At 37.5% G+C, this 144179-nt stretch overlaps 4 protein-coding genes across 5 annotated transcripts in view; all 4 read right to left on the reverse strand.

The window, feature by feature from the left end:
• Positions 1-3625, reverse strand: part of LOC148742724 (uncharacterized) — a 5166-nt gene extending 1541 nt beyond the window's left edge. Inside the window, exons 1-4 of the mRNA XM_088759133.1 lie at positions 3521-3625; positions 2570-2614; positions 885-1217; positions 435-686 (exon numbers count right to left, since the gene is read on the reverse strand). Coding sequence (XP_088615259.1) covers positions 435-686; positions 885-1217; positions 2570-2609 — 625 coding nt within the window. The 5' untranslated portion in view covers positions 2610-2614; positions 3521-3625. The remainder of the gene's footprint in view (positions 1-434; positions 687-884; positions 1218-2569; positions 2615-3520) is intronic.
• Positions 3626-48088: 44463 nt separating this feature from the next.
• LOC148742725 (uncharacterized) lies at positions 48089-48601 on the reverse strand. Its single transcript, XM_088759144.1, has one exon. It carries the CDS (start codon positions 48599-48601, stop codon positions 48185-48187), a length of 417 nt encoding a protein of 138 aa, XP_088615270.1. The 3' UTR covers positions 48089-48184.
• Positions 48602-51609: 3008 nt separating this feature from the next.
• LOC111341986 (uncharacterized) lies at positions 51610-79832 on the reverse strand. Of its 2 annotated transcripts, XM_088759085.1 has the most exons (26): positions 79570-79832; positions 78660-78743; positions 77899-77982; positions 77209-77277; positions 76638-76709; positions 74222-74293; positions 72525-72596; positions 70651-70722; positions 69742-69825; positions 68993-69076; positions 68333-68401; positions 67764-67835; positions 65643-65714; positions 64771-64842; positions 64238-64309; positions 63630-63695; positions 63071-63142; positions 62537-62608; positions 61453-61527; positions 60957-61028; positions 59692-60652; positions 58611-58692; positions 58457-58525; positions 57504-57815; positions 53728-54081; positions 51610-53357 (listed from the first exon to the last, which is right to left on the reverse strand). In XM_088759085.1, the coding sequence occupies exons 3-26, from the start codon at positions 77976-77978 to the stop codon at positions 53218-53220; spliced, it is 3237 nt and encodes a 1078-aa protein (XP_088615211.1). In that variant the 5' UTR covers positions 77979-77982; positions 78660-78743; positions 79570-79832; the 3' UTR covers positions 51610-53217. The 2 variants fall into 2 exon arrangements, with proteins under 2 accessions (XP_088615211.1, XP_088615213.1); XM_088759087.1 differs by lacking the exons at positions 67764-67835; positions 68333-68401; positions 68993-69076; ... (2 more) ...; positions 72525-72596; positions 74222-74293 and having other exon boundaries at positions 79570-79828.
• Positions 79833-85948: 6116 nt separating this feature from the next.
• LOC148742726 (uncharacterized) lies at positions 85949-107096 on the reverse strand. Its single transcript, XM_088748237.1, has 10 exons — positions 106977-107096; positions 106021-106065; positions 104346-104678; positions 103897-104148; positions 103139-103262; positions 99061-99132; positions 87653-87724; positions 87114-87185; positions 86503-86568; positions 85949-86024 (listed from the first exon to the last, which is right to left on the reverse strand). The coding sequence occupies exons 2-10, from the start codon at positions 106058-106060 to the stop codon at positions 85949-85951; spliced, it is 1107 nt and encodes a 368-aa protein (XP_088604363.1). The 5' UTR covers positions 106061-106065; positions 106977-107096.
• Between the last annotated feature and the right edge of the window lie 37083 nt (positions 107097-144179).

Consider the following 144179-nt stretch of genomic DNA (forward strand, 5'->3'; position numbering starts at 1 on the left):
AAACAATATATTTTTATCAGAAGTCGACGGACATCGAGTTAAGAGCAATTCAATGATTTCAGATTCTTTACCATGACTAGAGAGACCCAAGTCAATACTTTTCTACAACAGTGTTGCAGAGAAAGCAATTATTATTAGGCTTCTTAACGGGGTTTGTGTCATGCGCCAAATATTCATACATAGCTGAATAGTCCCCAAGATTGCCGTGTTGAAAAGAAGAAAAGAATATCCATCCTCCCTGGTGGCAAGAGAAATCCCTCCTGCTCACTGTTTTCCTTTAAATGGAAGGCACGCGTGGTAGCCTGGTAATAAATGTTTTCTCTGTAATACTGTTAGGTTGGTACCATCCAAATTTCTTCAAAGCATTTTGTCAGAGGGACAATTATGTACATATATGCGCATACATTAACCTTAATTTAACTTGACAGACTTACTCTGAACAATGAGGCTGATGTTTTTCCTCTTCAACAGGCCATTGCTGTCCACCTCACAGCTGTACTTTGTATTTATTTCTTTTTCAGTAATGTTCAGTTGAAATTTTACACTTGTGCTGTTTTGCACAACAGCTCCATCTTTTCTCCAAACAATGTATGGAGCCGGTCCACCTTCTGCCTGGCACCACAAAGATGAAGAATGGTTGAACAGAACAAACTGCTTCTGTGGTACCTTTGTCAGGTTTGCAGGAACTAAAGAAAAATTCGTAGACTTAAATATTCATTTTTCGCCTTGACTCAAGCGTGGGAAGAAGTAACAATTCTGAGTCCCTAGGAGAAATTGAACCTCAGGCGTTCGAATACCGCGCTTCTGCGCTCTAGCTTTCTTATCATTTTCCCTCAGTTATACCATAAAAACATTTATTGAAATAAAACTTTCAAAATACTTACCTGTTTCACTTATTGCCGTTCCCTCATAGCTTGAGTTCGAAAACCGGTATTTTTGCTGAGCTGAAAATCTCAACCACATGTTATGTCCACTGGATCGCCGGATAATATCAGGGGTTTTCCTTCCACAAAATACACCCAGTAGTTTAGCAGACTGATTATAACCATCACGGACCTCAAGATACTCCTCATCTGCACAAGGCGCTCCAGGCACCCTGTAGGGCTTAGAGATGCGAAATCTTATTTCCACATATTGTCCTTTCTCCACTTGAATGAGCTTTGTTGTATCAAAGTCTGGGATACGTTTCTGAGAGTACACTTCCGTGATTATTGGAACTGTAACAAACAACGTACTCTTATTAAGGAATACGTATTCACATACATTGCGCAGAAATGCGATTAATCACTGATTGTGAAGTCTCCTGTTCAGTTCACTTTCATTTCTGCTCGCCCATGTCATATGTCTTTCGCTAACGACCAAACAAGTCGTCTCGCAAAAGTTTAACGCAGCCGCCAGGATTTGTATTAAGTAAAGTATTGTCTCCACGTTTTAGAAATATTAAAATATGTAATACAATGCTGTAAACATCTCCTGGAGGAAAGAAGCCATAAAAAGAGAATACTACCTTGACGGGATCGCAATGGCGACTGTTAGCGAAATAAATGAGTAGGTATGTGAACTATGATCACCATACACCCAGACGGACCAACGTTTGCTTAAAAAAGTTCGGCGCCGGGCCAGGAAATTTAGTTTGAATTATCCGAAGTATATGCCCTACAAAGATCGGCTTCGTAAACTTTCTCTGTTACAACTGGAGTATAGGAGGAAATGAAAGACTTGGCACTTATTTGCAAAGCTAGAGCAGACCTCGTGGATCTCGGCCATAAAGGTTTCCTCTGCTAAACCGAAGTACATCAATTCACGCTAACTCAAATACTAAGTACCTATGCAAAACGAAACTATTTCACGTGTATCAGTTAGGCTGAACATCAATTGGGACATTGTTCTGTCTCCTTTTCCGTTTACTATTTTAATAGATATGATTTCATCATTCATTTTGTTTACCCAAGTTGTTTATTTACCTGTGCAACAAATTCAATAAGTACAAAATGCAACGTAGTCAAACCGCATCGGAACGCGTAACGCTTAATACTTGATCAAAGGAAACTTGAAGGAATGATAACGACGAGCAAATTTTTCACGGTCGGTCACTTCACTCTGCGAGTTCATATCTCAGCTAAGTGGCTACTGTGTCTTTAATGTGCTTGTGGGCTAACAAACACTAAAGAGTATAAATAAATGCATTACGTCCAGCAAAGAGCGACTGTAGCCACCATACGTTTTTCCAACTATGATTGGGTATCCTAATAACTCGAGGAAACTAACACTCACGAACGTGAGAGAGGTATATAGGGCTTGGAAATTTGATAGAGATGGGAATTTTCCAATGGTTAGTGATTCATCAGCTCTGGTTGTTTTTTCTTTTACAGTGATGCATACTTCACATTTTCTCAGAAGGTCTTTAAACTAACGCCAAAGAAATTGGGACTACTGGAAAGTTTTCTCGAAATTTGTTTCTTAGACTGAAAATTCACCACAAAGTGACACAGTTGTTTACCTCATGGAAAAAAAAATTAAATTGAATAATTCATTAAACTTCTTAATTGAATAGGAACAATTAACTTACTTAAAACAGCAGTGAAAATCCACATGCTATTGATAGACATCTTCCCTAACAAAAGGAAATAAATGAATGTAAACTACGTCTATCCTGAAACCTGCACAGAGCTATAGTCATAAGCAATGCTGAAAATGTGCTTGTAGAGTTAGGCCAGTAATTATATAAATGTCTAGGAAAAAAATGAACAAGTCGTAAAGTAGTCGAAGTGAGATTGTTTAACGACCTTAACCGTGTACTGACTTATTTGCATTTCACTGCTATCTAAAAATAACTTGACAGTCTTGCAGTTGCTAATCTATTCTACGCATGTAGTAAATTACTTGTCCAAATACATCAAAACTGACTGCGTATTATTTTTCGAGACAAAAAAAAAAATAATCTCGGTCAAAAACAATTGTAAAAGGAAATATGGAATTTATTGTCGTTGTTTGCTCCTATAATCCTACACATCGCTCTTTCCTCTTTCCCTATTTTCCTTTGTTTTGTTTTGTTTTGTTTTTTTGTGAATAATGATATTGGACAATTTGAAATTTTGGAAATATCATTACTTAAAATTGTCGAGTTCAGTCGATCAATTATCCTGTATGGACATGTACTCTAGTGCTCTAGCCCATCCTGACGTTGTTTTTCAGCTAATTCTGCTCAAATGTAGGTGGAAAATTTGGGGCAGATAAAAATATCGGAAGTACCCGTGTCAAGAGTATTTTTTATTTATTCTTTTCCATTATTTTGAACTTTTTTCTTCTCAGGGCGAGTAAGTTTGTTTCTCATAATAATCCATGTTGTTCCGTGCCCGTTTAACTGAGTTCACTTGAGCTCATCTAAACATCTTACGATGTTTGCCTAATGAAATTCATTTCTGGTTCTTTTAATGCAAACAACCTACTTTGCCTCGGTGAGACCTGATAAATAAATAGAATAAACCAACACAGCACGTATAACAACAAAGTCACCTACCTAAGGGAAGAATATCTTACAACTTGAGTTATCTCACGGCACGTGCTGTTCCAATCGCTTATACTATAGCACGGAAAATTTTCGGTCGTATGACTCAGAGAAAAATAATAATTTTGACAGATGTTTCAAGCTTCTGCTTTGATACGATAAAGGGAGAAGTTTCCCGTTATTTCACTATTATTTATTCATGTGAAGTTATAAATTAAAGTTTAACAAGAAGTTATTTTTCATAAAAAAGATCATGCTCTTTTCCTGGAACTAATATTGCGGGACATAGTGAAAAGTCACCCGTGAAAATTGATGTAGCCAAGTGAATCTGTTAGGATCCTATAAAACATTTCAGTCTCAAGATGGTGATCATAAGTAGCTAGTATGCATAAAGGGTCTGTGTTTCTTGTATTTTTTCTTTTTTTCTTTTAGCTTATTTGAATACGAATTGACCAAAATGGTAGGGGAGGTTTTTTAAATTTGAGCCTCAGAGGAGAAAATCGAGAAAAGTTCCGCTCTTACAACTGAAAAAAAAAAAACGAGTTAGATGTTGAAAAAGTGAAGGAAAAAGCTTCCAACTAGAAACTTTTAAGGCAGCCTAACGGCCTCGTCTACATCAGACGGAATAATTACTTGCCTCAGTTAAACCTAATAAATATATTGAATGAACCAACAGAGTACGTATAACAACAAAGTCGCCTACCAGTCGCGTTTACTATCGAACGGAAAATTTTAACTCAGATCCCTCAGAGAGCATGATAATTTCGACAGCTGTTTCAAACTGTCCCTTTATAAGAAAAAGCAAGGAGCATCCAGCAACTTATTTATTCGTCTCTAGTGTAGACGTATTCAATTTGTTTGTAAATAAAAGAACATTCTCTTTTTTTATAAATTGGCCCATTAAGGACATTGTTAAAGTTTACCGGCAAAAACAAAGGTAGCCGGATATCTTTTAAGTTTTCGTAAAATACTTTAGGCTATGATCACACGGTACCGAACGAATTTTCGAACGGTCGAAAATTTCGACTGGACATTCTGTTTTCACGGAACCGTGTGAAAGTTTCCTTGTGTTCAGATGGAACTGATAAACGGATGAAGTTTATGACACTTGTCAGTGGTTTTATCATCTCCTCATGCGCACAAAGTTTTTTAAACAAGTGCAACTGAAATGGTGTTGACGAAAGAGAAAAAAAGCCAATTCGGATAGAAGCACGGATAACGAATATTTCACTTGGACGGATGAGGAGACAGCACTACTGCTTAACGTTGCTTTATCGTACGGTATGAGGAATTACAAGAAATTTTCATTGAAAGATATCCAAACAACGATGAATTCGAAGTAGACCCAGCACAGTTCCCAAACTGTAAGGATACTAGCATATTCTCCAAAGACAAAATCATTGTGAAGTTGAAGAGGATAAAGTTCGGTTATCGGAAAGCTGTAGATTCTGGAAGACGAAGCGGAGGTGGAAGAGTGGTACGTAACAGTCTTATTTGACGAATGCGCTGAACTATAGTCTGGATGTCCGGCTGTCGAAGCTATGGATAATGGCATTGAGACCGCGGAAGAGATATGCGGTAATTATAATCCTGACGAAAGTAAATCGGGGCTACTACCTTTCGCAGCAAATGACCCTGCAAGGGAGGATAACACTGGTGAGACAACCTCGCATGGAAGTGCCAAGGATGCAGGTGAAAAAACTGTTGATGCAAGAAGAAATTTAATTTCTAAGCTAAAAGAGAAAAAAAATTCCAAGCTCACGAAGAAAACCAGAACAGAGAACAGAATGTTAGCCCTTGGACAGGAAGAACTTCCGTTGAAAAAGAGAATGATCAATCAGCTTGAAAAGTCAGAAGAAAAATACATGGAAAGTATGCAAAGTTTTACCTCTAGTTTACACTCTTTACCCTCCACATTGCAGAATGGATTTGACATGCTGAGGATGATGATGCAGCAGAGTCATCAACAAAACCAACATCTGCAGTACAACCATCCCCAATATCAGCAACAGCAAAGCAACATGTCAGGTGTTTGGCATTTACAGGATCCTTCTCATTTAAGTAAGTTTTGAACATTAACATTCACACTGTGTCTACCCTAACTGTTGGATTGTGCACCGTTTTAGTACTCTGTTAACAAAGTTGAGTTGTGCTTATTATATGGACTGCCAGTTTGCCAGCTCACTAGGTAGAAAAACATTGGTAGGCTTACCTTGTTATTGTACTATTTACCTCAGAAATTTTCATTTTTTGTATGCATTATACTGTACCAGGAGCAATTTCATCAATATAAATGGTTAATTTTTTTCTGTTACTTGTTGCCATTAATAGTTGTTGGGTTTATTGTTTGTATGTACTCCCTTTCTAAATTCATAAGCTTCATGCTTGTTGAATAACATTCAATCACACGAATGTCAGGTTTTCTTCTTTATCTTATTAACTAGTAAGATCAACACAAGTATCTTGGAATAAAAACATGCCCAAGTTGGACACAACTGATATCTTGGTGTACTAGTATGAACAAGAAACTATCTGACGATATCGAAGGCAAGGGTAGAAGTAATCTTGAACGTTTTTAAACTACAACAGTGTCAAATGGGGCCGGCTAGGTGTGATCTCTGAAATACCAAACTTCTGAGGAGTCACCAGGCAAAGTCATAAATTTCCTGTTTTAAAATCCTTTGCAATTGACCAATTTAAATTAGCAGCATTGTTAGTGGAATACTCCACAAAAACTTTACGAGTCTGCTTACTCATAGTAGCCATTGTCTCTTGATTCCTAGCAGCTGTAGTGCCAAGTTGAAACTCCCTGTCGTCCTTAACTGCTTTGTCAATAGCCTCATTGGATATATGATCACCAGTCACCTCACATTAATTGTGTAGAATAAAACATGAATGTATTACATGAAGTAAATCATTGAGATTTATGTCTATCTCACGTTTCAGTGCTCCAAATCTTCCCTTAAGTCTGCCGAAGGCACGTTCGGTAACTATGCGTGCAGAACAAAGGCGCCACCCAAAGAATTGCTCTTGTGATGTACTACCTCCCTCTGGGAACTCTTTCATTACATACTGGGCAATAGTGGGTATGCTGGATCTCCCCAAGCACACTAATTGGAACAAGACCAGTATCAGGCACTAGAATCCTTGGTAAAGATGGTATAGAGCCATTTATTAACATTTCCTTGATTTTAGAATTACGGAAAATTCTGGAATCGTGCACACTCCCCGGCAATTTTATCGCGACATCAGTGAGACAGTATCTGTAATCACAGCTGACTTCCACGTTTAATGAGTATCTGTTTCTTCAGTTAATGTAAGCAGTTGCATTTTCTAAGGGTTGTTTAATAAATATATTTGTTCCATCAACAGCTCCTATGCATTTCGGAAAGCCATGAGCATCATAAAAATTGGCAACTGCCTCACACACTTCTTCTGATTTTGGTAATCTAATGTATTCAGCCCTAAAGATGATTGAAATGCATTTGCAAACTCTTCGTACAGTTTCAGACACAGTTGATTTTCCGATGCCGAATGCATTAGAAACCTTGCGGTATCTCCCCTCGTCCGATAAATAGTACAAAGTTACTGCTAACTGCTTCTCAACATCAATTGCACATCGCATATTTGTAGATTGCTACTGCAGAAAAGGTTTGGCCTTATCACACAGTTTCATGAAACTCTCCTTGGACATTCAAAAGTTTCCACGCCACTCATCCAACACGACAGTATTGTTTACAAAATTTTCCCGCTGAAGTGATGTCCCCAAGGTCTAATCCAATGTTTTTGCTGCTTCGATGTCTTCGATTTACAGATAGATGATGTAATGTTTGACTTAGTACGCACACAGCGCCATGGTGAATTCTTTATTATGCAACAACAACACAGCCCACGTGTAACGTAATGTATGCTAATTATGCTAGCTTAAACTGACATCTTCCTTTCCAACAACAACAACAACAAAAAAGGATAATAAATGGAATCAAATAATAAGAATAGGAATAATAATAATAATAATAATAATAATAATAATAAAAATAATAATAAACGGCACAATTTTCCTTTGAAAGTGTTCTTCTTTGAGATGCTCAAAGACCTAGAGCTCGCTGATAGTACTCCGCCATGGTTCTCAGATGTGAAGCCCAAACCTCTTTATAAGTCACCTGATGCTGAGGGATACTGGGATGTACCAGTATATGCTAATCATACATACGTACAATCTAATCGTGTGGATGCACGTTTCATCGACCACAAAAAAAAGAAGGTACTTGTGGTGGAAATGAGCTGCCCTTGGATCAACAACAGAGACAAGAAAGACAAAGAAAAGACCAAGAAGTATGGAGCACTTAGACTTGAGCTGACAAAACATCACCCAGGATACAAGATCTCACAAGTAAACGTCATTACAGATGTACTTGGAGGATGGTCTACAGCCATGGAAACTGAAATGAAGGGCTTCTTTGGTACAAGATACAAAGAAATATTGCTGAGAATGCAGAAAGCTGTATTAAGTAGCACTCTGAACATTGGAAGAACATTTAAAGTGGTTACAGAGTAAGAATTTTAATGACATTATGATTTGGTTTTTATGAACAGGATTTTATGAACATTTTAAGTTAAGGATATTTTAAGAACCGAACAGTAAATCATGAACATTTAAAAAAAAAAAAAACATCTTAGTATTGGGCCAATTGACACTTTTCTCGTTTTATATTGATCATTTATATTTAAGTAGTATTAGATATTATTATAGTTAACAGTCCTCTCATGCAGATAGGTAACGAATTTTCGCCCTATCTTGCTTAGGTCACTAGCATCCAAACGTGTATACTGCATAATAATACTAAACTAAAGAAAGAAACAACGTAGGTGAACAATTTGCGTGACAACAATCCCTGAACCTGAATATTACTAGAACTCAATGTTTGTTCCATACTGTTGTGACTGCCAAACGTACTTGAAAACCTGTCCATAACTAACTACAACATAGCCTCGTAGTAAGCAACTGTAAAGGCCAACAGAGTCAATAAAGTCAAAACAACCTAGTTCAATGCCTGGTCACTGAATGTGAACAGTTCGGTTCATAACATAGCTCAATGCCTGGTCACCGAATGTGAACAGTTCAGTTCATGACATAGCTCAATGCCTGGTCCCTGAATGCGAACAGTTCAGTTCATGACATAGTCCTCCCTGAATCTTGCTGGTAGTCTGACAGTCCGGCCACTCGAGGTACACTTGGGGTGTATTTGTTGAGGAGTGCATTGGTTGGATGAGTCCAGGGAAGGGATGACATCATCAGGTGGTGCAACACCAACCAGTGGGTCGGCTTCTGCTAAGGGTGTGGCTTGCAGATCAATAGGTGGTCCCGCAATCACTGAGGGAGACTCATCTGTTGGGAGCAGGTGGCAACGGTTTCTTCGGCAGGCAGTACCATCAGGTGTTGTAACCATGAAGGACCTTGGAGCAGTATGCTGTGGAGTAACAATGGCAAGCTCCCAAGTCTTTCCTTTTCTTATTCTAGCTGTTTCACCTTCCTTAATAATTGGCAGTGGTTTGGCATTCCGATCATAGTACACCTTCTGCTTATCACTCCGTTGTCGCAGCTTCTGCTGGGGGTTATGAACCACTTGAGGTTTCAAAAGAGACTCTACGGTCGGCAGTTTGGACTTCAACATGCGACTCATTAGCAACTGAGCAGGCGACTCCTTCAGTCCAGATATAGGTGCGTTTCTATATTCCAAGAGAGCTATGTAGTGATCATTGCCATCTTCAAAAGCCTTTCTAAGTAAGTTTTTGATGGTCTGAATTGCTCTCTCACTCATTCCATTAGACTGAGGGTATCTGGGACTAGATGTGGATACTTCGAATCCCCACTCACTTGCAAAATTACGGAAGGCCTTGCTTGCGAAGGGCATATTGTCAGGAACAATTTCATCCGGAATACCATGTCGGGCACACAAGGATTTCATGCTAGTAATAACAGAGTTAGCTGTCTTGTCTTTGAAAACACAAAGTTCAGAATACTTAGAGTAGTAGTCAACCCCAACTAAATAGGAGTTAGAGTTCAATTTAAAAAATTTCCGGGCCGAGCTTCTGCCATGGTCTCTGATGGACTTCATGGGGCAGGAGAGGCTCTTTCTGATTCTCCCTTTGATACTTGGGACATACTGGGCATTTGGCAACCACAAGTATCAGGCAACCATTTGCCAACGTCGCCTACGTGCGTGGTAAGCTCGGCATGTTCTACACATTTGCAAGATAATGTTATATGTAAAGAATTTATTGGCTGAATCCTTCTGTTACAAGGCTCGATATTCATTAATGCTCTAAATCTCGATACTCGCTGTTCTCTAAAACGCAGTCCGTATTCAAGACTACCGTAGAGGTTCTCGTGTGTAAAACTCTCAAATGTCACTATATCCTATATCCCATACCCACACCCGGTGTGGTAAAATCAAATAATCACCAAACTCAATCAAATTAACTGAGTCTGTGGGCGGTTTCACGAGCGTTCATTTTTCTAGGCTATTTCCGTTAACTGTTCTATTATTTCCGTTGAGTTTATTTCAGTTCAATGTAGGCTAGATTTCTCCACATTATGCAACAAAGCTGTAATATTACCGAGCACCGCAATCAATAAACCAACACGTTCTATCTTCGTATACAATTGTAAACATATTATTTAACTGAGTTACCACGCATCCATGCAGCCGTGCCTTCGCCGTACATAAATTCGGACGTGAAATGTGTTCACACCGCGGCGGTCAAATAATTGACAGCACCGCCTAGAATTTCATCCTCGATTTTGGTGTTCAAAATTTTGAACGCTTGGGTGTCCAAATTTTCGTACGTTTGGCGTGGGTTTATGTGAACGAAACGCCTAAATGCACAAACTTTCGGCCGGTCGAATTTTCGTCTGGCACCGTGTGAATGTAGCCTTAGTTTCAAGATTGTGGTTATGAGTTGCTAGTTAGCTTGCTTACTTTCTTACTTGCTAAATTATGGGTTGCTTCTAATTGAGGTCTCCGTCTCTTTCCCTCGTTTTCTATGTACTGCGGAGGGACATATTTTCTCTGATTTTAAATGCGAAAGAAAATTTGGTAACGTTTTCTGAGTCAAAACGCCGTTTTTTATATTTATTTAGCGTTTTTCGTTAATTATTTAAATAACAGAGAGGAAAGAGGCAGATGGGTTGTGGCTTGTATGATTCTATCTGGGCAAAGAACAGTGCGATCAGCAAAATACGACATGCAAAATTTGAGTGAAGTAAGCACAAGATTAATTTTAAGTCTATGGCATGACATTTATAAAATTTTTTTTCAGTCATTTTTGATGAGACATTTAGTATTTCCCGCTGCTCATAATTTTAGAATGACAACATGATCATTGGATTCTGAATCTATATTTTTAACTTTACCGCGGTGTTGCAGGTTATATTTCATCGCATAAATATGCTTTGAAGTTTACGAGTCTATTCAGGATTAAGACGGTATGGAAAATCTCTAGCTAGTTCAAACGCCGTGCAATTTATGCGTACGCTTCCGGTTAAGTAGGCCCTAGATTTTATCCATTTGTTATGATGCATACTTGGAAAAGGTTTGTAGCGCAAAGGGTTTTAATTTTCTTCATTATATAAAGTAACGGTTTTGGTATAAAATCTGACATTAAGTTTATACTGCTATGACCAAGCAAGCATAATGGCTTTGAGTAACAGTGTTTTGAAATGAACTAAAAAGATATGCGTTTCTGGAAGTAACAGTCCAATACTTTTGATTTGCAAGTTCGATTTAAAGGCTTCCTCGATAAAAACCATTGATTGAAACTTGGTAATATCCGAAATTGCAATCGGAATCGTAAGTCTGTCATCAAGGCGGAGAGCGGAGCATCGTGCTATTTTTATGTTTAAGGTAGTTAATAACCCTTTTATGTACACTTTTCACTGTTATTTTAACAGCAACTATCATAACTATAATACACGATCCAAGCGAAATATCCGCAAATCATACGCACACAGAAGATGGGGGCACTGGATAACAACAAATTTTGCAGCGGACGCTTGGAATGCCTTACCCCTATCCCTAAGAGATGTGTCCATCTTGAGCCAATTTAAGCGTGGTATCAAGAAAGCACCTTTTTAATTAGTTTCGTTTTTCGCATGTTAATTTTCAAATTAATGTAGTTTTATCTTCATATTTTTCGATGTGTATTCTTTCTTTTTATTTTTAAGTAATTATATTCTATGTAGTTACCTTTAGAGGACCCCTCTATAAACAACTTTTTTGTGATATTGGCATACTCAATAAAGATTAACTATTATTATTATTATCAAAAAAGCATTAACACCGGCCATACTACTGAATAAAAGTACACAGAAAAATCGTGGGGCTACTAGAGAAAGCTCACGGCGCTTTGCATTGAGGTTGCACGTAATTATTAAATCTTAATTAAAGTTTCTCTGTCTTGTAATTTTTCTGGGAAGTTCCGACCAAATATGCTGTTTATATAAAAAAAGGTTATTTTGATAAAGTAAGAAGAATTAGCGAAGGAATGAATTCCAGGAAGGTTTATTACCACTGGAATACAGGTTAAAAGTCTCGAGACACTTAGCGTGATATTTTCACTACAATTGAATTACTCCCCACCCATCTCCCCCAAACAATGTTGACTTTGGGCGTTTGCAAACTTTACTAATACACTGTGATTATTCAGTTCTACCAGCATTTTTAGAGGGGATAGGAAGGGGATAGGAAGGGGAGGGGAGGTTTGCATGCCTGAAGTGGTCTTTTTTAATTCATATATATTTCGTTATAAGATATGTTTTCAACAACTGTCCCATGGAGTTTTGACACCCGTTGTTGTCCTATGTTCTAGGAATGGGAGGTGAGTATTTATTTAGACCGCGATTTTCCGTATTGAATGAAGTCTTCTTGTTTCACGAGATATTTAGAGAGCATCCTTTCTTGCTCTTATGCACCAAAATATAATAAACCGAAGATTACAAACAATTTGTTGATTTTACAAGAATTTTGCAAACCTTTGATTCCTTTTTTCGATATTTTAAATTTGCGCAGGTGATCCTCTGGGTAATGTTCGCAATTTGTGCAATAAACCAGTCAAGTTTTATTGAAACCCACCTCACTAGATTTAGACGGAAAAACGTAGAAAATGAATTAAGAGTGCCTTTGAAGTCAAATTCTGCGACATCCGTATAAAAAATATAATAAAGAAACAGTAACAAGAACAAGAACAAGAAAAATAATTTTCGCAAAATTTTTCCTCTTAACGGTAAGGAATTAGTACTTGCTCCTAAGAGCTATAGAATAAAAGTAATTATTTGAGCAAATCAAGTTTGCTACCACCACATCACCCAGTGCGCCACAATGATATCTTTAAAACAACAGATTTTCCTTCGAATCACTCAGAGAGAAAAAAATAGTTTTGACAGATGTTTCAAGGTGTCGCTTTCAAAAGATAAAGGGAGAAGTTTCCCGCTATTTCATTATTACTTATTGATGTGAAGTTAGAAAAGTGACGTTTGACAAGAAGTTATTTTCAAAAAAAAGATCATGCTCTTTTCCTGGATCTAATATTGAGGGAAATTGTGAAAGATAACCCGGTAAAAACTGATGTAGCCAAATGCCTGTGTTAGGGTCCTGTAAAATATTTTAGTCTCAAGATGGTGATTATCTGTTGCTAGTGTACATAAAAGATCTGGTTTCTTGTATTTTGCTTCTTTCTTTTAACTTAATTTGAATAGAGATTGAAATAAAATATACCCAAAAAGGGAGAATTTCATAAATTTGACGAGGAGCTGAACAACTTTTGCAGATGAGAACATCGAAAAAGTTCGACTCCATGATAGAAAATAATACCCAAGGAATTGAAGCCATCGGGCCTCGTCCAAATCGTACTGAGTAAAAAGCAAAAATTAGGCTCTTGTTATACCCATGCCCAAAACTGCAGGAGTTTCTGTCAAGAGTAAGTTCTTTCGAGTAGAAATGGCGCCACAGATCTCAGATAGAAAGTAGCTGTTATGCAATTGTAAGGTTTTGTATTTTCGAGAAGCCTCAGAACCCCGCCTTTTCAAGCCTTAGATGGCATCAAGGCTGATAGTTTCTAAAGAAACTGTTTGGGGCTGCGTCGATGGGGATAACGAAATAATTTGAATGTATCAACAAAGTTGACATGGTAAATTGGCCACCGTTACGATTATAAAAGCTGACGTTTCGAGCGTTAGCCCTTCGTCGGAGCGAATATGACGAGGAGCTGAACAGATTTTGCAGATGAGAACATCGAAAAAGTTCGACTCCAAGATAGAAAATAATTCCCAAGGAAGTACAGCCTTCAGGCCTCGTCCAAATCGCACTGAATAAAAAACAAAAATTAGGCTTTTGTTATACCCATGTTAAAAACTGTGGGAGTCTCAGTCAAGAGTGAGTTTTTTCGTGTAGAAATGGCGCCACAGATCTCAGATAGAAAGTAGCTGTTATGCAATTGTAAGGTTTTGTATTTTCGAGAAGCCTCGGAACCCCGCCTTTTCAAGCCTTAGATAGTATCGAAAACTCTACTATAAGCTAACCGTTCTTCTCAATAACAGGCGATTAGGAGAGTATCCGTGAGAAAATCAGGTGGAATGAGGCTGGGGGGATACAAATACTCAAACCACCAATTTATGGTTCCAACCTGGTACAAATGCTAGGTATCAAGAACCGACAACTCACGAGAGTAACAGGTCAAAATACGTAATTCTTTGGAGATATGGTTTCCCACTAAGGGAAACCCCTATTTCCACATTAATCTTTTTGCGTAATTAAGACGCAGTATCTCTAAAAGCGGTCCAGTACATTTTGGTTCGATTTCTTTCAAACTTTGGCCCATTAATCTATATTTCTTTAAAAGTAATCGTAAACACCACTTTGTTTTTCTTTTTTCTGAACGAAAATTGCTTCAGCGCATTAAGCGCTAAAAGGTTTATTTTTAGCAGCGCCAATCTTTACAAATGGCACAAATTGCCGCGCTAGTCTTTCGAGAAACTCTTGGAATTTTTTTTTGCTACGCATATTTAGATGGATCATATATGAAATTTTATCGCATAGAGTTTTTCTTTTCTGATGGCTTTTAAAGTTGAGAATTATTGTTCAGTTTGACACCTACTTTGCCATTGCCTCAATGACGGTAAGTATGCAACTTTGGTGTTCCTCAGTACAAAAGTTTAACTTCTTCCCCATGATATTTTTATTCAGAATAACTATTCAAACCTGTCGTGGAACAACCAAAGGCTATTTTAAGGCCAATATCTCCAACGAGCAATCACTTCCGATCATAATTCCTCTATTGGTAGTGGAAGGAATTCACTTAAGTACTCACGACGGAGGTAAATCGTTAGTTTCTCACTGTTACTCGGAAGGCGCCTTTGGTAACGCCTAAATATTGAGTTTCTCTCGCTGTACAACTCGAACTAGATAGAATTAGTTTGAGACTAGTTGTTCTAATTCGTCGTTTCTAGATATGAAAGCAAGGACTTCTTACCTTAACAGCGATCAATAAAAAGCGTTAGGAGAGTATCGAACCTGGTTGGACAGGCAAGTTCACCAATTTGGCTCAAGTTTTGCATATAAACTTGGTTAGCGGCGCTAATCACAAAAAGGACATCTTAAGATCGAATGGAAATGTTTGATCAAAACAATGCGGTCTTGACAAAACCTCTCGAGGGGACCAGGGAAGCTAACTGGTTTGTTTGTCGACTGTAGGTCGCTGACTACCCTCGCCGGGCTTATTTTTGTTACCCAACATACTGTGCGATCGGCCAATGGGCCCATAAATGTTTCAACCAGCCAAATTGGAAATTGGAAAGCCGATCGATCTGGAGATAAAAGCATCGCTAGTGAAAGATCTGTGGGAGGAATTGGGAATTGAGTGAATGGAAATGAGACTGCAACATCTCTGCTTTGATTTTCTGGAGGAATCGAGACTGGTGGTAATTTTTTGGCGGAATTATTCGCTTCGGGCGACGGACACTTCTAAAATAGGTTTCTGGCCTTGTCTTTCTTTTAGCAGTTGAATACCAACATAGCGCTAACTCGCCGAAAACGCTTCAAAATGGCCTGAGACGCCAGGAATCAACAAAGAAAACAACAAGGGAATAAGGTAAGCCCATTTTATTTCAAAACAAGACATTTTTTTCTCTCTTTTAAGGCAAACCGATAACATCCCATACAAACCTTTATAAATATAAAACGTTGCGTAACTCGGTAAGAGTCACGTCCGCTTTTCTAGTGGTGAGCTTGGGCTGCCTGTGTCTAGGTATGCTTTTCAAGACAAGGTTTATTTCTTGACACTACCAAGCCTCCTACTCAGCTTGCTTCTCCCTCAGCCAACGGATAAGCTCGACTAGTCTTGTGGCTAAGGAAATGCAAATTTCAAAACTTACGTATATCACTAAAGCATCTAAAAACTCTTCCCCTCCCTACTTTGATAACCATTTTAGCCAAGTTTATTAAAACAACCATTTCTCAGGTTAAGAATACTCTTTTCCTGAATTACAATCAATACCATCTGAACCGGCAAACACGCACCATGATCAATTCTTTAACCACGGGCTCAGTTTGAGCACTCATATAGCAAATCAAAGAGAAAAGTTGAATTCTGTTTTAACTGGTAATCTTCAGAAAGAATTTATGAAATAAATTATAATAGTTACGGCTCCTCCAAGTTCGTCAATCCGCGAAATATATTTCGCGGTAACTTTTCCAGCTGGTTGCCGACCAAACGCCTGCGGTTTTAAATGGAGAAACATTCCACTTTTGTTCTCAAAGTAACAGATAAGATACAACTGATCAATAGTAAAGGCCAAAAATCAACTCTCACAAGTAATGTTTAAGGCAGTTTTAGGTAGGAAAGCCTGAAAAGTTTTAATCATGAGCTACCGAGCCCAAAAGGGGGAGAAACTACTATCAAACGTGTTTACGAAGTTCTGCCGCTTCTATGTGTCACCGTCAGCAAGCGTAGGTAACAGGGCAGTTGTGTGTCAAATGAATATTATTGCAAAAGATGATTATTACTCACAAATATCTCAACTGAGTTTGCCCGTCGAACAGATCGTCTGGTAATGTCTTTAAGTTGTTGTTTCCCAGCCAGCTGTAAAATTATAAACAATTATAAAAATTGCACTAAACGAAGGGAATTTAATTCCCTTCATTTTGTGCAATTCTTATAAATTCTTATTTAAAAAAAGAAGAAGCGGGATTCGCAACTTTTTATCGGAGGGGTCTCCTCTAATCGCTAATATAGGCTAATAAAAAAAGGATTTAGGAGTAGGTGTTTTTTGTTTTCATAATTAATTTTGCTATGTGATTGATGTATGAACGCATTTATTTATTAGTTTTTTCGAGTTTGGCAATCCAAAACATCCAGTCTCCGGATTTATGAATAACCGAGATATTTTATAAAGAATACCGTACCTTATCGTTGTATCATTGAGAATAGCGAATACCGTTGTCCTCTGGAAACATTACAATATAGTTCCGGTAAAAGTGGGGGGGGGGGGGAGGAGTCGTTAAAGCAAGCTTCAGAGCACTTTACTCACAGATCATACAACTTATGGGCCTTGAATAGGTCAGATGGTAGAGTATTCAGTTTATCGAAGTTTAGGGTTCTGTGTAAGAAAATACGGTCTCGAGTTTTTTACAACTTATTTCAAGTGTTCTTTAAAATTTGATTTCAGCTACCAAAGAAAATAGTTGCGGGTTGCGTTAAAACCGATTGCATAGAAAGTAGGAGTCCCTTCTAAATATGGCGACTGAAGCTTTAAACTAGTAAAAACATGCTCCTTCTAGCTTGGTATGGTATTAGAAAGATCATGGTTGAAGAGACATTAATGAAAACTAATTAAAGATAAAAGGTACCACTTAAAATATTGGAGAAACTATAGTAAGAAACGCATGATGCACGATCCTCGCAGTAGAGAGCGCTATTTATGCAATAGCGAAAATCAGACCTAAAAAAAATCAGGCCTGTACGGGATTCGAACCACTGACCTCTGCGATACTAGTGCAGCGCTCTACCAATTGAGCTAACAAGCCAACTGGGAACAGGCCGTTAAGTTGATTCGTAAGATACCCGTGATGATAAATCAGATGCAATGTATATATGAAGTTCATATATTTTGAACTGCGGTTGTAGATACGCATGATGCAAGATCCTCGCAGTAGAGAGCGCTATTTATGCAATAGCGAAAATCAGACCTGAAAAAAATCCGGCCTGTACGGGATTCGAACCACTGACCTCTGCGATACTAGTGCAGCGCTCTACCAATTGACCTAACAAGCCAACTGGGAACAGGCCGTTAAGTTGATTCGTAATATACCCGTGATGATAAATCAGATACAATGTATATATGAAGTTCATATATTTTGAACTGCGGTTGTAGATACGCATGATGCACGATCCTCGCAGTAGAGAGCGCTATTTACGCACTAGCGAAAATCAGACCTGAAAAAAATCAGGCCTGTACGGGATTCGAACCACTGACCTCTGCGATACTAGTGCAGCGCTCTACCAATTGAGCTAACAAGTCAACTGGTAACAGGCCGTTAAGTTATTTATGCAATAGCGCCCTCTACTGCGAGGATCGTGCATCATGCGTATCTACAACCGCAGTTCAAAATATATGAACTTCATATATACATTGTATCTGATTTATCATCACGGGTATATTACGAATCAAGGCTGATAATTTCGAAAGAAACTGTTTGGGGCTGCGTCGGTGGGAGTAACGAAATAATTTGGATATATCAACAAAGTTGAAAAGGTAAATTGGCCACCGTAATGATTACAAAAGCTGACGTTTCGAGCGTTAGCCCTTCGTCGGAGCGAAGGGCTAACGCTCCGACGAAGGGCTAACGCTCGAAACGTCAGCTTTTGTAATCATTACGGTGGCCAATTTACCTTTTCAACTTTGTTGATATATCCAAATTTATATATTACGAATGAACTTAACGGCCTGTTCCTAGTTGGCTTGTTAGCTCAATTGGTAGAGCGCTGCACTAGTATCGCAGAGGTCAGGGGTTCGAATCCCGTACAGGCTTGATTTTTTTTTTTTCAGGTCTGATTTTCGCTATTGCATAAATAGCGCTCTCTACTGCGAGGATCGTGCATCAGGCGTATCTACAACCGCAGTTCAAAATATATGAACTTCATATATACATTGTATCTGATTTATCATCACGGGTATATTACGAATCAACTTAACGGCCTGTTCCCAGTTGGCTTGTTAGCTCAATTGGTAGAGCGCTGCACTAGTATCGCAGAGGTCAGTGGTTCGAATCCCGCACAGGCCTGATTTTTTTTTTTTTTTTCAGGTCTGATTTTCGCTATTGCATAAATAGCGCTCTCTACTGCGAGGATCGTGCATCATGCGTATCTACAACCGCAGTTCAAAATATATGAACTTCATATATACATTGTATCTGATTTATCATCACGGGTATCTTACAAATCAACTTAACGGCCTGTTCCCAGTTGGCTTGTTAGCTCAATTGGTAGAGCGCTGCACTAGTATCGCAGAGGTCAGTGGTTCGAATCCCGTACAGGCCTTATTTTTTCCTTTTCTTCCCCCTTAAGTAAAGACAACTTTTTTCTGGTTTTGACAAAGTCCAAAATTAGGAGAATTTAAGGCCCAATATCACAGATGACCAACCCCTTTTGGCCACAATTCCTACATGGACAGTGAAATCCATCACTGCAATTGCAAAATCAGTACTAAAGTTTTCCGGGCAACTAATTTCATTACTCATGCTGACGTAAACATTACATCTATTCTAAGTAATCGCTTTTTGGTCTGTATCATCAAAATTCTGTGAATCACATCTTTGTTCATTTGCTCTAAAATTATTTTCAATCCGCAAAAACTTTCAGACAGAACATCATCTAAGCCTAAAAGGGGAAAGAATCTTTGAAAAGTGGAAATGTCGCCATTTCTAGGGACTTTCTCAATGGCCATATTTGTACTAAATTGTCCAATGCTTCGATGACGAAGGATCTAAAACGTAGTTACAAGCTAAATACATGTCATACGGGTGGCTCGGCTGATACCTCGGGCTTGGTTGCATTTAATTCAGTCCTCAATCTGCTAGGTCTGTGACCTGTTTCGTTTGATCGTTGAATTGCTCAGTAACAGGACTTAGAAAGACCCAATATCCTTGTCCTTTTCTCAAAAAAAAAAAAAGTATTTCCGACTTCCAATTACATAAAATGTTGGAAGGTTGCTAAAGGATCACTGGTCACCATGGTAAACTAGTTCTCTTAGTTTCTCCGTCTTTATCAATGCTCCACCTTTTATCAAGCCGGCGATATTAATCAGCAGTCAAGCGTGTATGCCATATAACCGGTTACCATGTGGCCGGGGCAGTTGGCCGCCGGAATATAATATATCATGCACTCCGAGGCACAATGATGCATCAATGTCAAAGTTATTCAGTTTTAAAAGGATTGTGGGATCAGTTCGAACGTTGAAGCCTATCAGATTTGAATGCCACTCTGCTAGTCACACTATCACCGATATATCCTGTCCAAGACTTAGTTGGTCGTCACTGCTACCTCGCAATGCCAGTTTGAGTCAATATTTCACTGTTTTTCGTCACTTATCGAGCAAAACGTCGAGTAGTTTTCTCGCACGTCATAAAAATCAAGGGGGTGGTTACTACAATCCTGTAGCCCTTTAGAACAACAAAAAGCTATTCTCAGACAGTTTCATCTCACATTAAAGTAGTACGTAAGAGGTTTTCGAAATGGTCCCAGTATTCAAATAAAAGCTTGCATTCTCAAAAAGGCGAAAGGCGATGATATCTCTTCAAATTCGTTTTCTAGGACGTAGAAACAACCTTTCGCCATATTTTTTCTTGCAATAGCACGCAATCTTTTCCCCTGACGAACCTAGAGACTTTTACGAAAATACGAGGATCCGATAACTGGTAATTCATTTATTGATTTATAGGGAGAGAGAATTCTGGTTGTCTTTTATTCACACTTTATGCCTGAGATGTTTGGAAATACGCGAGAATCGGTGTCGCAAGTGCACTCGACGAAATGAACTCACCTTCTGAAAATGTCGCTTAGTCGAACACTCCCACAATCTTGAGATGCATTCTGACGTCCCTGGTCCTCAATTTCTCTTTTCAACTGGCATCTGACTGGCCACCCACAAGCATTGACAATTACTTTGCCAACTGCGCATTTTAAAATTTTCGGAATTTAAGGAGTTAGTGAGTTCCGTGTTTTGGTGTTGACATAAGCGGATGGTCGGTTATTCTTTGTAACCGTTAAGAGCGGCTTCTACTTCTGTTCTTTTCTTGCCACGAAATTGATTGCTGACCCCCTCCTATTTCTCACTCCACCTTTAATTAATAATCCGCACTTTTGGAATGAAGTAATTTCTAAGGTACATCGTGACGAAAAGCCAGATATGACAGTAGACAGCAAGAGATTACATATCAAATGTAAGCAGAAAACCTCAGATAAAATATGTAAGAGATTTCTATAAACGTGTCACTTTCTTACCATTTTCTTTTTCTTGAGTTGGTTGAAGACCAAGATGCCACGGTTTTTTTTTTCGATCAACCAGCAGCAGCAGTAATTTTCGGTAATTATTCTTTGTTACATTTTAAACTTTGTAGACTAGAAACACAAAGCAAGATTTGATATAGTAGATGATTGTCAAAGCCGCTGAACAATATTGCAAGCTTGATCTGATGAAAGATGGCGGATTATCCTTTTGTTTTACATTAGCTTTCGGGACATTAAATGATTTTCTTGCCTCCAACGCATATCATGTAGGCCGAAAAGCATTACTCAATGTTAAACCAATAATTTAGATCGATCTTTCCATGAGCTCACACACCGTTTAATAAGTTCATCAAGGCAACGAAGCATATCAAATCTGGTACATTGTTGACGTAATGGCTATTTATCTAACAAATAATATCAAGCCAATAGTTGCAACTGAGACACTACAGAGACATGTATGTTTGGCTGACTTTCTTTCTAGATTTCTTTTGTCAAAAATTCGACTACATGCCCCCTTACTAGTTATTATCAACTGCTGCTTTTACTCGCGATTAATCCAAATATGGCTGCGAAAAAGGTCCTCAAAAAAGGAGTCAATTTGCACCAATAATAATAATAATAATAATAATAATAGTAATAATAGTAATTTAATATGTACATTGCGCCAGTTAACATGTGGATATGATGAAATGTGCATCGCAACACTTTTCGGGGGACTTTGGCTGGACTGCATCAGCAGTTTACAAACAATCGAAGGAAAATTATTTGAAGATGCTCCCCTCCCCCCAATATCCATTAAACACCAATAAAAGATTCTGTCCTCGATCAGGTGTAAACGATGGTCTCTACAAAATTTCATCTGAGTTTCAGGTCATTTCAAGTCAATTAAACAAAGATAAGGTTTACGGTATTGTGCGAAAACAGACGAAAAGCGGCTTGTTAGATGTAAATTTCACGTCAGCGTGGATAATAAAATAGTTTTTCCAAAAACCTTATTACGGATTTTGCAAGTCTAGTGATGGCTTTCACTGCCCATGTAAGAATTATAATCGGAAGGGGTTGATCATTGGAGATATTGTCCTTAAAATACGTCTATTTTTTTTACGTTTGTCAAAACCAGAAAGAGTTGCCTTTACTTAAGGGCGAGGTAAGGGAAGAAGTAAAATGAAAAAAGTTAAAACAGTTAATTTTTCTTAAAGTATGTTAGATATAGAACACAACCAAGTTGATTGAATTTGCAAATGGCTTTTCTGTTTATCACAGTAGCAATTCAAAGTTAGCTAATGAATTATGCAATAAAAAGCAGGAAATGGGGGTTTTCCTATGGGGGGACCCTTTATCTCCCAGGGAATAACATGTTTTGTCCTTCTATTTCTCAACCATTTGTTAACTCATGATACTTAGCATTTCAATGAAGCTTGAGCCAAATGATTGATTTGAGCATTATCGCCCCTGCCTGGTTCTGCCCGGTTTTCTCCTACTGTAAATTCAATGAATGATAAAGTGAAGTAAATAACTAGAAATGATTTTATACTACTTTTATAACTCAAAAGCTCAATAAGACTATCCTTTGAAAGTGAAAAAAGTAGATTAATTGAGTTATTAAGAATATGCTAACACAGACATGCAAATAGAAAAAAAAGACAAAACCAAAATAACATAAGATTAAAATGACGGATAATTCAAAGAACCTCTCCGAAAAGATTAAAGGATACTAAACATGATGGTTGGTACTTACAGACGTCTCAAGTACCGAAGCCTATTAAATACTCCTGCGAGCAACTCCTTTAACTCATTGTTAGATAGGTCTCTGTTTCCAATTAGCGATCGCAAAAATAGAAAGAAATAAAAGTTGCCAATTGCTTTCCAAATAAAATGTTCCGTTTTCCAACGTTCAACTGACTAATTTTTTTTAACGAGCACAATTTTAATATTCAATTTACTTCCTCTACAATCGCCTTCATGTAACAGCATGGGTCTAAGAAAATAGTATAAATATTAGATCAGGAATCTTTTGGTCACCCAGTTCGAACATTTAGATTCTATCGGTTGATAGACCATAATTTCAATAAGTCTCCCTCGATACAAAAAACAGAGAAGCTCTTCGGTTTGAATTGCTTAAAGTGCTGCCGTGTTGAAAAGAAATCAAAGGTTAACACAAGCGATTCATTTAAAAAAATTAAACACATGAAGTGCACAAATATGAGATTTCACAAATCTACGGAATCGCATGTGTCTGAAAAAAACTACTTACAGCCTTTGAAGCGTACTTAAGCTATCAAAAACTCGCGGCGGTAATGTCTTTATTTGATTGTTTGACAAATACCTGTAACCAACATAAGACATCTTAGGAGTGCTAAATGTTAGCTGTTAGCTATGATTAAGATTCTAGAAATTTGTTCTTAGGGGAAGCAAGTTACCATTCATCAAATCGATAGTGTGGCAAGTATCGTATAGCGATCATCCGCATTTCCTTATATGTGCCAAAAAGAGCCCTTGATGAAAAACGATTTTAGTTTTTGTGTACATAGAAGATTCCACCCGTCAGTGGAATTGCATTTACATCAAGAAGAATGCTTACAGCCAAGTTAACCAAGTCAAGTACTCCGACGGTAGTGTCTATCCGATTTTTTGACAAATCTGCAACAAGCATGGCATTGCAAGGCAGCGACTTGATGTTGTAGTTCTTTGTTCCCGATTACCAAAGGTTGATTTGCAGAAGACGAGCCTTACTCACAACGTTGTAGATACATACTGGGACATCTCAATGCCAGCAAACAATCCCGCGAATAAGATATTTAGCTGGTTGTTGGACAAGTCCCTGCAAGGTGCGATATTTTCTTTAATATTTCGCTGGAAAGCAGAACTTAATTATTGCAGCAAAAGCGTTTCTTTTCTCGCGAGAAAGTTTGAGGCTTCAAGCAAACCGAACCGTTGAGAGGTCTGTCGGGTAGGTTTCTCGCTCGAAGGCGGGCATTTCAATTCCACCTTGAAGCCAGCCCGGTTGATGGAAATGCAAGGGCCTTAACACAAGACCAGCACCTGTATGCAGCCTTGCCACTTGGCTATTTAATGGTAGCCCTTCGTCGGAGCGAATGGCTATTTAATGGTAGCCCTTCGCTCCGACGAAGGGCTAACGCTCGAAACGTCAGCTTTTGTAATCGTCACGGTGGCCAATCTACCATTTCAACTTTGTTCATATATCCAAATTATTTCGTTACCCCCACCGACGCAGCCCCAAACAGTTTCTTTAGAAACTACCAGCCTTTATTTAATGGTAGGTTGCTAGTAGCTCTGTGTCTAAAGCTCAGGTGTGGGATGGGAAGGATTTGGATCCCTTTGACGTCTTACTTATCTCAATGGCACACTGGTTTGCAGGATTGTTAATCAGCTTGTGCCCTGTCGCACCTTTGCCGTTGGGCTAAAACTTCATGGCTGGAGGTTGGTTGAGTGTCAAAGCATGGGTTTGGGGAGAGGGTTAAATTTACTTTGCAAACACCTACTGGCTAGGTTTTCTTCAAACTATAGTAGTAAACCTTTACTTGGTCCAATTTCGATTTTATCTCTTAACTTCTCTCCTTCCTTTCTTCTTTCGGTCCCTTAGGCCGAAAACTGGCCAAACGGATAATCTCTATTTTGTTGATAGTTTCTGCATTACGGCAAGGCAAGTACACGTTCATCTTCTGAGCCGAATAGCCATCTTTGTAACTTTGAACAGAATTATCTTTCTTCGTGACAGAAAGTCACCTTACATGTCATACTTCACAACAACTGGGATGGGCAGCATCCATCAATCTGGTTGATGCTTGTTCTGACGTTTAACTATATTTCTGCTTTTAATTCAGTTCACTTTTAGTAGAGGATTGTAACTTACAGCGTTAAATGCGATTTCCAGGTAAACACTCCTGAGGATAAATTACTTAGCTGGTTGTTGGACAAGTCCCTGTACAATGCGATAAGCACGTAATCAAAATCAAACCAGGATGGCTCCCTAGAGTACGTGGATAATTTTCACGTGACGTCGTAAAATTCCAAAATTTGAAACTAAAGAGCCAAGGCATAAGGGGGTTTAAATTCATATCTGTTTTCAAATTTTCAGCCCAATAGTGTGCTTGGTTTGGAAACCAGTGCAGCTTGAAGTTCACAGTAGTGGCGTTGCGTGACATACAGCCCCGATCGTGTCTGTCGAAAAATATACATTTATCTTGTGATTTTTAGCTTTTTGAGGAGTTTACGTATTAGGAAAAGTGTATATGTTAATGTTTGTTGGCTCAGTTCAGATAATAAGTCGACTAGATAGCTAAAGTAAGTTTGAGATGTTTCTACTATTTTCCGGCCGCCATATTGGTGTACCAAAGATGTGCACCAACATGGCGAATCCATACTGGGCTCTCCAAATTTGAACAAAGCATTTAGACGAATATCTGAGGTTTGGAGAATCGAAAAAGCCTAAGACTGCAAGGAGTGTCTTCATTACCCATCTCCCATAACACTACAATTTCTTGACCTTATCCGCAGAACAGTTTTCGATTTATTTTTGGGTTGCGTGAGAGTGAAAACGTCGGGCAAATCTCCCTTCAGAGTGATAGCAACAAAAGGAAACCTATCCCAAACTTTGCCCCATCAAGAGATTTACCAATTTGGCAAACGATAAAATAAGGCTTCTGTTTTGGTTGGTAATTTTGAGATTAATGTTGGAAACAGTACTCCTAATGAGAGGCAATGATATTCTAATTATGGGCCTAAATACCGTAAAATCTTCAGACCTAGTTATATTATTTATAACATCCATTTTTTAGAACTTTTTAACATTTTTTTACCTGGGTAGACCGGGTAAAGCTTGTAAAACAAGCTAGAGACTATCATTTCATGGATAAACTTAGCAAAATTACAAGATTTAAATCTAATCGCATCTTTCTAGAACGGTTCGGCGATATCTGCGAGTTTGGTCGAGCCACACTACCCTTGCCGGGACCAAACGAGCCTGAAATGACGCCGAAGCGTTCTCAAAGGATATGATTAGGTATTCAGCATGCTCAGTTTCAGCCTCAAATCTAGTGAAATTTTTGTTAGCAACGGAAATGAACACTGTTAGGCGCTTATCGTGCGGTTTGCAAGAGAAAAAGAACTGGTCAATCAATGACGCAAAAAATGAGGTCATTATGGACTTCTTTTACCCTATGTATTGCTATTCAAGATTCTGACTTACAATGTTAAACGTGAGTGGAAAACCCAAATCCCAGCGCACAGTCCTGGCGGTAAATCCTTCAACTGGTTCCTAGACAGGTCCCTGTCGTCATGGATCAATAAGAGATTTACTAGATGTTTTTTTTTTTATATCTACTGATATAATGGTATCTATTTAGTACAGTTTGGCGATATTTGCGAGTTGTAAAACAGTTAATAGGCGTGTTGAAGCAATCTACCCAGTAGCAGTTTCTCGCCACCTGATTATCAGAGTAATAGTACAAAATGGAAAAAGGGAGACTAGTTTATTCAGTTTTACCTGGTCATCTTAATGAAAATTCCCAATAAAAAATAAACGAGGAAAAACGTGGAATCATCCTTTTGAGCTTAGTTTTAGGGTCTATGTTCATAGATTCAACATGTAATGTACTGATTAAGCAATGAGTGGAAAACGAAACCGAATGATTCAAGGAGATCCTTCGTGAAAACAGTGAGGTGTGTAATTATGGTCAGAGATGTTACGAACGACAGGTCGCAGCTTGGAGATGTCAATATATTTCACTTTATTTCTTAAAATCCAAATAAAATTTCTCTATCTTAGCAGGGGTAAAAACAAAACTAAAACTTCAGAAGAGGTTTTTAAAGTGCTGAGCATCTTCTCCTTACAGATATTGCAGCCTACTGATGCCACTGAAAGTCCCTGCTGATAATTTCTGCAGCTTGTTTTTGGACAAGTTCCTTGAAACAAATGAACATATCGAGTCATTATCTCAACTGTGAACCATAAACCGCATTTCTTGAAAAACAATTGAGGATTGTGGTTTTTAATTGATTATCTTAACCCTCCCTAGCGGGATTGCGGGGTTGGCGGGGTGGTGTTGAGGCCTTATATGTCACATGGCATGAAAAAGATAGGTGAAGGTGAAGGTGAAGGTGATCTTAACCCTCCGGAATAAACAATTGCTCTATAAATCACTCTTAATTTTATAATATTCCTCCACTAATTTCATCAGGGAAAAATCTAGCGAAATGAAAATTTTTCTCGTGTTAAGTTCCATGTCAAAAGTCGTAAAAGCCTATAAAAGGTTGCTATAGTTCAGGCTTAACCGAATCCGAAAAAACCTTCACTTTTTTAAATAATTGTAATAAACATAATTGTTAATGATTGATCGGGACGTTTATGTTTTTTTCTCATGCGTTACATTTTGCTTTGGACTAGCAATCATGTTTGGAAATTAACCTGGGGTTAGGTGGTTCGCCTTCTATCTGTTTACGGAATCAAAAAGGAAACAGAAAGAGATAAAAAAAGATATGTATTTTAACCTGACTTTCAGCTCTAAAAGATTAGGATCACCGCCAAAAATTCATTGGGCAAGTGAGTAACACTTTCCCAATAGATAGATCATGACTTGTTTCACTGATTTTTTCTTATCGAAAAATAAGATGAAGTCAGTAGCTGAAGTTCCATATAGTTCAGGCTTAACTAAATACGAAAAACTGAATTACCGCATACTGGAATTTTACTGAACATGATTCTCAGTTATTGATCAGAAGTTTATGTTTTCTTCTTCTTAAAATGGGCATTTTGCTCTCCAGGAGCTAACAATATTTGTCCATATATATATATATATTTGTCTATAGTCATTTTCTGTTCCTTGAAGCTCACAGTTTGCCTCGAGCTTCGCTCTCGAAAAACTGTTCGCATCTCGGAACAGGTAATGTCCGTACATATTTTCGCGTTAAATGGAGGTTAGTGTCTGTACATTCCACTGTTCTAGTTGAGTGTATTAGGTCACGGGAAGGATTTACCCGAACCGCCACGAGCGAAAATATTTGAATTGATAGGTAAAAGTCCATATTTCCAGCCGTTTAGGTAAATAAAATCAACTCGTTCCTAGCGTAAATACTTTTCAGGTATAGTACGCATATTGTCTAAGATGCTTAGATGGTGCTTACTCTCGACATCAAGACTAATATTTTTCTTCTGAAGCTGACCATTGTCGTCCACCTCGCAGCTGTAGTTTGCATTTCTTTCTTCTTCAGTAATGTTTAGTCGGTATCTTACACTCGTACTGTTTTGCACAACATCTCCATTCTTTCTCCAAACGATGCGAGGAGCTGGTTCACCGTCAACCAAGCACTACAAAGACGAAGAATGGTTGAACAGGACAAACTATGTCTGTGGTACCTCACTCAGGTTTGCAGGAACTAAAGATAAACTCATAGAGTTAAATATTAATTTTTCGTCTTGACTCGAGTTTGGAAAGAAGTTACAGTCCTGAGTTCCTAGGAGAAATTGAACCATAGACGTTCGAATACCGCACATCTATGCTTTAGCGTTGTTATCATTTCCCCTCAGTTATGCCAACAAAACATTTATCGAAATTGAACTTTCAAAATACCTACCTGTTTCATTTATTGCCTTTCCCTCGTAGCTTGAATCGTGCTGAAACCTGTATCTATGCTGGGATGAAAAACTTAACCACATGCTACGTCCACTGGATCGCCGGGTAAAATAAGGAGTATTTCTTCCACAGAATACACCCAGTAGATTGGCAAACTGATTATAACCATCGCGAATCTCAAGATACTTTTCATCAACGCAAGGTGCTCCAGGAGAAGAATAAGACTGAGAGATGGCAAACTCTATATCCACATATTTCCCTTCTTCCACTTGAATGAGCTGAGTTGTATCAAAGTATGGGATACGTTGCCGGGAGTATACTTCTCTGATTATTGGAACTATAACAAACAACATACTCTTATTTAGGAGTGCGTATTTACACACATCGCTTGTGAAGTCTCCTGTTCAGTCCACTTTTATTTCTGCTCGCCACTGACCATCATGTCTTTCGCTAACGAACAAACAGGTCGTCTCATAAATGTTTAACGCAAACACGTAATACAATGCTTTAAACATCTGCAGGAAGAAAGTACCTATAACAGGGGAAAAACTACGAGGATGGGATCACAGTGGCGACTCTTAGCGAAATAAATGCGTAGGCATTTGAACTATCGTCACCATACACTCCTATGGACTAACGTTTGCTGGAAAAAGTCCGGCGCGGGACCACGAAATTTAGTTTTAATTATCTGAAGGATATGCCTTACAAATATCGGCTGCGTAAATTTTCTAAGTATGTTACTACTAGAACATAGAAGGGAAATGAAAGACAGGTGCCTATTTAAAAAGCGAGAGCAGGCCTCGTGGACCTCTGCCATCCTGCCACCAGTTTCTTCTCCTAAACCGAAGTACATCAATTCACGCTAACTCAAATACTAAGTACCTATGCAAAACAAAACTATTTCATGTTTATTAGGGCTGAACATCAACTGGGACATTGTCCTGTTTCCTGTTCGAGTTGCTATTTTTATATTTATGATTTCATTATTCATTTTTTCTACCCAAATCGTTTAGTTATGTATCTACCCGTGTAACAAATTCAATAAATACAAGCTCCAACGTAGTCAAACCACATGGAGAAAACGTAACGCTTAATTCTTGATCAAAGATAACTCAGTGAAGGAATACTAGCGACGAGCAAATTCTTCACGGTCACTTTTTCCAGCGATTTCATATCTCGGCTAGGTAACTACTGTGTCTGTGATGTGCTTGTGGGCTAACAAATACTAAAGAGTATAAATAATTCCCATAAGTCCAGCAAAGAGCAACTCCACTCCATACTGTTTTCCGAATATCCTCGGGTATCCTGATAACTCGAAGAAACAAACAGTCGTATTCGCGAGAGAGGTATAGAGGGCTTAGAAATTTGATAGAGAACGGCGAATTCTCCACTGGTTAGTGATTTATCAGTTCTGGTTTATTTTCTTTTTAAGTGATGCATACTTCACATTTTCTTACAACGTCTTCAAACTAACGTCAAAGAAATTGGGATTATCGGAAATTTTTCTCATCGCTTCTTTCTTAGACTTAAAATTCACCCGCAAAGTGGCACATTTGTTTACCTTACGGAAACCAAACTTTCCGCAAAAATACGTCATTAATTTTTTAAATGTCCCTTGGCGAACGCAAGTAAATTGATAGAAGATGTTCTCTCGGGTAAAAACAGCAATCGATGCGAGAACAAAAAAAGTTGTATGCTTCATGCTGGTGAATAATGCATTAAACTTCTTAATTCAATAGGAACAATTAACTTATTGAAAACAACAGTGAAAATCCATGTACCATTGATAGACATCTTCCTTAACAAAAGGAAATAAATGAATGTAAATTACATGTATCCTAAAACCTACAGAGAGCTATAGTCATGAGCAATGCTCAAAATGTGCCTGTAGCGTTATGCCAGTATATGTCTAAGAAAAAAATGAAAAACTCGTAAGGTAGTCGAAGTGAGATTGTTTAACGATTTTAACAGTGTACTGATTTCTTTGCATTTGACTGTTATCTGAAAATGACTTGTCAGTCTTGCAGCTGTTAATCTATTCTTCGAAGTAGTAAATTATTTGTTCAAATACGTTAAAAAACTGACTGTATATTGTTTTCTGTGACAAAAAAGAATATTCTTAGTCAAAAACAATTGGAAAAGGAGGTATGGAATTTTTCAGCGTTCTTTGCTCCTATAATCCTACATAGCTCTTTTCTCCTTTCCTTTTTATTTTTGTTTTGTTTTTCCTGAATAATAATATTGAATAATTTGAAATTTTGGAAATATCAGTACCTAAAGTTTTCGAGTCCAGTTGATCAACTATCCTGTACGGACATGTGCTCTAGTATCGAACTTGATCCTGACGTTTTTCAGCTACTTCAGCTAAAATATACGTGGAATATTTTGAGCCTGATATAAATATAGGGAGAACCCGTGTCAAGAGTATTTTTTATTCAATCTTTTCCGCTATTTCGTATTTTTTTCTTCTCGAGGGTGCGTAAGTTTGTTTCTCGTAACAATCCATGTCACTTAATGCCCGTTTAGCTGAGTTCACTCGAGCTCATCTACTATTAAAATATTTCTACTGGATGTTTAAAGTAATAAAGTTCATTTCTGGTTCCTGTCGTGCAAATAATGATATTGCCTCGGTTCGACCTTATAAATGCACTAAATGAACCAACTAAGCACTTGTAACAACAGAGTAGCCTACCTGAAGGTAGAATATCTCACAACTTGAGTTATCCCACTGCATGTGCTATTCGACTCGCTTATACCAGCGAACGGAAAATTTTCCTTCGAATCACTTAAGGAGAAATAATAATTTTGACAGATGTTCCAAGCTGTCGCTTTCATGTGATAAAAGAGAAGAAGCTTCCCGTTATTTTATTAATATTATTCATTCGTGTGAAGTTAGAAATTCAAGTTTGACGAGAATTTATTTCCAAGAAAAAGATCGTGGTCTTTTCCTGGAATTAACATTGAGGGACGTTGTGGAAGATTATTGGTGAAAATTGAAAAAGTCAAATGCTTCTTTCAGGATCTCATAAAACATTTTAGTCTCAAGATGGTGATTAGTAGTTGCTAATATGCATAAAGTCTCGTTTTTTGTATTTTTGCTCTTTTGATTGTAAATTGTTTAAAAAGAAATTGATAACACCAAAAAGGTCAGAGAATTTTTTTTAAATTTGAGCTTCAGATGAGAAAATCGAAAAAGCTCAGCTCTTCCAAATGGTAAACCAAGTTAGATGCTCAAAAAGTGAAGGAAATAACTTTCAACAAGAAACTTGAGGCAGCCTGAAGACCTCGTACACTCCACAACGAATGAGGACCGAAAATTAGGCCCTTGTTATACCCATGCTCGAAATTGCAGTAGTATCCGCCAAAAGTGACTGTTTCTGCTGTGGAGAAGGGAAAGATTTTATGTGGACGAAAAACTCGTGTTGTGGGAGTTTCCGATTGGCCGTTTAGAAATTTATCAGGCCAAATCTACAAGAAGCCTTACAGCTACTAGTAACTTGAAATTGTCGAGTCCATCTATCATCTTGATAGGATAGCTGCTTTATTCAATACTTTGATGTTGTTTTTGAGCTGTTTCTAATCAAATGTGAGTAGAAGTTTTGGGCCTGATGAACAAATTGGGAAGAACCCACGTCAAACGTAATTATCATCGATTATTTTCAATATATTTTCCACTTTTCGTTAATGCCGGAGTTTGTTTCGTGTAGTAGTCCCTATTTACCTGTTTACTCGCTATCCTGTCAAAACTTAAAATTTTTAAACTACATTTTTCAATAAGTAAAATTCATTCCTGGTTCCTGTGGTCATAATTTTACTTTCCTCAGTAAAACATGATAAATGCATTAAACAAAACAACAGAGCACGTGTAACAACGAAGTAGGCTACCGGTCGCATTTACCATCGAACGGAAAATTTTAAAAGTCAGATCACCAAGATAGCATAATAATTCTGAGAGCTGTTTCAAGCTGTCCCTTTATATGACAAAGCGAGGAGCATCCAGAAACTTATCTATTCATGTTAAACTGAAGTTAAGGTCTCATGTACACGTATTGTAGTCATTCTTGAACAAAGTTCATTCTCTTTTTTGCGAAATCTGCACATGGGAACATCGTTAAATTTTACAGTCAAAGACAAAGGTAACCCAATGTCCTTTCTAAGTTCCAATAAAAAGCTGAAGACTTTAGTTGTAAGATTGCGGCCATCAGTTCACTGACATTGCTTGCTTGCTGGCTAAATTATGGGTTGCTTCTCGTTGAGGTCCCTGTCTCTGTCCATATTTTTTGCTGTAGTGTGGAGGGGACACATTTTATCCGATTTTCGATGCGGAAGGAAACTTGGCAGCATTTTTGGAGTCGAAACGCCGTTTTTAAAAATTATGTGGCGTATTAAGATAGTTTTCTCAAATAACACAAAGGAGAGAGGCTGATGGTAACTGGCTTCTACGATTATATTTGGTAAGAGGAAAGCGCGATTAGGAAAACACCGCATGTCAAAACTTGAGTAAAGTAAGTACAAGATTAATTTTTAGTCTTCGGCGTGACATTTAAGAGAAATGCGTTGCTGATAACATGAATGCTAAAAATGTTTTTCAGTCATTTTTCGATGGGATGTTCGGTGTTTACAGCTGTTAATGATCTTAGAATGACCAAAAAGTATTAGATTCTGAATCTTTATTTTCAACTTGAGCGTGGTGTCGCAGGTTATACCGATTTCATCGCATAGATATCGATATGCTTTGTGCTTACGAATCTCTTCAGGAATAAGAAGGCATGGAAAATCCCTAGTTCAAACGCCGTGCAAAAACCAATGAAGTTGTACTGAAACTCACCTCACTAGATTTGGAGGGAAAAAAAGGTAGAAAATGAATAAACTGGGCCTTTAAATTCAATTTCTTTAATAATCAACTGCAGTATCCATATATAAAAAGCAAATCAAATAAATTAAAGAAACATCAAGTACAAAAACAAAATTTGCCTTCTTAAACGGTAAGGAATTAGCGCTTCCTTGTGAAAGCTATAGTGTAAAAGCAATTATTTGAACAAATTACCTTGGCTACCACTACATCACACAGTGCGCCATATTGATATTCCAAGCTGTCGCTTTCATAAAACAAAGGGAGAAGCTTCCCGTTATTTCACTATTGTTTATTCATGTGAAGTTAGACATTTAAGTTTGACAAGAAGCTCTTTCCCAAAAAAAAAAAAAACATCATGCTCTTTTCCTGGAGTTAATATTGAGGGAAATTGTGAAAGATTACCTGGTGGAAATCGATGAAGCCAAGTGCCTCTGTTAGGATCCTACAAAACATTCTATTCTCAAGATGGTGATTATCTGTACGCTGCTAGTATGCATAAAAGATCTGGTTTTCTGTATTTTTTTTCTTTTTTTAAACTTAATTTGAATAGAAATTGAAATAAAAAATACCTGAAAAGGGAGAATTTCCATCCCCATTTAGGAAAATTCAGCTGCCAAAAGTTGCCTCTTCGCTCTATACCTTTTGTTATGTTTATCACTCCGTAATAAGAATAGAAAAATGAAATCATTGAAAGTCAAGATAGGTATAAAAATAGTCATGTTAATACAAAATATTTCTTTGTGTTTATTTGGAAGCTGTTCTTATTCTTATTACTTGAGGTGCGGTCAATTTAAATTGGAAAATGTAATCGTTAATCTTATGACAGTGTGCCACGTGAACTGGGTTATGTTCTATATCTATTGGTCTTTATTAGATTTAGCGAACTGTTCAAACTCGTCGTGGAACCGCCAAAGGGTATTTTAAGGCCAATAACTCCAACTAGCAACCACTTTTGGTCATAACTCCTCTCTTGGTAACGGAAGCCATTACTTAAGTGCTCACGAAAGAGTTAAATCGTTAGTTTCTCATTGTTACTTAAAAGGCGCTGTTGATGGCGTCTAAATATAGAGCTTCTCTTGCCGTACAACTTGAAGTAAACAGAATTAGTTTCACACTAGTTGCTCTAATTCGTTGTTTTCTAGATATTAAAGCAAGAATTTCTTACCTTTAGATCGATAAATAAAAAGTGTTAAGTAAATATCGGACCAGATAGGACAGGCAGATTCACCGACTTGGCTCAAAGTTTGCATATAAACTTGGTTAGGGGTGCTTATCACGAAATGAATATTTTAAGATTAAAATTTATTTTACTTGGGAAGTTACGGCTCACGGCCTCTTGGAGCCCCTCTGGGACATGGAAATGAGGGTGACCAAGAGCAACTTTTTAATTTCTGGGTTTTCTTTCGCATTGCTTACCTACTTTTGTATCTGTTTTTATTATAAACAAAATCTGCAACTCTTCCTCTCTGTTTTGAAAAAGTAAATTTTGTAGTAAAACATATAAGGAGGGGTTGAAACACGCCATTCAATTTACTCAGTTTTAGGTGCTGTAATGTCCCTGAAAAATATAATGAGTTCAGAGGCTTGTAGCACCGTTGGTTTGTCGAGTTACAACAACTTGTTAGTTTTCTAAAAGAATATCTGTAATAGGTTATTTGCAGCAGAAAAATCAGAGCTGGGAGATTTCAATGCACTCCTACACCACCTAGTAGAATATGATAAGGTTCGTGGACGTTTTAGTCGCAGCCTCTTTAGAAGCAGTCCAGTCCAAGTTGGTATAAGTCCACAATAAGGGATGACATTGTTTAGAGAAATTAGATGCTGATCATTTTAAGGGGTCGATAAAGATAGTTATATTGAATAAACCGCGATTTTTTTATGGTTTATTCATTTAGTCAGTCTAGCAAATCATGAGTAAGATATTAATAGATATTATTAATATCTTACCATAATGGCTTAGCCATTATGGTATATGAGCCAATATACCATAATCAAATATCTGTACATTGTAACATCCGGTTTCTTGTTATAAAATAAAGTAGAGAAGATTTCTCTAATATCTTGGGGGCGTTTTTCTTATTTTAATAAGACAATTATTCCACGCGCACTTGTTGGATATGAGATGATTATAGCCAACCGGGTGCTACGCGCCCCGTTGGCTATCTATCATCTCATATCCAACGCGCGCTCGTGGAATAATTGTTAAATATATGACTGTAGGCTTAGCTGTGTTTAACATGACAATCATCTAATAAACATATCACAAGTTACCATTGTGACGAATAAATCATAAGTAATATATCAAAAGTAACTTCAGATTGGATAAATATAATTCATGGCTTTAATCATTGTAATACAACACAGCCATCTACTAAACAAATTAGCTGTTGCCATTGTGATGACAGAATTATGAGTAAGATGCGTAGGTAGCTTCAGATTGAATAAATAAGATTAATGGCTTAGCAGTGTAGCACAACGCAACCATCTACAAAATTATAAGATGTTACCATTGTAATGAAAAATGAAAAACTCACGAGTAATATATCAATAGTAACTTGAAATCGACGGTAACCTCAGCTTGAATAAACATGATTCATGGCTTAGCATTGCTATACAACACAGCCTGCTACTGAATGCTTACAATAGGTAAGATATCGATGATAACTTCAAATTGAATAAATGCCAATTATGGCCGAGCATTGCTATACAACAACTATCTACGGAATATATCATAAGACTCTAAGATTGAATTAGAGAAATCATAATTAAGATAGCAATAATGATGGCAACTGATTTCGATTGAATAATCATGATTCCTGGCTTAGCATTGTAATACAACACAGCCATTTATAGAGTATCTCAGATGTTTAGGTTGAATTGAACAAATTATAAGTATAAGGTATTGATATCAGCGTTAGAGCGAATAAATACGACTCATGGCTTAGTAATGTAATACAAAACAGCCATCAACTAATTACATGAATTGCTTAGATTATATTAAACAGCTTGAGTTAGAAATCGATAATAACTTCAAATTATAATCAAGTAGATACAATCTACGGTTTCGCCTTGTTCTACAAAAGATCTCTCAAATGAATATGTGAGATATTTAGGTTGTAATGAGCAAATCACAAGCAAAGTATTGATATCAGCGTTAGATTGAATAAATATGATTCATAGCTTAGGACTGCCAAACAAAACAGCTATCCACTCAATTATAAAATCATTTTTAACAAATGACAAGTAAATAAGGAGTGACAAATAATCTGGCAGCCTATAGTGCGCCTGCTTTTCCGATCAGACCCAATATATCAAACACCTCCATACACTGCTTTTTTTTTCTGCATCTAACATTAACTTAACTGAAATTAAAATTACATCTGAAAGAAGTATATAGAAGACTACTCAAAGGTTAACTATAAAGAAAAAATCCTTACAGGTTTATGTTACGGGTAAGCGTGTCCGCCTCGAGTCGGCAACTTTATACGACCCTCTAAAAATGGTCAGGAAACATTTTATATTTTAAAGTACACTCTCGCTACTGAAGTATGATCTGAATTAATACTATTATAAAGGACTGAGATGGGTCTCTATAACAATTAAGTTATAACAGTTCAAGGCTTATCAAGGCCTGAAGAACGTAACATACTTTTGATCTCTAATAGTATATGTACAAAGTGCCACATTTACTGCCAAACCTCAAGCTAAACCAGACATTGGCGCGTAAACAAGTATCCCTAGCAACTAATAATTTAAAATGACTCATTTTATTACACTTAGCTTGTCGAATTTTTAACTGGTATGTATAGTAGGATCCGGGCACTTATATTTTCACATAAAACAACAAGCTTATATTTTGACACTATTTAAGAAAACTACTGTTTCGGTATTTCAGAGTCACTATTTGCGACTTGATAGAACCAAACACCTACTTAGTCGGTTTTAAAGCTAATTTCTTATAAATGAAATAGATTCATCTGAGAATACGATGTTGTTAATTACACTCTCGTTTCTTTGATGCCGTTGAGCGCTTCGTAAAACTGACCAAAATCGCTGTCATCGTGAAACGTGGCCAGCGGTGCTCTTGGAGACTCTCGCCCGGAGGATGCTGGCAGATTTTCATCTGTAAGGTTTTTATCTGTTTCATAGTAACATGACCCAAGGATAAAAGAAGTCATTCAGCAACTTTCCCTGTAATAAATACTTACTCTCTTCTCAGACTTATTCATAGCGAGAATGTTATACAAAGTGGGGTACTGTAGTGTAAAAGCTCTTTAACTGTTCGAATAAACCATTTTACGTAATTTAGCAATGAAAACAAGGTGACGAAATTTGAGAAACTAACAATTTGTGCAAGGTATGATGATGAGAGGTTGTTTACCATTAGTCCTCTAAATTGTTGAAAAGATCTCAATATATCAAAGTTCTTATTTTTCAGAAGAAGCAGAGGGTTATTAAACATACCCTTATTCACGATAAACTGTTCGTCTTCCCCAGCTTAATGGCTTGTCAGGCTCGTCTTCGACGTCATCTTCGTGCTGTTCTTCAGATTCTTCTTCTTGTTTTTCAAATTCGTCTTTCTTCTCTAATGGATCCTCGTGTTTGTCCTGTGGTTTTTGAACCTCTTCAGTCTCATCTCTCTCTTTAGGCTCTTCGTGATTGGTGTGCTTTACGATTTTCTCATGCTCACTTTGATCTTTGGACTCGTCATTACTGTCATCGCTATCATCACTCTCTGGGTCTTGCTGGATTTGAACTATAAAGAAAAAAGTTCTAAGATAAAAAGTGCACTGTGCCACGGGTGTTACCTCCTGTAGTACCAGCCACAGCATACCAGTTCCAATCAAAGGGTACGTTATAACATTTGAGTGTTCTTTGATAAACATGAACTCTGACAAATGGGCGAGTCTTTATTGAAACAGTAAAAGATAAAAAAAACACTGTTGCAACGCAGTTTCTCCATTAAACATTCACGGCATTTACTAATTCCAAACCACATGAAATGTTTGCCCAGTTTAATAAATTTAAACCTTAAACATTAGTTGGATATCGAAATCCTCTTGTGGCTAAAGCAGATAACCAAAGTAAATTAAAAAATTAGCAACCGCAAGTCCTCTCTAAATAAAATGGCTGTTTTAATAATAACAAACACTTTGTCAATTACAAATGACAGCGTGGCATCTTAAAGCGATGACCACGCGCATGCGCAAACCGAATCACCGGAACCGTCGAATGAACTGGATATTACAAAACCCAAGCCTTTATTGTTAATCGAGAATTTTTATTTTATTTTGAAAATTTGTAAAAGTCCCCCATCTGCAATTTCTCCCCGAATTTGTGCATCACAGATGAACTTTCAACCTTGCATTATCGTTGTTTTTGACGCAGGGTAAGCGTTACATTGTAATTTCTGTCAGTTCAATGAAGAGCTGTTTGATATTTTATAGTTCTCAAAACTTTTTTGAACGTGATTGATTTTCCAAATGAACGGATATGAAAAACTTGTATCAAGGCGTTTTAATTTATTATATAACCTTAAACTATGCATTATTGTTATTGTTGATGGTGGGGAGGCATCAAAATTTTAGTTTATGTCAGCAAAACGAAGAACTACTTCATTTCATGTGTAAGTCAGGCGTATGTGTACTTGTATTCAGGGAGGATGCGATGGTGCTCAAACCACCGAGTTGGCTCAAAGGTGGCACAAAGTTATCAAAATTATCAGGACTTTGGGAAAAATGACAGAATTCCCTGGGATGTATGAGGTCCTACTGAGAGAACTTGTATTTTCCCTTTTTCTGGCGTAATTGATAAGCTTACTTTACTTTACTCCAAAGACGAGTAGAAAAGCTATCCGGAAATTCAATCCACTTCGTTATGTTCTATGTTTATCACATTTATAGATCTCCCCACGTAACAAACTGCTCAAACCTGTCTCCTTTTCTTCCTGTACGTCTCCCTAAAGTTGTAACAGCTTTTCTCGGTTTTAGAAAAAGTCCTTCCTACATGCGTAGTGGAAGCCATTACTTTAGTGCTCAAAAACAATGGTACGCATTTTGGACAATTGATTTCATTATCCTTGGTGACGCGAAATGAACATTGAACCAAACGACCAACACTAAGTGAACACTTAATGCAAATTCATACTGTGAAAATACTGTTTGAAAAGCATATAAGAAAATGTAGTTCGTAATAGGAGTTGGATAGTTTATGTATGCGTTTTTGACCCATAAGTCCAAGTCCATTGTATATTTGTTTCTCATTTGTCCTACTGGAGGTTGAATCAGTCATAAATCTCTCCTTTTATTACTTACGGATTATCTGTCTGGGGCCAGAGCCCCGTTTCTCGAAAGTCCTGGTAACTTAACGGACCCGTAAAGCTGTTCTGTTTTCATTCAAGATAGGGATTTTAAAAGTTTTGAAAATGACGCAATAAAACTATTTGCTAAAGAAACAAAAAGGACTGGTTTGGTTGCCAGAACCTGCTTTCCTACCCTTTAAATTTTGATTTTAAAATATGGCTTCGGGCCAGTTAAGTTACAGGCACTTTCGAGAAACGAACTCCAGGCCTGTGAGTCTTAAGAAACGTCTGTTTTGCCTCTCTCAGTTAAAGCGCTCAGTTCTAGGTTCTGATGAATTAGTACAGTTCTATCGTAGCTGCATTCGCCCTATTAATGAATATGTCTGCCCAGTCTTTCGTGACAGTCTACCCGTGTATCTTTCTTGTGAGTTAGAGGCAGTGCAAAAGAGGGCGATATTCCCATGGGACTCGATATTCCCATGGGAGCAGGCCGTTAAGTTGATTCGTAATAAACCTGTGAAATTGAGCTAACAGTTGGCTTGTTAGCTCAATTGGTAGAGCGCTGCACTAGTATCGCAGAGGTCAGTGGTTCGAGTCCCGTACAGGCCTGATTTTTTTCAGGTCTGATTTTCGCTATTGCTTAAATAGCGCTATCTACTGCGAGGATCGTGCATCATACGTATCTAATACCGCAGTTCAAAATATATGATTTTCATATATTCATTGTATCTCAAAACGAAGACAGTAAGCTTAAAAATTTACTCCCCCTACAAAATACCAAACCTCAGGAAGTCACGCATGTTTAACCCAGTTTTCAAGACTGAGAGATTTCGTAAAAGTTTCATTGTTTCAAATGCACTTAAGGCATAAGATTTTTTATTCCATATTTTAATAGTTTGTGCTTGTAGATCTAGTTTTAATCCTTTTAACTATGTAGGGACTTATTTATATATACATATATATATAGAAAGTTTAAAAAATTGCGAGGATGGACAACTTCTGACGTAAAAGATATAAAAATTTTTAATAAAAAACGTTTCGGTCAGAGACCTTCTTCAGTTATCTACAACTTTTGAAATAAAAAAAAGAGCATTAAATAGGATCGAAGTGCTAATGATTACGTAATTACAAATAACGACTAATGAACTGGTGCTAATAAAAAGATATCTAAAAACCTAATTACAAAGAAAGCAATGGACAAAACACAGGATGAGCTTGTGGGCTAACAAATACTAAAGAGTATAAATAATTGCCCTAAGTCTAGTAAAGAGCAACTTAAGCCCCCATGCTGTTTTCTGAATATCCTTGGGTATCCTGATAACTCGAAGAAACAAACAGTCACGATCGTGAGAGAGGGGATTGGAAACTTCATAGACACGGGAATATTCCACTGGTTAGTGATTTATCAGTTCTGGTTTATTTTCTTTTAAAGTGGTGCATACCTGACATTTTCTTACAAGGTCTTCAAACTAACGCCAAATGAATTGGAACTGCTGGAAAGCTTTCTCGTAATTTGTTTCTTAGACTGAAAATTCACCCACAAAGTGGTACATGTGTTTACCTTGTGGAAACCAAAATTTTGTACAAAAATACGTCATTACGAACTTTTTAAATGTCCCTTGGTGAACGCAAGTAAAGGGAGAAAAGATGTTATCTCGAGTAAAAACAAGCTTGGACGCGAGAATAATTATATACTTCATGCTGGTGAATAATGCATTAAACTTCTTAATTCAATAGGAACAATTAACTGACTCAAAACAACAGTGAAAATCCACATGCTATTCATAGACATCTTCCCTAACAAAAGGAAATAAATGAATGTAAATTACATGTATCCTGAAACCTACACAGAGCTATACTCATGAGCAATACTGAAAATGTGCTTGAAGGGTTAGGCCAGTAAATGTCTAAGAAAATCAAAGGCCCTGTGAGCCAACTGGTGATTTGGATAAGCTAATGTAATCTATGTGTTGTCAATAGCAATTGATTTTTGATTTTCATACTAGGGTATGAATCGTTCTAAGAAGTGTTCGAATGGTAAATGAACGTTTTGAGGAATATAATGTGAAATTAGATTTAGGCCTCAAAGACAGAAAATATGGTCTGAGTAGGAGTTAGTGCAAGACAATCACTGTCCCAGATTTTACTGTAAAGGTTTGTGGAAAAAAAGTTCAAAGGGGTGCTGTTTTGTTTATCAAAAAACTATTGTTGCAATATTAAGCTAGGTATTTACTTGCGATGTAGGCATAGGGATGCGCATTTAAAAGCTAATATGCGCTGAATGGGACGCCCGGACATAATGATAAGCATATATGCATAAGATTATCAAAAGGTTGCTTTCTTTTTATGCTTAGGCTGTGTAGTGAGTCATGCCGTAGATGGCCTTGTGGTACTGCCACAATCATAGTAACTTTCCCTGTTACAAAGGAGTGGTTGGATCAAATGCGCTGCGCGAAAGTAAGTTTTTCGTTTTGCTTAACCGCCCGAACTGCGCGATTGGCTCGCGCCAGAACGCTTTACCCCTACCTTCCCTACCAAGCAGAATTTTGTCCCCAAACTTCCTCCATAGTTTGGAGATAAAAATAAAAAAAAAAACAATCAGAATCTGTCGTTTGCGCATATATTTTCATGGCTTTAGGGGGTACTAGAGGGGCATCATTCTGTGCGTTCATACTAAACGAGCAAATTTGAAAATATGGCGTCCCGGCGGCCGACCTTCCAAATTTTCAAGACGGATTTTTCGTTCCTTTGCGATCAAGTTAGACCTTATGGATTTCAGAATATGAAGTAGCAATGCTATAGAATACTCTCCTTGGAAAATAATGGATATCAAGGTCTTAAAGGTGACAGAATAAGCTCTCGAGTCAACGAAAGTACGATTCTCTAAAGCCATGCCAATTGTGGACGTAAATTGGAAACCAAACATTCGGACTTCAGGCAGGCCCTGGCGACGATTTGTTGATTCCATGGCCCGGTAAATATTGTGCTCGGGTAACAATGTGTTCAAAAAGTATAGTTTAAATCGTAGTTTTTCAGAATTTTCAACATAACGATACACAATTTTCTGGCCGTGAAGTCGAGTGAACAACGATCAAAGCATGATGAATTTTACTGCGTGGGCTTTGTTCAGATAAGAAATGCATACGTTTTTCGCTTCTAACAGCAAATCAAGAACTGTTTTGAATAAAACTGTCGTCCCGAAATATTTCTTGGTCATTTTCGTCTTGCTTCCTATTGACGGATTCCATAAAACTCGAAATCTCTTCTCTTTGCATTTTGAAATATGACCCGCGTGCCTATTTGCACACATACGAAAATATTTAGCGATCTTTATCTTTCATCTTCATTTTTGAGTAAACACAATACGCACGCTTAACTTCCTCTCTTTGTTTCCATTTTTACTTTTTGGGACACAATAATCATTTTCCTGCCTATATTCATTCAAAAATAGAAGCATTGACGCCATAAATGAAATATATGCTGCAAGAGACAAAAGTGTATTCGGAGATTGGGCAAACTTTAATTGACTGATGAAGAACGATTAGTTTTAAACTATTTAAAGATTATCATTGGCTTCTTTTTCACCCCACCACTATTCTTAGCAAAAAAGGTCGCCATTTCGTTTGTTTATTACTCGCCAAAAACTATCGAATACACTCAAAAGCCTAAAATCGAAAAAAAGTTTACAGGAATCGACCAATCGAGCGAGCGAGCACCATTCTTCACATCACATCTACAACTCGCTCTTGCACATACGCGCAATTTACGAGTTAAAAATGAACAACTCGTAAAGTAGTCGAAGTGAGACTGTTTAACGACTTTAACAGTGTACTGACTTATTTGCATTTCACTGTTATCTAAAAATAACTTGACACTCTTGCAGCCCTAATCTATTCTACGCAAGTAATAAATTATTTGTCCAAATACGTTAAAATTGACTGTGTATTGTTTTCCGAGACAAAAAAGAATATTCTCAGTCAAAAACAATTGTAAAAGGAAATATGGAATTTACCATGGTTGTTTGCTCCTATAATCCTACACATCGCTCTTTCTTTTCTCCCTTTTTTTCCTTTGTTTTGTTTTATTTTGTGTTTTTGTGTGTGAATTATAATATTGAACAATTTGAAATTTTGGAAACATCATTACTTAAAATAGTTGGGTTCAGTTGATCAATTATCCTGTACGGACACGTGCTGTAGTGCTCTAGTCTATCCTGACGTTGTTTTTCAGCTACTTCTGCTCAAATGTAGGTTGAAAATTTTGGGCTGATAACAATATCGGAAGAACCCGTGTCAAGAGTATTTTTTATTCATTCTTTTCCACTATTTTGTATTTTTTTCTTTTGGAGGGTGAGCAAGTTTGTTCCTCGTAATAATCCATGTTGTTTCATGCCTGTCTAGCTGAGTTCACTCGAGCTCGTCTACACATTTTTAGGCGATGCTTGAAATATTAGAATTAATTTCTGGTTCTTTCAATGCAAATAAATTAACTTTCCCCAGTGAAACCTGAAAAATACATTGAATAAACCAACACAGCACACATAACAACAAATTCGCCTACCTAAGGGAAGAATATCTCACAGCTTGAGTACTCCTACAGCACGTGCTATTCCATTCGCTTATACCATCGCACGGAAAAATTATTTTCCGGCGGATGACTCTGAGAGAAATAATAATGATTTTGACAGATGTTTCAAGCTTTCGCTTTCATGAGATAAAGGGAGAAGTCTCCCGTTTTTTCACTATTAGTTATTCATGTGAAGTTAGAAATTTAACTCTGTCAAGAATTTATTAATTAAAAAAAAAGGATCATGCTCTTTGCCTGGAACTAACATTGAGGGACATTATAAAAGATCACCGGTCAAAATTGATGTAGCCATGTGCTTCTGTTAGGATCCTATAAAACAATATTAGTCTCAAGATGGTGATTGTAAGTAGTTAGTATACATTAAGGGTCTCATTTTTTGTATTTTTGGTCTTTTTTTTAATCTATTTGAACACAATTTGACCAGAAAGGTACGCAACTTTTCAGATTTGAGCCTCAGATGAGAAAATCGAGAAAAGTTCAGCTCTTACTAATGGAAAACCAAGTTAGATGTTAGAAAAGTGAAGAAAACAGCTTCCAACTAGAAACTTGTCAGGCAGTCCCACAGCCTCGTCCACATCAGACTGAATAATTAGTTGTCTCAGCAAACCTGATAAAAGCATTGAATAAACCAACAGAGCACGTATAACAACAAAGTCGCCTACCAGTCCCATTTACGATCGAACAGAAAATTTGAATTCAGATCCTTCAGAGAGCATGATAATTCCGACAGCTGTTTCAAGCTGTCCCTTTATATGACAAAGCAAGGAGCCTCCAGCAACCTATTTATTCGTGTAAACGTACTCGAGTTATTTGTAAATAAAAGATCATTCTCTTTTTCTACAAATTGGCTGTTAAAGTTTACCGGCAAAAGCAAAGGTAATCGGATGTCTCTTTAAAGTTTTCATAAAATACTTTAGTTTCAAGATTGTGGTTATCAGTTGGTAGTTAGCTTGCTTGCTCTCTTGCTTGCTAAATTATGGGTTGCTTGTAATTGAGGTCTCTGTCTCTTTCCCTTGTTTTCGCTATAAAGCGGAGGGACACATTTTATCCGATTTTCAATGCGGAAGAAAATTTGGCAACGTTATCCGAGTCAAAACGCCGTTTTTAAAATTCATCTGGCGTTTTTAGTTAATTTTCTTAAATAACACAAAGGAAAGAAGCAGATGATGGGTGGGTTGTATGATTTTATCTGGTCAAAGAACAGTGCGATCAGAAAAACAGCGCATGCAAAATGAGTGCAGTAAGTACAAGACTGAATAATTTTCAGTCTATGGCATCACATTTATGAAAAACGGTCCTCAGTCATTTTTGTTGGGACATTCAGTATTTCCCGCTGTTAATAATTTTAGAATACCAAAATGATCATTAAATTCTGAATCTTTATTTTTAACTTAACCACAGTGTTGCAGGTTATATTTCATCGCACTAATATGATTTGAAGCTGACGAGACTATTGAAGATTAAGACGGCACGGAGAGTCTCTAGTTCAGACGCCGTGCAATTTATGCGTGCGTTTCCGCGCATTTAGAAGATCTTAAACTTTATCCATTCTATGTGGTGCATGCCTGGAAAATGTTCCTAGCAGAAAGGGCTTTTATGTTTTTTTCACTATATAAAGTAACGTTTTTAGTAATCAAGTTTATTCTGCTATGACTTAAGTATAATGACTTTGAGTAACAATGTTTTGAAATAAATTAAAAAGAAACGCGTTTCTGGAAGCAGCAGTCCAAGACTTTTCGATTTGCAAGTTCGATTCTAAGTCTTCCTCGACAAAAACTGTTGATTGAAACTTAAGTATATATCCGAAACTACAATCGGAATCGTAAGCCTGTCATCAAAAAGCATTAACATCGGCCCTACTACTGAATAAAGGTACACAGAAAAATCATGTGGCCACTATAGAAAGCTCATGGCCCTTTGAATTGGGGTTGTACGTAATTATCTAATCTAAACTAAGGTTTCTCTGTAGTGTAATTTTTCTGCAAAGTTCCGACCAAATATGCTGTTTATATGAAAGTGGTTATTTTGATCAACTAAGGCGAATTAGCGAAAGACTGACTTCCAAGAAGGTTTATTACCACTGGAACACAGGTTAAAAGTCTCGAGACATTTATCTCCCACCCTTCTCCCCCAAACAATGTTGACTTTGCGCGCTTTGTAAACTTTACTAAGAAGCCGGCGGTGATTGTTCAGTTTTACCAACATTTTACCATAGGGAGGGAAGAAGAGGTTCACAAGACCACTGTTTGCCTGAGGTGGCAAACAGTGGTCTTTTTTAAGTCATATGTATTTCGTTATCAGATATGTTTTCAATAAATGTCCTAGGGAGTTTTGACCCCCTTTGTAATAGGAATGTGAAGTATTGAACGAGATCTTGTTATTTCACAAGATCTTTAGTGAACAGCCCATCTTGTTCTTATGTATCAAAATATAATAAACCGAAGATTACAAACAATTTGTTGATTTTACAAGAATTTTACAAATGTTCGATTCCTTTACTCGATATTTTAAATTTGCGTAGGTTATTCTCTAGGTAATGTTCGCAATTTGTGCAGTAAACCAATCAAGTTGTATTGAAACTCACTTCACTAGATTTAAAGGGGAAAACGTAGAAAATGAATAAACAGGGCCTTTCAATTTAACTTCTTTCATAACTAACTACAATTTCCTTAAAAAAATAAATAAAAGAAACGTTAGTAACAAGAACAAGAGTAACAATATTTGCAAAATTTTCCCTCTTAACGGTAAGGAATAAGTACTTCCTCCTAAGAACTATAGTGTAAAACAATTATTTGAACAAATTAACTTGACTACCACTACATCACCCAGTGAGTGGAGAGAGTTCAAGAAAGGGGCCTAAGGGCTGTCTTTAAAGGTAAACACTCCACCTATGAACGTTTGCTGCAGAAAGCTAAATTAACTTCGCTACTAAATAGACGCTTACAGGATATATGCATTTTAATGTACAAAGTTAAATTTAGGACCTGAATTATGGAGTAAACTGACAACTTATGACAGATCAGCCACAACATTAGCTAGTTTCAAAAACCGCATACGTAAGCGTGTCCTCAGCTCCCTATTAGATGATGGCTGCAGGGGCTGTGCTCTATGTACTTCTTAATTCATTTCAAATTTTTTTTTTCATGCATGCTATGACTTAATTTTATTCTTAAGTTGGTTATATTCTTTGTGGATAATTTTTTTCCATTTTATTTGTGTCCCCACATTAGTATGGGATATCTCCCAAACTAGAAGGCTCTTTGACACGTTATAAAAGTTTCTATCTATCTATCTATCTATCTATCTATCTATCTAACACATTTTCCTTCGAATCACTCAGAGAGAAAAAGTCGTTTTGACAGATATTTCAAGTTGTCGCTTTCTTAAGATAAAGGGAGAAGTTTCCCGTTGTTTTATTATTATTTATTCATGTGAAGTTAGAAATTTGAGTTTGACAAGAAGTTATTTAAAAAAAAGAGATCATGTTTTTTTCCTGGAATTAATAATGAGGGAAATTATAAAAGATTACCCGGTGAAAATTTATGTAGCCAAATGCCTCTGTTAAGATCCTATAAAACATTTTAGTTTCAACATGGTGATTATCTGTTGCTAGTGTGCACAAGGGCCTGGCTAAACTAGGAAACTTTGTTGCGGAAGCATGGTTTCCTGTTATGTTTCCCGGAGTAGCTAAATTAGCGGGAAACAAACAAAATGTTTTGCTGCTCCAGTGGCAAAACGAGGAAACATTGTTTCGGAAAACAATGGGGATCAAAGGATGTTCAGATTTTCATTGTATCAAAGCCCTTTGTGGCATTCTGCACAATAATAAGGAACTTCAGCATCTTGTACCACTTCCAAGAGGAGTGGTACTCATCGCTTGTTTGTTGACCGGACTTCTTTCTTCTTTCCAGGGCCTGTTTCCTCATAAATTGTGACCTGATAATTTTCCATTTGCTCTTGTAATCCTCCCGGCTGATATCATATTTTTCTATCATCAGTAGATCGATTTGTGAGTACGCCACCTCCTTACTGTCCCTGTTCATGTAGTCCTTATGACTCACATCCCACAGACAAAGTCTTTCTTCATACAGCGTAATTAGCATTTCAATTTCTTCATCTTTCCAATTCATTTCCCTTTCCTTTCCCTTTCCCTTTCTTTGAGCGTGACCTGCTTGAATTTCTTCGCAGTCAGCCATTGTTATTGTTGTCTGCTCGCCGTTGCTATGAAACATTTTTCAATATGCGAGCGGCACTGTAAATTAATCAACATTGTTTTCATCGTGGCTAAACTGGGAAACATGTTTCGGACGCAAAAACAATTTTTGTTTCCAAGCAGCAAAATTTGTTTCTGCAACATGTTTCCCGCGCGGCTAAACTGGGAAACATTTGCCTCCACAACAATGTTTCCTCGTTTAGCGAGGCTTTAAAAGATCTGGTTTTTTGTTTTCTGCTTCTTTTTTTAACTTAATTTCAATAGAAATTGAAATAAAAAATTCCCAAAAAGGGAGAAGTTTTTAAATTTGACGAGGAGCTGAACATCTTCTGCAGATGAGAACATCGAAAACGTTCAACACTAAGAGAGATGTTCAAAAAGTGAAGTAAAAAAAGGCCTTAAGCTTGACCTTTTCCAAATTACACTGAATAAAAGCCAAAAATTAGGCTGTTGTTATACCCATTCCCGAAACTACAAGAGTCCCTGTCAAGAGTGAGTTCTGTGGTGTGGAAGTGGCGCTACAGATCTCAGATAGAAATTAACTGTTATACAAGGTTTTGTATTTTCGAAACCCGGTTTTTTTTAGCCTTACATGGTATCGACAACTCTACTATAAGCTAACCGTTTTTCTCAATAACAGGAAATCAATAGAGTATCCCTGAGAAAATCAGGCTGAAGCTGGGGGGATACGAATACTCAGAGCACCAATTTAGCTCAAACCTGGCACGAATGCTAAGTATCATGCAGGAGTTAACAACTGCATGAGACTAACAGCTCAAAATACGGATTTCTTTGGAGATATGGTTTCCCCCCCCAGGGAAAACCCTATTTCCGCATTTTTATTTTTGCTTAATTAAGACGCAGTATTTCTCAAAGCGGTCCAGTACAATTTGGCTCGATTTCTTTCAAACTTTGGCCCATCAATCTATCATGCTTTAAAAGTAATCGTTGGTGCTTTGCTTTTTCGAAGTATTGCACGAAAATTGCTTCAGCGCTTAGCGCTGAAAGCCTTATTTTTACCAACGCCAGTCATTAAAAATGGCACAAATTTCCGCGTTAGTCTTTTAAAAAAATATTGGAATTTTTTTTCTTCGCATATTTAGATGGATCATTTATAAAAACATATCGCCTAAAGTTTTTCTTTTCTGATGGTTTTTTAAATTGATAATTATTTTTTCAGTTTGACACCTGCTTTGCCATTGCCCCATGATATTTTTATTCAGACTATCTATTCAAACCTGTCGTGGAACCACCAAAGGTTATTTTAAGGCCAATATCCCCAACGAGCAACCACTTCCGATCATTATTCCTCTATTAGTAGTGGAAGCAATCTCTTGAGTACTCACAACGGTGGTAAATATGACGAGCTTTGCTCAAGAGAAAAATTCTCAGCAGGCATCGTAAACTGATGCCGAGGTTGGGGAAGAAGGTCTTGGGTGGATGTCATCACATTAATTACACTACAATGTAATTACACATATTAGCGCCCACGAATCCACGAGAGATACGCGATTGCGTGCGAGTTAACGCGGCGTCATCTGTTGGCAATGAAAATCAAAATCATGAAATGAAATGAAGTTTGCTGTGCGCGTAATGGTCATAAAATACTGCGTTTTTTCTGTTTCTGCCTGTTTCCTTATAACGACATTTCTAATCACGTATTGGTAGTGGAAGCAATCACTTGAGTGCTCACGACGGTGGTAAATCGTTAGTTTCTCATTGCTACTTGGAGGGCGCTGTTCGTGGCGCCTAAATATTGAGTTTCTTTCGCCGTATAGCTGGAACTAAATAGAATTAGTTTCAGACTAGTTGCTGTAATTCGTCGTTTCTAGACATGAAAGCGAGAGTTTCTTACCTTAACAGCGATCAATAAAAAGCTTTAGGCAAATATCGAACAAGGTCGGACAGGCAGGTTCACCGATTTGGCTCAAATTTTGCATATAAACTTGGTTAGGGGTGCACTGATCACAAAAAGGATATTTTAAGATTGAAATTTATTTTACTTGGGAAATTACGGCTCACGGCCATTGGGCGCCCCTCTTGAACATGGAAATGAGGCTGACCAAGAGCATCTTTTCAATTCCTGGGTTTCCTTTGCTTACCCATTTTTGTATCTGTGTTTTATTACAAACAAAATCTACAGCTCTTCCTCTGTGTTTTGAATAGTAAATTTCGTAGAAAAATATTAAGGGAGAGGTTGAAACACGCTATTCAATTTACTCAGTTTTAGGTAGGTGTTGTAAGGTCCCTGAAAAATACCATAAGTTCAGAAGCTTCTAACACCGTTGATATGTCAATTTAGAACAACTTGTTAGTTTTCTGAAACAATATTTGTAATAGGTTATTTGCAGAAGAAAATTCAGAGCGGGGAGGTTTTAATGCCTTCCTTCACCGCCTGGTAGAATATGATAAGGCTCGTGGATATTGTAGTGGATATCGTAGATATTGTATTTTTCCGTCTGCTGCATCTATTAATTACTTGATTTGGTTAGGCAGGGGACGTTAAAGAACCCACTCACGAGATTATTGTGATGTGGTCTGGCCTGTTTACTGGGAATCGGGGGAAGGGGACATCTGTTAGATTCACCTTTAACTGATTGTAAACTGCTTAGCAGTCTGGTAAAGTCCCCCGCACAGTGTTGTAAAGCGCCATGAGCCCAGGATATGAGCACTGTAAAATAAAAGTTATTATTATTATAATTATTATTACATTAAATTACATCGGAAAGTGCGCAAGCCGGAATTTCAGTAGTCAATTTTTTATTGTGTAGCTTAGTTTACTGAATTTTTTTTTTTTTAGAGAACTGCTTTTTGTGAAATATTTTTAAGGAAAAATTTATTATTATTATTTAGGACGTCGATCATGTATCGTCAATTTATTTGCTGTTCTGCTGAATGAAGCTGAAGCAAAATAATGCAGACATAAGGTGAATTCTGCTACTCTGTAAAACAGTTGTTAATACCAAAGAGATTCAAGACTTTTCTCTAAGCTAGAGATTTTTTAAACTTGTTTTAATATTTATACCTTAATTTGTCTTAATTTTGTTTGTTATCCTGTATTTTTACTGATTTTGTGAAATAAACTGATTATTATATATCTAAAAAAAATTCTATATCAGCTTGAATAAACATGATTCATGGCTTAGCATTGCTATACAACACAACCTGCTACTGAATGCTTACAATAGGTAAGACATCGATGGTAATTTCAAATTGAATAAATGCCAATTATGGCTGAGCATTGCCATACAACAACCATCTACGGAATATATCATAAGACGCATAAGACGCTAAGATTGAAATAGAGAAATCATAAGTAAGGTGGCAATATATGGCAACAGATTTCAATTGAATCATTAGGATTCATGGCTTAGCATTGTAATACAACACAGCCATCTAGAGAGTATCTCAGATGTTTAGGTTAAATTGAACAAATTATAAGTATAAGGTATAGATATCAGCGTAAGATCGAATAAATACGATTCATGACTCAGTAATGTAATACAAAACAGCCATCAACTAATTATTTGAGTTGTTTAGATTATATTAAACAGCCAAATAATGTGGCAGCCTATAGTTCGCCTGCTGTTCCGATCAGACCCAATATCTCAAACACCTCCATACACTGCTACTTTTTCTGCATCTAGCATTAACTTAACTGAAATTAAAATTACATCCGAAGGAAGTATATAGAAGATTATTGAAAGGTTAACTATTAAGAAAAAAATCCTTGCAAATTTATGTTACGGGTAAGCGTGTCCGCCTCGGGTCGGCAACCGGATACGACCCTTAAAAAACGGTCAGGAAACATTGTATATCTTTATTAAAAACTGGATCACTGGATAATGCAATTCAAGACTTTTTATTGGCTTAGCCATTATGGTATATGAGCCAATATACCATAATCTACAAATATGGTAAGCGTACGCGTCAGCTTAAAATCAAAAGGGAGCTAAAAAGTCCGGTTTCTTCTTACAAAATAATAATTTCTTGGGGGCGTTTTTAATAAGACAACTATTCCACTCGCGCTTGTTTGATGTGAGATGATTAAAGCCAACTCGACGCTACACGCCTCGTTGGCTATCTATCATCTCATATCCAACGCGCGCTCCTGGAATAATTGTCAAGTACACTCTCGCTACTGAAGTATGATATGAATTAATACTACTGTAAAGGACAGAGATGGGCCTCTATAATAATTAAGTTATAACAATTCAAGGCTTATCAACCGCAGAAGGAACCTAACATACTTTTGATCTCTAATAGTACATGTACAAAGTGCCACATTTACAGCCAAACCTCAAGCTAAACAAGACATTGGAGCGTATACAAGTATCCCTAGCAACTAATAATTTAAAACGACTCATTTTATTACATTTAGCTTATCGAATTTTTAACTGGTATGTATAGCATGACACGGGCACTTATATTTTCACATAAAACAACAAGCTTATATTTTGACACTATTTAAGAAAACTACTGTTTTCGTATTTCAGAGTCACTATATGCGCCTTGATAGAGCCGAACACCTACTTAATCGATTTTAAAGCTAATTTCTTATAAATAAAATGGATTCAGCTGAGAACACAATGTTGTTGATTACACTCTCGTTCCTTTTATGCCGTCGAGTGCTTCGTAAAACTGATCAAGATCGCTGTCATCGTCAAACGTGGCCAGCGGTGCTCTTGGAGACTCTCGCCCTGAGGCTGCTGGGAGATTTTCATCCGTTTGGTTTTTATCTGTTACATATTAACATGACCCAAGAATAAAAGAAGCCATTCAGTAACTTTCCGTATGTTGAATACTTACTCTCTTCTCAGACTAATTCATAACGAGATTGTTATACAAAGTGGGGCACCGTAGTGCCACGCATCAGGAAAGAAAAATCGCTCCAAAACTTTGTAGTGAGCAAAAGCACTTTCACTGTTCGAATAAACCGCTTAGCGTAGTTTAGCAGGGAAAACAAGGTGACGAAATATGAGAAACTAACAGTTTGTGCAAGGTATGATGAGGAGAGGTTGTTTACCATTTGTCCTCTAAATTAGTGAAAAGATCTCAATATATCAAAGTTCTTATTTTTGAGAAGAAGCAGAGGGTTATTAAACATACCCTTATTTACGATAAACTGTTCGTCTTCCCCAGCTTCATGGTCCATGTTATCTTCGTCTTGCTCTTCAGACTCTTTGTGGTCGTTTTCCAATACTTGCTTTTTTTTTTCAGGCTCATCCTCCACGTCATCCTCATGTTGTTCTTCAGATTCTTCTTCTTGTTTTTCAGGTTCGTCTTTCTTCTCTGATGGATCCTCGTGTACATCCTGTGGTTTTTCACCCTCTTTATTCTCATCTCTCTCCTCAGGCCCTTCATGATTGGTGTGCTCTACGATTTTCTCATGCTCACTTTCATCTTTGGACTCGTCATTACTGTCATCGCTATCATCACTCTCTGGGTCTTGCTGGATTTGAACTGGAGAGAAAAAAGTTAAAAGATAAAAAGTGCACTGTGCCAGGGGTGTTACCTCCTGTAGTACCAGCCACAGCATACCAGTTCCAATCAAAGAGTACGTTATAACATTTGAGTGTTCTTTGATAAACATGAACTCTGACAAATGGGCGACAGTCTTTATTGAAACAGTAAAAGAAAAAAAATACACTGTCGCAACGCAGTTTCTCCATTAAACATTCGCGGCATTTACTAATTCCAAACCCCATTAAATGTTTGCCCAGTTTAATAAATTTAAACCTTAAACATTAGTTGGATATCGAAACGAAATCATCTTGTGGCTAAAGCAGATAACCAAAGTAAATTAAAAAAATAGCAACCGCAAGTCTTCTCTAGATGAAATGGCTGTCTTAATAATAACAAACACTTTGTCAACTACAACTGACAGCGTGGCATCTTAACGCGATGACCACGCGCATGCGCAAACCGAATCACCGGAACCGTCGGAATGAACTGGATATTACAAAAACCAAGGCTTTGTTGTTAATCGAGAATTTTTATTTTATTTTCAAAATCTGTAAAAGTCCCCCAGCTGCAATTTCTCCTCGAATTTGTGCATCACAGATGAAAACGTTGTTTTTGACGTAGGGTAAGCGTTACACTGTAATTTCTGTCAGTTCAGTGAAGGGCTGTTTGATATTTTATAGTTCTCAAAACTTTCTTGAACGTGATTGATTTTCCAAATTAACGGATATGAAAAACTTGTATGAAGGCGTTTTAATTTTTTATATAATATAAAACTATGCATTAGTGTTATTGTTGATTGAGGGGAGGCATCAAAATTTTAAATTCTGTCAGCAAAACGAAGAACTACTTCATTTCATGTGTAAATCAGGCGTATGTGTATATGTATTCAGGGAAGATGCGATGGTGCTCAAACCACTGAATTGGCTCAATGGTGGCACAAAGTTATCAAAATTATCATGACTTTGGGAAAAATGACAGAATTCCCTGGGATGTATGAGGTCCTACTGGGAGAACTTGTATTTTCCCTTTTTCTGGCGTAATTGATAAGCTTACTTTACGTTGCTCCAATGACGAGCAGAAAAGCTATCCGGAAATTCAGTCCACTTCGTTATGTTCCATGTTTATCATATCTTTAGGTCCTCTCACGTAACAAACTGCTCAAACCTGTCTCGTTTTCTTCCTGTACTTCTCCCTAAGTTATGACAGCTTTTAGATAAAGTCCTTCCTACATGCGTAGTGGAAGCCATTACTTTAGTAATCAAAAACAATGGTACACGTTTTGGACAATTGATTTCATTATCCTTGGTGACGCGAAATGAACATTGAGCCCAACGACCAACACTAAGTGAACACTGAATGCAAATTCATACTGTGAAAATACTGTTTGAAAAGTATACAAGAAAATGTAAGTCGTACTAGGAGTTGGATAGTTTATGTATGCGTTTTTCACCCATACGTCCAAGTCCATTGTAAATTTGTTTCTCATTTGTCCTACTGGAGGTTGAATCAGTCTTTAATCTCTCCTTATATTACTTATGGATTATCTGTCTGGGGCCAGAGCCCCGTTTCTCGAAAGTCCTGGTAACCTAACGGACCCGTGAAGCTGTTCTGTTTTCATTCAAGATGGGGATTTCAAAAGTTTTGAAAATGACACAATAAAACTATTCGCTAAAGAAACAAAGAGGACTGGTTTGGTTGCCAGAACCTGCTTTCCTACGCTTTAAATTTTGATTTTAAAACATGGCTTCGGGCCAGTCAAGTTACCGGCACTTTCGAGAAACGAACTCCAGCCCTGTAAGTCTTACCTAAATAATATCTTAAAGTTACAAAAACACGCATTACGTTTCATGTACATCGCAAAGAAAAATGAACATACCATTCCACTGTTTATTAATGCTAAGATTTTGCCTCTGAAGGTTTTGTACTTCAAAACTTTATCTGAGTGGATGCACGACGTTAGCACTGCTTCTGCCCCAATTAATATACGTAATTTATTTACGAAAACGTCTAGTACTATTCTTATAACACACGCTCATCTACTTCAGATAATTTTTACATAACTGCTTCAAGACTTGAAATACAGAAAAACGCCCTCTCAAGGATTGGTGCTAAACTATGGAATGAGATACCTAACTCTCTGAGAGGGCTACCAAAGAAATCCTTCAAACTCAGAATTAAAAACAAACTTCACTTAAGTGTACTCGACGATGAAGACTCTTTCATTGAGGTTCGCAAAATCATCTCTAAGCTAAATTAAAATGTCAGTAGTAGTAGTAGTAGGGGGAAGGGAAGAGAGAGAAACAAACAAACAAGCAAAATATTATCTATTTAATCACATTCTTTTCCTTCTTTTCTTTTTATTTTATCAATATTAATAGTAATAAGCTAATGATGGACTGTAGCTATTGATGGACTGGCCCGCTTAGACTAGCATAGCTATGTGCGGGCCGGTCCGACTTTAAATGTATGTTTTTATGTAATAATAATAAATGATGATGATGAATTTAAAAGTGATTCACGATCTGATGAATCATGCCTCCTCCCAGAGAGATGCCGCTGAACTGAATATAAAGCTTTGTCTAGGTACAGTATGGTTTATTTTACATAGTTTCCCGTTAACTTTCATAAATGAACCTTCCCTGAAAGAAACTTATCTCAGTGATGTTACTCAAAAGCGCCGCATGATTTTTCTTTTAATCAGCTTTCAACTGGCATGTTTAAGATGAACTGGTTGCTTCTGTCTTCTTCGTATTAAGAAAGGCCTAGCTTTTCCCTAAAGTTTATCAATAGGAGGTATTTTGTTTTCAAGAGGATGCTCTAATTGTCTTTTTTTTTTTTTTCCCATTTGGAGCGAGTATGTTAATCTTCAACTCTGGTTTTTCTGAGGCATACAAGAGGAGGAGAGAAATCAGAAAAAAAAGATAAAATGAGGATAAAATGAGATTTGGCCCTCAAAGGAATGCTGAGCATTACCCTGATGACAATATCCTAAATGTTACTATGACTATTTTATATGCAATTGCTATCCATTTCTCATATTGTTTTGGATCTTCACGAATCCTCATAAAGGAGCACTAACGATTTTCTCCCCGGTAATAATTCGGGGCACATTTAGTAATATGAATGACAGCTCTAAGGTTAAGTATTGTGATGCCTTCCCCCTATACGTTTGCATAAGCTTCTACAAGACTTCTTGTTAATTGCTACTTTACAACAAATCAGAAGGAACGAATTAATATGAACCATCACATCCAGCTTATAATGGTATGTAGTTAAGTAAATATGATTAATGGCTTATGAATAAGCCATTATTACTGTACTTATGAATAAGGGAGTCCATAAATAGATTTGAATACCTACATTTGGAGTGAATGACAACGTAAACAAATTTCAATTTTTTTAAGGAACCTAAACCTCACCTTCATCAGTAGATTGGTCCTGATCCCCTTGAAAATCTGTTTGTAACTCTTCACATTCAGAATTTGCTGCAACATCTTTCAGACATTGTTTATTATCTTTAGTCTCTGTCTTCATTGGCTGTGCTGTTATTTTGTTGGTAGAGTCGGTAGGCTCAGTTTCAGGCTGTTCTGGCTCGGCAGGCTCTCTGTGTTTTGTGTTCAGCTGCCATTTACGTGTATCTTGGGGCTCAGAATGTTCTAGACATGGGTGATCATGTTTATGGACCTCCTCTTGCCCTTTTTCAGGTTCCTCTTCGGCTTCTTTGTCTGGTTCTGAGTGGAACATGCAATTTGAGAAATTAGTAAATGTCAGTCGTGAAATCAGTTTATAGACAAAGCGAATTTACACAACATGATCACAAAGATAAAACTTGTAAATTTGTACTGTTGTTCCTCCATACTGAAATGTGTCCACTCAGTTGAATTTTTTTGCTTGCTTGTAAATGAGATTTGAGAAACAAATAAGACCACCCTCAGGCTCAAATATCATTATGATCATTTGGGAGTTGTTCAGCGGGTTCTTCATCCTCAGTATTCTCCAATTTCGGATTTGTTGGCTCCTTCCGGGTCTCCTTATTTTCTTTATGATCTTTATTTTTCTCCTCACTCTGTTCATGGGCGACACGATGTGCTAAACATTCGTTCCTGCGATCTATAAAGCATGTTTGGTGATTTATAATTAAAGAGAATAGTGCAGAATATATTTTTTTTATAAAGATGAAAAGGTCGATTGGGCTCTGATAGAATTTGATTCAATCGGTGTCATGTCTATTCTTGGTTTTCTCCGATAAAATTTTCTAACGATTTTGCAATATTTGGGGTATAGATCCAATAGAACCTTGAATGAACAAAGCAAAGGATCCTTAAGGAAACAAAGTAAAACCAACATATCTTTCTTTTGTTGGTTCACGTACCCTCTTCCCCTCCAGCAGCTCCGAAAGTCCTCATCTCCAAAGCCTGACCGTGACCCGGATCTCTCACATCTTAAATAGAAAAGTAAGATAGACCTGAGCTGCCATCTTAGTTCGGGAGTATTACCCAAAGCAAAACATCAGCGGAGGCCTATACCTTCTCCGGTTTGCGTTCGACTACACTTTGCCATGAAATAGTTGCACAGCTGTTGCCATTTTGCTTTGAGAACGTCTCTAACCTATATTTGGGACAGAAAAGTTTTCTTACACTGAAGTTAAAGATTGCAATTAATGATAATATCCAAAAGGCATGCAAGATCATGCGAGATGGCTTTGTATCACTAATTTTTAAAGTGACAGAATGTATTCAGTTTTTTTGCCTAGCTCAACTCTATCCCTTTGCGATATGTTTGAATTCTTACTACTTGAAATCTACAAAATATCTTCTTAAAACGCTTACTAAAGGATATTGAACTAGGGTAATCATTGGTGAAATCCTACCTGATACCAAAACACTATATGTAATGTAATATCCTAACAATATAAGTAAAGTGAAATCCGTGATACATGTAATGAATTCTTGAATGCATATTTTGTTTAGAACCTTATAAGGTTATAAGGGGTAAATCTTTAGTTCTCCTTATTCTTTCCTTGTTGGTTTCGTCAATTGTTCAAGAGTTGATAAGTGTAAAGGTTAAAGGTAAAGGGGTAAAGGTAAAGGTCTCTATTTCTCTAAACAACATACGTGTTTAGTTACAATTTTTTTAAGGTTGAAATCAGACAGGGGCCTCTGGCAGCCGTGTTTAGTCCGTAGCGATTTCACCTACCCACCCAGGGAGGACATCCATCACACAGTAATCTCGTGCGTGGAAAATTAACGTCTCCTACCCCAACCCTGCAGGAGACGGGACCTCCATTTATTCGTCTCTATCCGAGAAGACTAGAATATCTAACCATTTCTTGATGTTAAAGAAAGGAAGCATATTCTTCTCAATTAGTTTTAAGACCCTGAGTGTTGGTCCGGCCGGTATTGAACTCTCGACCTACCGCACAGCAGTCCGGCGCTCTCCCAATTGAGCTAACCAGGCGGCGGTTAGACTGTAGACTGCCATACTTTTATTTATATCTCGGTGATATGTTCGAGTGGTACATAACGTGTGCCAAGTGAGATGAAGTAGCAGATCTTTCACGTTTATGATAATTTTACAAAAACTAACATATTTTAAAGAGGTAATTACCTGTGTGGTGGACAAGGTGTATAGGATTGGATTGATGGCGGAGTTGAATGGGAGAACAAACACTGCGATCCACACGGCAAGATCTCCTGGTGTCCTGAACGACTTTTCCACAATGGACCTGAGTCCAATAACAATGACTGGCATCCAGCAGATGCAGTCAGTCAGGTTGATGAAAAACACTCGTTTGGCAAGAGCTGTCTCTCGCTGGGTATTGGCTGACATCGCCTGGACCCACAATCTGTTTCCAACTATTACAAGATAAGCCACAACGACAAAGGCTACAAAAGCCAAATTCAAACCAACAAATACAGCCACAGAATATTCCCAACCAGGTGCCTTATAGTCTGAGAGCTGAAGTGGAATACATACAACAGATCTGCTATAGTAATGATGACCTCCATTAGGGGCTTTAAAATACCGGATGCCAAATATGGGAAGGAAAGCAAATATGAAACCGACAATCCAGAGGATAAAGCACAAAGCATGAGCGGCTTTGTTAGTCAGTCCATCGATATTGAAAGGGAACACAATATTTTTAAGTCTGTCAGCAGAGATAAGAGAAATAAGCATCAAAGATACCTCGCTTGATAACACTGCGATTGCGCCAGTTATCTGGCATAACAGACTCGAACGCCAGCTATAGTCATGCAAGTAGTATTGCCCTGCCCAGGTCGCATCCATCACACCTATGGTGATCAGATAAATACTCATTAACCCATCGGATACCGCCAAGTGCACCAACATTATTGGCTGTGCAATATTTCTCTCCCTGTAATACATTCGCCATGTGATGACAAACAGAGCTCCAATCAGAGACATGATACCAACAACCCAAATACACTTCCTTGGGGCTCGATCTCTGAACATAGACTCGCAACTGGCAAAGCTGTCGACATAGGCAAAATCGCAGTCCGCGTCCTCTTTTGTCAGGTGACAACACATCAGGTTGGTGTTTACAGTGCTGGGGTTCATAGAAAGAGTTTAAATTAATGAATCCCAAAGGAGAACACGTGCTGAAGAAATTACAGGTACTCAAATTGAAAAAAAATTTTAAGTTATAATTCCGATGTGCTCTAAGAATTATTTCTCATAACTTAACAGTCTCACCATTAGGGGATTGGGAAAGTGGAAACCGTCATGGGTCTTCATATATGTCAATGGCGGGGATAGCGACGTTGTAAGCACTACATAGAGCGGTGGAGACCAATTAAGATTCTAATAAGTCATCTCAACTAGGCACTGAATGTGTACTTTAATTGACTTACGCTCTTATTAACTTCTTCATGTTAGAGAAAAAGCCTTCTGGTAGTTCCCGCATCTCGTTGTAATGAAAGTACCTGCGAGTTAGAAGAAAGCAATTCAGCTAAACTAGCAATGCTTCCTCGTGTTATACTGACAATGATCTCTTCAACCTGCTGTATCAGTTACTGAGAGGTCGCTTCCTACTTCCTCTGCTCTTTTTCGCACAATCTCCAATGATTATCAGATACCGAAACGTTATAAACCTTAGCAAAAGGAAACTTAAAGATGAGAACTCATTTATTGGGAAAAGTGAGAAATAAACGCCTCTGTTTTTTAACGAGTAATCCCATTTTTCCAGATTCGTGACAAGTTATTCGTCGGCTAATCACACAGGCATGGGCGTATTTACTTTGCCAACATACTTTGAATTCGCAACCAATCTAAGTTTTTCCTGGATTCAGTTATAGAATTGCGTAAGTTCGTATACGCTCTGAAGAAACTCAGCTGGTTCATACTCACAAGAATCGAATGTTTGGCGCGACATCTTTGAATTGTTCATTAGTTACTTCAGTGATTTTGTTAAGATAAAAGCTCCTGAATAGGGATAAACCAATAAAAAGTGTACACGTCATACGAGTGTTGTATCATCCTTCGAAAACTGTTTGCTTCAACTCAATTTGGCTCGTTTTGTTTAAAGTTAAATCTCCATAACATGAACGTTTCGTGTAGTGTATTATACTACGATAAAAAAATCTTTATAACCGATTCTACGCAGGTTCAACAGAAGTCCTTCAGATGGCTAAAGACTTTGTTAAACTGCATCAGTTAACTCTGATTGGTTTGCCTGACCTCATGATTACTCTAAGGGCTGAGAGGCTTTTTCCTAAATTAGTATAGAATTGATCTTGTGAGGTATGTCACGGCATACCCTTTGTTTGAATCTTGAAGGAACCTGAAGTTGGGCTTCCCATTAAGTTCTTGCACTTTTAGAATTTCTTCCTGTCTTTCATAGGACCTTCATTCACCTTGGTGTCCACGCACTGAATAGAATGGGTCTTGCATGTGTACTCGGCTTATTTTACCCTAAACCTATGGTATTGTTTGGAATAGCAGCCTGTATGATGTACGTTCACTGTTGCACAGTGATAATTAACATGGTCGGAAGGATAACCTAGGCTAAGATGATAGTTCTTTTCATGTCTACTAGCGTCCGTGACCATCTCGGACAAGACAGAAGATTTTATTCGCAATCACTTTGTGGTTTTTGCAAGCTTCCTGAGCATATACATGTAGATGCAGAGTAGGTAGAGTCTTTTTAAGGGTATGGTGGTATTTAAATACCATTTGATTGCATCGATTAATACATTCGTGATATCTGACGTTTCCATACGCTGCAAAGTGAAGACAAAGCCGGCAAATTCAAAAAGGCTTAGAACTATGCAATTTTCCCTTGGGATAGCAATAATTCAGGTTTCTTCTGTTGTCCTTCAGTCTATTATGAAAAGCAATTCGTTCTACTTTTACTAAAAAATTTCTTGTGAGAGTCTTACTGCTTTTGGAAGTATTCATTTCTTTTATCAAGTAAGTTTAAAAAGATACTTACATAGACCTAATCTGTTTCGCATCCTTAAAAACTCCATGGGGTAGATATTTGATATCGTTGTCACAAACAGCCCTTGAAATCAAAAAAGGGGAAATTTTATCATCCGAACAACATAGAAACAATCTAAGCATATATTGATTTTCATTGCAAATAAATACCATTCATGTTACTCTTATGCCGTTCTTTCAGTGTATTGAGCGGTAAACCAGCACTATTCAGGGGTACACCAGCTCGATTAAGTAGGCAAAAATCCAAGCAAAAAACGAGGTTGTCGACTATTGAAGCGTTTCCACGATACATGAAACACTTAGCTTTTACCATCCAACCTCACTCTTTCCTTTAAGTATGCGTGAGGTTCATTTTTAATTGAAAATTTCTCTCCTTAAAAGTTAGATATGTATCGAGAATACCGAGAAAAGATTATCTGTTAAGAGTCGTTGCTTTTCGTTTTGGCTTTCTTAAACTATCTTTTTCAGATATCCTGAAAACTTAAAATTAATTTTTAAAAGGAAAAAAATCGATGTGTTTACTTACAGGTCTTTTAGTTTGGATAGACCTTGGAACTGATCAGGCAACAGGCCGACGAGGCTGTTGTTGTCCATGTATCTACACAGTAAATGAAATGCAGTGTATGATGTTCCAAATCATAATGCAACATAGACTCTACTTCCAACTAGTGACGATTTTTATATTTTTTGATTCTTTTAAGAACTAGCCCTCCTCGTCTCGATAGCATCCTAAGAATTCAGAAGGATCTTTTTCTTAAAACAAAAGGAAGAGGGCCACTTAACAAAAGATTGACATGTTTTCCACCATTTTGGTATAATTTGTATTTCCCGGAATCATTGGTAGGAGTGTAAGATGAAGGGAGTTGTTTCATTTATTACTCGGCATAAAGATTTTATCCTTTAAACGGCTTACTATTGTTCCTTTCTTGAATCTTAAAAAGATTCTCATAACTTGCTAAAGTCAGTAGTGATCTTCGGCTAAAATGATGAACTATTTAGAAAGCTTCGAATTCCTGTTTATAATGAAGATTGTACGATACACTCATTGCTTCAGCCTTCGTTAATTACAAACATGAACTACCTACAATGTTTCTATCTCGGAGAGATTGTTGAGCCTTGGCAAATGCTGAATTCTGTTACTGGACAGAAAGCTGCCGGGAAAAATGAAAGAGAAAAAGTAGAAGAGTTAAGTTATTTTCATGATTTCTTGAAATGAATATTCTAGTATATGGATAATGACCATAATTTTCAAAAGAAACACGATCTGTTAGTTCAGTTTTCGCAAAGTAAATTTTATGGGACTATACGTATCAACACTTTTTACATTTGATCCCTGATAGTTTGGAATATAGGTGTCCTTTGCACGCTCGCTGGATGTTGTCAGATTTCTCTTCTCAGTATCACTGTAACGAGACTGTATTAAGTCAGCCATATGACAAATGAATTTTGTTTGTTTTGAACTCTCCCATAAAAGCATTACCTCCTACTGTTATTAACGCACCTGCATAACCACTAGTTCCGTGAAAGAAAACGCTGTGAGAGTTAGTCAAATTTTATTCGTACTTTTACAGATGATAATCACTTCGTCTAGTTCCCTAAAAACGCAAAATATCCAGCTATCTTGACCTAGTGCTTGGTGAAAAACTCAATTTACCGTGCATGAGTACCGTAATACGAATTGGATGCCACTTACAGCCTTTTCAACTGAGTGAGGTTGCCAAAGATATCCAGGGGCAAGCGCTTAATCCTGTTGTTTGACAAATCCCTTCAGATAGTAATTGGAAGAAAGGCTAAGCTAACTGTCAGACAAATTTCAGTACTTGCTCTTCCTAACCCTTCCAGTAGGTGCTGAGTAAGGGTTAGAGGTTTATCATCCCTTACGATATTTTTTACTTACATCTATTTAGCATATGAGATAGTACCTAGAAAACTTGAACAGAGGTAAGGAATCAACAACATGGAGAAATAGAACGTAATGGCTAAATTGATTCCATTCAGTAAAACTGTGACATTCAGTAAAACTAGTGAAATCCCCGGCTCTTTGCGAGGAAATAATTAGAGTTTTTTTTTTAATTTTATAAATAACAAAACACCATCTGGAGAGTATTCTGAGAGCATCTCAGGTGGGGGAAAAATGGCTGCTATGATTGAAAGCTAAGGTAACATATAGTGGATTATGATTAGCGAGAGTTGTAACTGGTTATCAATAGAAATAGCGCTACTCACAATTCTTTCAGCTTGTTGTTTGTGCTGAGAACACCTCGAGTCAAGTTGGGCAACTGGTTGTAAGATAGGTCCCTGACAATAAGACGTTGCACATTTTTTTGGAAAATGTGTTAATTGCAAGGAAGGGGAAGAAAACAGAGAGGAGAATACACGGGTTTAAAATGTCAAATTTTGTTTTTCGTAAATCTTATCACCTTTTAATAATTTCTATCTTAAAAATATTTGCAATTGCCTCAAACGTTTTATGAGCTTTTACAATTAGTAGGAGAAGGCTACGATAATAAGAGGAAGAGGAGAAACAAGTCTAAGTCTAAGACGCTTGTTCATCTTCTTCCATTTATTATCAACTGATTTATCCTCTCCACCGAGTGGGATAATTTTGACATCAGCCTCTAAAATTTTAATCCGCCACTAGCTAATAATCTTAAAATAATAAAAAACACTGGAGGTATTCGCAAACGATTGTAAGATAGAAATACATAAGTAGGTGTGAAAACCACGGGAAAGAGAAATTGATAAAATCTAAGCCGGAGTATTCTTCCTCTTTGTGTTAAATTTCATAGATTTGAAACATCATTGGCGGCATTTCTAACAAAGGTCTGGAACTGCTTTCGAGACTGGCGGAAAAACATTTAACTGAGAACAACTTTTTAACCGCATTACTTTAATGACCATTTCAGAAAAGGTTGTTCAAAACAATCATTTGTAGCGAGGTTAAGAAGGCTCCTTTGGTGCATAATAATCCCGTGAATGATCACGCACCAATTTTCGTTACTACTCCAAGGCTCAGTTTTTGCATTTGCACAGCGCATTACAGAGTAAAGTTTAAGTTAGCATTTAAACCTGATTTACGAAAAAAAAATATTAATTACAGTTTCTCCAAGTCGGTCAATCCGTAAAATATGTTGCGGGGTAGCTTCTCAAGCTGGTTGCCGACCAAACGCCTAGGGTTTTAAATACAGAAACAGTCAACTTTCGTTTTCAAACTAGCCGATGAGAAATTGGCAAAGTCAAGAAACGCTAAAAATTAGGCTACAAACTGACCATTTCAAGTAAATGTTTTGAAAAGGTGTGAACACGAGAAACCGGGCCGAAAAATTTAACGGTAAGGCCAAGTCGCTTGAGTTCCTCCCCATCCGTTCTCATACTTCATTTTACTCTAGACTTATTCGTAAGTCGGTGATCACTGTGGAATGTTTCTAAGAAAAAAAAAATTTCTGAGTGCAATTCAGAGACTCTTAGAGCGCTTTCCATTTGTTATAACTGGCCGGTCGGACTAGTACGTCCGTAAATGAAACGCACGAGTTCTGAGAACTGTTAGAACTGGTTCTGGCTAAACTGGCCCTGCTATTGGACAAGGGCCCCTCAGTTTTCTCGGTCCTGCGATGAACGCGGGAAGTGCGCGGGAATTCTACGCGTTGAAAAATGGCGGCAGGTTCATCGCAGACTCGTAGTGAGTATAATATTATATCCATTGTTTTGATTGAAAACAGGATTAATTGCTTTCCCTAAAATGCCTTTAAGAGGTCGTCAAAGTGCACCAAACTATTGATTTCCCTACGACGGGAAAAAAACCGACCTCTTCGACAAAGACAAAGTATGAAAGAAAGCTGCATGGGATAAAGTTGCAGAGCAATTCAACACCAAGTCGTCAGTGAGAGTGACAGGAGAACAGTGGTCAAACAAATAGAAAAAATTAGAGGAGAAGTACAAAAAAGTAAGAGGGCACAACGCCAAAACGGGGAATGACATCGAGGAATGTGAATTTAATGACAAGCTTTCATTGCTTTTCAGTAGTGACCCGAAAATTATTTCACCGGCGACTGTTTCCTCGTTGTTTACAGCAAGCACTGGTTCTACACCCACGGATGAAGACGAGGAATCTTCCTTGGCAAAAGCGGTTCCAAAGAAAAAAAGGAAACGGAGGTCGAAGTCATCGGCCGCGAAGGTAGTCGATTTTCTGACGGAATGCAAAGAAGAAAAGGATGCACGAGGTGAAAATGGGTGTTATGGCTCGATTCCTGGACAGTCTGTCAAAGAAGGAAGCCTAAAATATAAAGCTGAGAAACGATTTGCAGCAATGTTTTGAGACGGCAGCCTATCAACCTTATCTTTTTACTGTCAATCAAACAAGCAAACATTGAGGAATAATCGGCTTTCGTTTTCCCCGTTTATTGGTTTTTTCCTCGTGTTGTTAAGTATTTATTGAACAAACAACTTCACAGACTATTTCCACTCGCGAAAATTTCTCTTGTATACCCGTGGAGCAGGAAAGCGCCTAGATATCTTGGCTATTTTCTGGTCGAAAGTGTGAAAGGTGTCAAAGGTTAACCCGCGCAGTGCGACTTCCAAACTTTGAGCATTTTGTCTCGGTATATGTTGACATACTATTATACAAGGGAAGCCTTGTTCGAGAAATTTTTGTTTTACCCAGTTTGAAAGTACTTGATAGAGGCTGAACAATTATAATATTAACTTATAAGATCCAAGTGCTTGTATTTCTTGTTTGTCAGCGTTTAGTTACCTGACCTACGGTTGATGTAAGCTTACTAGAAATAAAAATATTACGCCTTTAAGCTTTAATTCTGTTTGCGCCGAGAAAAAATACACATAATTGAAAAAAACACAGATTCATCTTCTACATGGCTCTTAAAAGGAGTTTCCTCCTCCGGCGAAAGAAAGTCAAGAAAATGTTGGCGGAATGTTTTAAACTTTCGTTGCTAAATCCGTCATGTTTTTTAAATCAGCTCTTGCGTGTATTCCACGCAAGAGCTGATTTCCCTAGGCCTTTCTATTTTGACGAGTGAGAGCCAGTTCCTTCGGGCCGGCCAGTTTTAACAAATGGAAAGTGCCCTTAAACATATACCCGACTTTTGGGACCACGCTTAAATTTGCTTCTTTTACAAATGTTCGTGTCCCGGTCAGTAGGTAAAGAGAACAGTCGGTTACTTTCCAAATGGGTATTGTTATAAAAGATGATTCTTACTACTCACAAGTATCTCAACACAGTTTGCCCGTTGAACAGATCCTCAGGTAATGTCTTCAACTTGTTGTTTCCTAGCCAGCTGTAAAATTATTGGAATTTACGAGAATTCCATAATTTTTACCAAATGAAGGGAATTAAAAAGGAATATTTTAAAAAGGTTACCTTACATTTTTGTGTTAGCAATAATTAATTAAACTATTCATCACTTGGTTACAATCCAGTAGATTTTGATCGATGGAACTAAAATAAGACAACAAGAAAGGAAACTCCAACTATTTTTAATTATGAATGAAGTTTGTTCTTTTTTGGGTCGTGCGGAAGGAGGAGGATTGAGGCACCCTACACCAAGGATTTGCTTTTTTTGTTTTCTTTTTACTGATTTTTCACTAATTCTTTTCAGTACTTACCGTTTGCCAATTTTTTTTTTTAATTTGCGCACGGTCTCAATGGTTTAAATAATCGAAAACGTTTACAGTTATCAAGGATGAAACTGGGAATATAATGACCAGTCAGCGAAGGCTCCTTTGATTTAGAGGATTCTAGCCATTGCAGCGAACATCAGAGAACTTTACTCACAGATCATATATCTTGTGGGCCTTGAATATGTCACTTGGCAACGTCTCCAGTTTATTGAAGTCCAGGGTTCTGTGTTTGACATTACATTCATTTTCATAAATATGAAGTGTAGAGCTCTGCGTTTCAATGCCTTAATTTTTTTTCCACTCACAACTTCGAAGACCATAAACTCTTGTCAAACAATAAAGTAGAAATGATCTACCATTAAATTAAAATTCTGGTTGTTGTCCACTGACATATATGTATATCGTCCTGTTAGCCTTGTATAGCACTAGAAAGATTCTGGTTCAAAAGGTTTTAATGAAGACTAAAAAAGAAAGATACAGGTCTAATCATTTTTGTAACTACAATGCAAAAGTTATCATACCTGTACGTACAAATAACAGCGGCCATAATATTCTCTAACTAGGTAAAGAACACTTAGCAAAATACGCTATTTTTTGAGCTACCAAAAACTTTTTCCAATCCTTGGAACTGATATGAATTCATTGTGCAGGTAATAATATGTGGAAAAATTTTCTGAGGTCGTGGTTATTGTGGTATTTGTTTATTGCCATAACGCAAAAGAGTATTTATTTCCTGTTGAATTTTGGAACTTCAGGGCTGTTGTATTTACGAGATCTAAAGAGTGAAATTGGATTCCGAACACACCACACTTACAGGTTTTTAAAGTCGCTGCGCCAGTGTTTCCAGCGAGTAAGTTGACGAGGGGACAAATTCTTTGAATGTTTGGTGTTCATGAATCTGCGGTGTAATAATACTACCAATAAAAAAAACAGCTAGTACCAAGTTCTTTGAATCTTGTTTCTTTTAATGCACTGTTAATTCGGAACTGGAAGAAGAAGGCAATCATTATAAGAGCAGAAACTTCTGACTGGATAAATGTAGCTCTGTAAGTGGTAGTTTTGTTTCCGTGGCTAACGAAAAAACCACAACCTTCAACCCCCTGCTTGGGAGACGGTGGCTTATATAAAGGACATGAATAGTAAAAAAATGAAAGAAGTAGGCTTCTGGTGTCCTCAGAAAGTGTCAAGTGAACCTACGATAACAAACTTATCATACTTTGTCAGTATCATTAAAAAGGTGCGTATTACACAGTGCGCCTAACCTACTCATGAAATAGTACAGACCTTCACTTCCAATAACTCAGATATTAGAAGTGAAGGTCTGTACTATTTCATGGGTAGGTTATGCGTACTTTGTAGCACCTTTTTAACGATAAAAAATAAGTGTTCCATGATATGGAGCTGATATGTATGTATCATGTAGTTTAATACTGTGTACATAAAACTAACAGATGTCTTCGTAATTGTTGTTTTCCTTCACTGTCATTTTAAAGGCTATTTATTTTCAGTTGTGTTCGGTATGAAATGAAAAGTGACACTGAATTCTGAGCCCACCACACTTACAGTTTTGTTTGGCTGTTAAACAAGTAAATCCGACAAGGAAGTTGATCAGAAGACAAAGTCTTTAACTTGTTGTTGTTCAAGAATCTGAAGTGTCATCAAGAAAACCATTTATGAAAAAGTTGGTCCAATGTTTATCCTTTTATCTACCGTAATTATGGAATTGGAAGATGATGGCAATTACCATAAGAACAGACACTTTGCTGACCGTAACGTGGGATAAATGAACACTCTGAAGGTAGCAATTTCGTTCTTGTGGCTATGAGCTGATACACAGACCACAATCGGACACTGCTTTAGATGATAGATTACATGGATAAACAAGAGTTTAAAAAAATGGAGTAATTGACGATGAACAAAGGAGAAAGTACTCTTAAAGTTATGTCGTGGTAGTCTATATTACTTTTGAACACTAAAAGTGTGTGTCATACTGATGGAGTGCCACCTTGGGAGTAAAAGTTTTCATGATTGGCAACCTGCAGCAAACGATACCGTCCCCGAGTCGAATAATGCCAGATTTCTTCATTTTCTGAAATTTTACCTAACATGCTTAGCAGTTGGTTACTACACCGCGTTTGGGAAAAGATCCCTAGATAACTATGGCCTATGTCACACAGCCATCGGGTTAATAATGACACAAGAATGTCGAGAAGCGAACAATTGCGTATACCAAATGGAGCATTGATATAAAATCATCAAGATTTTCAGAGCACAGGAAAAAAAGGGGAAAAAACAATTTCTTACCACATACATTTAAAGAGCTATTGTTAAATTGAGTGATAAGCCTCTCTTAATCAATTGTGCTATTGTTATCTATGAAACCCAAATAGACGAATGGAAAGTTTTCAAACTCTTGGACCTAGGCACAGTTGCTATCAAATGTCACTTACACAATAAGGAAGTCTTACTTACAGCTCTCTAAGACGGGGATTGTCAGTGAAAGCTTGTGGAGGTAATTGCTTTAGTTGGTTATAGGACAAGTCACTACAAAACAAAAAATAAGGAAGTTTTGTGAATCATATTAACTCACTGATAATCAATTAAAGGTTAAGGTATGTTTATTATGAAAGTATTGTAAACTGTAGACTGCGAGCAGTCCTTCCTTTTCGGCGAAGTTTGGCACTCGGACAGAAGAAACTACAGCCTAAGAAAAAGAGATTACCTTTTGCGTCGCGCTTACAACGCATATAAATACGATTGGCTATCGCCTGGACATCTTTCATCTAGTGGTTTTCAGTGTCAAAGCTTGTTAACGCTCCAGATTAATCATGGCTGATCACTTAAGGAATGTTGATTGTGGTTTCCGACAATTAGTTTGCTGAAACCAGAGCAGACTGTAGCTTGAAGCCCTTTTCGCTGGAAAGGACTTTCTAGCAATTTCGAAAACAGGCTCTAAAACAGAGCCTTGTCTACCACTTTTTCGTCAAATATTACGAAAGTTTCCGACTGCCGGTCATAGTGATTTGAGAAGCGTGATCGGCACTCCACCTCAGGCAGCTTCTAAGTGTCAACTTATGGCTCCGTATTCTGAGCCCAAGCTTAAATCGAGCGCAAGACATGTAATTTTTAAATTACTTCGAGATCCCTACCGCGATTGTTCTTTTCCCGGCCCGCCCTTCCTAATTGTCTTCTTTGGAGTTTCGTTGTTGAGACTCGACCTCGACTCTTGAACTGCGCAAGGTCAAACTATTGGGCTCAGTCTGTAGTCCTTTCTTTCCGAGCCCCTCACCCTCGGAGCTCCCCATGGCGCGCTTACCTCAATTTTTCTTTCACCAATTTTTTTTTTTTGGACTCGCGCGACAAACTTTGTTGCAAACGAGGGACTGTTCATAGTCTATATCGTTGTATTCCGAAAAAAAGATGGGCCATAGTGTAGATAAATGCTTAAAACCAGCACAGAGAGTGACATAATTGAAAATTTATTGGGCAGCAGCTTAAGCTACTGAGGGATATATTTGTTGTTCTGTAGTTACACAATTGTTAATTTCTGAAACTGATCAAACAGTCTGGATGGCAAGTCCTTTAACTGGTTATTAAACAGGTCGCTATATTTGAAAAAAAGATCACAACAGAGCTTTAAGGTGCCAGATATTACCGTAGAAATCTGCCTTTTCCTTTACTGCAGGCTCTTTTTCCGCAGTAAAGAGACGATCAAAGTAACTCTGAGCATAGTTATGCACTGAGACAAGTAATAATCTTACTCGTGTTGATTTTTTTTTCTGGCACGCCATTCTTCGGTGAGTTGTGCCATTTCTACATATAAATCATTGATTAGATATTCCTTTTAGATTCCTGTAACATGTTTGTCATCGCCTATCACATTGAAAGGAAGACTAAGGGAAGAAATGGCCGATTTCGTTGGTTTTGCACCTCTTAAAACGCGCCCATCGTGTTGTTCACATGAAATCGGCGGTAAAAAGAAACGGTTTATTTCAAAAAAAGTACATACAGGGCATTTGAAAATATGATAATCCAGGTATCAGTGCAATTGCATGTAAAAAAGAATGCTTACAGCCTACAAAGCCAAATCGAGTAGTTTAAGTATTTAAATACTCCTGATGGTAATGTTTCTATCTCATTTCTTGACAAGTCCCTGTAACCGAGAAAGGACTTCATAAAAATTTCAGGCCTTAGTCATCTATGATTGAGATATTAGCAAAGTACCCTTAATGAAAGGGGGTTACTTCTCGTTAATTAAGTAGGGCGTTAGAGGGATTTCAAATTGCTCTTTTGGGCATCCTTATGAGTAGCGGCGGAATTGGATTTGCTTCAAGAAGGCTACTTACAGCCGACGAAGCCAAGTCATGTGATTGAAAACTCCTGGCGGTAATGTCTTTAACTGATTTTTAGACAAGTCCCTGTCACCAACATTAAACATAATACAAGTGTCAAGTCCTAGCACTCAATGACGATTAGGGCTATAGCAATATGCTTTCAAGGAAAACTAGTTAGTTTTTATCAAAAGGATAGGGTGGTAAGTATTACATGGTTATCTCCTGGTTATCCTTTTACATGGCAAGGAGAGTTTTCAGTGGAAATTTCTTTAAATCTTCTGTACGCATGAGTTTGCAAACATAAGATCGCAAGCGTCCGTTTCAAATGATTCTAATCAATTGACAATTGACAAAAGACTTCTAACGATCATGTCGTAATTTTGATTTTTTGACAAGTCTCTGTTCTGCTTATAAGGAGAGCGGCGTATTCATATTCCTTAAATTAATACGTAGGTATATATTACATAGTGATTTCTTGGGTATCCTTTTTCGTGGCAAATCTCATTTCATTGAGAAAATCTTATTGGTAGAGAATCTCATAGGTATCCTTTTCTGAGGCACGAAGACTTCCTCGACAAATTCCGGTTAGTTTTCTCAGAAGTAATACTTCTGTTCGACGTGTTGATATTAATCAAGACAACGAACTAAATATTTTTACCACGGAAAACAAAGATTCGAAAGGCTAGATTAGAAAATCAATCAATCAATCAATCAATCGTTTATTCAACCCTATTGTAGTTACAACTGAATTACAGGGGGCGGTCACGACATACATTTTGAAATTTGACAGTTACAAAATCAATATAGCTTTTGCATTTGCCAGTAGACGCCTTATACGATTGTGAGCCTGAGCGCAAATTATAACCGTGGTAATAAACCAGCGGAACCTGAAAGAGACTACTAAGTGTTCCTGACACATGGCAGGAATTAGCAAAATTCACGCAAGCTTGTTTCCGCCAATCGCTAAGAATTTCAAGGTCAGCAAGATTTAGTGCGTCGCTATATCACTATATTTATTAAAATATCGCTATATTTTAATAATTTCTATCTTAAAAATGTTTGCAATTGCCTCAAACGTTTTATGAGCTTTTATAATTAGTAGGAGAAGGCTACGATAGTAAGAGGAAGAGGAGAAACAAGTCTAAGTCTAAGACGCTTGTTCATCTTCTTCCATTTATTATCAACAGATTTATCCTCTCTGCCGAGTGTGGATAATTTTGAAATCAGAATCTAAAATTTTAATCCGCCACTGGCTAATAATCTTAAAATATTATAAAACATTGGAGGTAATCGCAAACGATTGTAAGATAGAAATACATAAGTAGGTGGGAAAACCACGGGAAAAAGAAATTGATAAAATCTAAGCCCGAGTATTCTTCCTCTTTGTGTTAAATTTGATAGATTTGAAACATCATTGGCGGCATTTCTAACAAAAGTCTGGAACTGCTTTCGAGATTGGCGGAAATACATTTAACTGAGAACAACTTTTTAACCGCCGTACTTTAATGACCATTTCAGAAAAGGTTGTTCAAAACAATCATTTCTAGCGAGGTTAAGAAGGCTCTTTTGGTGCATCATAATCCCGTGAATGATCACGCACCAATTTTCGTTACTACTCCAAGGCTCAGTTTTTGCATTTGCACAACGTATTACAGAGTAAAGTTTAAGTTAGCATTTAAACCTGATTTACGAAAAATAATATTAGTTACAGTTTCTTCAAGTCGGTCAATCCATAAAATATGTTGCGGGGTAGCTTCTCGAGCTGGTTGCTGACCAAACGCCTAGGGTTTTTAATACAGAAACAGTCAACTTTCGTTTTCAAACTAGCCGATGAGAAATTGGCAAAGTCAAGAAATGCTAAAAATTAGGCCACAAACTGTCCATTTCAAGTAAATTTTCTAAAGAGGTGTGAACACGAAAGACCGGGCCTAAAAGTTTAACAGTTAGGCCAAATCGCTTGAGTTCGTTCCCATTCGCTCTCATACTCCATTGGACTCTAGACTTATTCGTAAGTCGGTGATCACTGAGGAATGTTTCTAAAAAAAAAAAATTTCTGAGTGCAATTCAGAGACTCTTAGGACGCTTTCCATTTGTTATAACTGGCCGGTCGGACTAGTACGTCCGTAAATGAAACGCACGAGTTCTGAGAACTGTTAGAACTGGTTCTGGCCAAACTGGCGCTGAACGCGGGAAGTGCGCGGGAATTCTACGCGTTGAAAAATGGCGGCAGGTTGATCGCAGACTCGTGGTGAGTATAATATTTTGTCCATTGTTTTGATTGAAAACAGGATTAATTTCTTCCCTAAAATACCTTAAAGAGGTCGTCAAAGAGCACCAAACTATTGATTTCCCCACGACGGGAAAAAAACCGACTTCTTCGACAAAGACAAAGTATGAAAGAAAGCTGCATGGGATAAAGTTGCAGAGCAATTCAACACCAAGTCGTCAGTGAGAGTTACAGGAGTACGAAAAGGTAAGAGGGCACAACGCCAAAACGGGGAATGACTTTGAGGAATGTGAATTAAATGACAAGATATCATTCCTTTTCAGTAGTGACCCGAAAATTATTTCACCGGCGACTGTTTCCTCGTTGGTTACAGCAAGCACTGGTTCTACATCCACGGATGAAGACGAGGAATCGTCCTTGGTAAAAGGGGTTCCAAAGAAATAAAGGAAACGGAGGTCGAAGTCATCGGCCGCGAAGGTAGTCGATTTTCTGACGAATGCAAAGAAGAAAAGGATGCACGAGGAGAAAATGGGTGTTATGACTCGATTCCTGGACATTCTGTCAAAGAAGGAAGCCTAAAATATAAAGCTGAGAAACAATTTACAGCAATGTTTTGAGACGGCAGCCTAGCAACCTTATCTTTTTACTGTCAATCAAACAAGCAAGCATTGAGGAATAATCGGCTTTCGTTTTGCCCGTTTATTGGTTTTTTCCTCGTTTTGTTAAGTATTTATTGAAGAAACCACCTCACAGACTATTTCCACTCGCGAAAATTTCTCTTGTATACCCGTGGAGCAGGAAAGCACCTAAATATCTTGGCTATTTTCTGGTCGAAAGTGTGAAAGGTGTCAAAGGTTAACCCGCGCAGTGCGACTTCCAAACTTTGAGCATTTCGTCTCGGTATATGTTGGCATACTATTATACAAGGGAAGCCTTGTTCGAGAAATTTTTGTTTTACCCAGTTTGAAAGTACTTGATGGAGGCTTAAGTTCCGAACAATTATAGTATTAACTTATAAGATCCAAGTACTTGTATTTCTTGTTTGTCAGCGTTTAGTTACCTGACCTACGGTTCATGTAAGCTTACTAGAAATAAAAATATTACGCCTTTAAGCTTTAACTGTGTTTGCGCCGAGAAAAAATACACATAATTGAAAAAAACACAGATTCATCTTCTACATGTGTAGCGTTCTTAGCGTAGTGTTCAACCGAGACACTAAGAGTATGCAAATCGATGGCTTATTTTCCTTCAGTGTCGAATGGTGAAACTACATGTAAATAAATACAGAAAACGATGAAACGATAACAGAAAACAGAAAACAGAAAATACGACAAGGCAAAAACGATAAAATAACGGAACGATGAAGACTTACATGGATGTATCTGCGATGAATGATGAACTGAGAAACTGAGGTGATAAATTAAGGTGAGACCTACCGAAACTAAAACGCAACACACGAGCTGTGAACCGAACGGGACTGGGAAATAAAACTGACCGAGTGGGTCCCAGAGCCCACTGACAAAAAAGACAGCGAAACCCGTAACAACATGGTTCTTAAAAGGAGTTTCCTCCTCCGGCGAAAGAAAGTGAAGAAAAAGTTGGCGGAATGTTATAAACTTTCGTTGCTAAATCCGTCATATTTTTTAAATCAGCTCTTGCGTGTATTCCACGCAAGAGCTGATTTTCCTAGGCCTTTCTATTTTGACGAGTGAGAGCCAGTTCCTTCGGGCCGGCCAGTTTTAACAAATGGAAAGTGCCCTTATTCATATACCCGACTTTTAGGACCACGCTAAAATTTGCTGCGTTTACAAATGTTCGTGTCCCGGTCAGCAGGTAAAGAGAGCAGTCGGTTACTTTCCAAATGGGTATTGTTACAAAAGATGATTCTTACTACTCACAAGTATTTTAACACAGTTTGCCCGTCGAACAGATCCTCAGGTAATGTCTTCGACTTGCTGTTTCCTAGCCAGCTTTAAAATTATTGGCATTTACGAGAATTCCATAATTTTTACCAAATGAAGGGAATTAAAAAGGAATATTTTAAAAAGGTTACCTTACATTTTTGTGTTAGCAATAATTAATTAAACTATTCATCACTTGGTTACAATCCAGTAGATTTTGATCGATGGAATTACAATAAGACAACAGGAAAGGAAACTCCAACTATTTTTAATTATGAATAAAGTTTGTTCTTTTTTGGGTCGTGCGGAAGGAGGAGGATTGGGGCACCCTACACCAAGGATTTGCTTCTTTTGTTTTCTTTTTACTGATTTTTCACAAATTCTTCTCAGTACTTACCGTTTGCCAATTTTTTTTGTTTTAATTTGCATACCGTCTCAATGGTTTAAATAATCGAAAACGCTTACAGCTATTAAGGATGAAACTGGGAATATAATGACCAGTCAGCGAAGGCTCCTTTGATTTAGAGGATAGTAGCCATCGCAGCGAACATCAGAGAACTGTACTCACAGATCATATATCTTATGGGCCTTGAGTACGTCACTTGGCAACGTCTCCAGTTTATTGAAGTCCAGGGTTCTGTGTTTGACATTACATTCATTTTCATAAATATGAAGTGTAGAGCTCTGCGTTTCAATGCCTTAATTTTTTTTTCCACTCACAACTTCGAAGACCATAAACTCTTGTCAAACAATAAAGTAGAAATGATCTACGATGGAATTAAAATTCTGGTTGTTGTCCACTGACATATATGTATTATGGGATTGTAAGCAGTTTGGAAGTATGGTCCTGTTAGCCTGGTATAGCACTAGAAAGATTCTGGTTCAATAGGTTTTAATGAAGACTAAAAAAGAAAGATACAGGTCTAATCATTTTTGTAACTACAATGCAAAAGCTATCATACCTGTACGTACAAATAAAAGCGGCCATAATATTCTCTAACTAGGTAAAGAACACTTAGCAAAATACGTTATTTTTTTGAGCTACCAAAAAAAAACTTTCCAATCTTTGGAACTGATATGAAATCATTGTGCAGTTAATAATATGTGGAAAAATTATCTGAGGTCGTGGTTATTGTGGTATTTCTTTATTGCCATAAGGCAAAAGAGTATTTATTTCCTGTTGAATTTTGGAACTTCAGGGTTGTTGTATTTACGAGATCTAATGAGTGAAACTGGATTCCGAACACACCACACTTACATGTTTTTAAAGTCGCTACGCCAGTTTTTCCAGCGAGTAAGTTGACGAGAGGAGAAATTCTTTGAATGTTTGCTGTTCATGAATCTGCGGTGTAATAATAATAATAATAAAAAAAAAAAAAAAAAACCAGCTAGAACCAATTTCGTTGAATCTTGTTTCTTTTAATGCACTGTTAATTCGGAACTGGAAGAAGAAGGCAATCATTATAAGAGCAGAAACTTCTGACTGGATAAATGTAGCTCTGTAAGTGGTAGTTTTGTTTCCGTGGCTAACAAAAAAACCCCAACCTACAACCCCCTGGCTTGGGAGACAGTGGATTATATAAACGACATGAAAAGTAAAAAAATGAAAGACGTTGGCTTTTGGTGTCCTCAGGAAGTGTCAAGTGAACCTACGATAACAAACTTATCATACTTATTTGTTATCATTAAAAAGGTGCATATTACACAGTGCGCCTAACCTACTCATGAAATAGTACAGACCTTCACTTCCAATAACTCAGATATTAGAAGTAAAGGTCTGTACTATTTCATGGGTAGGTTAGACGTACTTTGTAGCACCTTTTTAAAGATAAAAAATAAGTGTTTCATAATATGGAGCTGATATGTATGTATCATGTAGTTTAATAAAGTGTACATAAAACTAACAGAGGTCTTTGTAATTGTGGTCTTCCTTCATTGTCATTTTAGAGGCTATTTATTTTCTGTTGTGTTCGGTAGGAAATGAAAAGTGACACTGAATTCTAAACCCACCACACTTACAGGTTTGTATGGTTGTTAAACAAGTAAATCCGACAAGGAAGTTGATCAGAAGACAAATTCTTTAACTTGTTGTTGTTCAAGAATCTGAAGTGTCATCAAGAAAACCATTTATGAAAACGTTGGTCCAATGTGTATCCTTTTATCTACTGTAATTATGGAATTGGAAGATGATGGCAATTATCATAAGAACAGACACTTTGCTGACCGTAAAGTGGGATAAATTAACACTCTGAAGGTAGGAATTCCGTTCTTGTGGCTATGAACTGATACACAGACCACAATCGGCCACGGCTTTAGATGATAGATTACACGGATAAACAAGAATTTTAGAAAATGGAGTAATTGACGATGAACAAAGGAGAAAGTACTCTTAAAGTTATGACGTGGTAGTCTCTATTACTTTTGAACATTAAAAGTGTGTGTCATACTGATGGAGTGCCACCTTGGGAGTAAAAGTTTTCATCATTGACAACCTGGAGCAAGCGATATCGTCCCAGAGTCGAATAATGCGAGATCTCTTCCTTTTCTGAAATTTTATCTTACATACTTAGCAGTTGGTTACTACACCGCGTTTCTGAAAAGATCCCTTGATAACTATGGCCTATGTCACACAGCCATCGGGTTAATAATGACACAAGAATGTCGAGAAGCGAACAATTGCGTATACCAAATGGAGCATTGATATAAAATCATCAAGATTTTCAGAGCACAGGAAAAAAAGGGGAAAAAACAATTCCTTTACCACATACGTTTAAAAAACTATTTTTAAATTGAGTGATAAGCCTCTCTTAATCAATTGTGCTATTGTTATCTATGAAACCCAAATAGACGACTGGAAAGTTATCAAACTCTTGAGCCAAGGCACAGCTGCTATCAAGTGTCACTTACACAATAAAAAAGTCTTACTTACAGTTCTCTAAGACGGGGATTGTGTCTGAAAGCTTGTGGAGGTAATTGCTCTAGTTGGTTATTGGACAAGTCACTACAAAACAAAAAATAAGGAAGTTTTGTGAATCATATGAACTCACTGATAACCAATTAGAGGTTAAGGTATGTTCATTATGAAAGTATTGTAAACTGTAGACTGCGAGCAGTCCTTCGTTTTCGGCGAAGTTTGGCACTCGGACAGAAGAAACTACAGCCTAAGAAAAAGAGATTACCTTTTGCGTCGCGCTTACAACGCATATAAATATGATTGGCTATCACCTGGACACCTTTCATCTAGTGGTTTTGAGGGTCAAAGCTTGTTATCGCTCCAGATTAATCATGGCTGATCACTTAAGGAATGTTGATTGTGGTTTCCGACAATTCGTTCGCTGAAACCAGAGCAGACTGTAGCTTGAAGCTCTTTTCGCTGGAAAGGACTTTCTAGCAATTTTGAAAACAGGCTCTAAAGCAGAGCCTTGTCTACCACTTTTTCGTTAAATATTACGAAAGTTTCCGACTGCCGGTCATAGTGACTCGAGAACCGTGATCGGCACTCCACCTCACGCAGCTTCTAAGTGTCAAGTTATTGCTCCGTATTCTGAGCCCAAGCTTAAATCGAGCGCAAGACATGTAATTTTTAAATTACTCCGGGATCCTTACCGCGATTGGTCCTTTCCCGGCCCGCCCTTCCTAATTGTCTTCTTGGGAGTTTCGTTGTTGAGACTCGACTTCGACTCTTGAACTGCGCAAGGTCAAACTCTTGGGCTCAGTCTGACGGTAGTCCTTTCTTTCCGAGCCCCTCACCCTCGGAGCTCCCCATGGCGCGCTTACCTCAATTTTTCTTTCACCGATTTGTTTTTTGGACTCGCGCGACAAAATTTGTTGCAAACGAGGGACTGTTCATAGTCTATAGCGTTGTATTCCGAAAAAAAGATAGGCCATAGTGTAGATAAATGCTTAAAACCATCACAGAGAGTGACATAATTGAAAATTTATGCGGCAGCAACCTAAGATACTGAGGGATGTATTTGGTGTTCTGTAGTTACAGACTTGTTAATTTTTGAAACTGATGAAACAGTCTGGATGGCAAGTCCTTTAACTGGTTATTAAACAGGTCGCTATATTTGAAAAAAAGATCACAACAGAGCTTTAAGGTGCCAGATATTACCGTAGAAATCTGCATTTTCCTTTACTGCAGGCTCTTTTTCCGCAGTAAAGAGACGATCAAGGTCAAATCCCTGCACGGTGCAGTGAAACAAACATGACATCAAAACTAAGAGCAAGGTTTGACTTAATAATTAAGATAATGAAATATGGAAAAATGGGTAAAAAGTCAATTTTTAGATTTTAGTGCATGGCCTACTGTGATTTTTTAAAAATGTGTTTCTCATTTTTGTTAATATCTCTGTAAGTTCATTTCTCTTCATTCAAGTTAACCTGACCTTCCTGGCTTGCTAAATCTTGATAATCCAAGACCAAGTAAGATTGTGTGACCTATTGTTGTGCTTTTCGTAACACCTGGTCATCTGGGTAAAGGTAAAGCTCGCAAAATGGGCGAAGAGGTAAGTGTTGCAACGATAAAATTAAGTGAATCTGTTCAGAGAGAATATTTAATGAAGCATGTCAACAGATTTATATAGGCGTGTGCGTGGATGGTGAAGTGATAATTACATGTGCAAATGTGAGGTGCTAATTGTGCAACCAATCATCCTTGTCATCAGTTTAAACCTTTTGTTGTGAAGCCGCGTGATGCGGTTCCAGTCAATACCCACTAATTGACCCTTGCTCACCATAGAATCTCCTGTAGCTCAGTGGTTAGAGCATCCGACTAGATCACGGAGGGTCGTGGGTTCAAATCCCATCTGGAAACTCAATTTTTCTTTTCTATTAAAAATTTTTTATTTCATCTTTACATGCTCACTTTGGAGGCTGGTTGGCTGCATGTGATGCTTTAATGCATGTGATGCTTTAATGTGACAGCGTGATTCTGTTAGTGAGCTTCTATGCGCTAGCTGATGTTTGGCTGTGTAGCCGAGTGATGCGGTTCCAGTGAATACCGACTAATTGACCCTTGCTCATCATAGAATCTCCTGTAGCTCAGTGGTTAGAAAATCTGACTAGATCACGGAGGGTCGTGGGTTCAAATCCCATCTGGAAACTCGATTTTTCTTTTCTATTAAAAATTGTTTATTTCGTCTTTACATAAAAAATAATGGTAAGACAACTAATATTGTCGGAACTGTTTTCCTAAATATCGAATCGGAAGCGGGCCCTTGTTTTTAGCCCTGTAGAATAAACACCTCTTCGCCCTAAAGAAAGTTGGAGGCCTCAAATAAAACCCAGGGGCCTAGCACCTATAATTATATCAATTCCAGACCCCTCGCAGGCATCCCCCCGGTTTGGTTGAGTCGTGCCCTCACCTGAAGGAGAATGAATTGTAAAATAAATGGGCCTTATTTTATGTGCAACGGAAGAGTTTGACTAACATCGTTAAATCCGACCAGAAGAAAAGTCTAATGCCAGCAACACTCGTGGTTGTTGATTCTTTAACCGGTTGTTTGACGGGTCCTTATGGTCGACAAGTCATCATAACTTAGTATGGGGTTTGAGTACTTGTCTAAAAGCTAATTTCCTCAAATTTGATCATCTTTCTTTTTACAAATATATTTTTTTAAACTGTGGTCATAGTTATATTTCATACTTTTGCGGACAAGAAGTTACATTTACTTACAGTACCAACAAAACTTAGAGTAGAGTTGCCTACCTTTACCGACAAAACTAATTTTTGCTATATTATCGATATAGTTTTTTTCTTGGTGTTGTAATTACTGGTCCACTAGCAACTTTACCAATCAACTACTTTTCTCTCGCCTCTTTCTCCTTTTTCCTTGCATGCGTCACTAATATTACTCGCTCTGCGGAAACTATGCTTATACTTTGTTTGATTACTTGGTTATTCTCTTGGTGGCAATGCCTTTTTCTCATTTTCAGATGACTTCCTTGTAACCAAGGAGAACAACATATATGTACATGTAAAAGGTGTTAAGTGCCGGGTATATGTACAACTTCGATATCTACAATATGTTCTCAGGCAAAGCAAATTTTGAGCGTGATGTTTAATGTGACCTCCATGACGAAAAGGCCAAATAGCTAGTCCTTATATATGTCAGTGACAGTTTCTGACAGTCTATATTACTTTTGAACATTAAAAGTGTGTGTCATACTGATGGAGTGCCACCTTGGGAGTAAAAGTTTTCATCATTGGCAACCTGGAGCAAACGATACCGTCCCCGAGTCGAAGAATGCCAGATTTCTTCCTTTTCTGAAATTTTACCTGACATGCTTAGCAGTTGGTTACTACAACGCGTTTGGGAAAAGATCCGTAGATAACTATGGCCTATGTCACACAGCCACCGGGTTAATAATGACACAAGAATGTCGAGAAACGAACAATTGCGTATACCAAATGGAGCATTGATATAAAATCATCAAGATTTTTAGAGCACAGGAAAAAAAGGGGAAAAACAATTCCTTTACCACATACGTTTAAAAAACTATTTTTAAATTGAGTGATAAGCCTCTCTTAATCAATTGTGCTATTGTTATCTATGAAACCCAAATAGACGACTGGAAAGTTATCCAACTCTTGAACATAGGCACAGCTGCTATCAAATGTCACTTACACAATAAGGAAGTCTTACTTACAGCTCTCTAAGACGGGGATTGTCAGTGAAAGCTTGTGGAGGTAATTGCTCTAGTTGGTTATTGGACAAGTCACTACAAAGCAAAAAATAAGGAAGTTTTGTGAAACCTATTAACTCACTGATAATCAATTAGAGGTTAAGGTATGTTCATCATGAAAGTATTGTAAACTGTAGACTGCGAGCAGTCCTTCCTTTTCGGTGAAGTTTGGCACTCGGACAGAAGAAACTACAGCCTAACAAAAAGAGATTTCCTTTTGCGTCGCGCTTACAACGCATATAAATACGATTGGCTATCGCCTGGACATCTTTCATCTAGTGGTTTTGAGTGTCAAAGCTTGTTAACGCTCCAGATTATTCATGGCTGATCACTTAAGGAATGTTGATTGTGGTTTCCGACAATTCGTTCGCTGAAACCAGAGCAGACTGTAGCTTGAAGCTCTTTTCGCTGGAAAGGACTTTCTAGCAATTTTGAAAACAGGCTCTAAAACAGAGCCTTGTCTACCACTTTTTCGTCAAATATTACGAAAGTTTCCGACTGCCGGTCATAGTGATTTGAGAACCGTGATCGGCACTCCACCTCACGCAGCTTCTAAGTGTCAACTTATGGCTCCGTATTCTGAGCCCAAGCTTAAATCGAGCGCAAGACATGTAATTTTTAAATTACTTCGGGATCCTTACCGCGATTGTTCCTTTCCCGGCCCGCCCTTCCTAATTGTCTTCTTGGGAGTTTCGTTGTTGAGACTCGACTTCGACTCTTGAACTGCGCAAGGTCAAACTCTTGGGCTCAGTCTGTAGTCCTTTCTTTCCGAGCCTCTCACCCTCGGAGCTCCCCATGGCGCGCTTACCTCAATTTTTCTTTCACCAATTTTTTTTTTTTTGGACTCGCGCGACAAACTTTGATGCAAACGAGGGACTGTTCATAGTCTATAGCGTTGTATTCCGAAAAAAAGATGGGCCATAGTGTAGATAAATGCTTAAAACCATCACAGAGAGTGAAGTAATTGAAAATTTATGGGGCAGCAGCTTAAGCAACTGAGGGATATATTTGGTGTTCTGTAGTTACAGACTTGATAATTTTTGAAACTGATCAAACAGTCTGGATGGCAAGTCCTTTAACTGGTTATTAAACAGGTCGCTATATTTGTAAAAAAGATCACAACAGAGCTTTAAGGTGCCAGTGATATTACCGTCGAAATCTGCCTTTTCCTTTACTGCAGGCTCTTTTTCCGCAGTAAAGAGAAGATCAAAGTCACTCTGAGCATAGTTATGCTCTGAGACAGGTAATAATCTTTTTTCTGGCACGCCATTCTTCGATGAGTTGTGCCATTTCTACTTGTAAATAATCGATAAGATATTCCTTTTAGATTCCTGTAACATGTTTGTCATCGCCTATCACGTTAAAAGGAAGACTGAGGGAAGAAATGGGCGATTTCGTTGGTTTTCCACCTCTTAAAACGCTCCCATCGTGTTGTTCACATGAAATCGACGGTAAAAAGAAACGGTTTATTTCAACAAAAGTACACACAGGACATTTGAAAGTATGATAATCCAGGTATCAGTGCAATTGCATGTCAAAAAGAATGCTTACAGCCTAGAAAGCCAAATCAAGTAACTCAAGTGTTTAAATACTCCTGGTGGTAATGTTTCTATCTCATTTCTCGACAAGTCCCTGTAACCAAGAAAGGACTTCATAGAAATTTCAGGTCTTAGTTATCTATGATTAAGGCATTAGTAAAGTGTTCTTAACAAGAAGGAGTTACTTCTCGTTAATTAAGTAGGGCCTCGGGTACTTCAAATTGCTCTTTTGGGCATCCTTATAAGTAGAAGCGGAATTGGATTTGTTTCAAGAAGCTTACTTACAGCCTATGAAGCCAAGTCATGTTATTGAAAAGTCCCGGCGGTAATGTCTTGAACTGATTTTTAGACAAGTCCCTGTCACCAAAATTAGACATAATAAAAGTGTCAGGTCCTACCTCTCAGTGATGATAAAGATTATAGCAATATGCTTTCAAGGAAAGTAAGTTACTGTTTATAAAATGGATAGGCCGTGTGGTAAGTATTACGGAGTGACCTCATGGTTATCCTTTTACGTGGCAAGGATGGTTCTTGAAAATTTCTTTAAATCTTCTGTGCACATGAGTTTGCAAACATATGATTGCAAGCGTAAGCACCAATTGATTGTAATCAATTGACAAGTGATAATTGACAAAAAACTCCTGACGATAATGTTGTAGTTTGGTTTTTTGACAAGTCAATGTTCGGCTTATAAGGAGAGCGGCGTATTCATTTTCCTCAAATTAATACGTAAGTATATATTACATAGCGGTTTCTTGGGTATCCTTTTTCGTGGCAAAAGGGTCTTTGGAGAGCTTCTTTTGATTTAGGTATATATGAGATTTACAAGATTGCACGCGTCACTGGAATTGTAAGTGTATCACAGAAAACTACTTACAGCCATTTAAGCAAAGTTAGATATCATAAACTTCACTTTTAATTGAAAATTTCTCTCCTTAAAAGTTAGATATGTATCGAGATTACCGAGCAAATATGATCTGTTAAGAGTCATTGCTAATCGTTTTGGCTTTATTAAACCATCTTTTTCAGATGTCCTGAAAACTTAAAATTAATTTTAAAAGGAAAAAAAATCGATGTTTTCACTTACAGGTCTTTTAGTTTGGATAGACCTTGGAACTGGTCAGGCAACAGGGCCACGAGACTGTTGTTGTCCATGTATCTGCACAGTACATAAAACGCAGTGTATGATGTTCCAAACCATAATGCAACATGGACTTTACTTCCAACTAGTGACGATTTTTATATTCTTTGATTCTTATAATAACTAGCCCTCATCGTCTCGATCGCATCCTAAGAATTCAGAAGGATTTTTAACTTAAAACGAAACGAAGAGGCCCACTTAACAAAATATTGACGTGTTTTCCTTCATTTTGGTATAATTTGTATTTCCCGGAATCATTGGTAGGAGTGTAAGATGAAGGGAGTTGTTTCATTTATTACTCGGCCTAAATATTTTATCCTTTAAACGGCTTACTATTGTTCCTTACTGGAATCTTAAAAAAGACTCTCGTAACTTGCTAAAGTCAGTAGTGATCTTCGGCTAAAATGATAAAGTATTTAGAAAGCTTCCTGTTTATAACGAAGATTGTATGATATACTCATTGCTTCAGCCTCCGTTACAAACATGAACTACTTACAATGTTTCTATCTCGGAGAGGTTGTTGAACCTTGGCAAATGCTGAATTCTGTTACTGGACAGAAAGCTGCAGGGAAAAATGAAAGAGAAAAAGTAGAAGAGTTAAGTTATTTTCATGGTTTCTGAAAATGAATATTCTAGTATATGGATAATGACCATAATTTTTAAAAGAAACACGATCTGTTAGTTCAGCTTTCGTAAAGTAAATTTTATGGAACTATACCTATCAACACTTTTTACATTTGATCCCTGATAGGTTGGAATATAGGTGTCCTTTGCACTCTCGCTGGATGTTGTCAGAAGATTTCTCTTCTCAGTATCACCGTAACGAGACTGTATCAAGTCAGCCATATGACAAATGAATTTTGTTTGTTTTGAACTCTCCCATAAAAGCATTACCTCTTACTGTTATTAGCGCACCAACATAACCACTAGTTGCGTGAAAGAAAACGCTGTGAGAGTTAGTCAAATTTTATTCGTACTTTTACAGATCATAATCACTTCGTCTAGTTCCCTAAAAACGCAAAATATCCAGCTATTTTGACCTAACGCTTGGTGAAAAACTCAATTTACTGTGCATGAGTACCGTAATACGAATTGGATGCCACTTACAGCCTTTTCAACTGAGTGAGGTTGCCAAAGATATCCAGGGGCAAGCGCTTAATCCTGTTGTTTGACAAGTACCTTCAGATAGTAATATAATTGGAAGAAAGGCTAAGCTAACTGTCAAACAAATTTCAGCACTTGCTCTTCCTGACCCTTCCAGTAGGTGCTGAGTGAGGGTTAGAGGTTTATTTTTCCCCTAAGAGATTTTATACTTACATGTATTTAGCATATGAGATAGTGTCTAAAAAACTTAAACAGAGGTAAGGAATCAAAAACATGGAGAAATAGAAAGTAATGGCTAAATTTATTCCTTTCGGTAAAACTGTGAAACTCAGTAAAACAAGTGAAATCCCTGGGTGTTTGCGAGGAAATAATTAGATTTTTTTTTTAACTTTATAAATAACAAAACACCATCTGGAGAGTCTTCTGAGAGTATCTCAGGTGGAGGCAAAAATTGCTGATATGATTGAAAGCTAAGGTAATATATAGTGGATTATGATTAGCAAGAGTTGTAACTGGTTATCAATAGAAATAGCGCTACTCACAATTCTTTCAGCTTGATGTTTGTGCTGAGAACACTTCGAGTCAAGTTGGGCAACTGGTTGTAAGATAGGTCCCTGACAATAAGACGTTGCACAGTTGTTTGGAAAATGTGTTAATTGCAAGGAAGGGGAAGAAAACAGAGAGGAGAATACACGGGTTTAAAATGTCAAATTTTGTTTTCCGTAAATCATCACCTTTTAATAATTTCTATCTTAAAAATATTTGCAATTGCCTCAAACGTTTTATGAGCTTTTATAATTAGTAGGAGAAGGCTACGATAATAAGAGGAAGAGGAGAATCAAGTCTAAGTCTAAGACGCTTGTTCATCTTCTTCCATTTATTATCAACTGATTTATCCTCTCCGCCGAGTGGGATAATTTTGACATCAGCCTCTAAAATTTTAATCCGCCACTGGCTAATAATCTTAAAATATTATAAAACATTGGAGGTAATCGCAAACGATTGTAAGATAGAAATACATAAGTAGGTGTGAAAACCACGGGAAAAAAAAATTGATAAAATCTAAGCCCGAGTATTCTTCCTCTTTGTGTTAAATTTGATAGATTTGAAACATCATTGGCGGCATTTCTAACAAAAGTCTGGAACTGCTTTCCAGACTGGCGGAATTTGAGGCCATTCTTTGTTCACCCGAACATGTTAAGCGTCACGGCTTAGGTCACGCACAGGTCAATAAACTTGATAAATTGCATACGTTGTCTCTACCATGAATGCTGTGAATAGTCCAAATAGCTTTCTTTTTCTTCATTTAAGCACGAAGATTTTTTAGTATATTTGGTAAGAAGCAACTCAACACATCATTAATTTAGTGTAAGTAGCGGCGTTTTAGCCAACACTGTGATTGTTTTCGAAATGTTCTGAGGTTTGTAAATCCCATCAGCCGTGTTAACATGTGTTAAGAGACACGCTGGCACTTAAAACGTAGTTAAGAAAGACTAAAAGATTAAAAACTACTTTGCTTTACATTCACAGCTTCACATAAGAAACAAAACGATGCTGACGTCATTTAATTTTTTCTGTGTATTTTCGACAAACTAACTCTTTAATTAGCTTGAAATGAACATCCAATTCTGTACGCTTACATAGCACTTGGGTGGCATCACGTTTTATTTAACTACCAAGACGAGACTTAATTTCCAACGGCCAAACTCTCCAGGTGTATAGTTTGATAAATGAGCTCTCGTCTGATATGGTTTTAATGTCGAAATTTTAGGTACCAGGTGTCGTTTAAACCGGTAAAACTTATCCTTCACTTTGTCTCCTAAAAAGGCGTGCAAAATACACCTATATAAAAACGGCGATAAAACCCATACCAAAGAGAATTACAAGAAACTTTTTATATGCTTTTACTGTGCAGTGATATTATAGCTACTGTGCAAAGTCTGATAGTGAATGGACTTGTTTGGCGCTGCCAACATTTTTCTAAAGTTGCGTGACGATTTGACCGTTTAGGCAAGGCGAAAACGGCTTTTTAAACGAATTTTCAAACTTTTTAAATTTCAGCCGGAAAGAAAATCGCTGGAACTTTAAAATATTTTTTTCGAAACTAGTTCACAGAAAGGGATGTTTTGGCAAAATAAAAAAAAAAATCGATTTTTTGTCACTGATTTTCAATTCTCGAAATATTCTGGGGGCCTCTCTTAAAACCATCACAGAGAGTGGCACAATTGAAGAAAAATTGAAAAAAAGATAGAAATCCAAACTTATGGAAAATTCATGGGGCAGCAACTTAAGATACTGAGGGATATATATGGTGGTCTGTAGTTATAGTCTTGTTAATTCTTGAAACTGATCAAACAGTCTGGATGGCAAGTCCTTTAACTGGTTATTAAACAGGTCACTATATTTGAAAAAAGATCACAACAGAGCTTTATGGTGCCAGATATCACCGTAGAAATCTGCCTTTTCCTTTACTGTAGGCTCTTTTTCCGCAGTAAAGAGACGATCAAAGTCCCTCTGAGCATAGTAATAATCTTTTTTCTGGCACGCCATTCTTCGATGAGTTGTGCCATTTCTACTTGTAAATAATCTATTAGATTTCCTTTTAGATTCCTATAACATGTTTGTCATCGCCTATCACGTTAAAAGGAAGACTGAGGGTAGAAATGGCCGATTTCGTTGGTTTTCACCCTCTTAAAACGCTCCCATCGTGTTGTTCACATGAAATCGAGGGTAAAAAGAAACGGTTTATTTCAACAAAAGTACACACAGGACATTTGAAAGTATGATAATCCAGGTATCAGTGCGATTGCATGTCAAAAAGAATGCTTACAGCCTAGAAAGCCAAATCAAGTAACTCAAGTATTTAAATACTCCTGGTGGTAATGTTTCTATCTCATTTCTTGACAAGTCCCTGTAACCAAGAAAGGACTTCATAGAAATTTCAGGTCTTAGTTATCTCAGTATGATTAAGGTATTAGCAAAGTACTCAACGAAACGGAGTCACTTCCCGTTAATTAAGTAGGGCGTTAGAATGATTTCAAATTGCTCTTTTGGGCATCCTTATAAGTAGCGGCGGAATTGGATTTGTTTCGAGAAGCCTACTTACAGCCCATGAAGCCAAGTCATATTATTGAAAACTCCCGGCGGTAATGTCTTTAACTGATTTTTAGACAAGTCCCTGTCACCAAATTTAGACATAATAAAAGTGTCAGGTCCTAGCTCTCAGTGATGATCAAGATTATAGCAATAGGCTTTCAATAAAAGTAAGTTAATGTTTATGAAATGGATAGGCCGTGTGGTAAGTATTACGGAGTGATCTCATGGTTATCCTTTTACGTGGCAAGGATGGTTCTTGAAAATTTCTTTAAAACCTCTGTGCACATGAGTTTGCAAACATATGATTGCAAGCGTAAACAGCAATTGATTGCAATCAATTGACAAGTGACAATTGACAAAAAACTCCTGACGATAATGTTGTACTTTGGTTTTTTGACAAGTCTCTGTTCTGCTTATAAGGAGAGCGGCGTATTCATATTCCTCAAATTAATACGTGAGTATATATTACATGGCGGTTTCTTGGGTGTCCTTTCTCGTGGTAAAAGGGTCTTTGGAAAGCTTCTTTTGACTTAGGTATATATGAGATTTACAAGATTGCACGCGTCATTGGAATTGCAGGTGCATCACAGAAGACTACTTACAGCCATTTAAGCAAAGTTAGATATCATAAACTCCTTAGGGCAATGTTTTTATCTGATATTTTCGCAAGACCTTAAAACTAACATAAAATAACTTGGAAACAGAGTTTAGCTCTTAGCTATGTCATGGTTTGGCACAGAGAAGGTGACTTTACTACTTAAATGGAAGGGTGATAAGTATTACATAATATTCTTGGAAATTCTCTGGGGTGATATATGTGGCAAGAAGAGTCTTTGAAAAGTGTATCACGAAGATCAATCCGAGTCAAGTGACTAAAAACTCCTTGCGATAACGACTTTATCTGGTTTTTTGACAAATCCCTGTAACCAACATTGGATAACAAGGTGTCAGCTATGATCACTTTTTTAGGAATATGCCCACAGTGAAAGCGAGTTCATTAGATTAGGTGGCTAGCATGAAAAGAAAATCTCATAGGTATCCTTTTGGGTGACAAGAAGACTCCTTGGACAAATTCCGGTCAGTTTTCTTGGCAATAATACTACGACGTGTTGTTATTAATCAAGACAACGAGCTAGATATTAATACCATAAAAAACTAAGGTTCGAAAGGCTAGACTAGATACATCAGAATTAAAATATCTCTGCAATTGTTCAAGTGCCGGGTATATGTACAACCTTGATATCTACAATATGTTCTCAAGCAAAGCAAATTTTGAGTGTGATGTTTGATGTGACCTCCATGACGAAAAGGCCAAATAGTTAGTCCTTATATATGTCGGCAACAGTTTCTGAAACTGCGGTTTCCTTAAAGCAAAATGTACAGCGTTGTGACATCCAACATAATGACCTAATTTCATGACTAAGTGATACAGGAACTGTTACCGATCGATTCCGTAAACGAGCTCTTTTACGAGGACAATTAACCAATCAGTTTCAAAGGGCTATTTTTGATGCATTTAATTTAAAAGGACAAATTTGTCAAATGTTCATGTATCAGTCTACGGTAACATTCCTTCCAGGACGTCCGCTCACTTAGACGAAGGCACCATACATCAACTAACCACTCAAACAAAAGGAGACACAGTAATTCGTATACATGAAGGATGACATGTTGAATACTCACTTCGAGGTCAACTCAATCCATTCATTTTGCATATCATACCTCACCATCACTGCTACAAACACAGATATAGGATTGGGGATATGGAGCATCCATGAACTCCCTTCCATGCTCGTTTTGACTGGTACGTATATTTTTGCGCCTAATCTAATTCGCTTTAAGTAGAAGAGCCTTACTTACAGGGTTAAACGCGAGTACGAGTACATCAAAATGTCAGCAAACACTTCTGAGGATAAATTACTTAACTGGTTGTTGGACAAGTTCCTGTACAATGTGATAAGCGAGTCATTAAATCAAGTTTAGGGTTTGATTTTAAGATTTGATAACATGCATGTACGTTTTTGAAAACGAGTAAGTTACTTTGTTTGCCGAAAAAACCAATTGAAAAGATCTCTTTAAAGGAAACGAACTCGTTAGTTTACAAAGTGCACATGTCGCACGAAACATCAAAGAAAATTCAGTTGGAGGACTGGCTAACCATGTAAAATCGAAACTTTTAGTGATCAAAACCCTTTTTCAAAAGCATCGGGAAAACTGGCAGTGTATGTTTTAGTGTTTGGCGCAACGTTTAGTTCAAACTTGAGAAAAAGCTGAGAGACATAGAGAGGCTTTAGCTCGGTGGCCTCATGGCACCATTTCAGGCCACTCTTGAACACTTAAATATTCCGTATGCTGACCTAGACCTCGGCTGCACGTCGACCAGCTACAACACCGTAGTAAAGTTAATATCGATGTTGGTATTCTCATAATTAGAAATTACACTTTTGCTTTCGTTAGTTCTCAATCTCCAAAGTTAATATACTATCACATTATAAAATCGACATAAACTATATTTCCCGACCAAAAATTACCTAAATAAAGTTTGCGAGGTGAGAACTCTGAATGAATATATCTATTCATTCATTACTTAATTCATCTACATATGTCTTTATTTATTCACTTATTTATTTATTTATTTATTTTATATCTTCATATTTCATTGTGTGGTTTTAATTGAAATCAACTTGCAGTAGAAGAGTTTTATTTACAGCTTTAGCAACCCATGTTTGAAAACTCGAATTCCAGCAAACACTCTTGGTGGTAAATCCTGCAGTTGGTTTTTGGATAAGTCCCTATAATAAAAAGGTCAACAAACTGACTTTTAGCTTGGAATTAACGTTATAGAAACTAAGATCGTCTTGTTTTTTTTCCCTATAATCATATTGAAATCACTGTTGTTTCACATAATTTCAATTACCTGCAACTCAAATTAGATGATAAATATGTATACTATCTCATTATGTGGTTTTAATTGACATCGCCTTGTAGCAGAAGAGTCTGGCTTACAGCTTTAGCAAACCATGTTTGGAAACTCGAATTCCAGCAAACACTCTCGGTCGTAGATCCTGCAGTTGGTTTTCGGATAAGTCCCTATAATAAAAAGGTCAACAAACTGACTGTTAGCTTTGAATTAACGTTATAGAAACTAAGACTGTCTTTTTCTCCCTATAATCATATTGAAATCACTGTTGTTTCACATAATTTCAATTACCTGCAACTCAGATTAGATGATAAATATGTATACTATCTCATTATGTGGTTTTAATTGACATCGCCTTGTAGCAGAAGAGTCTGGCTTACAGCTTTAGCAAACCATGTTTGGAAACTCGAATTCCAGCAAACACTCTCGGTCGTAGATCCTGCAATTGGTTTTTGGATACGTCTCTATAATAAAAAGGTCAATAAACTGACTGTGAGCTTTGAAATAATGTTTTTTTCCTATAATTATGTTGAAATCACCTGTTATGTTTTACATTGTTTCAATTACCTGCGACTCAATTTAGATGATAAGTATGTATTTTAAAGTTTCTCTCCACTGGTAATGATCAAGTTTTATCATTCAAAGATTTAATATTTAAAGAGCAAATCTTTTTATGTGCTTCTTCTAAAAATTGTTCAGAATTTAAAAACTTGGTTTACAATGTCAAATGCGATCAGCGGAAAACCCGAATGCCAGCTTATGTTCTAACACAGGTCCCTATATATTAACGTGATCATTAGATAGTTTAATTATTTCGCCGCTGGACATGTTTTATAATATATATTGATCCTGAGGTAAGGAAATGAGTGTAACATTAAGTGAAAAAGAGCTCTCACCATCTTATCATCTTGTAATGTTAGAAAATTCTAAAAAAGGCGACTAGTTCGATAGTTTTACGGCGCGACTTTACCAGAAATAGCAAATTTACACGTCCTACGAACATGGAGAAAGGAACATTACTCTCAGGCAGAGATTGATCATCTTTTTGTATCCATTGTTTTGCCTTTTTTTTAGCTAAGCACTTTCAGTCCATGGGGCATCTGAGTCCGATCTTACGGTTGTACAAAATTTTTTAGACCGATGTCATAAACGCCGTTTTATCTCATTTCCAGTTTTTATCAAGAACCTTTTACACAAACAAGACCGAAAGATTTTGAAGAAACTAAAATCAACGGATTGCCCTCCCCTGAAAGACATCATTCGTGTCCAAAAGACATATGTACATAATCTTAGGAGAAAAGGCTGCGCACGCCCGAAAATTAATACACAGCGCTTTATGAACACCTTTGTAAATAGGTTAATATTTAAGCTCCATTTTTTGTAATGACATACTTTTTAATTCATAATATGTATGTAGACTTCTGTTGTAGGTTTTCCGAATTCATTGTAACAGAAGATATGTAGTTTTATCTTATGATGGAATAAAGACTATATTATTATATTATTAGTTATGAAAAAGCTGGCACGAGCTATTTCCTTTTAGTTACTGAGATTATGGAATTGGAAGATAAAGGCAGTTATCACAACAGCAGACACTTTGCTGACTGTAACATGGGATACATTTACATTGTTAAGGTAGCAATCTTGTTTTTGAGGCTATGAACTGATAAACAGACCACATCGGCCCTGACTTGATAGATGGTAGCCTACATGGATACCATGGAAAATAAAAAGGGAATAATTTGGCAATGAACGAAGGAGGGAGTATTAACAGTTGTGTGGTGGTAATCCATACAGATTTTGAACATTAGAAGTGTGTGTCATGGTGATGGAGTGCCTCCTCGGGAGTAAGAGTTTTCATCCTTGACAATCTGGTGCAAACTAGGCCTTTGAACTAGACGAGATTGTTTCCCTTCAAGAAATTTTCTAGCGCCACCCTGAGTTCTTTTAAATGGACGGCAACTTATTGATATCAAGGGGTTTATTTACTTCCTTCTATTTCGAAGGAATATGTTGTATGATTCAGATGGGTAACCCACAATATGATCTTGATTACATCGCTATATATATAATTTAAAAAAAAAACACTATCAAAAGGGAATTCCGCGTTAAATTGCACTCGAAAACCGATATCGCGAGAACCGATATCGGTTTTCAAGTGCAATTTAATGCGGAATTCACGAGTCAGGTAATGAATTTTCCTTGAATTTTCATTGAATAAAAATAGGAAAACAAGAAAACAGCAATAATATTGTTTGCTTTTATTCTAAGCGCGCGCCCCAGAAAGCCATTGCGAAGTCAGCGGTCAGGACTATCCTTGCGTTAGCGAACAGGAAGCAAGGTCAATCATACACGTTTGAACCTCTGACATCTGAAACTTGTTTTTACATTCGTTTTCAAACTTTTTTAAACACGCTTCACACTATCTAAGGATAGTGATAGTATTTCACTGAGTTTATAAGCCGTATAGTTTTAGAGTCCCTATGACGCCTACTTCTTAGCATCAAATCAAAAATAGAGCCATAAAGGTGTCTGGTAAAATTTGTGGGTGATTCTGGTGCTTCTTTGTTAGTCCACGAGACGAAAAAGTCCGAAATTGTGGCGAATTTGGGCTTCCGGTATCTCTTTGGTCGTGTGGAAGAGTACTGGTACCTAAATATTCGTGACGTCATGGTAGTAAGTCCAAGTTTATCAAAGAAGCGAAGTGGGCTCGGAATCTATTGCTTACTATCTTCTAAGCAAAAAATAAATAAATAGATAAAATGCCGTCTCGATGTGTACTTTGGGATTCGAATACTCATGACTCGAAGAAGAATGTTCCTTTTAAGGGAGATCAAAGGCCAGAGACCAAAACTTTTGGTACAATGAATATAGGAAGTTCATATATTTTGAACTGCGGTTGTAGATACGTATGATGCACGATCCTCGCAGTAGAGAGCGCTATTTATGCAATAGCGAAAATTAGACCTGAAAAATATCAGGCCTGTACGGGATTCGAACCACTGACCTCTGCGCTCTGCGTAGTGCAGCGCTCCACCAATTGAGCTAACAAGCCAACTGGGAGCAGGCCGTTAAGTTGATTCGTAATAAACCCGTGATGTTAAATCAGATACAATGAATATATGAAGGTCATATAGTTTGAACTGCGGTTGTAGATACGTATGATGCACGATCCTGTCATTATGTTACAATATGCTCTCGATGAAAGTAAGCTATTGTTTATTAGATATGGTGGTTAGTATTAAATAACAATCTCGTTGGTTTTCTAATTTGTGGAAAGAGGACTCCTTGGAAAATTCCGGTTATTTTTCTTAGTATAATAGTTCTGTTCGACGAGTTGTTTTTAATCAAGACAAGGAGCTAACTATTCATACCACGGAAAGCTAGCCTTCGAAAGGCTAGACTTAATACATATAAATAGAATTGACTCTTTCATTCCTCATTATTGCTCGCGAGAATACGTTCCTTTCAGCTTGAAATACTATCTCTCTCGGTCGATCAACAAGTACGTTTCTTTTAGGAATTCGAAGTCACATAAAAGACAAAATTATTTACAGGCATGCAAAAGTGACTTTATTTGAATAACTTACAATTTAGTTACCTAGCACTATAATTATCCTTGTGCGTGATACCTCACTGTAATAACTACCACAACTCTGAGAGACAGGGTTAGGAACAGGTAAGCAGCCATCATACCCCTCCATGCCCTTTTCGATTTAATGATATGCTTTTGCTCCCGATTGATAAAGGTTGGTTTTATATGAAAAAAAATCTTACTCAAATCGGATTACTAATCCGACTTACAGGTAATAACTTAAAAAAAGTTGTTTTAAAAAAAGATAAAATGACTATCTGCTGCTAGGAATCAAAATCTGAGAGTGGCATTGGATCGCGTTGTGGCTTACGAAATTGCCGAAGTTGCATAATTTTTAACTGCTTTACAGGTGGACAACGGCCATCTAGGCTTATTTTGATCATCTGGGAAATTAAAAAGAAAGGAGAAATTTCCAGACACATGATATGATGATACGTTTTTCTCATTAAAGAAATCACAATTTGGACTAGATCTCAGTTAGCTATGAGTAAGGTATTAACATCTACTCTCACGTTACTATTCATTAGATAAGTAGGGTGGCAGGACCATCTGCTAGGACACAAAATCTGAAAGCGGGATCGCATCGCGTTGTGGCGCACGAAATTGTCGAAGTTGCATAATTTTTCATTGTTTTACGGGGGGAAAACGGCCATGTAGGCGTAATTTGAACTTTTTGATTTTATTCGGCGCTCGAAAAGAAGGGACATCAGACTAGACAAAAGAGTTGAACTTCTGCTTCGAGCTCACAACGCAAAAATATTGCTGGCTATCAGCTTAAAAATGTAGATCGAGCGTAAGCCGTGAAATTCGGTGGAAATGAATGCTTAAAACCATTACAGAGAATAGCATGATTTAGAAAAAAACAAAACAAAAACAAAAGGTCCAAAATTAACGGTAAAAAACTACGACGTTTCGAAGTCTGCATGACCTCATTATCAAGTAAAATGTTAAAACTGATGTAAAATTGTAGCTCAGAGATTATATACAAATAAAATGTGATAACTTCATTAGAATAATGAGCGTTCATTGTTATTGGTGTCAGATCGTGCAGTAAATGTTTAAATAAATACTTTTGCACGTATTGAGTCAGACTGCGTGTTTAACTTTGGTTTTTGTTCGCGAATGAATAACATTTCGTGGATTAGGCAGTCCATTTTCCCGCGGCATTTCTTGAGAACGGAAAACATTTTCCCCAGGCCAGCGGACGCTACACCGTGGGCCTCCCTCAGATGCTTGCCAATGACAGAGGCTTTATGTTCTTCTATGCGTTGATGAAGATGGCGCGTGGTATAACCGATATAATCCGCATCGCACGAATCACATTTAAAAGTGTAAACAACGCATTGGTGGTTAATTAAAGCGGGCTTCTCTTCTTGTATCTTGAGCTTTCCCTCGATCTTACGACTCGTGAAAACTGGTTGTAGGTCAGTTCCGATTTTCCGGCCAAGATCTTTCAGCTGATGTCTTACTGTGTCGGCCGATTTTTGGTCTTTAAATGGTAAAGTTATTCTGACAGGTTTTTGTGTAGCCGCGTCAAGTTCAGTTGGGGTTTCGTGACGGCTTTGGATCGTAGAACTCGTGTACCAGGCGATAGCTGAGTTGATGAGTTTCACTGGGTACTTAAGCTTAGTAAACATCCGCTTGAGATGCTGGCATTCCTTCGTAAAAGATTCTTTCGTTGATGACAGGCGGTAAGCTCGGTTCAGCATTGTATTCAGCAGAGATCTTTTGTAACGCTGATCGACATGGCTCTGGTAATGTAAGAGCAGTCCTGTATCAGTTGGTTTATGATATACGCTTGTTGTCAGGTGGCAACCGTTTTTCTCAATCATCATACCGAGGAATGGAAGCTTGTTGTTTTCAGCAATTTCCATTGTGAACTGTATGGCAGGATGGCATTCGTTCAATGTTGAAAGGAAAGCTGTTGCGGCTTGAATATTTGGCATCGTGGCTAATGTGTCATCGACGTACCTTTTGTAGAAACTTGGTAACTTGTTGTTGCGATCCAGTTGTTCTTCAATGGAGCACAGGAAAACGTTTGCCATAAGGGGTCCCAGGGGCGAGCCCATGGCCACACCGTCCACCTGCTCATAAAGTTGACCGTCGAACTGAAATAGCTGATCTTTGGTTGCTATTCTTAAAGCTACAATTTTACATCAGTTTTAACATTTTACTTGATAATGAGGTCATGCAGACTTCGAAACGTCGTAGTTTTTTACCGTTAATTTTTATCATCAAATGTATTTCTAAACATTCTCTGATTAAAAGGTCCAAACTTATGGAAAGTCTATGGAACAGCCACGTAAGATACTTAGGGGTATATGGTGGTTCGTAATTACAGAATTTTTAATCCGTGAAGCTGATCAAAAATTCTGGATGGCAAGTCCTTTAACTGGTTATCAGACAGGCCGCTATTTTTTGATAAAAGCTCACAACTGAGCTTTAAGGTGCCAGATATTACCGTAGCAATCCCATTAAAGGGCTTTGTTTACCATCGCTAGACCAACCCGCTTTGTCCGCAAATTGAAAAAGAAAGGAACAGTTTCCAGACACTCAATGGGACAAATCTTTTTAGTTATTAGAGAAATCACAATTTGCACCAGGTGTTAGTAATTATTAAGGTGTTAGCATTTAACTCTCAACAAAAGGGAGTTCTTAATCGGTAAATATGTAGGGGAGTAGCTATTTCAAATTGCTCCCTTGGGTATCATTCTAAGTAGCAGCAGAATTGCATTTGTATCCAGAAGCCTCCCCTTCTTACAGCCGATGGAGTCAAGTCGTGTTATTAAAAACTCCCGGCGGTAATGTCTTTAGATGATTTTTAGACAAGCCTCTGTTACCATTGAGTCAGTTTGCTAGACATAACGTCTCGTAGTCACGTTCGACGCACTAAAAACTACTATAAAACGAATACAAGAATTGTAAAAACGTGTAAAATGGTATATAAAAAGTCACTCGTAACAATGTAGCGGAATTCCAAATCGATTTCGATCAATCACGATCCTCATCAGTAGTACTCCGCCATGTTTAAAATACTCATAAACAATCGTTCATATAAGTGACTCTGAGATGTCCACACTTCTTCCAGGCTTCATGTAAGCGGTCATGATGTATCAATCACAGCTCGTGGGATTTGAAAAAAGTTCCATTCGTTCTTGGAGTTCATAAGCGAGTCTTCGTTCACATTATTTATCCTCACTCCTTCAGTTATTTGTCTCAGCATCGCGTCATTGTGATAAACCCCCGTCACATCCATTCGGAACTGCTTTACCTCTCTATTGTGTTTCTCTTTACAGTGTTTCCACAATGCAGATCGTTCTTCCTTATTGTTAAGTGATTTCGTATGCTCTTTCCCTCTGGTATACGCGCTCCTGGCTGTTTCCCCTACGTATACGCTGTTACACTGGATACACTTAATCTCATACGTCACACTTTCTCTATCACACGGTCCTTTTCCACCTGACCCAAGTCCTGACCCAAGAAGTCCTTCGGGTCTTACTTAACTGTAGCAGATTGTTACCATGGGAACGAGTAGTAGAGAATGTTAACGAGATGGTCCTGAGAATGCAATACTCGGGGTACAGCAAGAAATTCAGATATGAGGTTGTAGATTCGGCCCTCAAGGCTTTTAGAGCGAGACAAAGAGCTGAGCGAAAAGGAGAAAGACCGTTACATCGACCCAAGGAGTGGAGGAAGGTGGAACGAGAAAAGGAAAAGAGCGAAAGGAAATCCAACTGGTACAAACGCGGCGGGAATGAATCAGTAATTTTTGTACCAGCTACGCCCAACTCACGGTTACGGAAGGAATACCAGACAGAAATAAAGCAGCAAGGTTTCAATATTAAAGTGGTGGAGAAAGCCGGAATCGCCATTAAACGACTACTCCAAAAGTCCGACCCATTTAAACCGCGACAGTGTGGACGAGAAGACTGCCCAGTGTGTAGCACAGGTGGAAAAGGACCGTGTGATAGAGAAAGTGTGACGTATGAGATTAAGTGTATCCAGTGTAACAGCGTATACGTAGGGGAAACAGCCAGGAGCGCGTATACCAGAGGGAAAGAGCATACGAAATCACTTAACAATAAGGAAGAACGATCTGCATTGTGGAAACACTGTAAAGAGAAACACAATAGAGAGGTAAAGCAGTTCCGAATGGATGTGACGGGGGTTTATCACAATGACGCGATGCTGAGACAAATAACTGAAGGAGTGAGGATAAATAATGTGAACGAAGACTCGCTTATGAACTCCAAGAACGAATGGAACTTTTTTCAAATCCCACGAGCTGTGATTGATACATCATGACCGCTTACATGAAGCCTGGAAGAAGTGTGGACATCTCAGAGTCACTTATATGAACGATTGTTTATGAGTATTTTAAACATGGCGGAGTACTACTGATGAGGATCGTGATTGATCGAAATCGATTTGGAATTCCGCTACATTGTTACGAGTGACTTTTTATATACCATTTTACACGTTTTTACAATTCTTGTATTCGTTTTATAGTAGTTTTTAGTGCGTCGAACGTGACTACGAGACGTTATGTCTAGCAAACTGACTCAATTATCGAACACGTTCCTGGCCTCGGCCCACAAAATTTCATCCCTCTGTTACCAACATAGGATATAATAATAGTGTTCGGCTCTAATTTGAGATTAAGGCTATAGCATTACGCTTACAATGAAAGCGAGAGACTGTTTATTAAATGGTAGGGAGGTAAGTATTGCACGATATCCTCTTGGGTCTTATATGTGGCAAGGTGAGCCTTTGAGAAATGTCTTCAAGTTAATTTTGCGTACACATTAGATTTGCAAAGGCAAAGTTACCCGCGTTACTGGAATTGCATGTGTATTAAGAAGATCACTTACAGCCGACCAATCCGCCTTAATTGATTAAAAACTCCCTGCGGTAACGACTTTATCCGATTTTTTGACAAATCCCAGTAATCAACATTGGATAACAAAATGTCAGCTATGATCACTGTTCTAGCAATATGCTCTCAATGAAAACAAGTTATTGTTTATTAGATTTGGTGGTTAGCATTAAATGACAATCTCGCTGGTACCCCTCTGCTCTTTTGGACTTAATGATATGCTGTTGCTCCAGATTGATAAAGGTTGGTTTATCTAAAAGAATCTTACTCATATCGGCTCACTATTCAGAATTAAACGTAATAACAAAACAATAAATTTATATTTTGAAAAAGGTAAAAGGACCGTCTGCTAGCACACAAGTAGCAGCGGAATTGCATGTGTCTTAAGAAGGGTACTTACAGCCTGTGAAGCCAAGTCATGTTATTAAAAACTCCTGGCGGTAATGTCTTTAACTGATTTTTAGACAAGTCTCTGTCACCAAAATTAGACATAATAAAAGTGTCAAGTCCTAACTCTCAGCGATGAGAAAAGTTGTAGCAATATGCTTCCAAGGAAAGCAAGTTACTGTCTATTAAAAGGATAGGGTGGTAAATATTACGGAGTGATCTCTTGGTTATTCTTTTACGTGGCAAGGAGAGTCCTTGAAAATTTCTTGAAATCCTCTGTACGTACGAGTTTGCAAACATAAGATTGCAAGCATCATTGCGACCTTCGACAAAAATCTCCTGACGATCGATGTTGTTGCAATTCGACTTTTTAACAAGTCTTTGTTCTGCTTACAACGAGAGCGGTGTATTCATATTCATTAAATTAATAAGTAAGTATACACTACATAATGACTTCTTGGGTATCCTTTTTTGTGGCAAAAAGAGTCCTTGGAAAAATTCTTCTAATTTTATGTAGATTTATAAGATCTACAAGATTGCACGCGTCATTGGAATTTCAAGTATATCCAGAAGACTACCTACAACCATTTATTTCAAAGGTTCTCTCCACTGCTGATGATATTTTATCATTTAAATATTTAATATCTATGGAGCAAATCTTTTTTGGGCTTCTTCCAAAAAATGGTTTGGAATTCAAGAGTCTTACAATGTTTTTTTTGGACAAGTTCCTGAAAAAATGAAAATTTCTAACTCATTTACTGGCTGTGAACATTGAACCGTATTTCTCACAAAAAAGATCATTTTGTCTTATATGTGACAATTTCAACCATAAGGTAAAAAACTGCTTCGAATCTCACACCACATGTATCTTAGAGAATCAATTCCCAGATTATAACAGATGTTGAAACCTTGTAGGGATCATGACATGATGTTACTGTGTCATACTTTCCGTTGAACCCACCAACACCGTAGTTGTCATTTATCACTCTAAAAATACCTCTGCTACTCATTCCCAGTCAGTTTTTTACAAACGAACCTCATACCTATTCGATGAAATTTGGGGCTTTGATTGATCTTCATCTCTAAAGAACCTAACATGTAACTTATTGCATCAGCTTCTTCTAGATCATGTTATTTGCAACTTAACTACTTACAGTTTTACAGTAGCTGTTGGAATGCTCTGTGGAATTGATCTCAGCTGTTTCCGTTCACAATCAATACCCATGAAGCCCCTCATGTTACCTTCCAGAACTGTGCATTGACAAGGTTCAGGGCAGCCTAACAAACAATGGCAAGATATTTACTAAAGTTGATGTTTGGACACTTTACCTAAATTAGCTTTTGAATGCTCTCTTTAGATATTCTGCTCTATACAGCGTAGATCTCGATTTTCATCGCATATCATTTTGTTCCTTGCCTTTTTAAAAAGGAAAGTGTAGTTAGGTAGCGAAATCTCATTTGCAGTGAGTAATAGTTAAAACAATAGATTTTTGTCTGAAGTCGACGGACATCGAGTTATGAGCAATTCAATGATTTTAGATTCTTTACCATGACAAGAGAGGCCCAAGTCAATACTTTTCTACAACAGTGTTGCAGAGAAAACAACTATTATTAGGCTTCTTAACGGGTTGGTGTCATGCGCCAAACATTCATACATAGCTGAATAGTCCCCAAGATTGCCTTGTTCAAAACAAGAAAAGAATATCCATCCTCCCTGGTGACAAGTGAAATCTCCTTTACTCACTGTTTTCCTTTTAATGGAAGGCACGCGTGGTAGCCTGGTAATAAATGTTTTCTCTGTAATACTGTTAGGTTGTTACCATCCAAATTTCTTCAAATCATTTTGTCAAAGAGGGGAAATTACGTACATATATGCGCATATATTAACCCTAAGTTAACTTGACAGACTTACTCTGAACAATGAGGCTGATGTTTTTCGTCTTCAACAGGCCATTGCTGTCCACCTCGCAGCTGTACTTTGTATTTATATCTTTTTCAGTAATGTTCAGTTGAAATCTTACACTTGTGCTGTTTTGCTCAACAGCTCCATCTTTTCTCCAAACAATGTATGGAGCCGGTCCACCTTCTGCCTGGCACCACAAAGATGAAGAATGGTTGAACAGGACAAACTGCTTCTGTGGTACTTTTTTCAGGTTTGCAGGAACTAAAGAAAAATTCGTAGACTTAAATATTCATTTTTCGTCTTGACCCAAGCGTGGGAAGAAGTAACAATTCTGAGTCCCTAGGAGAAATTGAACCTCAGGCGTTCGAATACCGCGCTTCTGCGCTCTAGCTTTCTTATCATCTTCCCTCAGTTATGCCATCAAAACATTTATTGAACTAAAACTTTCAAATACTTACCTGTTTCACTTATTGCCTTTCCCTCATAGCTTGAGTTCGAAAACCGGTATTTTTGCTGAGCTGAAAATCTTAACCACATGTTATGTCCACTGGATCTCCGGATAATATAAAGGGTTTTCCTTCCACAAAATACACCCAGTAGTTTAGCAGACTGATTATAACCATCACGGATCTCAAGATACTCCTCATCTGCACAAGGTGCTCCAGGCACCCTGTTGGGCTTAGAGATGCGAAATCTCATTTCCACATATTGTCCTTTCTCCACTTGAATGAGCTTTGTTGTATTAAAGTCTGGGATACGTTGCTGAGAGTACACTTCCGTGATTATTGGAACTGTAACAAACAACGTACTCTTATTAAGGAATACGTATTCACATACAGTGCGCAGAAATGCGATTAATCACTGATTGTGAAGTCTCCTGTTCAGTTCACTTTCATTTCTGCTCGCCCATGTCATATGTCTTTCGCTAACGATGACACAAGTCGTCTCGCAAAAGTTTAACGCAGCCGCCAGGATTTGTATTAAGTAAAGTATTGTCTCAACGTTTTAAAAATATTAAAATATGTAATACAATGCTGTAACCATCTCCAGGAGGAAAGAAGCCATAAAAAGAGAATACTACCTGGACGGGATCGTAATGGCGACTGTTAGAGAAATAAATGAGTAGGTATGTGAACTATGATCACCATACACCCAGACGGACCAACGTTTGCTTAAAAAAGTTCGGCGCCGGGCCACGAAATTTAGTTTTAATTATCCGAAGTATATGCCCTACAAAGATCGGCTTCGTAAACTTTCTCTGTTACAACTAGAGTATAGAAGGAAAGTGAAAGACTTGACACTTATTTACAAAGCTAGAGCAGGCCTCGTGGATCTCGGCCATAAAGGTTTCCTCTGCTAAACCGAAGTACATCAATTCATGCTAAGTCAAATACTAAGTACCTATGCAAAACGAAACTATTTCACGTGTATCAGTTAGGCTGAACATCAATTGGGACATTGTTCTGTCTCCTGTTCCGTTTACTATTTTTATAGATATGATTTCATCATTCATTTTGTTTACCCAAGTTGTTTATTTACCTGTGCAACAAATTCAATAAATCAACGTAGTCAAACCGCATCGGAACGCGTAACGCTTAATACTTGATCAAAGGAAACCTGAAGGAATGATAACGACGAGCAAATTTTTCACGGTCACCTCACTCTGCGAGTCCATATCTCAGCTAAGTGGCTACTGTGTCTTTAATGTGCTTGTGGGCTAACAAACACTAAAGAGTATAAATAAATGCGTTAAGTCCAGCAAAGAGCGACTGTAGCCTCCAGACGTTTTTCCAACTATGATTGGGTATCCTAATAACTCGAGGAAACTAACACTCACGAACGTGAGAGAGGTATATAGGGCTTGGAAATTTGATACAGATGGGAATTTTCCAATGGTTAGTGATTCATCAGCTCTGGTTGTTTTTTCTTTTACAGTGATGCATACTTCACATTTTTTCAGAAGGTCTTCAAACTAACGCCAAAGAAATTGGGACCACTGGAAAGTTTTCTCGAAATTTGTTTCTTAGACTAGAAATTCACCCACAAAGTGACACAGTTGTTTACCTCATGGAAACCAAAATTAACTTGAATAATTCATTAAACTTGTTAATTGAATAGGAACAATCAACTTACTCAAAACAGCAGTGAAAATCCACATGCTATTGATAGACATCTTCCCTAACAAAAGGAAATAAATTAATGTAAACTACGTCTATCCTGAAACCTGCACAGAGCTATAGTCATAAGCAATGCTGAAAATGTGCTTGTAGAGTTAGGCCAGTAATTATATAAATGTCTAGGAAAAAAATGAACAACTCGTAAAGTAGTCGAAGTGAGATTGTTTAACGACCTTAACCGTGTACTGACTTTTTTTGCATTTCACTACGATCTAAAAATAACTCGACAGTCTTGCAGTTGCTAATCTATTCTACGCATGTAGTAAATTACTTGTTTAAAATACATCAAAACTGACTGTGTATTATTTTTCGAGACAAAAGAAAATATTCTCGGTCAAAAACAATTGTAAAAGGAAATATGGAATTTATTGTCGTTGTTTGCTCCTATAATCCTACACATCGCTCTTTCCTCTTTCCCTATTTTCCTTTGTTTTGTTTTGTTTTGTTTTGTTTTTTAGTGAATAATGATATTGGACAATTTGAAATTTTGGAAATATCATCACTTACAATTGTCGACTTCAGTCGATCAATTATCCTGTATGGACATGTACTCTAGTGCTCTAGCCTATCCTGACGCTGTGTTTCAGCTAATTCTGCTCAAATGTAGGTGGAAAATTTGGGGCAGATAAAAATATCGGAAGTACCCGTGTCAAAAGTATTTTTTATTTATTCTTTTCCATTATTTTGTACTTTTTTCTTCTCAGGGCGAGTAAGTTTGTTTCTTGTAATAATCCATGTTGTTTCATGCCCTATAGGCTGAGTTCACTTGAGCTCATCTAAACATCTTACGATGTTTGCCTAATGAAATTCATTTCTGGTTCTTTTAATGCAAACAACCTAATTTGCCTCGGTGAGACCTGATAAATAAATAGAATAAACCAACACAGCACGTATAACAACAAAGTCACCTACCTAAGGGAAGAATATCTTACAACTTGAGTTATCTCACGGCACGTGCTGTTCCACTCGCTTATACTATAGCACGGAAAATTTTCCGTCGTATGACTCAGAGAAAAATAATAATTTTGACAGATGTTTCAAGCTTCCGCTTTGATACGATAAAGGGAGAAGTTTCCCGTTATTTCACTATTATTTATTCATGTGAAGTTATAAATTAAAGTTTAACAAGAAGTTATTTTTCATAAAAAAGATCATGCTCTTCTCCTGGAACTAATATTGCGGGACATTGTGAAAGATCACCCGTGAAAATTGATGTAGCCAAGTGCCTCTGTTAGGATCCTATAGAACATTTCAGTCTCAAGATGGTGATCATAAGTAGCTAGTATGCATAAAGGGTCTGTGTTTCTTGTATTTTTGCTTTTTTTCTTTTAGCTTATTTGAATACGAATTGACCAAAATGGTAGGGGACGTTTTTTAAATTTGAGCCTCAGAGGAGAAAATCGAAAAAAGTTCCGCTCTTACAACTGAAAAAAACCGAATTAGATGTTGAAAAAGTGAAGGAAAAAGCTTCCAACTAGAAACTTTTAAGGCAGGCTAACGGCCTCGTCTACATCAGACTGAATAATTACTTGCCTCAGTTAAACCTAATAAATATATTGAATGAACCAACAGAGCACGTATAACAACAAAGTCGCCTACCAGTCGCATTTACTATCGAACGGTAAATTTTAATTCAGATCCCTCAGAGAGCATGATAATTCCGACAGCTGTTTCAAACTGTCCCTTTATAAGAAAAAGCAAGGAGCATCCAGCAACTTATTTATTCGTCTCTAGTGTAGACGTATTCGATTTGTTTGTAAATAAAAGAACATTCTCTTTTTTTATAAATTGGCCCATTAAGGACATTGTTAAAGTTTACCGCCAAAACAAAGGTAACCGGATATCTCTTAAGTTTTCGTAAAATACTTTAGGCTATGTTCACACGGTACCGAACGAATTTCCGAACGGCCGAAAATTTCGACCGGACATTCTGTTTTCACGGAACCGTGCGAAAGTTTCCTTGTGTTCAGATGGAACTGATAAACGGATGAAGTTTATGACACTTGTCAGTGGTTTTATCATCTCCTCATGCGCACAACGTTTTTTTAACCAAGTGCAACTGAAATGGTGTTGACGAAAGAGAAAAAAAGCCAATTCGGATAGAAGCACGGATAACGAATATTTCACTTGGACGGATGAGGAGACAGCACTACTGCTTAATGTTGCTTTATCGTACGGTATGAGGAATTACAAGAAATTTTCATTGAAAGATATCCAAACAACGATGAATTCGAAGTAGACCCAGCACAGTTCCCAAACTGTAAGGATACTAGCATATTCTCTAAAGACAAAATCATTGTGAAGTTGAAGAGGATAAAGTTCGGTTATCGGAAAGCTGTAGATTCTGGAAGAAGAAGCGGAGGTGGAAGAGTGGTACGTAACAGTCTTATTTGACAAATGCGCTGAACTATAGTCTGGATGTCCGGCTGTCGAGGCTATGGATAATGGCATTGAGACCGCGGAAGAGATATGCGGTAATTAAAATCCTGACGAAAGTAAATCGGGGCTACTACCTTTCGCAGCAAATGACCCTGCAAGGGAGGATAACACTGGTGAGACAACCTCGGATGGAAGTGCCAAGGATGCAGGTGAAAAAACTGTTGATGCAAGAAGAAATTTAATTTCTAAGCTAAAAGAGAAAAAAAATTCCAAGCTCACGAAGAAAACCAGAACAGAGAACAGAATGTTAGCCCTTGGACAGGAAGAACTTCCATTGAAAAAGAGAATGATCAATCAGCTTGAAAAGTCAGAAGAAAAATACATGGAAAGTATGCAAATTTTTACTGCTAGTTTACACCCTTTAAGCTCCACATTGCAGAATGGATTTAACATGCTGGGGATGATAATGCAGCAGAATCATCAAGAGAACCAGCATCTGCAGTACAAACATCCCGAATATCAGCAACAGCAAAGCAACATGTCAGGTGTTTGACATTTACAGGATCCTTCTCATTTAAGTGAGTTTTGAACTTTAACATTCACACTGTGTCTACCCTAACTGTTGGATTGTGCACCGTTTTAGTACTCTGTTAACAAAGTTGAGTTGTACTTATTATATGCACTGCCAGTTTGCCAGCTCACTAGGTACAAAAACATTGGTAGGCTTACCTTGTTATTGTACTATTTACCTCAGAGATTTTCATTTTTTGTATTCATTATACTGTACTAGGAGCAATTTCATCAATATAAATGGTTAAATTTTTTCTGTTACTTGTTGCCATTAATAGTTGTTGGGTTTAATGTTTGTAAGTACTCCCTTTCTAAATTCATTAGCTTCATGCTTGTTGAATAACGTTCAATCACACGAATGTCAGTTTTTCATCTTTATCTTAGTAACTAGTAAGATCAACACAAGTATCTTGGAATAAAAACATGCCCAAGTTGGACACAACTGATATCTTGCTGTACTGGGATGAACAGGAAACTATCTGACGATATCGAAGGCAAGGGTAGAAGTAATTTTGAACGTTTTAAAACTACAACAGAGTGTCAAATGGGGCCGGCTAGGTGTGATCTCTGAAATACCAAACTTCTGAGGAGTCACCAGGCAAAGTCATATATTTCCTGTTTTAAAATTCTTTGCAATTGACCAATTTAAATTGGCAGCATTGTTAGTGGAATACTCCACAAAAACTTTACGAGTCTGCTTACTCATAGTAGCCATTGTCTCTTGATTCCTAGCAGCTGTAGTGCCAAGTTGAAAGTTACATGAAGTAAATCATTGAGATTTATATCTATCTCACGTTTCAGTGCTCCAAATCTTCCCTTAAGTCTGCCGAAGGCACGTTCGGTAACTATGCGTGCAGAACAAAGGCGCCACCCAAAGAATTGCTCTTGTGATGTACTACCTCCCCCTGGGAACTCTTTCATTACATAAGGCAATAGTGGGTATGCTGGATCCCCCAAGCACACTAATTGGAACAAGACCAGTATCAGGCACTAGAACCCTTGGTAAAGATGGTATAGAGCCATTTATTAACATTTCCTTGATTTTAGAATTACGGAAAATTCTGGAATCGTGCACACTCCCCGGAAATTTTATCGCGACGTCAGTGAGACAGTATCTGTAATCACAGCTGACTTCCACCTTTAATGAGTATCTGTTTCTTCAGTTAATGTAAGCAGTTGCATTTTCTAAGGGTTTTTTAATAAATATATTTGTTCCATCAACAGCTCCTATGCATTTCGGAAAGCCATGAGCATCATAAAAATTGGCAACTGCCTCACACACTTCTTTTGATTTTGGTAATCTAATACAATCAGCCCTAAGGACGATTGAAATGCATTTGCAAACTCTTCGAACAGTTTCAGACAGTTGATTTTCCGATGCCGAATGCATTAGAATCCTTGCGGTATCTCCCCTCGTCCGATAAATAGTACAAAGTTACTGCTAACTGCTTCTCAACATCAATTGCACATCTCATATTTGTAGATTGCTACTGCAGAAAAGGTTTGACCTTATCACACAGTTTCATGAAACTCTCCTTGGACATTCAAAAGTTTTCACGCCACTCATCCAACACGACAGTATTGTTTACATTTTTCCCACCAAAGTGATGTCCCAAAGGTCTAATCCAATGTTTTTGCTGCTTCGATGTCTTCGATTTACAGATAGATGATGTAATGTTTGACTTAGTAGGCACACAGCGCCATGCTCAATTCTTTATTATGCAACAACAACACAGCCCACGTGCAACGTAATGTATGCTAATTATGCTAGCTTAAACATGACATCTTCCTTTCCAACAACAACAAAAACAACAAAAAATAATAAATGGAATCAAATAATAAGAATAGGAATAATAATAATAATAATAATAATAATAATAATAATAATAACAGTAAAAAACTCAACTTAGCGGCCTGCTCTCAGTTGGCTTGTTAGCTCAATTGGTAGAGCGCTGCATTAGTATCGCAGAGGTCAGTGGTTCGAATCCTGTACAGACCTGATTTTTTTCAGGTTTGATTCTCGCTATTCTATAAATAGCGCTTTTTACTGTGAGGATCGTGCATCATACGTAGCTATAACCGCAGTTCAAAATATATGAACTTCATATATTCACCGTACCAAATAACAGAGTTGGCTGTCTTGTCTTTGAAAACACAAAGTTCAGGATACTTAGAGTATTAGTCAACCAGAACTAAATAGGAGTTAGAATTCAGTTAAAAAATGTCCACGCCAAGTTTCTGCCATGATCTCTGAGGGACCTCATGAGGCAGGAGAGGCTCTTTCTGATTCTTCCTTTGATACTTGGGACATATTGGGAATTTGGCAACCACAAGTATCAGCCAACCATTTGCCAACGTCGCCTACGTGCGTGGTAAGCTCGGCATGTTCTACACATTTGCAAGATAATATTATGTGTAAAGAATTTATTGGCTGAATCCTTCTGTTACAAGGCTCGATATTCATTAAGGCTCTACATCTCGATACTCGCTGTTCTCTCTATAAAGCGCAGTCCGTATTCAAGACTACCGTCGAGGTTCTGGTCTGTAAAACTCTCAAGTGTCACTATGTCCTATATCACATACCCACAACCGGTGTGGTAAAATCAGATAATCACCAACTTAATCAAATTGAATGAGTCTGTGGGCGGTTTCACGAGTGTTCATTTTTCTAGGCTATTTCCGTTAACTGTTCTGTTATTTCCGTTGAGTTTATTTCAGTTCAATGTAGGCTCGATTTCTCCACATTATGCAACAAAGCTGTAATATCACCAAGCACCACAATTAATAAACCAACACGTTGCTTCTTCGTATGAAATTGTAAACATATTATTTAACTTAGTTACCTCGCATCCATGCAGCTGCGCCTTCGCCGTACATAAATTCGGACGTGAAAGGTGTTCACACCGCGGCCGTCAAATAATTGACTGCACCGGCTAGAATTTCATCCTCGATTTTGGTGTTCAAAATTTTGAACGCTTGGACGTCCAAATTTTCGTACGTTTGGCGTGGGTCCATGTGAACGAAACGCCTAAATGCACAAACTTTCGGCCGGTCGAATATTCGTCTGGCACCGTGTGAACGTAGCCTTAGTTTCAAGATTGTGGTTATGAGTTGCTAGTTAGCTTGCTTGTTTTCTTGCTTGCTAAATTATGGGTTGCTTCTAATTGAGGTCTCCGTCTCTTTCCCTCGTTTTCTCTGTAGTGCGGAGGGACACATTTTATCTGATTTTCAATGCGGAAGAAAATTTGGCAACGTTTTTTGAGTCAAAACGCCGTTGCTGATATCTATTTAGCGTTTTTAGTTAATTTTCTTAAATAACAGAAAGGAAAGAGGCAGATGGGTTGTGGCTTGTATGATTTTATCTGGTCAAAGAACAGTGCGATGAGCAAAATACCACATGCAAAATTTGAGTGAAGTAGGCACATGATTAATTTTAAGTCTATGGCATGACGTTTATAAAAATTTTTTTTCAGTCATTTTTGATGAGACATTTAGTATTTCCCGCTGTTCATAATTTTAGAATGACAACATGATTATTAGATTCTGAATCTTTATTTTTAACTTAACCACAGTGTTGCAGGTTATATTTCATCGCATTAATATGCTTTGAAGTTTACGAGTCTATTCAGGATTAAGACGACATGGAAAATCTCTAGCTAGTTCAAACGCCGTGCAATTTATGCGTGCGCCTCCGGTTAAGTAGGTCCTAAATTTTATCCATTTGTTATGATGCATACTTGGAAAAGGTTTGTAGCGCAAAGGGTTTTAATTTTTTTCATTATATAAAGTAACGGTTTTGGTATAAAATCTGACATTAAGTTTATACTGCTATGACCAAGCAAGCATAATGGCTTTGAGTAACAGTGTTTTGAAATGAACTAAAAAGATATGCGTTTCTGGAAGTAACAGTCCAATACTTTCGATTTGCAAGTTCGATTTAAAGGCTTCCACGATAAAAACCATTGATTGAAACTAGGTAATATCCGAAATTGCAATCGAAATCGTAAGTCTGTCTTCAAGGCGGAGAGCGGAGCATCGTGCTATTTTTATGTTTAAGGTAGTTAATAACCTTTTTATGTACACTTCTCACTGCTCTTTTAACAGCAACTATCATAACTATAATACACGATCGAAGAGAAATATCCACAAATCATTCGCACACAGAAGATGGGGGCACTGGATAACAACAAATTTTGCAGCGGACGCTTGGAATGCCTTACCCCTATCCCTAAGAGATGTGCCCATCTTGAGCCAATTTAAGCGTGGTATCAAGAGAGCACCTTTTTAATTAGTTTCCTCGTTTTTCGCATGTTAATTTTCAAATTAATGTAGTTTTATCTTCATATTTTTCGATATGTATTTTTTTCTTTTTATTTTTAAGTAATTAAACAACTTTTTTGTGATGTTGGCCTCCTCAATAATGATTAACTATTATTATTATTATCAAAAAAGCATTAACACCGGCCATACTACTGAATAAAAGTACACAGAAAAATTGTGGGGCTACTAGAGAAAGCTCACGGCGCTTTGCATTGAGGTTGCACGTAATTATTAAATCTTAATTAAAGTTTCTCTGTCTTGTAATTTTTCTGGGAAGTTTCGACCAAATATGCTGTTTATATAAAAAAGGTTATTTTCATAAAGTAAGAAGAATTAGCGAAGGAATGAATTCCAGGAAGGTTTATTACCACTGGAATACAGGTTAAAAGTCTCCAGACACTTAGCGTGATATTTTCACTTCAGTTGAATTATTCCCCACCCTTCTCCCCCGAACAATGTTGACATTGGGCGTTTGCAAACTTTACTAATACACTGTGATTATTCAGTTCTACCAGCATTTTTAGAGGGGATAGGAAGGGGATAGAAAGGGGAGGGGAGGTTTGCATGCCTGAAGTGGTCTTTTTTAATTCATATATATTTCGTTATAAGATATGTTTTCAACAACTGTCCCATGGAGTTTTGACCCCCGTTGTTGTCCTATGTTCTAGGAATGGGAGGTGAGTATTTATTAAGACCGGGATTTTCCGTATTGAATGAAATCTTCTTGTTTCACGAGATATTTAGAGAGCATCCTATCTTGCTCTTATGCACCAAAATATAATAAACCGAAGATTACAAACAATTTGTTGATTTTACAAGAATTTTGCAAACCTTTGATTCCTTCTTTCGATATTTTGAATTTGCGTGGGTGATCCTCTGGGTAATGTTCGCAATTTGTGCAATAAACCAGTCAAGTTTTATTGAAACCCACCTCACTAGATTTAGACGGAAAAAACGTAGAAAATGAATCAACAGGGCCTTTGAAGTCAAATTCTGCGACATCCGTATAAAAAAAATAATAAAGAAACAGTAACAAGAACAAGAACAAGAAAAATAATTTTCGCAAAATTTTTCCTCTTAACGGTAAGGAATTAGTACTTCCTCCTAAGAGCTATAGAATAAAAGTAATTATTTGAACAAATCAAGTTTGCTACCACCACATCACCCAGTGCGCCACAATGATATCTTTAAAACAACACATTTTCCTTCGAATCACTCAGAGAGAAAAAATAGTTTTGAGAGATGTTTCAAGTTGTTGCTTTCAAAAAATAAAGGGAGAAGTTTCCCGCTATTTCATTATTACTTATTGATGTGAAGTTAGAAAAGTGAAGTTTGACAAGAAGTTATTTGCAAAAAAAAATCATGCTCTTTTCCTGGATCTAATATTGAGGGAAATCGTGAATGATAACCCGTTAAAAACTGATGTAGCCAAATGCCTGTGTTAGGGTCCTGTAAAATATTTTAGTCTCAAGATGGTGATTATCAGTTGCTAGTGTACATAAAAGATCTGGTTTCTTGTATTTTGCTTCTTTCTTTTAACTTAATTTGAATAGAGATTGAAATAAAATATACCCAAAAAGGGAGAGTTTTATAAATTTGACGAGGAGCTGAACAACTTTTGCAGATGAGAACATCGAAAAAGTTCGACTCCATGACAGAAAATAATACCCAAGGAATGGCAGCCTTCGGGCCTCGTCCAAATCGTACTGAGTAAAAAGCAAAAATTAGGCTGTTGTTATACCCATGCTCAAAACTGAAGGAGTTTCTGTCAAGAGTAAGTTCTTTTGTGTAGAAATGGCGCCACAGATCTCAGATAGAAAGTAGCTGTTATGCAATTGTAAGGTTTTGTATTTTCGAGAAGCCTCGGAACCCAGCCTTTTCAAGCCTTAGATAGTATCGAAAACTCTACAATAAGCTAACCGTTCTTCTCAATAACAGGCGATTAGGAGAGTATCCGTGAGAAAATCAGGTGGAATGAGGCTGGGGGGATACAAATACTCAAGCCACCAATTTATGGTTCCAACCTGGTACGAATGCTAGGTATCAAGAACCGACAACTCACGAGAGTAACAGGTCAAAATACGTAATTCTTTGGGGATATGGTTTCCCACTAAGGGAAACCCCTATTTCCACATTAATCTTTTTGCGTAATTAAGACGCAGTATCTCTAAAAGCGGTCCAGTACATTTTGGTTCGATTTCTTTCAAACTTTGGCCCATTAATCTATATTTCTTTAAAAGTAATCGTAAACACCACTTTGTTTTTCTTTTTTCTGAACGAAAATTGCTTCAGCGCGTTAAGCGCTAAAAGGTTTATTTTTAGCAGCGCCAATCATTACAAATGGCACAAATTGCCGTGCTAGTCTTTCGAAAAACTCTTGGAATTTTTTCTTGCCACACATATTTAGATGGATCATATATAAAATTTTATCGCATAGAGTTTTTCTTTTCTGATGGCTTTTAAAGTTGAGAATTATTGTTCAGTTTGACACCTACTTTGCCATTGCCTCAATGACGGTAAGTATGCAACTTTGGTGTTCCTCAGTACAAAAGTTGAACTTCTTCCCCATGATATCTTTATTCAGACTAACTATTCAAACCTGTCGTGGAACAACCAAAGGCTATTTTAAGGCCAATATCTCCAACGAGCAATCACTTCCGATCATAATTCCTCTATTGGTAGTGGAAGCAATTCACTTAAGTACTCACGACGGAGGTAAATCGTTAGTTTCTCACTGTTACTCGAAAGGCGCCATTCGTAACGCCTAAATATTGAGTTTCTCTCGCTCTACAACTCGAACTAGATAGAATTAGTTTAAGACTAGTTCCTCTAGTTCGTCGTTTCTAGATATGAAAGCAAGGATTTCTTACCTTAACAGCGATCAATAAAAAGCGTTAGGTAAATATCGAACCAGGTTGGACACGCAGGTTCACCGATTTGGCTCAAATTTTGCATATAAACTTGGTTAGCTGTGCTAATCACTAAAAGAACATCTTAAGATCGAATGGAAATGTTTGATCAAAACAATGCAGTCTTGACAAAACCTCTCGAGAGGACCAGGGGAGCTAACTGGTTTGTTTGTCGACTGCAGGTCGCTGACTGCCCTCGCCGGGCTTATTTTTGTTACCCAACATACTGTGCGATCGGCCAATGGGCCCACAAATGTTTCAACCAGCCAAATTCAAAATTGGAAAGCCGATCGATCTGGAGATAAAAGCATCGCTAGTGAAAGATCTGTGGGAGGAATTGGGAATCGAGTGAATGGAAATGAAACTGCAACATCTCTGCTTTGATTTTCTGGAGGAATCGAGACTGGTGGTAATTTTTTGGTAATTTTATTCGCTTCGGGCGACGGACACTTCTAAAATAGGTTTCCGGCCTTGTCTTTCTTTTAGCAGTTGAATACCAACATAGCGCTAACTCGCCGAAAACGCTTCAAAATGGCCTGAGACGCTAGGAATCAACAAAGAAAACAACAAGGCAATAAGGTAGGCCCATTTTATTTCAAAACAAGACTTTTTTCTCTCTTTTAAAGCAAACCGATAACATCCCATACAAACCTTTATAAATATAAAACTTTGCGCAACTCGGTAAGAGTCACGTCTGCTTTTCTAGTAGTGAGCTTGGGCTGCCTGTGTCTAGGTATGCTTTTCAAGACAAGGTTTATTTCTTGACACTATCAAGCCTCCTACTCAGCTTGCTTCTCCCTCAGCCAACGGATAAGCTCGACTAGTCTCGTGGCTAAGGAAATGCAAATTTCAAAACTTACGTATATCACTAAAGCATCTAAAAACTCTTCCCCTTCCTACTTTGATAACCATTTTAGCCAAGTTTATTAAAACAACCATTTCTCAGGTTAAGAATACTCTTTTCCTGAATTACAATCAATACCATCTGAACCGGCAAACACGCACCATGATCAATTCTTTAACCACGGGCTCAGTTTGAGCACTCATATAGCAAATCAAAGAGAAAAGTTGAATTCTGTTTTAACTGGTAATCTTCAGAAAGAATTTATGAAATAAATTATAATAGTTACGGCTCCTCCAAGTTCGTCAATCCGCGAAATATATTTCGCGGTAACTTTTCCAGCTGGTTGCCGACCAAACGCCTGCGGTTTTAAATGGAGAAACATTCCACTTTTGTTCTCAAAGTAACAGATAAGATACAACTGATCAATAGTAAAGGCCAAAAATCAACTCTCACAAGTAATGTTTAAGGCAGTTTTAGGTAGGAAAGCCTGAAAAGTTTTAATCATGAGCTACCGAGCCCAAAAGGGGGAGAAACTACTATCAAACGTGTTTACGAAGTTCTGCCGCTTCTATGTGTCACCGTCAGCAAGCGTAGGTAACAGGGCAGTTGTGTGTCAAATGAATATTATTGCAAAAGATGATTATTACTCACAAATATCTCAACTGAGTTTGCCCGTCGAACAGATCGTCTGGTAATGTCTTTAAGTTGTTGTTTCCCAGCCAGCTGTAAAATTATAAACAATTATAAAAATTGCACTAAACGAAGGGAATTTAATTCCCTTCATTTTGTGCAATTCTTATAAATTCTTATTTAAAAAAAGAAGAAGCGGGATTCGCAACTTTTTATCGGAGGGGTCTCCTCTAATCGCTAATATAGGCTAATAAAAAAAGGATTTAGGAGTAGGTGTTTTTTGTTTTCATAATTAATTTTGCTATGTGATTGATGTATGAACGCATTTATTTATTAGTTTTTTCGAGTTTGGCAATCCAAAACATCCAGTCTCCGGATTTATGAATAACCGAGATATTTTATAAAGAATACCGTACCTTATCGTTGTATCATTGAGAATAGCGAATACCGTTGTCCTCTGGAAACATTACAATATAGTTCCGGTAAAAGTGGGGGGGGGGGAGGAGTCGTTAAAGCAAGCTTCAGAGCACTTTACTCACAGATCATACAACTTATGGGCCTTGAATAGGTCAGATGGTAGAGTATTCAGTTTATCGAAGTTTAGGGTTCTGTGTAAGAAAATACGGTCTCGAGTTTTTTACAACTTATTTCAAGTGTTCTTTAAAATTTGATTTCAGCTACCAAAGAAAATAGTTGCGGGTTGCGTTAAAACCGATTGCATAGAAAGTAGGAGTCCCTTCTAAATATGGCGACTGAAGCTTTAAACTAGTAAAAACATGCTCCTTCTAGCTTGGTATGGTATTAGAAAGATCATGGTTGAAGAGACATTAATGAAAACTAATTAAAGATAAAAGGTACCACTTAAAATATTGGAGAAACTATAGTAAGAAACGCATGATGCACGATCCTCGCAGTAGAGAGCGCTATTTATGCAATAGCGAAAATCAGACCTAAAAAAAATCAGGCCTGTACGGGATTCGAACCACTGACCTCTGCGATACTAGTGCAGCGCTCTACCAATTGAGCTAACAAGCCAACTGGGAACAGGCCGTTAAGTTGATTCGTAAGATACCCGTGATGATAAATCAGATGCAATGTATATATGAAGTTCATATATTTTGAACTGCGGTTGTAGATACGCATGATGCAAGATCCTCGCAGTAGAGAGCGCTATTTATGCAATAGCGAAAATCAGACCTGAAAAAAATCCGGCCTGTACGGGATTCGAACCACTGACCTCTGCGATACTAGTGCAGCGCTCTACCAATTGACCTAACAAGCCAACTGGGAACAGGCCGTTAAGTTGATTCGTAATATACCCGTGATGATAAATCAGATACAATGTATATATGAAGTTCATATATTTTGAACTGCGGTTGTAGATACGCATGATGCACGATCCTCGCAGTAGAGAGCGCTATTTACGCACTAGCGAAAATCAGACCTGAAAAAAATCAGGCCTGTACGGGATTCGAACCACTGACCTCTGCGATACTAGTGCAGCGCTCTACCAATTGAGCTAACAAGTCAACTGGTAACAGGCCGTTAAGTTATTTATGCAATAGCGCCCTCTACTGCGAGGATCGTGCATCATGCGTATCTACAACCGCAGTTCAAAATATATGAACTTCATATATACATTGTATCTGATTTATCATCACGGGTATATTACGAATCAAGGCTGATAATTTCGAAAGAAACTGTTTGGGGCTGCGTCGGTGGGAGTAACGAAATAATTTGGATATATCAACAAAGTTGAAAAGGTAAATTGGCCACCGTAATGATTACAAAAGCTGACGTTTCGAGCGTTAGCCCTTCGTCGGAGCGAAGGGCTAACGCTCCGACGAAGGGCTAACGCTCGAAACGTCAGCTTTTGTAATCATTACGGTGGCCAATTTACCTTTTCAACTTTGTTGATATATCCAAATTTATATATTACGAATGAACTTAACGGCCTGTTCCTAGTTGGCTTGTTAGCTCAATTGGTAGAGCGCTGCACTAGTATCGCAGAGGTCAGGGGTTCGAATCCCGTACAGGCTTGATTTTTTTTTTTTCAGGTCTGATTTTCGCTATTGCATAAATAGCGCTCTCTACTGCGAGGATCGTGCATCAGGCGTATCTACAACCGCAGTTCAAAATATATGAACTTCATATATACATTGTATCTGATTTATCATCACGGGTATATTACGAATCAACTTAACGGCCTGTTCCCAGTTGGCTTGTTAGCTCAATTGGTAGAGCGCTGCACTAGTATCGCAGAGGTCAGTGGTTCGAATCCCGCACAGGCCTGATTTTTTTTTTTTTTTTTCAGGTCTGATTTTCGCTATTGCATAAATAGCGCTCTCTACTGCGAGGATCGTGCATCATGCGTATCTACAACCGCAGTTCAAAATATATGAACTTCATATATACATTGTATCTGATTTATCATCACGGGTATCTTACAAATCAACTTAACGGCCTGTTCCCAGTTGGCTTGTTAGCTCAATTGGTAGAGCGCTGCACTAGTATCGCAGAGGTCAGTGGTTCGAATCCCGTACAGGCCTTATTTTTTCCTTTTCTTCCCCCTTAAGTAAAGACAACTTTTTTCTGGTTTTGACAAAGTCCAAAATTAGGAGAATTTAAGGCCCAATATCACAGATGACCAACCCCTTTTGGCCACAATTCCTACATGGACAGTGAAATCCATCACTGCAATTGCAAAATCAGTACTAAAGTTTTCCGGGCAACTAATTTCATTACTCATGCTGACGTAAACATTACATCTATTCTAAGTAATCGCTTTTTGGTCTGTATCATCAAAATTCTGTGAATCACATCTTTGTTCATTTGCTCTAAAATTATTTTCAATCCGCAAAAACTTTCAGACAGAACATCATCTAAGCCTAAAAGGGGAAAGAATCTTTGAAAAGTGGAAATGTCGCCATTTCTAGGGACTTTCTCAATGGCCATATTTGTACTAAATTGTCCAATGCTTCGATGACGAAGGATCTAAAACGTAGTTACAAGCTAAATACATGTCATACGGGTGGCTCGGCTGATACCTCGGGCTTGGTTGCATTTAATTCAGTCCTCAATCTGCTAGGTCTGTGACCTGTTTCGTTTGATCGTTGAATTGCTCAGTAACAGGACTTAGAAAGACCCAATATCCTTGTCCTTTTCTCAAAAAAAAAAAAGTATTTCCGACTTCCAATTACATAAAATGTTGGAAGGTTGCTAAAGGATCACTGGTCACCATGGTAAACTAGTTCTCTTAGTTTCTCCGTCTTTATCAATGCTCCACCTTTTATCAAGCCGGCGATATTAATCAGCAGTCAAGCGTGTATGCCATATAACCGGTTACCATGTGGCCGGGGCAGTTGGCCGCCGGAATATAATATATCATGCACTCCGAGGCACAATGATGCATCAATGTCAAAGTTATTCAGTTTTAAAAGGATTGTGGGATCAGTTCGAACGTTGAAGCCTATCAGATTTGAATGCCACTCTGCTAGTCACACTATCACCGATATATCCTGTCCAAGACTTAGTTGGTCGTCACTGCTACCTCGCAATGCCAGTTTGAGTCAATATTTCACTGTTTTTCGTCACTTATCGAGCAAAACGTCGAGTAGTTTTCTCGCACGTCATAAAAATCAAGGGGGTGGTTACTACAATCCTGTAGCCCTTTAGAACAACAAAAAGCTATTCTCAGACAGTTTCATCTCACATTAAAGTAGTACGTAAGAGGTTTTCGAAATGGTCCCAGTATTCAAATAAAAGCTTGCATTCTCAAAAAGGCGAAAGGCGATGATATCTCTTCAAATTCGTTTTCTAGGACGTAGAAACAACCTTTCGCTATATTTTTTCTTGCAATAGCACGCAATCTTTTCCCCTGACGAACCTAGAGACTTTTACGAAAATACGAGGATCCGATAACTGGTAATTCATTTATTGATTTATAGGGAGAGAGAATTCTGGTTGTCTTTTATTCACACTTTATGCCTGAGATGTTTGGAAATACGCGAGAATCGGTGTCGCAAGTGCACTCGACGAAATGAACTCACCTTCTGAAAATGTCGCTTAGTCGAACACTCCCACAATCTTGAGATGCATTCTGACGTCCCTGGTCCTCAATTTCTCTTTTCAACTGGCATCTGACTGGCCACCCACAAGCATTGACAATTACTTTGCCAACTGCGCATTTTAAAATTTTCGGAATTTAAGGAGTTAGTGAGTTCCGTGTTTTGGTGTTGACATAAGCGGATGGTCGGTTATTCTTTGTAACCGTTAAGAGCGGCTTCTACTTCTGTTCTTTTCTTGCCACGAAATTGATTGCTGACCCCCTCCTATTTCTCACTCCACCTTTAATTAATAATCCGCACTTTTGGAATGAAGTAATTTCTAAGGTACATCGCGACGAAAAGCCAGATATGACAGTAGACAGCAAGAGATTACATATCAAATGTAAGCAGAAAACCTCAGATAAAATATGTAAGAGATTTCTATAAACGTGTCACTTTCTTACCATTTTCTTTTTCTTGAGTTGGTTGAAGACCAAGATGCCACGGTTTTTTTTTTCGATCAACCAGCAGCAGCAGTAATTTTCGGTAATTATTCTTTGTTACATTTTAAACTTTGTAGACTAGAAACACAAAGCAAGATTTGATATAGTAGATGATTGTCAAAGCCGCTGAACAATATTGCAAGCTTGATCTGATGAAAGATGGCGGATTATCCTTTTGTTTTACATTAGCTTTCGGGACATTAAATGATTTTCTTGCCTCCAACGCATATCATGTAGGCCGAAAAGCATTACTCAATGTTAAACCAATAATTTAGATCGATCTTTCCATGAGCTCACACACCGTTTAATAAGTTCATCAAGGCAACGAAGCATATCAAATCTGGTACATTGTTGACGTAATGGCTATTTATCTAACAAATAATATCAAGCCAATAGTTGCAACTGAGACACTACAGAGACATGTATGTTTGGCTGACTTTCTTTCTAGATTTCTTTTGTCAAAAATTCGACTACATGCCCCCTTACTAGTTATTATCAACTGCTGCTTTTACTCGCGATTAATCCAAATATGGCTGCGAAAAAGGTCCTCAAAAAAGGAGTCAATTTGCACCAATAATAATAATAATAATAATAATAATAATAATAATAGTAATAATAGTAATTTAATATGTACATTGCGCCAGTTAACATGTGGATATGATGAAATGTGCATCGCAACACTTTTCGGGGGACTTTGGCTGGACTGCATCAGCAGTTTACAAACAATCGAAGGAAAATTATTTGAAGATGCTCCCCTCCCCCCAATATCCATTAAACACCAATAAAAGATTCTGTCCTCGATCAGGTGTAAACGATGGTCTCTACAAAATTTCATCTGAGTTTCAGGTCATTTCAAGTCAATTAAACAAAGATAAGGTTTACGGTATTGTGCGAAAAGAGACGAAAAGCGGTTTGTTAGATGTAAATTTCACGTCAGCGTGGATAATAAAATAGTTTTTCCAAAAACCTTATTACGGATTTTGCAAGTCTAGTGATGGCTTTCACTGCCCATGTAAGAATTATAATCGGAAGGGGTTGATCATTGGAGATATTGTCCTTAAAATACGTCTATTTTTTTTACGTTTGTCAAAACCAGAAAGAGTTGCCTTTACTTAAGGGCGAGGTAAGGGAAGAAGTAAAATGAAAAAAGTTAAAACAGTTAATTTTTCTTAAAGTATGTTAGATATAGAACACAACCAAGTTGATTGAATTTGCAAATGGCTTTTCTGTTTATCACAGTAGCAATTCAAAGTTAGCTAATGAATTATGCAATAAAAAGCAGGAAATGGGGGTTTTCCTATGGGGGGACCCTTTATCTCCCAGGGAATAACATGTTTTGTCCTTCTATTTCTCAACCATTTGTTAACTCATGATACTTAGCATTTCAATGAAGCTTGAGCCAAATGATTGATTTGAGCATTATCGCCCCTGCCTGGTTCTGCCCGGTTTTCTCCTACTGTAAATTCAATGAATGATAAAGTGAAGTAAATAACTAGAAATGATTTTATACTACTTTTATAACTCAAAAGCTCAATAAGACTATCCTTTGAAAGTGAAAAAAGTAGATTAATTGAGTTATTAAGAATATGCTAACACAGACATGCAAATAGAAAAAAAAGACAAAACCAAAATAACATAAGATTAAAATGACGGATAATTCAAAGAACCTCTCCGAAAAGATTAAAGGATACTAAACATGATGGTTGGTACTTACAGACGTCTCAAGTACCGAAGCCTATTAAATACTCCTGCGAGCAACTCCTTTAACTCATTGTTAGATAGGTCTCTGTTTCCAATTAGCGATCGCAAAAATAGAAAGAAATAAAAGTTGCCAATTGCTTTCCAAATAAAATGTTCCGTTTTCCAACGTTCAACTGACTAATTTTTTTTAACGAGCACAATTTTAATATTCAATTTACTTCCTCTACAATCGCCTTCATGTAACAGCATGGGTCTAAGAAAATAGTATAAATATTAGATCAGGAATCTTTTGGTCACCCAGTTCGAACATTTAGATTCTATCGGTTGATAGACCATAATTTCAATAAGTCTCCCTCGATACAAAAAACAGAGAAGCTCTTCGGTTTGAATTGCTTAAAGTGCTGCCGTGTTGAAAAGAAATCAAAGGTTAACACAAGCGATTCATTTAAAAAAATTAAACACATGAAGTGTACAAATATGAGATTTCACAAATCTACGGAATCGCATGTGTCTGAAAAAAACTACTTACAGCCTTTGAAGCGTACTTAAGCTATCAAAAACTCGCGGCGGTAATGTCTTTATTTGATTGTTTGACAAATACCTGTAACCAACATAAGACATCTTAGGAGTGCTAAATGTTAGCTGTTAGCTATGATTAAGATTCTAGAAATTTGTTCTTAGGGGAAGCAAGTTACCATTCATCAAATCGATAGTGTGGCAAGTATCGTATAGCGATCATCCGCATTTCCTTATATGTGCCAAAAAGAGCCCTTGATGAAAAACGATTTTAGTTTTTGTGTACATAGAAGATTCCACCCGTCAGTGGAATTGCATTTACATCAAGAAGAATGCTTACAGCCAAGTTAACCAAGTCAAGTACTCCGACGGTAGTGTCTATCCGATTTTTTGACAAATCTGCAACAAGCATGGCATTGCAAGGCAGCGACTTGATGTTGTAGTTCTTTGTTCCCGATTACCAAAGGTTGATTTGCAGAAGACGAGCCTTACTCACAACGTTGTAGATACATACTGGGACATCTCAATGCCAGCAAACAATCCCGCGAATAAGATATTTAGCTGGTTGTTGGACAAGTCCCTGCAAGGTGCGATATTTTCTTTAATATTTCGCTGGAAAGCAGAACTTAATTATTGCAGCAAAAGCGTTTCTTTTCTCGCGAGAAAGTTTGAGGCTTCAAGCAAACCGAACCGTTGAGAGGTCTGTCGGGTAGGTTTCTCGCTCGAAGGCGGGCATTTCAATTCCACCTTGAAGCCAGCCCGGTTGATGGAAATGCAAGGGCCTTAACACAAGACCAGCACCTGTATGCAGCCTTGCCACTTGGCTATTTAATGGTAGCCCTTCGTCGGAGCGAATGGCTATTTAATGGTAGCCCTTCGCTCCGACGAAGGGCTAACGCTCGAAACGTCAGCTTTTGTAATCGTCACGGTGGCCAATCTACCATTTCAACTTTGTTCATATATCCAAATTATTTCGTTACCCCCACCGACGCAGCCCCAAACAGTTTCTTTAGAAACTACCAGCCTTTATTTAATGGTAGGTTGCTAGTAGCTCTGTGTCTAAAGCTCAGGTGTGGGATGGGAAGGATTTGGATCCCTTTGACGTCTTACTTATCTCAATGGCACACTGGTTTGCAGGATTGTTAATCAGCTTGTGCCCTGTCGCACCTTTGCCGTTGGGCTAAAACTTCATGGCTGGAGGTTGGTTGAGTGTCAAAGCATGGGTTTGGGGAGAGGGTTAAATTTACTTTGCAAACACCTACTGGCTAGGTTTTCTTCAAACTATAGTAGTAAACCTTTACTTGGTCCAATTTCGATTTTATCTCTTAACTTCTCTCCTTCCTTTCTTCTTTCGGTCCCTTAGGCCGAAAACTGGCCAAACGGATAATCTCTATTTTGTTGATAGTTTCTGCATTACGGCAAGGCAAGTACACGTTCATCTTCTGAGCCGAATAGCCATCTTTGTAACTTTGAACAGAATTATCTTTCTTCGTGACAGAAAGTCACCTTACATGTCATACTTCACAACAACTGGGATGGGCAGCATCCATCAATCTGGTTGATGCTTGTTCTGACGTTTAACTATATTTCTGCTTTTAATTCAGTTCACTTTTAGTAGAGGATTGTAACTTACAGCGTTAAATGCGATTTCCAGGTAAACACTCCTGAGGATAAATTACTTAGCTGGTTGTTGGACAAGTCCCTGTACAATGCGATAAGCACGTAATCAAAATCAAACCAGGATGGCTCCCTAGAGTACGTGGATAATTTTCACGTGACGTCGTAAAATTCCAAAATTTGAAACTAAAGAGCCAAGGCATAAGGGGGTTTAAATTCATATCTGTTTTCAAATTTTCAGCCCAATAGTGTGCTTGGTTTGGAAACCAGTGCAGCTTGAAGTTCACAGTAGTGGCGTTGCGTGACATACAGCCCCGATCGTGTCTGTCGAAAAATATACATTTATCTTGTGATTTTTAGCTTTTTGAGGAGTTTACGTATTAGGAAAAGTGTATATGTTAATGTTTGTTGGCTCAGTTCAGATAATAAGTCGACTAGATAGCTAAAGTAAGTTTGAGATGTTTCTACTATTTTCCGGCCGCCATATTGGTGTACCAAAGATGTGCACCAACATGGCGAATCCATACTGGGCTCTCCAAATTTGAACAAAGCATTTAGACGAATATCTGAGGTTTGGAGAATCGAAAAAGCCTAAGACTGCAAGGAGTGTCTTCATTACCCATCTCCCATAACACTACAATTTCTTGACCTTATCCGCAGAACAGTTTTCGATTTATTTTTGGGTTGCGTGAGAGTGAAAACGTCGGGCAAATCTCCCTTCAGAGTGATAGCAACAAAAGGAAACCTATCCCAAACTTTTCCCCATCAAGAGATTTACCAATTTGGCAAACGATAAAATAAGGCTTCTGTTTTGGTTGGTAATTTTGAGATTAATGTTGGAAACAGTACTCCTAATGAGAGGCAATGATATTCTAATTATGGGCCTAAATACCGTAAAATCTTCAGACCTAGTTATATTATTTATAACATCCATTTTTTAGAACTTTTTAACATTTTTTTACCTGGGTAGACCGGGTAAAGCTTGTAAAACAAGCTAGAGACTATCATTTCATGGATAAACTTAGCAAAATTACAAGATTTAAATCTAATCGCATCTTTCTAGAACGGTTCGGCGATATCTGCGAGTTTGGTCGAGCCACACTACCCTTGCCGGGACCAAACGAGCCTGAAATGACGCCGAAGCGTTCTCAAAGGATATGATTAGGTATTCAGCATGCTCAGTTTCAGCCTCAAATCTAGTGAAATTTTTGTTAGCAACGGAAATGAACACTGTTAGGCGCTTATCGTGCGGTTTGCAAGAGAAAAAGAACTGGTCAATCAATGACGCAAAAAATGAGGTCATTATGGACTTCTTTTACCCTATGTATTGCTATTCAAGATTCTGACTTACAATGTTAAACGTGAGTGGAAAACCCAAATCCCAGCGCACAGTCCTGGCGGTAAATCCTTCAACTGGTTCCTAGACAGGTCCCTGTCGTCATGGATCAATAAGAGATTTACTAGATGTTTTTTTTTTTATATCTACTGATATAATGGTATCTATTTAGTACAGTTTGGCGATATTTGCGAGTTGTAAAACAGTTAATAGGCGTGTTGAAGCAATCTACCCAGTAGCAGTTTCTCGCCACCTGATTATCAGAGTAATAGTACAAAATGGAAAAAGGGAGACTAGTTTATTCAGTTTTACCTGGTCATCTTAATGAAAATTCCCAATAAAAAATAAACGAGGAAAAACGTGGAATCATCCTTTTGAGCTTAGTTTTAGGGTCTATGTTCATAGATTCAACATGTAATGTACTGATTAAGCAATGAGTGGAAAACGAAACCGAATGATTCAAGGAGATCCTTCGTGAAAACAGTGAGGTGTGTAATTATGGTCAGAGATGTTACGAACGACAGGTCGCAGCTTGGAGATGTCAATATATTTCACTTTATTTCTTAAAATCCAAATAAAATTTCTCTATCTTAGCAGGGGTAAAAACAAAACTAAAACTTCAGAAGAGGTTTTTAAAGTGCTGAGCATCTTCTCCTTACAGATATTGCAGCCTACTGATGCCACTGAAAGTCCCTGCTGATAATTTCTGCAGCTTGTTTTTGGACAAGTTCCTTGAAACAAATGAACATATCGAGTCATTATCTCAACTGTGAACCATAAACCGCATTTCTTGAAAAACAATTGAGGATTGTGGTTTTTAATTGATTATCTTAACCCTCCCTAGCGGGATTGCGGGGTTGGCGGGGTGGTGTTGAGGCCTTATATGTCACATGGCATGAAAAAGATAGGTGAAGGTGAAGGTGAAGGTGATCTTAACCCTCCGGAATAAACAATTGCTCTATAAATCACTCTTAATTTTATAATATTCCTCCACTAATTTCATCAGGGAAAAATCTAGCGAAATGAAAATTTTTCTCGTGTTAAGTTCCATGTCAAAAGTCGTAAAAGCCTATAAAAGGTTGCTATAGTTCAGGCTTAACCGAATCCGAAAAAACCTTCACTTTTTTAAATAATTGTAATAAACATAATTGTTAATGATTGATCGGGACGTTTATGTTTTTTTCTCATGCGTTACATTTTGCTTTGGACTAGCAATCATGTTTGGAAATTAACCTGGGGTTAGGTGGTTCGCCTTCTATCTGTTTACGGAATCAAAAAGGAAACAGAAAGAGATAAAAAAAGATATGTATTTTAACCTGACTTTCAGCTCTAAAAGATTAGGATCACCGCCAAAAATTCATTGGGCAAGTGAGTAACACTTTCCCAATAGATAGATCATGACTTGTTTCACTGATTTTTTCTTATCGAAAAATAAGATGAAGTCAGTAGCTGAAGTTCCATATAGTTCAGGCTTAACTAAATACGAAAAACTGAATTACCGCATACTGGAATTTTACTGAACATGATTCTCAGTTATTGATCAGAAGTTTATGTTTTCTTCTTCTTAAAATGGGCATTTTGCTCTCCAGGAGCTAACAATATTTGTCCATATATATATATATATTTGTCTATAGTCATTTTCTGTTCCTTGAAGCTCACAGTTTGCCTCGAGCTTCGCTCTCGAAAAACTGTTCGCATCTCGGAACAGGTAATGTCCGTACATATTTTCGCGTTAAATGGAGGTTAGTGTCTGTACATTCCACTGTTCTAGTTGAGTGTATTAGGTCACGGGAAGGATTTACCCGAACCGCCACGAGCGAAAATATTTGAATTGATAGGTAAAAGTCCATATTTCCAGCCGTTTAGGTAAATAAAATCAACTCGTTCCTAGCGTAAATACTTTTCAGGTATAGTACGCATATTGTCTAAGATGCTTAGATGGTGCTTACTCTCGACATCAAGACTAATATTTTTCTTCTGAAGCTGACCATTGTCGTCCACCTCGCAGCTGTAGTTTGCATTTCTTTCTTCTTCAGTAATGTTTAGTCGGTATCTTACACTCGTACTGTTTTGCACAACATCTCCATTCTTTCTCCAAACGATGCGAGGAGCTGGTTCACCGTCAACCAAGCACTACAAAGACGAAGAATGGTTGAACAGGACAAACTATGTCTGTGGTACCTCACTCAGGTTTGCAGGAACTAAAGATAAACTCATAGAGTTAAATATTAATTTTTCGTCTTGACTCGAGTTTGGAAAGAAGTTACAGTCCTGAGTTCCTAGGAGAAATTGAACCATAGACGTTCGAATACCGCACATCTATGCTTTAGCGTTGTTATCATTTCCCCTCAGTTATGCCAACAAAACATTTATCGAAATTGAACTTTCAAAATACCTACCTGTTTCATTTATTGCCTTTCCCTCGTAGCTTGAATCGTGCTGAAACCTGTATCTATGCTGGGATGAAAAACTTAACCACATGCTACGTCCACTGGATCGCCGGGTAAAATAAGGAGTATTTCTTCCACAGAATACACCCAGTAGATTGGCAAACTGATTATAACCATCGCGAATCTCAAGATACTTTTCATCAACGCAAGGTGCTCCAGGAGAAGAATAAGACTGAGAGATGGCAAACTCTATATCCACATATTTCCCTTCTTCCACTTGAATGAGCTGAGTTGTATCAAAGTATGGGATACGTTGCCGGGAGTATACTTCTCTGATTATTGGAACTATAACAAACAACATACTCTTATTTAGGAGTGCGTATTTACACACATCGCTTGTGAAGTCTCCTGTTCAGTCCACTTTTATTTCTGCTCGCCACTGACCATCATGTCTTTCGCTAACGAACAAACAGGTCGTCTCATAAATGTTTAACGCAAACACGTAATACAATGCTTTAAACATCTGCAGGAAGAAAGTACCTATAACAGGGGAAAAACTACGAGGATGGGATCACAGTGGCGACTCTTAGCGAAATAAATGCGTAGGCATTTGAACTATCGTCACCATACACTCCTATGGACTAACGTTTGCTGGAAAAAGTCCGGCGCGGGACCACGAAATTTAGTTTTAATTATCTGAAGGATATGCCTTACAAATATCGGCTGCGTAAATTTTCTAAGTATGTTACTACTAGAACATAGAAGGGAAATGAAAGACAGGTGCCTATTTAAAAAGCGAGAGCAGGCCTCGTGGACCTCTGCCATCCTGCCACCAGTTTCTTCTCCTAAACCGAAGTACATCAATTCACGCTAACTCAAATACTAAGTACCTATGCAAAACAAAACTATTTCATGTTTATAAGGGCTGAACATCAACTGGGACATTGTCCTGTTTCCTGTTCGAGTTGCTATTTTTATATTTATGATTTCATTATTCATTTTTTCTACCCAAATCGTTTAGTTATGTATCTACCCGTGTAACAAATTCAATAAATACAAGCTCCAACGTAGTCAAACCACATGGAGAAAACGTAACGCTTAATTCTTGATCAAAGATAACTCAGTGAAGGAATACTAGCGACGAGCAAATTCTTCACGGTCACTTTTTCCAGCGATTTCATATCTCGGCTAGGTAACTACTGTGTCTGTGATGTGCTTGTGGGCTAACAAATACTAAAGAGTATAAATAATTCCCATAAGTCCAGCAAAGAGCAACTCCACTCCATACTGTTTTCCGAATATCCTCGGGTATCCTGATAACTCGAAGAAACAAACAGTCGTATTCGCGAGAGAGGTATAGAGGGCTTAGAAATTTGATAGAGAACGGCGAATTCTCCACTGGTTAGTGATTTATCAGTTCTGGTTTATTTTCTTTTTAAGTGATGCATACTTCACATTTTCTTACAACGTCTTCAAACTAACGTCAAAGAAATTGGGATTATCGGAAATTTTTCTCATCGCTTCTTTCTTAGACTTAAAATTCACCCGCAAAGTGGCACATTTGTTTACCTTACGGAAACCAAACTTTCCGCAAAAATACGTCATTAATTTTTTAAATGTCCCTTGGCGAACGCAAGTAAATTGATAGAAGATGTTCTCTCGGGTAAAAACAGCAATCGATGCGAGAACAAAAAAAGTTGTATGCTTCATGCTGGTGAATAATGCATTAAACTTCTTAATTCAATAGGAACAATTAACTTATTGAAAACAACAGTGAAAATCCATGTACCATTGATAGACATCTTCCTTAACAAAAGGAAATAAATGAATGTAAATTACATGTATCCTAAAACCTACAGAGAGCTATAGTCATGAGCAATGCTCAAAATGTGCCTGTAGCGTTATGCCAGTATATGTCTAAGAAAAAAATGAAAAACTCGTAAGGTAGTCGAAGTGAGATTGTTTAACGATTTTAACAGTGTACTGATTTCTTTGCATTTGACTGTTATCTGAAAATGACTTGTCAGTCTTGCAGCTGTTAATCTATTCTTCGAAGTAGTAAATTATTTGTTCAAATACGTTAAAAAACTGACTGTATATTGTTTTCTGTGACAAAAAAGAATATTCTTAGTCAAAAACAATTGGAAAAGGAGGTATGGAATTTTTCAGCGTTCTTTGCTCCTATAATCCTACATAGCTCTTTTCTCCTTTCCTTTTTATTTTTGTTTTGTTTTTCCTGAATAATAATATTGAATAATTTGAAATTTTGGAAATATCAGTACCTAAAGTTTTCGAGTCCAGTTGATCAACTATCCTGTACGGACATGTGCTCTAGTATCGAACTTGATCCTGACGTTTTTCAGCTACTTCAGCTAAAATATACGTGGAATATTTTGAGCCTGATATAAATATAGGGAGAACCCGTGTCAAGAGTATTTTTTATTCAATCTTTTCCGCTATTTCGTATTTTTTTCTTCTCGAGGGTGCGTAAGTTTGTTTCTCGTAACAATCCATGTCACTTAATGCCCGTTTAGCTGAGTTCACTCGAGCTCATCTACTATTAAAATATTTCTACTGGATGTTTAAAGTAATAAAGTTCATTTCTGGTTCCTGTCGTGCAAATAATGATATTGCCTCGGTTCGACCTTATAAATGCACTAAATGAACCAACTAAGCACTTGTAACAACAGAGTAGCCTACCTGAAGGTAGAATATCTCACAACTTGAGTTATCCCACTGCATGTGCTATTCGACTCGCTTATACCAGCGAACGGAAAATTTTCCTTCGAATCACTTAAGGAGAAATAATAATTTTGACAGATGTTCCAAGCTGTCGCTTTCATGTGATAAAAGAGAAGAAGCTTCCCGTTATTTTATTAATATTATTCATTCGTGTGAAGTTAGAAATTCAAGTTTGACGAGAATTTATTTCCAAGAAAAAGATCGTGGTCTTTTCCTGGAATTAACATTGAGGGACGTTGTGGAAGATTATTGGTGAAAATTGAAAAAGTCAAATGCTTCTTTCAGGATCTCATAAAACATTTTAGTCTCAAGATGGTGATTAGTAGTTGCTAATATGCATAAAGTCTCGTTTTTTGTATTTTTGCTCTTTTGATTGTAAATTGTTTAAAAAGAAATTGATAACACCAAAAAGGTCAGAGAATTTTTTTTAAATTTGAGCTTCAGATGAGAAAATCGAAAAAGCTCAGCTCTTCCAAATGGTAAACCAAGTTAGATGCTCAAAAAGTGAAGGAAATAACTTTCAACAAGAAACTTGAGGCAGCCTGAAGACCTCGTACACTCCACAACGAATGAGGACCGAAAATTAGGCCCTTGTTATACCCATGCTCGAAATTGCAGTAGTATCCGCCAAAAGTGACTGTTTCTGCTGTGGAGAAGGGAAAGATTTTATGTGGACGAAAAACTCGTGTTGTGGGAGTTTCCGATTGGCCGTTTAGAAATTTATCAGGCCAAATCTACAAGAAGCCTTACAGCTACTAGTAACTTGAAATTGTCGAGTCCATCTATCATCTTGATAGGATAGCTGCTTTATTCAATACTTTGATGTTGTTTTTGAGCTGTTTCTAATCAAATGTGAGTAGAAGTTTTGGGCCTGATGAACAAATTGGGAAGAACCCACGTCAAACGTAATTATCATCGATTATTTTCAATATATTTTCCACTTTTCGTTAATGCCGGAGTTTGTTTCGTGTAGTAGTCCCTATTTACCTGTTTACTCGCTATCCTGTCAAAACTTAAAATTTTTAAACTACATTTTTCAATAAGTAAAATTCATTCCTGGTTCCTGTGGTCATAATTTTACTTTCCTCAGTAAAACATGATAAATGCATTAAACAAAACAACAGAGCACGTGTAACAACGAAGTAGGCTACCGGTCGCATTTACCATCGAACGGAAAATTTTAAAAGTCAGATCACCAAGATAGCATAATAATTCTGAGAGCTGTTTCAAGCTGTCCCTTTATATGACAAAGCGAGGAGCATCCAGAAACTTATCTATTCATGTTAAACTGAAGTTAAGGTCTCATGTACACGTATTGTAGTCATTCTTGAACAAAGTTCATTCTCTTTTTTGCGAAATCTGCACATGGGAACATCGTTAAATTTTACAGTCAAAGACAAAGGTAACCCAATGTCCTTTCTAAGTTCCAATAAAAAGCTGAAGACTTTAGTTGTAAGATTGCGGCCATCAGTTCACTGACATTGCTTGCTTGCTGGCTAAATTATGGGTTGCTTCTCGTTGAGGTCCCTGTCTCTGTCCATATTTTTTGCTGTAGTGTGGAGGGGACACATTTTATCCGATTTTCGATGCGGAAGGAAACTTGGCAGCATTTTTGGAGTCGAAACGCCGTTTTTAAAAATTATGTGGCGTATTAAGATAGTTTTCTCAAATAACACAAAGGAGAGAGGCTGATGGTAACTGGCTTCTACGATTATATTTGGTAAGAGGAAAGCGCGATTAGGAAAACACCGCATGTCAAAACTTGAGTAAAGTAAGTACAAGATTAATTTTTAGTCTTCGGCGTGACATTTAAGAGAAATGCGTTGCTGATAACATGAATGCTAAAAATGTTTTTCAGTCATTTTTCGATGGGATGTTCGGTGTTTACAGCTGTTAATGATCTTAGAATGACCAAAAAGTATTAGATTCTGAATCTTTATTTTCAACTTGAGCGTGGTGTCGCAGGTTATACCGATTTCATCGCATAGATATCGATATGCTTTGTGCTTACGAATCTCTTCAGGAATAAGAAGGCATGGAAAATCCCTAGTTCAAACGCCGTGCAAAAACCAATGAAGTTGTACTGAAACTCACCTCACTAGATTTGGAGGGAAAAAAAGGTAGAAAATGAATAAACTGGGCCTTTAAATTCAATTTCTTTAATAATCAACTGCAGTATCCATATATAAAAAGCAAATCAAATAAATTAAAGAAACATCAAGTACAAAAACAAAATTTGCCTTCTTAAACGGTAAGGAATTAGCGCTTCCTTGTGAAAGCTATAGTGTAAAAGCAATTATTTGAACAAATTACCTTGGCTACCACTACATCACACAGTGCGCCATATTGATATTCCAAGCTGTCGCTTTCATAAAACAAAGGGAGAAGCTTCCCGTATTTCACTATTGTTTATTCATGTGAAGTTAGACATTTAAGTTTGACAAGAAGCTCTTTCCCAAAAAAAAAAAAACATCATGCTCTTTTCCTGGAGTTAATATTGAGGGAAATTGTGAAAGATTACCTGGTGGAAATCGATGAAGCCAAGTGCCTCTGTTAGGATCCTACAAAACATTCTATTCTCAAGATGGTGATTATCTGTACGCTGCTAGTATGCATAAAAGATCTGGTTTTCTGTATTTTTTTTCTTTTTTTAAACTTAATTTGAATAGAAATTGAAATAAAAAATACCTGAAAAGGGAGAATTTCCATCCCCATTTAGGAAAATTCAGCTGCCAAAAGTTGCCTCTTCGCTCTATACCTTTTGTTATGTTTATCACTCCGTAATAAGAATAGAAAAATGAAATCATTGAAAGTCAAGATAGGTATAAAAATAGTCATGTTAATACAAAATATTTCTTTGTGTTTATTTGGAAGCTGTTCTTATTCTTATTACTTGAGGTGCGGTCAATTTAAATTGGAAAATGTAATCGTTAATCTTATGACAGTGTGCCACGTGAACTGGGTTATGTTCTATATCTATTGGTCTTTATTAGATTTAGCGAACTGTTCAAACTCGTCGTGGAACCGCCAAAGGGTATTTTAAGGCCAATAACTCCAACTAGCAACCACTTTTGGTCATAACTCCTCTCTTGGTAACGGAAGCCATTACTTAAGTGCTCACGAAAGAGTTAAATCGTTAGTTTCTCATTGTTACTTAAAAGGCGCTGTTGATGGCGTCTAAATATAGAGCTTCTCTTGCCGTACAACTTGAAGTAAACAGAATTAGTTTCACACTAGTTGCTCTAATTCGTTGTTTTCTAGATATTAAAGCAAGAATTTCTTACCTTTAGATCGATAAATAAAAAGTGTTAAGTAAATATCGGACCAGATAGGACAGGCAGATTCACCGACTTGGCTCAAAGTTTGCATATAAACTTGGTTAGGGGTGCTTATCACGAAATGAATATTTTAAGATTAAAATTTATTTTACTTGGGAAGTTACGGCTCACGGCCTCTTGGAGCCCCTCTGGGACATGGAAATGAGGGTGACCAAGAGCAACTTTTTAATTTCTGGGTTTTCTTTCGCATTGCTTACCTACTTTTGTATCTGTTTTTATTATAAACAAAATCTGCAACTCTTCCTCTCTGTTTTGAAAAAGTAAATTTTGTAGTAAAACATATAAGGAGGGGTTGAAACACGCCATTCAATTTACTCAGTTTTAGGTGCTGTAATGTCCCTGAAAAATATAATGAGTTCAGAGGCTTGTAGCACCGTTGGTTTGTCGAGTTACAACAACTTGTTAGTTTTCTAAAAGAATATCTGTAATAGGTTATTTGCAGCAGAAAAATCAGAGCTGGGAGATTTCAATGCACTCCTACACCACCTAGTAGAATATGATAAGGTTCGTGGACGTTTTAGTCGCAGCCTCTTTAGAAGCAGTCCAGTCCAAGTTGGTATAAGTCCACAATAAGGGATGACATTGTTTAGAGAAATTAGATGCTGATCATTTTAAGGGGTCGATAAAGATAGTTATATTGAATAAACCGCGATTTTTTTATGGTTTATTCATTTAGTCAGTCTAGCAAATCATGAGTAAGATATTAATAGATATTATTAATATCTTACCATAATGGCTTAGCCATTATGGTATATGAGCCAATATACCATAATCTAATATCTGTACATTGTAACATCCGGTTTCTTGTTATAAAATAAAGTAGAGAAGATTTCTCTAATATCTTGGGGGCGTTTTTCTTATTTTAATAAGACAATTATTCCACGCGCACTTGTTGGATATGAGATGATTATAGCCAACCGGGTGCTACGCGCCCCGTTGGCTATCTATCATCTCATATCCAACGCGCGCTCGTGGAATAATTGTTAAATATATGACTGTAGGCTTAGCTGTGTTTAACATGACAATCATCTAATAAACATATCACAAGTTACCATTGTGACGAATAAATCATAAGTAATATATCAAAAGTAACTTCAGATTGGATAAATATAATTCATGGCTTTAATCATTGTAATACAACACAGCCATCTACTAAACAAATTAGCTGTTGCCATTGTGATGACAGAATTATGAGTAAGATGCGTAGGTAGCTTCAGATTGAATAAATAAGATTAATGGCTTAGCAGTGTAGCACAACGCAACCATCTACAAAATTATAAGATGTTACCATTGTAATGAAAAATGAAAAACTCACGAGTAATATATCAATAGTAACTTGAAATCGACGGTAACCTCAGCTTGAATAAACATGATTCATGGCTTAGCATTGCTATACAACACAGCCTGCTACTGAATGCTTACAATAGGTAAGATATCGATGATAACTTCAAATTGAATAAATGCCAATTATGGCCGAGCATTGCTATACAACAACTATCTACGGAATATATCATAAGACTCTAAGATTGAATTAGAGAAATCATAATTAAGATAGCAATAATGATGGCAACTGATTTCGATTGAATAATCATGATTCCTGGCTTAGCATTGTAATACAACACAGCCATTTATAGAGTATCTCAGATGTTTAGGTTGAATTGAACAAATTATAAGTATAAGGTATTGATATCAGCGTTAGAGCGAATAAATACGACTCATGGCTTAGTAATGTAATACAAAACAGCCATCAACTAATTACATGAATTGCTTAGATTATATTAAACAGCTTGAGTTAGAAATCGATAATAACTTCAAATTATAATCAAGTAGATACAATCTACGGTTTCGCCTTGTTCTACAAAAGATCTCTCAAATGAATATGTGAGATATTTAGGTTGTAATGAGCAAATCACAAGCAAAGTATTGATATCAGCGTTAGATTGAATAAATATGATTCATAGCTTAGGACTGCCAAACAAAACAGCTATCCACTCAATTATAAAATCATTTTTAACAAATGACAAGTAAATAAGGAGTGACAAATAATCTGGCAGCCTATAGTGCGCCTGCTTTTCCGATCAGACCCAATATATCAAACACCTCCATACACTGCTTTTTTTTTCTGCATCTAACATTAACTTAACTGAAATTAAAATTACATCTGAAAGAAGTATATAGAAGACTACTCAAAGGTTAACTATAAAGAAAAAATCCTTACAGGTTTATGTTACGGGTAAGCGTGTCCGCCTCGAGTCGGCAACTTTATACGACCCTCTAAAAATGGTCAGGAAACATTTTATATTTTAAAGTACACTCTCGCTACTGAAGTATGATCTGAATTAATACTATTATAAAGGACTGAGATGGGTCTCTATAACAATTAAGTTATAACAGTTCAAGGCTTATCAAGGCCTGAAGAACGTAACATACTTTTGATCTCTAATAGTATATGTACAAAGTGCCACATTTACTGCCAAACCTCAAGCTAAACCAGACATTGGCGCGTAAACAAGTATCCCTAGCAACTAATAATTTAAAATGACTCATTTTATTACACTTAGCTTGTCGAATTTTTAACTGGTATGTATAGTAGGATCCGGGCACTTATATTTTCACATAAAACAACAAGCTTATATTTTGACACTATTTAAGAAAACTACTGTTTCGGTATTTCAGAGTCACTATTTGCGACTTGATAGAACCAAACACCTACTTAGTCGGTTTTAAAGCTAATTTCTTATAAATGAAATAGATTCATCTGAGAATACGATGTTGTTGATTACACTCTCGTTTCTTTGATGCCGTTGAGCGCTTCGTAAAACTGACCAAAATCGCTGTCATCGTGAAACGTGGCCAGCGGTGCTCTTGGAGACTCTCGCCCGGAGGATGCTGGCAGATTTTCATCTGTAAGGTTTTTATCTGTTTCATAGTAACATGACCCAAGGATAAAAGAAGTCATTCAGCAACTTTCCCTGTAATAAATACTTACTCTCTTCTCAGACTTATTCATAGCGAGAATGTTATACAAAGTGGGGTACTGTAGTGTAAAAGCTCTTTAACTGTTCGAATAAACCATTTTACGTAATTTAGGAATGAAAACAAGGTGACGAAATTTGAGAAACTAACAATTTGTGCAAGGTATGATGATGAGAGGTTGTTTACCATTAGTCCTCTAAATTGTTGAAAAGATCTCAATATATCAAAGTTCTTATTTTTCAGAAGAAGCAGAGGGTTATTAAACATACCCTTATTCACGATAGACTGTTCGTCTTCCCCAGCTTAATGGCTTGTCAGGCTCGTCTTCGACGTCATCTTCGTGCTGTTCTTCAGATTCTTCTTCTTGTTTTTCAAATTCGTCTTTCTTCTCTAATGGATCCTCGTGTTTGTCCTGTGGTTTTTGAACCTCTTCAGTCTCATCTCTCTCTTTAGGCTCTTCGTGATTGGTGTGCTTTACGATTTTCTCATGCTCACTTTGATCTTTGGACTCGTCATTACTGTCATCGCTATCATCACTCTCTGGGTCTTGCTGGATTTGAACTATAAAGAAAAAAGTTCTAAGATAAAAAGTGCACTGTGCCACGGGTGTTACCTCCTGTAGTACCAGCCACAGCATACCAGTTCCAATCAAAGGGTACGTTATAACATTTGAGTGTTCTTTGATAAACATGAACTCTGACAAATGGGCGAGTCTTTATTGAAACAGTAAAAGATAAAAAAAACACTGTTGCAACGCAGTTTCTCCATTAAACATTCACGGCATTTACTAATTCCAAACCACATGAAATGTTTGCCCAGTTTAATAAATTTAAACCTTAAACATTAGTTGGATATCGAAATCCTCTTGTGGCTAAAGCAGATAACCAAAGTAAATTAAAAAATTAGCAACCGCAAGTCCTCTCTAAATAAAATGGCTGTTTTAATAATAACAAACACTTTGTCAATTACAAATGACAGCGTGGCATCTTAAAGCGATGACCACGCGCATGCGCAAACCGAATCACCGGAACCGTCGAATGAACTGGATATTACAAAACCCAAGCCTTTATTGTTAATCGAGAATTTTTATTTTATTTTGAAAATTTGTAAAAGTCCCCCATCTGCAATTTCTCCCCGAATTTGTGCATCACAGATGAACTTTCAACCTTGCATTATCGTTGTTTTTGACGCAGGGTAAGCGTTACATTGTAATTTCTGTCAGTTCAATGAAGAGCTGTTTGATATTTTATAGTTCTCAAAACTTTTTTGAACGTGATTGATTTTCCAAATGAACGGATATGAAAAACTTGTATCAAGGCGTTTTAATTTATTATATAACCTTAAACTATGCATTATTGTTATTGTTGATGGTGGGGAGGCATCAAAATTTTAGTTTATGTCAGCAAAACGAAGAACTACTTCATTTCATGTGTAAGTCAGGCGTATGTGTACTTGTATTCAGGGAGGATGCGATGGTGCTCAAACCACCGAGTTGGCTCAAAGGTGGCACAAAGTTATCAAAATTATCAGGACTTTGGGAAAAATGACAGAATTCCCTGGGATGTATGAGGTCCTACTGAGAGAACTTGTATTTTCCCTTTTTCTGGCGTAATTGATAAGCTTACTTTACTTTACTCCAAAGACGAGTAGAAAAGCTATCCGGAAAATCAATCCACTTCGTTATGTTCTATGTTTATCACATTTATAGATCTCCCCACGTAACAAACTGCTCAAACCTGTCTCCTTTTCTTCCTGTACGTCTCCCTAAAGTTGTAACAGCTTTTCTCGGTTTTAGAAAAAGTCCTTCCTACATGCGTAGTGGAAGCCATTACTTTAGTGCTCAAAAACAATGGTACGCATTTTGGACAATTGATTTCATTATCCTTGGTGACGCGAAATGAACATTGAACCAAACGACCAACACTAAGTGAACACTTAATGCAAATTCATACTGTGAAAATACTGTTTGAAAAGCATATAAGAAAATGTAGTTCGTAATAGGAGTTGGATAGTTTATGTATGCGTTTTTGACCCATAAGTCCAAGTCCATTGTAAATTTGTTTCTCATTTGTCCTACTGGAGGTTGAATCAGTCATAAATCTCTCCTTTTATTACTTACGGATTATCTGTCTGGGGCCAGAGCCCCGTTTCTCGAAAGTCCTGGTAACTTAACGGACCCGTAAAGCTGTTCTGTTTTCATTCAAGATAGGGATTTTAAAAGTTTTGAAAATGACGCAATAAAACTATTTGCTAAAGAAACAAAAAGGACTGGTTTGGTTGCCAGAACCTGCTTTCCTACCCTTTAAATTTTGATTTTAAAATATGGCTTCGGGCCAGTTAAGTTACAGGCACTTTCGAGAAACGAACTCCAGGCCTGTGAGTCTTAAGAAACGTCTGTTTTGCCTCTCTCAGTTAAAGCGCTCAGTTCTAGGTTCTGATGAATTAGTACAGTTCTATCGTAGCTGCATTCGCCCTATTAATGAATATGTCTGCCCAGTCTTTCGTGACAGTCTACCCGTGTATCTTTCTTGTGAGTTAGAGGCAGTGCAAAAGAGGGCGATATTCCCATGGGACTCGATATTCCCATGGGAGCAGGCCGTTAAGTTGATTCGTAATAAACCTGTGAAATTGAGCTAACAGTTGGCTTGTTAGCTCAATTGGTAGAGCGCTGCACTAGTATCGCAGAGGTCAGTGGTTCGAGTCCCGTACAGGCCTGATTTTTTTCAGGTCTGATTTTCGCTATTGCTTAAATAGCGCTATCTACTGCGAGGATCGTGCATCATACGTATCTAATACCGCAGTTCAAAATATATGATTTTCATATATTCATTGTATCTCAAAACGAAGACAGTAAGCTTAAAAATTTACTCCCCCTACAAAATACCAAACCTCAGGAAGTCACGCATGTTTAACCCAGTTTTCAAGACTGAGAGATTTCGTAAAAGTTTCATTGTTTCAAATGCACTTAAGGCATAAGATTTTTTATTCCATATTTTAATAGTTTGTGCTTGTAGATCTAGTTTTAATCCTTTTAACTATGTAGGGACTTATTTATATATACATATATATATAGAAAGTTTAAAAAATTGCGAGGATGGACAACTTCTGACGTAAAAGATATAAAAATTTTTAATAAAAAACGTTTCGGTCAGAGACCTTCTTCAGTTATCTACAACTTTTGAAATAAAAAAAAGAGCATTAAATAGGATCGAAGTGCTAATGATTACGTAATTACAAATAACGACTAATGAACTGGTGCTAATAAAAAGATATCTAAAAACCTAATTACAAAGAAAGCAATGGACAAAACACAGGATGAGCTTGTGGGCTAACAAATACTAAAGAGTATAAATAATTGCCCTAAGTCTAGTAAAGAGCAACTTAAGCCCCCATGCTGTTTTCTGAATATCCTTGGGTATCCTGATAACTCGAAGAAACAAACAGTCACGATCGTGAGAGAGGGGATTGGAAACTTCATAGACACGGGAATATTCCACTGGTTAGTGATTTATCAGTTCCGGTTTATTTTCTTTTAAAGTGGTGCATACCTGACATTTTCTTACAAGGTCTTCAAACTAACGCCAAATGAATTGGAACTGCTGGAAAGCTTTCTCGTAATTTGTTTCTTAGACTGAAAATTCACCCACAAAGTGGTACATGTGTTTACCTTGTGGAAACCAAAATTTTGTACAAAAATACGTCATTACGAACTTTTTAAATGTCCCTTGGTGAACGCAAGTAAAGGGAGAAAAGATGTTATCTCGAGTAAAAACAAGCTTGGACGCGAGAATAATTATATACTTCATGCTGGTGAATAATGCATTAAACTTCTTAATTCAATAGGAACAATTAACTGACTCAAAACAACAGTGAAAATCCACATGCTATTCATAGACATCTTCCCTAACAAAAGGAAATAAATGAATGTAAATTACATGTATCCTGAAACCTACACAGAGCTATACTCATGAGCAATACTGAAAATGTGCTTGAAGGGTTAGGCCAGTAAATGTCTAAGAAAATCAAAGGCCCTGTGAGCCAACTGGTGATTTGGATAAGCTAATGTAATCTATGTGTTGTCAATAGCAATTGATTTTTGATTTTCATACTAGGGTATGAATCGTTCTAAGAAGTGTTCGAATGGTAAATGAACGTTTTGAGGAATATAATGTGAAATTAGATTTAGGCCTCAAAGACAGAAAATATGGTCTGAGTAGGAGTTAGTGCAAGACAATCACTGTCCCAGATTTTACTGTAAAGGTTTGTGGAAAAAAAGTTCAAAGGGGTGCTGTTTTGTTTATCAAAAAACTATTGTTGCAATATTAAGCTAGGTATTTACTTGCGATGTAGGCATAGGGATGCGCATTTAAAAGCTAATATGCGCTGAATGGGACGCCCGGACATAATGATAAGCATATATGCATAAGATTATCAAAAGGTTGCTTTCTTTTTATGCTTAGGCTGTGTAGTGAGTCATGCCGTAGATGGCCTTGTGGTACTGCCACAATCATAGTAACTTTCCCTGTTACAGAGGAGTGGTTGGATCAAATGCGCTGCGCGAAAGTAAGTTTTTCGTTTTGCTTAACCGCCCGAACTGCGCGATTGGCTCGCGCCAGAACGCTTTACCCCTACCTTCCCTACCAAGCAGAATTTTGTCCCCAAACTTCCTCCATAGTTTGGAGATAAAAATAAAAAAAAAAAACAATCAGAATCTGTCGTTTGCGCATATATTTTCATGGCTTTAGGGGGTACTAGAGGGGCATCATTCTGTGCGTTCATACTAAACGAGCAAATTTGAAAATATGGCGTCCCGGCGGCAGACCTTCCAAATTTTCAAGACGGATTTTTCGTTCCTTTGCGATCAAGTTAGACCTTATGGATTTCAGAATATGAAGTAGCAATGCTATAGAATACTCTCCTTGGAAAATAATGGATATCAAGGTCTTAAAGGTGACAGAATAAGCTCTCGAGTCAACGAAAGTACGATTCTCTAAAGCCATGCCAATTGTGGACGTAAATTGGAAACCAAACATTCGGACTTCAGGCAGGCCCTGGCGACGATTTGTTGATTCCATGGCCCGGTAAATATTGTGCTCGGGTAACAATGTGTTCAAAAAGTATAGTTTAAATCGTAGTTTTTCAGAATTTTCAACATAACGATACACAATTTTCTGGCCGTGAAGTCGAGTGAACAACGATCAAAGCATGATGAATTTTACTGCGTGGGCTTTGTTCAGATAAGAAATGCATACGTTTTTCGCTTCTAACAGCAAATCAAGAACTGTTTTGAATAAAACT

Source organism: Stylophora pistillata, chromosome 1 (assembly GCF_964205215.1).
Source record: "Stylophora pistillata chromosome 1, jaStyPist1.2, whole genome shotgun sequence".
NCBI lineage: Eukaryota > Metazoa > Cnidaria > Anthozoa > Scleractinia > Pocilloporidae > Stylophora > Stylophora pistillata.

What these genes read in the sequence shown, in the direction of transcription:
- LOC111341986 (XM_088759085.1), bottom strand. Translation starts at nt 77,978, where the DNA reads ATGAACAGCAAACATTCAAAGAATTTCTCCTCTCGTCAACTTACTCGC. An exon ending in GCCCACAAGATATATGATCT is followed by an intron (nt 67,836 to 68,332) that starts GTGAGTAAAGTT and finishes ATAATTTTACAG; the next exon opens with CTGGCTAGGAAACAACAAGT. An exon ending in AACAACAAGCTGAAAGAATT is followed by an intron (nt 64,310 to 64,770) that starts GTGAGTAGCGCT and finishes TACTATCTGAAG; the next exon opens with GGATTTGTCAAACAACAGGA.
- LOC148742726 (XM_088748237.1), bottom strand. Translation starts at nt 106,060, where the DNA reads ATGTCTATCAATAGCATGTGGATTTTCACTGCTGTTTTGA. An exon ending in AACATCAAGCTGAAAGAATT is followed by an intron (nt 87,186 to 87,652) that starts GTGAGTAGCGCT and finishes TACTATCTGAAG; the next exon opens with GTACTTGTCAAACAACAGGA. An exon ending in CTCACTCAGTTGAAAAGGCT is followed by an intron (nt 86,569 to 87,113) that starts GTAAGTGGCATC and finishes TTTTCCCTGCAG; the next exon opens with CTTTCTGTCCAGTAACAGAA.
- LOC148742725 (XM_088759144.1), bottom strand. Translation starts at nt 48,601, where the DNA reads ATGGCTGACTGCGAAGAAATTCAAGCAGGTCACGCTCAAAGAAAGGGA.